Source organism: Scleropages formosus, chromosome 9, assembly GCF_900964775.1.
Source record: "Scleropages formosus chromosome 9, fSclFor1.1, whole genome shotgun sequence".
In the NCBI taxonomy this organism is placed as follows: Eukaryota; Metazoa; Chordata; class Actinopteri; order Osteoglossiformes; family Osteoglossidae; genus Scleropages; species Scleropages formosus.
In genome coordinates, this window is record NC_041814.1 from 13383283 (window position 1) to 13526101 (window position 142819).

A 142819-nucleotide genomic window follows, 5' to 3' on the forward strand; every position below is an offset into this window, starting at 1 on the left:
AACTGTACATTTATTCATTTAGCTGATGTTTTTCTCCAAAGCAGCTTACAGTGTTATGTTACAATTATTTACCCATTTATACAGGTAGGTAACTTTGCTGGAGCAATTTTAGCATAAGTGCCTTGCTCAACAGTACTATAGCTGGAGGTGGGAACTGAACCTGTGACCTTGGGTTTAAAGGCAGAAGCTTTAACCACTACTGGCTGTCCCCAGCTATAGAAACAGGTAAATAATGTGAACAGTATAGTATAGTATAGACAGTGTTGTAGGTTGCCTTGGAGAAAGGCTCATCCAAATTAGGAATGTTTAAATCAAAAGATTTGATAGTAAGGTGGATGGAGAGAAATTGTATTCCAGTTTATTTGAAAAGGAACGACACTTTGTAGTTTGTTTCTTGTGAAATTGCTATGTCTCTGCCAGAATTTTTATGTCATTCATTCTATTCTCATAAGTTACAAGAACACAAATAAGGAATAAAGTGCAAACAGAGCAGTAAAAAGGTAACCACTCTGATGGATAGTTGTATCTTTGTTTTTAAAGTAATAATACTGATTCGGTTAGGGCTATAGGTCTAATTTTTTGTTAACATCCTTCCTGAATTACATTTAACATGGCTAATGGCCTAATTTGGTTCTAACATGACTGACTATCAAAAATTTAGTAAAATTTGCCCTTATAGAGTAACAACCATTCAATACATATAGAAACATTCTAAACTGGGTACGCATTTATCAAATATGTCTAAAAGACTAATAATTTTGTATTTCTTCCAAAGTTCTATAATTGTGTGCAAGCCCAAAACCATGACCGAACTACACAATTAACTGAAATGAAGAGAATTGCAATTCACACTCTTGTTTCTAAATCAAAGTCTTTTAATATCATATTTTAAAAAGGAAGAAACAAATACAGGAGAATAAAACCGCACTTCTTTCCTCCCATCCTGTCATGCCCCCTGGTCTTTGGCTTTCTCAGACAAGCAATCACATAATTCACAAAAACTTATTTTGTATGACTATCGCACCAACTTAATTTCCTGGCTGTTTTCTCAAGTAATTTTTAGATCGCCCAGCAGTGTGGCAATGTCAATCTCTGGCTTGCAGGGTGCATTAGAGGCATGCAGCACCTCCTGCAAGCTTTTGCCAGCCTTCCTCAGTGCCTGTGGACTTGCAAAGGTGTTTGTTCCCTCTCCATGGGTACAAAGGAGTAGTTGATTGACCTCCCCCTCAATCCCTCTTGACAGCACACACGAAAACACCTCCCGGACCCGCTCCAGCACGCTCTCTCTCAGAGAAGAGTCCCGACACACCAGGTTTAACATGAACACACCTAGTAAGGGGAGAGATTAAAAAGCAGAGCTATAAAAACAGTCTTGTCTAACATTTCATTGTGTTCTATTCAAAATAGTAAACTATTCTGCAGTCATTTGGAAAGAGTTAAGTGTGTCCTGTGGAAATTGTGGTATTTTGGTGTATCAAAGCATACATTCAGACCCACTTGAAATCTACATTCAGACACAGAATCCCTAATTTCTTAGCAGATTAATGTCTTTGATTCACCTCTGTTTAAAATCATCCTCACAGTGTTTTAGCAGTCATAAAATTCTACTGTCCTTTCAGTCTAACGGTGAACTGCTGAAAAGCCCTTTAGAACTGTTCCGACAAACTAGTGAAAAATTAAACCTTGAAAAGAATACTGAAACAGTAATGCAGGAAAAAAAAAACGTGTTCCACATTAGAGAGCAGATATTTTCCTTACCTCGAGCAGTTAGCAGATTGTGAACTTTCTTAAGGAAAGTTGTTTCCACAAAGGCAGGAGGAGGACAACTCATTCCAAGAGTGGGATCCTTACTGTCGACATCAAACATGATAACATCATAGGAATGACCACCTACAAAAGAAACAACAGCGAGGAAAGTGAGAAGAATTACATAGACAGTGCAGTGATGCTACATAATCAGCAAAGCTAATCAAGGTTTGAAAATTTATTTGCACTTTCATCAACAATGTCAAACCAATCAGGGCTTTAAACTAGATCTTGAATTATGTCTATGTATATAATGTGCCTTTAACTTTGCATAGCTGTAAAACATTTTCTTGTTAGATCTAAATTTCTGTATTTAACCAACTGGGTAATTCTTTTCCATTCATATCATTTAATTTTGTCCAAAAGAACTCTCCCATGAGTCCAGCAATTTATTTCGCTGGCACTAAGCATTTACTGTGAAAACAACCTCAGTCAACAGTTTTAAAAGTTATCCCTAACCCATTGTGACATGTGTTCATCAACATCACGAACGTGACTACCTTGATTTTCCAAAGTGTTGATGTGCTCAAGTCCATCTCCAAGCACCACCTTGAGCCGATCGTCCACGCGGAACCCAAACCATTGCTGAGCTACTTCCAGCATAGCAGGATCCAGCTCAACCACCTCCACAGAAGCTCCTGGGACAAAGTCCCGCAGAAACTGTGGTAGTCCCCCTCCACCAAGACCCACCAACAGCACGGATACGGGAGCACCTGCAAGGGAGGACGTACCGTCAGGGGGATGCAAGAAGCACAGGTACACAGAATAACAGCAGCACAGAGCTAGATGAAAGAGAAAATTAACAAACCTAAATCAAGAGAAATAAACCATCATACTGCTACAAAATTTTGTTAATGTGCCCTGAGAGATATGAATTCTATATAGAGACTATTTGCAATTCAAAAAATAAGCATTCATGATATTACACCACACACTCAACAATCACATGCACTGTTCATACAATCCTCTTTAGGAGTGTAACAGTTTCTTAATAGGAGAATAAACAGCCAAAATAGGGTAGGCAGGAAAAGAATCCCCCATCTGGTGAATAGGTGGGCTTGGACATCTGTGAACAGGTCCACACATACCATTGCTTTCTCCAAAGCCCATACGCAGCAAGGATAGTCCAGCCACCATGACCTGGTGGTGAGCACAGCACAGGAAAGTCTTGTCTACAGCCGTGGTGGCAGTGTTCGCACCTCCCTGAGTGGGGGGAGCCTCTGGCTTTGGCTTCTTCTTTTTGTTCTTCTTCCGACCTGATGCTGTTGGCATAGAGGGAGACACACACTATTGCAAAACACAAAACATCATAGTATGTACAGTACTGTGCAAAAGTCTTAAGCACTTAGGTGTTTCACAAAAATATTTGTTTTACAGTTAATGTCTTCTGCATTCGTGTCAATGGGAAAGAGCATATTTCAGATTTCCAAATATTCCTTTTACAAAAAGTTACAGTATTACAGTAAGGGTTTGTATGTCATTACAGAAAGAAAACACACACACACACACACACTGTCTGAGACCGCTTGTCCTGAGTAGGGTCATAGTGAACCGGAGCCTAATCCAACAAACACATGGCCCAAGGCTGGGGGGAAGGGACACCTGTCCATTGCAAGGCGCCCCAAGCAGGACTCGAATCCCAGACCTGCCAGAGAGCTGGACCCGGCCAAACCCGCCGTGTCCCCGCTAGGGACAAGTGGTTGTTGACGATGGATGGTTACTAAGCTTTGCGGGAAGTTTATTAATTAAGAGCATTATTTTTGGAAGCATTCTCACTTCACAGTTTTTCCCCCCAACCAAGTGCCTAAAACTTTTGCACAGTACTGTATATCTGCCTATCACTTTTACCTTGGGTCTTACGGTGAATATTCACTTACAAAATGCTTTTTCTCTTACAGCACATCTCTTAACATCTTAGTCTATAACCCACTGCTTCCATAGTTCTGTGCAATTTTTATTCATTTAATTAGTCTGATAGCAGATAACACTCAATAATATGCTTTGAAATCTCTGGTTACTCTCGGACACCTAATCTCATCACAAAACTGGGGACAGCCGGTAGCGTAATGGTTAGAGCTGTTGTCTTTGGACTCAAAGATCACAATTTTGATTCCCACCTCCAGCTGTAATAACCTTGAGCAAGGAACTTACCCTAAAATTACTCCAGTAAAATTACCCAGCTGTGCACATGGGTAGATAATTGTAAGTAGATTAAAACTGTAAGTCACTTTGGAGAAAAGCATCAGATAAATTAATAAATGTTTAATTACTGAACAAGGTGATCATTTGTTCAGGGCAGTGCAGCCTTCGCCAAGCACCTCCCACTCCTGTCATTCTCACCGGCAGGTGTAGAGCTGAGCCGACTCTCCGACTGCACCACTCCAGCATTGTCCAAGAACACCAGCCGACGGTACAGGAGGCCATCTTCCCCCCGAACATCTTCCACACAGTACTCCCCACTGAGAGCACTCTTACCTTGACTCACCACCTCCCTCCATCCAAGCTCCCCTCCCACTGAGAGGAAAGGCACCTGCACAGAAGCAGAGCAGCGGCATGAGATCGACAGAGGACTCGAGGGCATGAAGGCACCTTCAGTTTTGCAGGAAACACCAATTTGTCTTTGCTAAGTAGGTGCTTTTTATGTCATATAGCATATACTGAAAGAAATGGAATCCTTTACGCCCTCTTGTAACACAGATGCAACTGCACAAACACTAACGTACCTGCTGATGTGCTGGCATTCCCGGAGGGGCAAGCTCCATCACCATAGGAGAGAGCTCTGACTGGACAGACTGCATGTCCTGATACTCCTGATCTCTGTGCATCGCAACAATGACGAGTCGCCGAAAGTTCGCACTGCGCGCCAGCTGGCTACGTCCTTCGGCCGAGCCGTACAACCAGTCAGATTCCCGACCCTGAGGCACTGAACGATCAGAGAAGAAATCCCTCTTTCAGTGATTCCCAAGAAAACACTTTGTGGTACAAACAGACTTGATTAGAATTTCAACAAACCGGTATTTCAGCATATGAAATGTGACATATGACTCTATGCGTGGCAATGTGTGGCACTTACCTATAAATATTGCAAAGTGATTGGCGCGGGGCACCTTAGCTGTGGCGGGACTGTCCTGTACAGTGAGGGTGTAGCGGGGGCGACCAGTGGAGGCATGGCAAAGGGTGAGAGAGGGGCTCCGACTGCCATCTGTGTCTGTGCGGAGCTTCTGCCGCAGCAAGGCATAGGCCTGCCGCTCCTTGACCACACGCAGCAACTCCAGCACAGTTGCCAGTCGGCAGGGGGGGCCATCCTCACCTTGGCAGACCTCAAGCACAGGAGCTGGGGGCGGCTTCCGAAACTTGGTGCACACTAGCACGAAGAGAGGCAACGCAAAAGAGGCCGAACCACAATCCTGATTTCCCAGGCAGTGCGCCCGCACCGCCCAGCCTTCTCGCACAAAGTGCTCCACCGCCATCTTCACCACGTGCTCCTGTGCCAGAGACACGCAAACGTAGCGTCCGCCGACGGCGAGCACTCGGCCCACCTCCGCCAGCATCCTCGTTGCCAGCAGACCCTCCTCCTCTGCTGCCATGGCATCCAGGGTGCCCTTGTCCAGTGCTGCCTGGAAGGTGCCGCTCTCAAAGGGGGTCTGGGTGGCGTCCACCTGCAGGAAGGTAAGGCCTGGGCGCCGCTCGGCGTTGCGCTGCTTCATGTGAGCCACTGCAGTCTCACTAATATCTATGTTGATGAGCTGCTGGTAGCCAACATCGTACAGCTGTTCGCTCAACTCCGAGTTCCCACAGCCGACCACGAGCACCTGTCGCGCAAAGAAACGCATCACAAGGCAGCGTTGTGCAACTTCGTATCGGCCTCACGCAGGCACGTTAACTTCCGTTAGCACGGCGCGGTCGATAAGTTCCGAGACTGGCCGCCAGGTGACGCTGTTGGACATCATGCCAGTGGCTGATATCTTTCTCAAAGGAGACTTGCACCACTAGGTTTATATCCTGAACAACATACAATTTTTTTACATGTTTGTATTATTATCGCTATTGTGATTATTATCATCATAAACATTATTACTACTGTTATTAATTTGTATTAAGATTATACCTTTGTTTGTCCGAGGCAACTTGCAAATTATGCTGGACACACTAGACTTAGTTGTTTTCACTTAAGTCAAGGCTCAGAACAGAGCAATGTGGCGCGCGCGCGCACACACACACACTAGACAACTGAAAGTCACTAATCCGTCTGTCTTTGGACTGGGAGGAAACAGGCAAACACAGGGAGAACATGCAAAGGCCACAGGGTGAGCCCAAGAGACCCGTGTTTGAACACGCAGCCCGGCGGAAGGAGCGGTGAGGCACCAGCGCTACCTGCTGCGCCACTTTTTTGCCGCCGAAAAACGAGGGTTCAGAGTAAGTGAGTAACTTCACAGCCTGCGTTCAGCACGATCATGAGGGGATCAGGTGGAGGACAGTACAGAGGCGTGTGTGTGTTTCCTCACCTTGTCCCGCGGTTTCATGTACCTGTGCAGCACCCCGCACAGCTGGCCGTAGTCTCCGTACCACTCGAAAGCCTTGTCTCCTCGACGACGGAAAAAGCGCTCCCAGTACTCAGCCGAACTGAACTCCTCGGCAGTGCGCGGCAACAGACTCATTCTCGCTGCTTTCAGTTCATTATTTAAAACAAACCGTCTAGGAACCGGGTTTTACCTATGACTGGCACAACTGTGACCGCCTAAATAATTAATGTCACTCACACTGGGGATCTGAAATCTCTGAAAAATTGTTGAAAAGATTATAATAATATATGCTCCCACGTTCGGAACATAATAATCCTATGATAACAAAACAATTACTGATCGTGTAGCTATTTTCAGTTAAGACGAGAAATGATTAATATAAAGTCATAACTAAAGTTTTCAAGAGTGGGCTTACGTCCCACACGTTCACCGCTAAGGGAAATCGACCCGGACAATATTCACAGCTGCACAGCCTCTCGCCTCAAACCTCATTTCGCAATCCTGGCACCACGGTGTCCGAATCGGTGCGCTCATTGGTTGAGCTGCGCACGTGCAGCATGTCCGTCTGCTTCGGTGACGGGAGGAATTCTGCAGATGTCTTTCTCGTTCCTATTCAAAACGGTCAGTTTTTTTTTAAATCTGTCGCAGGGTTATGATGGCATTAATTTAATGCGCAAAAAAATTGAGATTATGGTAAGACTTTAAACAACGAAAAATACAGATGCAAGATATTGCTTCAAATTGTATTTGTTAGAGAAACCAAAGTTTTTTTTCTTTAAAATGATCATTTTAATTTTAAAAAAGACAATAATGTGTGTTTCTTTCAACTGATCTGTATCCGACTTTTATTAAAATAAATAGATATCTGTATAATATAATAAATAGGGTAGCTGGGTAATTTTTAATCTCTCGATATAAACAATTTACAAGCTCCACACACAGTGGGGATCGAACCCTTGTCCTCTCATACCACCCCGGCGTAGGAAGACAGGTGCCCTACTTGTGGTGCCACCCTCTGCTCTTTTTTTTCCTTTTTTTCCCAAAGCGACTTACGGTTGCGTACTACTATTAAATAAACATTCACAGAGTATTTTTTGACATTTATTATAGCTATATTAGAATTTTTTACACAACCTAAACAACTCAACGGATGACTATGACTAAGTTTTTATTGATTTTGACTTAAAACTTCCATTAGTCACAACCAAAACAGCCTTCCACATGGGTTTTGTAAGGTGAGGACCAGAAGTCTGTTCACAACTCAGTTTGTTCCTAATTCCAACCAACATCTCGTAAATCAATAAAAGTGTAATAATACAGAGATTTCTCAATTTGCCTATGAACTTTATCCATGAAAATTCCTAAATCGAGGTTATGTAATCATCAACCGCTACAAACCCAACCACACCGCTACGCTCTTCCACATCTGTCCGCTTGGTGGTCCCCTGCAGGAAGGGTAAAGCACGGAGGTTCTCGGTTCCGGCTCCGTTGTGGTGGAATGACCTCCCCCTCTCACTCAGAACTGCTGAATCTCTGCCCACATTTAAAAAGGGTTAATATAAGGTGTAAATGTTCACGCACTATAACTTTAAGATCATGCCCGGATAAGTCGTTACGCAGCTACTCCTGTAATGTACGTAAATGTGTATCTCAAAAAAAAAAAAAAAAAAATTACTTGGAAGGTGATTAGGAATCGTGGATATTCTGATAAGTTTTGTGCAGCTATTCGTGTGTTGAACACTGGTGCATTTAGTGAAAAGTAACAAACCAACTGTACTTTATCATAATACTCAGTTGCATCTCTTATTCTTGGTAATAATTTAATGCACAAATAGGGTTTTCTATGAGATGGGCGTCGCTTCAGAGAAAAGCGTCTGGTAAATTAATAAATGTAAATATATTGTGGCGCGCAGCGCCGTGGGCTTGGACGGGGCGAAGAAGGACAGAGACAGTGTTTATCTAGAGCATTTATTCGAACACCGGCACCAGGAAAAAGATGCTCTCGGTCCGAGGACCCCATTTCCGTTTCCGCCAAAGCCTGTGCCTCGAGGCAGTCTTCCCAGCCTTGTCGGTACCCGCAGGATCTCTCCTCTGTCTCTCTCTGGCAGACGCAAACACCCCCTTATATTCCTCGCACGTCACCAAAAGCTAGCCAATTACAATAAACACATTTCCCGCTCAAACACAGGTCGTTACAATGTGCATATACGTATATATATATATATATATATATATATAGAAACTGAAGCGTCAGACAAATAACCATGAGATTTACATTTGCAGTTACTCATTTGGTAGACACATTTCTCCAAAATGACATACACAAACAATTATTTCATTTACAATAATGTTTTTTTAACCATTACTTAACTCACACTTTTATCCAAGGTGACTTACACTGCTAGACACGCTAAATGCCCTAGGCTACAGCCTCTCTACAAGACAAAAAGCAATAATTTACAGTATTTATGCCTTTATTCTTATAATAATTGTATTTTTTTGTGAGATGTACATTGCTTTGGAGAAAAGTGTCTGCTAAATGAATAAATGTAAAAGTAATAAAATCAGAACTAAGTGTAGCTCATAATACTGGATGGCATGGTGGCACAGCGAGTAGCGCTACTGTCTTGTAGCACCTGGCTGGTGTGAGAGAAGATGGGTTTGATTCCTGCTCAGTCTGTGTGGGTTTCCTCCCACAGTTCAAAGACATGCTGTTCAGGTTCCCCCTTAGTGTGTGAGTGTGTTTCACTGATGGATGGATGAGTAACCCCTTGTAAGTAGTGTATCTAGTAGTGTAGTCACCTTGGTGATTAAGGTGTGTGGGCTGATAACACTACAGAGTTTGTTGGAAGTTGCTTTGGAAAAAAATGTCTGCTAAGTGGTAAATAATATTTATTAGAAATGTTGAGAATATACATTTTAAAGTACAACTAATTTGGATGTTGAGAAAGAGGATTTGTACAGCACAAAGAGCTTTGTAAAGGTGTCCTGTTTTGTTAGACACAGAAGGTTGGTCTTTATTTATGCAAGGCAGCAATAAAATTAAGTGAATCCAGTTATGCGAGTAACTCTCTACAACACAGGTAATGAGTAGCAGAGAAATTTCCTTCTTTGGAAAGCATGGCATGGAGGAGGAGACAGGTTTGACATTGCACATCTATGGTGTGAATGCTCAGAGTCTCAAAGCATCACATTTCCATGTGTTGTTCTTCAAACAAAGTTGACTTCCAGTGTTTATTGATGTTTGCACAGTGTAAAATGATCGGCTATGATCATTTGCCAGTTTAACCTCAGGAAGATCATTGAAAATTGTCCCACTATTTTTGTTATAGAAATGGAATGGTTAGAAAGGAATTTTGTGGTTGTCATTTAATCTAAACTGAATGTAATAAATGACTCAGGCAGCATTTGTTTGAAAAGGTTTGAAATGCCTCACTGGCAAATTTGAACATGGTTGATCTTCAGAATAGGAAACAACGGTGTAGCACGCCACATGTATCTGGTTCAGGGAAGTACCCAGGCATGAGGCAGAACAGCATTGATTCACAGAGTCCTTCTATTCAAAATATAAAACAAACAGTGCATCAACCATAAACCAGGAACATCAGGCCACATCTTTTTCCACGCAAGCGTGACCTCCACAGTGTGAATGCTCCACTCACCCATCTGTCTATTTAAGTAGTATTATATATAACCAATAATAATGTGAGGGTGTTTATTAATTTTTGATTGCGTATATGTATCTGTTCACCTGTTTTACTAAAATGTCAACAGGGCAGACTTGTGAAAAGGAAAACACCCAAGAATGGTAGGTTAAGTGTATGGTAACACCCTGGGAACAGGCCAAGGGACCACCCCTCTTGAGCGGTGGTGTTACCGGCTAAGTTCCTTTTAATAATTTTTGGTTTTTAGCCTTGGGGTATGTCTTTTAGTGTCTTAAAGGTCCTGTCATGCAGTCTTCATATTAATTGGTTTTATTGATTTCATTGTTTTATTTTAGATTTTATTTTGGCATGACAGTTTTTTAGGTACTTATTTATTGAATAAAGCTTTGAATTACCAGAAATGATGAATGGAGAAATTTTTACCTGTCGAGTTTGACTGTGTGGAACCAGGCACTTTTGGTGGTCTGGTAATCCATTCTGATCTGTGGAAAGAAAAAAAAATGACTGCATATAATCCTCATCAGCCACATGGGGTCAGTAATCCCAGAGCTCCCATGTGCTGCAAATAGTCAACAAGCTTCCACTGGAAAACTGCGAAATATTGATAAACCTCCAAATTGGCTGCTTCTGCAGAAACACAAGACTGTTTGAACCTTCATTCTATGCTCGTGAAATTAATATACCTGTGAAGTCCTGGGAAAAGTGTGTCATGCTACTGTCAGATGGTGTGCAGCTTATCCTTGACTTTTCTGAATTACAACTGCAAGTTTTTATGCTTTCAACATGAGGGATTTCATACTGACCCATGGAGTTTTAGCACGCACGCACGCACGCACGCACACACACACACACACACTTTCTGAACCACTTGTCCCATATGGGGTCACGGGGAACCAGAGCCTACCCGGAGTTTTAGCAATTGGGGAAAAATAAAATGCATGTAACACCTGGTAACACAGACAGTATGACGCACGATGAATAAGAACTTGGCCCTGTGTGTGTGTGTGTGTGTGTGTGTGTGTGTGTGTGTGTGTGTGTGTGTGAAAGTGAGAGAGTCAGCATTTAATGAATATCATCTTGTTTCATTAAAAGGAGGCCTCCAGTCTAAAGGCAGTAACTCTTACCTTGATACTACCAGCTGTCCATATATTACTACTTTTATTCTATCTCACTCCACCCCTCTGGTTGTAGGAGTAGTAGGAAGATTCTGGAACAAGAAACTGAAGGAGCTGTAACCAATCATTCTAGTCAGAGTCCAGAATTTAGCACCTCTATCCTAAAAATAAATAGGTTTTGAGCATTGAACTACAGCCAGTCATGATTAAAAACCCACATCATATGCAATTTTACAAAGAATTACTTTTAGCTTTCTCTGATTTTCCAGACCAGCCTATTACTTTAGTTAGAAGCATAGTGTTGGGAGTGATGCATTTTTACATTTTCCATCCGGAAATTAATCTGTGGCAAATGACAATACCATAAAGGGACACAGGTAATTATGAGAAAATTATTGCACTAAAAATTATGTAAATATACCCAATCCAATTTAAAACTACCCTAATCACCTTGAAAATGTTGCTTTAAATATTAAAAATGAGCAACGTCAAATCTGAATTATCACCTGTGGGCTCAATACATCCCACTACTAGTTATTTGCAGTAGGCCCGCTGTGTGAAACCAAGCATTCAACCGGATCAGTGAACATGATTAATAATGGAATTTAAAATAAAAGAAGAACTGAAACATTTTGTCGTGCACAATATAAATGCTATAGAGGACAGCTTTTGTTAAAAAAAAAAAAAAAAAAAGGGCAGTCATGGGTGAATTTAAGATATGGAGGGTATGGACCTCCACATGGAGCGATATGTTCGTAATTGCGTCGATTTTTTGCGACAGCAGCTGTTTCGTTACCAAGGTGATGGAAGAGTTAACTGCGGAAAGAGAGCGGAGTTCCGACGCGACGGGTGAGTTAAGTACGGAAATAGCGTAACATTACAGCGCGACAACACGTTTACTACGGAATCAGCGTTACAGACGAACGGAAGAGTAGTAAAGTACGAAAACTGCGCAGAGTTCTAAGGCGGTGGTAGAGTTCAACACGGATACAACGTAGCGTCCGTCGCGGCTGGAGTCGTGTAAAAACCCCCGGGACGAACTGGCCACATCTGGAAAGAAGGTTAAAGGAACTGTGTGGAACGGGGACTCGAACGCTGTTTTTCTGGTTAAAAAAAAAAATTGAACGAAACGACGCTTTCGGCCCGGGACGCATCGCGAAGGTAAGATGATGATCATGATGGCCATTATCATAGCGGCCTTACACTCGTATGACATTGATTTGCTTGTGGTCGCTCCTCCGCCTCCGATTCTGCTTTTTAAGAATGGGCTAAATCGTGGTGGACGGGCTCGTGCCGTGGGGACGTAGCGGGTCGTCCGGAGTGCGTGTCCGGTGGGAGCGCTGTGTCAAAGTCCGCGAAGCCACGTTCTAACCCGCTCACGCAGTTCAGTTTATTTTTTTATTTTTTATTTTTCCGGGCCAAGTGAGTGGTTATTGGCACCCGTTTTCTCGTCCTTGTCGCGGATAGAAGTGAGCTCCGCAGCGATATACGAAACAGTTTCCTGTGTGCTCGGCTCGTCCTCTCTCATCATGATCCTCATCTCGTCAGAACGGAACACAGTTTTTTTTTTTTTTTTTATTATAAAATTGTATAACAACGCGGTCTGTCCCCCTGTGAACGAGGCTGTGTGTGTGGAGTTTTCGTGCCACTCAGTGTTTTTGTTTGTGTTTCAGGCTCGAGGTGTTTTACATCGAAGCCCTGACTGAGACAACGACGACGGGCTGCCACGACCCGGCGTCGGTTTGGTCTCCACCTGAGGTGGGTTTTTTTCTCCAGCACGTTCTTCTCCTCTGTGTGTGTGTGTGTGCGCGCGCGCGCGCGCGCCAGGACAACATGATGATGTTTCGCGCGCGCGCACTTTCCAAAGACACTCAGGGCTGACCCAGAATTATTGGTACCCATAATTTATTTAGAAAGATACTGTTATGAGAGGAAGGAACTAGCGAGGTGTTCAGCATAAGGTTGTGTGTTCGTGACCCGAGTTTGGCGAACGCTAGAGTGTTCAGGCTCTCTGAGGGTTTTGAAGACCACTCCCTGGTCCACTCAGTCAGGGTGACCTTGCTCCCCATCGCTTGCTGTTGATCGGCACCTGATAATCTAAATTGCTGCATTGATGGATGTGCTTTTTACTTGGTCTTATGCTGAAGAGATCTGGAGATGTGTGGTTCTAAAAAATATATATATTAGAAACATCTTTCTTTATTATAGAAGAGTCTGCTTTAGGCCACAGTGAGCTACTTTCTTGAACTGCTGGTAACACTTTAGCGAAAGATCAAGGTGACAAAAATAAAGCAAACCCCTGTGTCCTGTGTGTGACAACATAAGGTCACATCTGTGACACAGTTTTGGTTGGCATTAAGGGAAAGAAATAGGCTCCATACATGTGCTGATCGTGAAATGTGCGCTTACTGTTGTAGGCTTGAAGAGTTTTCAGTGGACAGGTCTAGTGAAGCAGAAACAGACTGCACATTTGGTATCTTTTATTCCAGAACCACAGTCTTCATTCTCACAAGGTTCTCCTGGTCTCAGCATCTGTCTCTCCACCGCTATTGCATGAGTAACTAACACCCGTAACATATCCCGGTGTTCCAGTAAAATGGCTTAACAGTTGTACACCTTCCCTGAACCTCCCATCAAATTGTCAGTGATCGGGCCTGTGATCTGTACATCGCAGTTTGGTTACCATCATAATTGTGAAAGTCCATCTAGCACAACTGGACAACTTGAGACTTCATCTAAAGATAAAATATAAATTTAAGCACGGCCCTGAAATTAAGATTACGTTCTGGTCCCTAATTAGGAAGGCTGTCTAAATCTGAAATGCTGTGCATCTGACATCTGTCCGGTTCTCTAGTACAAATAAATTTGTTTTAAAAGTACAGTTGTGAGGAAAAACTTTGCAAACCATTTGAAATTGTCTTGATTTCTGCATAAAAGACTCCCAAAATATGACCTGATAGTCATCTAAATTATAATAATAGACAGCCTTGTTTAAGAAACATTTTACATTGGTGTGTTTTATTTACCCTATGGTTTAAACAATCAAGGTCATTTATAGGAAAAGTATATGTCAACATGTTGCAAAGATGGTAACTGGAGTCAACTATTGCAATCAGGGGGATTGATCTGCCCTCCCATACAGTGTTGGTTAATCATCCTTCATAACAGAATTCTGTTCAAGTGCAATATGACCTGATCAAATGAGATTTCATAGGACTTCAGAAGGATGGTTGGTGACACTCCTAAGACTGCAAAGAGTAACAAAAGGATTTTTCATGACTTGGGCCTCAGATGGTTTCCAAATGGACAAAATTCAGCAATGTTGCTACCCCCCCTAGAAGAGGGCACCCTACAGAAATCAGTGCAAGGGCATGCCATGCTATCCTCAAACAAATAACAAAAACACTAGTGGCAGTTGATATTCTGTGGAAATCTCTTGCACTTTGATAACGTCTGTGTTCATGCATCTAGCATAAGAAAAACATTAGAGAAAAGTGGTGTTCATGGTTAGTTACCTCAAAGGAAACCCCTGCTTTCCAAAAAAAAAAAAATCCTGCCTGTCTCAAGTTTGCTGAAGACAGATGTTCCACAGCACTACTGGAACAGTGATCCAGTTTCACCATCAGTCACCAGACAGATGAGACAAAAGTTTATTTTTTTTTGTGATAAATGTACAGTGTTTTGTTTGGAGAAAACAAAACACTGCATACGAACACGGAAACCTCATCTGAGCTATGACTGTATGGTGGAGGGAGTATAATGGTGTGTGGGTGCTTTGCTGTCTCAGGGCCTGGGTGGCTTGTACTCAGTGTGGGACAGAGAATTCCAGATTGTATTAGGAAATTCTACAGAAAAATTTTGGGGCACCCATCTGTGATCTAAAGCTCAAAAGAAGCAGGTTCATGCAGTAAATCAAAATACAGGAGTAACTCAACAACAGAGTAACTCCAACAGAAGAAATTCTTTATTTTAGAATGGTCAAGTGAGTGTGTGTTGTGATATTGTAAGTTGCTTTTTAAGAAAGGTGTCAGAGAAATGAATAAATGTGACTATGTATATGGGCCACTGGTAGCATAGTGGTTAGAGTTCCTGCCTTTGGACCTAGCTGTTGTAGATTCAAATCCACTTCTAGCTGTAGTGCCTTTAAGCAAAGTACTTACCCTCAATTTCTCCAGAAAAATTATGTAGCTGTATAAAGGGGTGAATAATTGTAAGTTTGCTCTGGAGGAATGCTTCAGCTAAATTAATAAATGTAAATGTGTAATCTGAAGCAGGCTGACAAAAAGTATATAAACTAAAAGTTTTGTATGGAGGAATGGACCAAAATACATCTAAACTTCTCCGTATGTGTGATCAGCAGCTGCAGAAAATGATTGGCTGAAGTTATATCCAATAAGAGATTCTAATGTTTTAGTAAATATAAGGCTTCATATATGGTTTTTTTTTTTTTTTTTTTTTTAAATCAATGACCTTGATTGTTTAAATCATTTGTTCAGTAGGTAGTAGAAATGTAAAACTTCTTCTTCTTTTTTTTTTTTTTTTTTATTTAAATTTTACCATTAAAAAAAAAATTAATGGTACAACTTAGATGAAAATCAGATCCCATTTCAGGAGTAATTCAGATATCCAGATGGTTCCAGACTTTCTCACAACTGTAAATGCATTTGTAATGCAATGCTTAATCTGGTTGCCTGGTGAGAAGTCCGGATGTTTTTAAAATACATTCATTCCTACCTGTATTAACATCTGCTCTATATGTTGAATGATTGTACCACAGGTGGACTGGATTTTCTCCCTCTCTCTGTCTCTCTCTCTCTCTCTCTGCTCTGTCGTTGCCTCAGATAAACCTCTGTATCGAGTCGCTCTCACTCTCCTGTTTACTGGAAAATTCAGAGCCACTCCTGGCCAGGAAACAGGGCGTTTTCCAGCCAAGCTGCCAGGAGGAGAAGCAGAAAGCCACAGTTCAGAACAGTGGATACAATGGTATTAGTCACTCAGAGGTAGTCTTGGGGGTGTTAGCAGGCCTTGGGTGTAGGGGGCTTTTAATGGTGAGTGCATGTGGACACAGAGGAGTAGAGGACTGTGTGGTACATGAGGTAGGAGTAGTCAGGAACAGAACACAAATGCAGCATTTCTCACATATAATCTCTGCTTGTTGTTCTCTTGGTTCCAACCGTGAAACCGTACAAGTCAATATGTTACTACTCCCTGGATAAATGTGCGACCTGCCACGTAGCAGGTTTTCCAGGTGATGTTACATCAAGGTATGCTTTTGACTAAGCAGGAAACTGTCAAAGCAGATCAGTGCAATAAATTGAGATCTGCGGCTAAATGGAAATGTTGGCAGGCAGTACTTTGACATCCTTCACCTTATTAGCTCTTAGTATGTTGCCTTTTAGGTATAAGTAAAAAAAAAAAAAAAAAATAGTTCTACAAGCCTTTTGTCACTTCAGAATATGGCCTGAAAAAGACTGTGAGTTTTAGTGCCAATGAAATGCATGTAAACAATATGCTCACGTTGATTTGTTTCTTAGATTTAATGTTTCATTGCATTCTTCAATGCCATTCTTGATTTTGTCACAGTACCTTAGTAGATGGCTTCTTGACAAAGTCCAGAGCATTTATTGACATTGTGCGTCTTTCTCAGTGAGTGAAAACGACTCAGATTCTTAATCAATACTAATTTCTGCTAATACTACAAGCGCTTGAAAATTTCACAGTTAATTCAGCAAAAATGGTACTTTTCTAATTAAAACAACTTTTCCCAGCCATTTTCTGTCAGGACAGTCATCATTTTTTTGTCTGCACGCAATACGAAGGAGTGTATATTAATAGCTTATTTTATGTTTTATAACTGTGAACCGTTTTTGATTCTTGAAATACTAAGTAAATATCTTAATAATCTGTAAAATCTTGCCTTGATGCCGGTAGAGAAGTAAAGCAATAACCAGAATAAGTAGCTACTTTAAGGCCCACAAACAGTACTGTTGTACCACTGAGTTTGATTTGTCTTAATCTTCTGTATAAAATCAAGCTGTGTCTCCAGCTTTTCAATGTTTTTATTTTTATCTCTAGTATCATTCAGGTGCTGAATAAATGTTTATTTAAAACTTAAATCCTGCAGTATCCGTAAAAGAGGATTGGGTAACCTTTTTATACAGTACTTGCAACTCATACAGAATGATGCTAAATTCTTACATAAATATGAAGGTGACATGGCTTGAATCCATTCAGACTCTGAAAAGACATAATTTGGTGTTTTATCTTAGAGGTCTCATTACCACATTTTTCATTTCTGTCCTTCCAATATGAAGCTCAAACATGGAGTTCTTCATTCTTTGGTTCACCGAAAAAAAATTGTTTTTGTGGTAATAAGTTGTAGGTGTTCACTCATTAATGGTCAGACAGTTATAGAATTATCATAATTCATCAGTGCTGGAATTTGAAACTTTAGGTTTGTGTGATATGTCTGTAAATTCTCACCTCTGTATTTGAGCTATGTACTTACCTTACCACCTTTAGAGGGAGCCAGAGAGAGAGGAGCAACCCACAGAAACCATGCCTCCCAAATTCAAACGGCATCTCAATGACGACGAGGTGACGGGATCTGTGCGCAGCGAGAGGGTGAGATGGTACCTCCGGATGGTGGGGTGGGGGCTAATGGCGAGTCGGAGCAGGGATTTGTTTGGGTGGCATCCATGGGTGTCCAAAATGACAATGCCACTTAGACAGACGAGAACCTTGAAGCCTAAGCTCAGAAAGAAGGAGAATGTGTTTATATAAAAGTACTTAAAAGATTTGTTTTTCTTTAGTTACTTCAGGTTCTTGGGTTGGAGACCAGCCACCTCCTTCCATGACCACACAAGTAAACCGTGTTGTTGTGCTGTGATCAAAGGGAAGAGCACACAGGTGCTTACATAACCAGTGCATTACCTTCTCCCTGACAACAGCAACCAGCTCTCCCCACAGCTTTTCATTCTTACATTCCCAGGGCAAAAGGCCACAGAATGACATGTTTGCCCTAAGGAAATAAAAGGACAGCAGGGTGATCCAGTGTATGATGAATGCTGTAAACAGAAGTGCTGATTAGAAGAGCTTAATGATTGCTTTGATTGTGATAGGACTGTGCTGGAACAGAGCTAGTAGTTGTTTGTCAGCTCCTTTCAGAAAAAAGGCTGTTGGCTGTGTTGTCTCATAGAGATGAGTTACTTTGATTGCAAATGTTTTGAGACTCCTTTTATGGATGATTGAAGAAAAAATATCAGGGCAACTGGAAAGATTTATGTTTAAAACTACCTCTGGTTTGTTACTCTGTCATATATTTTCAGGAATACTATAGTAAACGGTAAACAACAGTACTGTTTTCAATGCCCAAATTGTGGGAATTGGTATCCAAATTGTCCAGAAGTTTCCCAGTGACTCAGTATGTCTGTCTCTTTTAAACTGAGGATTTCTCGGTCTCAGTGACTTGAGGGAAAATGGTCATGCATTAACAACATACATGACACACAGTACAGTATGCAGTCTCTTCTGTTTCGATAAAGCATAAACTATTCACAGTGGAAGAGATTAAATTAATATTACTTATTCCACTCTAAGTACGTTTTAATTGGGTGATGTTCAGCACTTTAAAATGTAATAGGCAATGTCTAAAAACACACACAGGTTGGAGGGATTAAAAGGGAAACAATGTAGAAGCACTTTTCTTTTAAATCACTTTGTCAGAAATAATGCTCAGTAATTATTTAGTAATAAAGGGACTGATCGCTAAACTTGTGTTCCTATTATGTTACTGTATTATGTTACATTATGATGCTATTGTACATTATTCGTGGACATATAGTAAAACATCTTGCTGGCATCAGTGTTACTAATAAAATAATGGCCTTCACTGTCTTACCTGTACACACCTGTTCTGCAGAGGAACTTGCTTGAGGAGGACTCAGATGAAGAGGAGGACTTTTTTCTGTGAGTTTGCATTTGTACGTGTTTTGAAAATGAATCATAGCTGTCAGAAAAATCTGTGTTTGCTTTTTAACAAGCAAATACAATCTCTTTCAGGAGAGGACCAACTGCACCCAAATTTGGACCTAAAAATGACAAAATCAGACAGTAAGTTTAAATGTCTATGCCTGCATTGCACAGAAACTGCATGTTTCTGCTGTCATTGGTGACATATGACTAAGCTTTTTTTACCGGAAATAATATAAGTCTGACGAGAATCCCTGGGTGACAGAGCCAAGGACTCATCTTTGGGAAACAGTCATGCTTATTGGCAGGAACAGAGCTAGTCTGTCAGTATTAGAGTGGCATTTACCCTGTCTGCTGTCTGATGCTGAACAAGCAACTACTATTGTTCCACACATTGATTTCTTGCTGAACATCAACCTGTGTTCCTCCATCAATTACAATCCAATTCACCATCCTTTTATTTCATGGTAATATTTTTACAAGAAGGCTGTTATGTATGTGCAGTGCTACATTTTTTTTTTTGGAATGTAAAAAATCCAGGTCAGTGCAAGAAAGATCTGGGCATGATTTCCTGTCCCCTTGCTGGAAGGGGACTAAACTGAAATCCAGGAAAAATCTGATAAAAATTCTCATCTGACTTTTAAATCTCAGCCTTAACAGAAAATGATTCAGCAAGGAAATAGCTTAAAATCCACAAAATTCTCCTCAAGTGATCCTCACTTTGTTGCCTTTTCCAGTTCACTGTACAATGTGCTCACAGGGAGAGACTTGTTTTTCAAAGACAATGGAAAAAGATTCAAAAGATATCCGGAATAGAAGTATGCATGAGATGAACAGCAGTGAAAGGGAACATTGTGAACTTACAACTTTTCTGGCTCTAGATGACTGCTTGCTTTATAAGTTCTGACTTGCTTTTCTTCTGCAGTTTTTCTAATATGGTACTTTTTCTCCTGCATGAAAATACCAGTCTCGTCATTCAGTTTGTTTTTCTTTATGATGTTGAATCCACAAAAATAAGCGAAATTTGAATGTTTAGCACTGTAAAACGAAGGAAGTGCAGATAGTCTCAAAATACAACTTTTGCCTTGTTTATATTATGGTTTTCCCAGGTTTGTTAAACAGAGTTTTATTTTGAGATAATGTGATAAGTTAAGGTACAACATATGTTTGAGTTTGGGGACAGGCCTGCTGGGATGTGCCTCCCCAGGACTGGCTAGGCAGCGAAGCAGTCACAGTTTGGGACTGCTCCCATTGGCAGTGTAAAGCACAACAAATCTGACAGCTCCCTGCTAAGGTGACTGGCAGCTTTTGGGTCCTCTTCTGTCTTCCCTAAAACTCTGAAGAAATGTAGAGTGGAAAAGCAGATGCTTGTTTACATCAACATTCATGGATCCTGCTACAGGTCTTATAGTCACAAATCACCTTTTATGCTGCTGTATCAATAGGTTTTTTTAAATGTTGTTAGGAAAGTATTTATTTGTGCTTTGCTTCACTGTTGATTGTGAAGGTCTTCTAACACCCATATCTCAATTTTCCTACACTGACCCTGTTAGAGTGCAGAATCAGGTGGATGAAGTGATTGATGTCATGCAGGAGAACATCTCCAAAGTCATCGAGCGGGGGGAGCGCTTGGATGAACTGCAGGACAAATCAGGTAAGAAATGCATACCGGAATATTTTGAAAGAGGATGGGCTGCAGGATGATCTCAGGCTATATGTGATTGGATGAGGACATCATTTCCTGGTGATGCCACTGGATGAATTTATGTGCTTCTACAACTAAGTGGTACCTTGGCTCTCCTCAGACATGAACGATGATTATTCAGATTCCGCAAGTCTGAAAGTATGATCAAGCTCTGCAAGTGGAACTTAGTCTTAGACCAGTTCTGATGGCCATGTATATGCTGGTGTAGGGCAGTGAGGGGAAAATGGATATTGGGTTGAAAGCCCCTGCCTTTCTCCCTGTCCTATGATAAGTGGGCGTTGTAGGTGCTGTGTTATTGCGACATATAAATTGCTGAAGCCCCTAAAACGTTCAAATTGTCTCATATTTGGAATATTAACATGCCTGCACAAATGTCATAGATTGCAAAATCTTATATTCTACTCAGCCAAATGCTTTTGACAAATCGGATAGAATTTTGTGATACCGATCTCTGGCAGTTGCCTAAGGGTTGGTCTTTTTGAATAAATATTGTGAAACAGCTTGTCAAAAAGAGCATGTTCACTCTGAACGGCAACACCTGTGAGACGCTGTTGCACATTTTCCTTCGATATGTGCTGTAAGCTAATGGTGTGCGACTTACGGTTCGACCATGGGACAGCAGGTGATGCAGGCACAGATGACCCATTGTGTTGAAGGGTTGTCCCGGATTGCACAAGTTGTTTTTAAGAGACCTGTGAATGTTGCATTGGGTCAGATGAGCTGTAACACAGAGCCAAAAGCATTACAGCTGTGGCATGGCTTGAGCAGCTTCTGCTTCTACCACTGATTGATCCATACCTTCTGTCCTTCCTGTCTCTCTCTGCAGGATTTGCAGGTAGAATTTGACCTGCAGTTGGAGCTGTCATCGAATAATTTTGAATATTTACAATTTAGATTTATATTTGGATTTAAAGTATTTATTACATGACTCCTGTCAGGCAAATATGATTTGAGCAGATACATTCAAGTAACAAATTAAGACATGTAGTCCATATCCAGGAGCGCGATGGCCGCAAGATGAGATTTCTGCTCATGCAAGACAGACACCCCTGTCCTCAGTCCAAACACCAGTACAGTCTCTAGGAAACAAAGATACTCCAAGTGATGTCACCCTTGTTTTGTAATAAGCACAGCAAATAGTAAAGTCTTTCCACATGCTTCTTGACAGCTGTTATCATCTGTGTTTGGTCATGTTTGTTTGTGTTCTCCTACATTTAGAGAGCCTGTCAGACAATGCTTCGGCTTTTAGCAGTCGAGCCAAACATCTGCACAGGAGGATGTGGTGGAGGGACATGAAGGTGAGGATGTTGCAGCATCATTTCTCCAGCATCTCCTAATATTCCAGTGCACCTTTGAACAGTCTTTTTTTCCTCCACTTGAAATAGCTCAAAATTCTAGTATATTGTTTTGTCTTGGGATTTGTCTTTTGTGACCGGGATGGAGTCTGCTGAAATGCATGTGCAAGGAATGAGTTTAAATACAGTAACTTCCTGTTTTTATTCCCACAGATGAAAGCCATAATTGCATTGGTAGTGGTCATTCTCTTGCTCATCATTATCAGTGAGTGCCACATGGACAGCACATGTGTAACAAGCACACTGTCTCATTAACTACACATATTATCAACATACTCAGCAGTCATTCTCTTTTCAGGTCATTTTCCCTTGAATATACTGTATATATGCACAGTGAAGTGTGTAGATGTGAACACCTGATTTTCAGTACCATGGTCACTTTGGCATAATCTCCTTTTCTCCTGTCTTTTTGCTCTAGTTCCCATCATCCTTCAGTACCACTAGTGCTTGCCTGAGGGGTTGGGACATGTGAGAGACTGACACCACCATTTCCCCTTCTGTCTTAACTTCCTGTTTCCTGCATCCACTCCCCAACACCAGAAGGGGAGCTCTGACTCTCTGTGGATGAGTGCCGGACTGTACCGTGCCAATCTGTCTGATTCTGGGGGCAGGGTGACACCAAGCCAGTCCGGGACAAGTTGGGTTTGTGTGATTTACTACAGTGTTTCTGCCACCACTAAGGGGGAAAGGACAAAAGGAAAGATCAGCGTGCAGAAGTGAACCTTGTACGCTGCACACACAGGCCCCCAGTGGGTGTAGCTGCTCTACAATGAGAAGTACTGCGGCAAATCAAATCCCACACAGATTTTGTTACATTGGCAGGCTATGTTCCTCCTGCCTTCGTCAATGCCATCCATCATCTGTACAGACTCCAAAGCAACAACATACAGTCCTGGAATCATGAAAGCCTGCTGCCTACCAAAAAATACACTTAGTTAGGCCTCCCACTCATTTCTCTGTAGGATTCTGTAGAGTGTATAGTGTATAAAACAGAGCAGACGTGTTAGTACAATAGACTCCCTTCCCTTGCAGTTGGTGTTTGCAGTTACTAATATTGACAAGCATGTTGAAGGTTAATAGTAATGGCTTGTATAACAAGGACATTAGGTGTAAGGGTTTTTCAGATGCGTATTCCTTCAGAATATGTTTAAATTGATAATTATCTCACAGGGTTAGAATGACTTTTCTGCTTGTTTAATCTTTTTTTAGTTAAAACATCAAAGTTATGTTAATGTAATGTAGTTTTAAACCTTTGCTGCTGCTATTACTTTGTCACAGGGCGACAGTGTATTTTGATTCTTTTATGTCAGTTAAATTCTGTGTTTAAATTATCACTGTTAATTTTGATATGGTGTTAAAGAGAACAAAGATTGCTGAAAGTGGTGCGTTCAGATGTTAACTTAATTTTGTGGTATGAAGACAAGGATTGTGTATTGACCATCCATCACTGACTGCTTGAAATTTTTTATAACTGCAGGGGTGAGATCAGTGGTATGGTAACATGTATTGTGAGGTAAACGGGCATATCTGTATATTAGGATTAGTGTATTTTTTCTTTACTTTTTCTATTTAAATATATTCATTGCTGAAATTTAAGAAGAGCATTGCATTCACAGACTGTGAACTGTTTTTTGTTTCTTTGGAATAAAGTGATTTTAATGGGATGCTCATGTGTTTGGAAGTGTGCTACTATACTGGGAAATGTACTGAAGCTGGAATGATAAGTTGGTAATTGGTAGCCATGCCAGTTGCGTGTGCAGTCCTGTAGCTCACAATCATTCTTTTCACCAGACTAAGTAGAGATGACATGGTTCTTAAGATCTCAACCATATGATTTATTATTTTGGCACTTCTTCCTGTCCTACGCCAGGGCTTCTTCTCATGAACATGCAAGTCAAGTAGACCTGTGTCATGGTAATGAAATGAAAAAGCATTTTACCCTCTTTACAGAGTGCCGTAACAGTTGCTGCATCCGATGGGGCTGTATGTGTGATTGGGAAATGACATGCGGATTCCATCCATAAGGACTGCCTCCTAAGTTCTAACAAGGCATTGCACATTTTAAGCCTTCTGGACTGTCATGCGAATAATGCGCTGCAGGGAAACTGGTAGTGCGTGGTTGCTGTACACTTTGACCTTAATTGCCCTTTCAATAAGTTACTTTGGGTAACACTGAATTTTTTTTATTGCAGTGGTCAGTGCAAATAGTTATATATTAAAAGAGGTAAATTGTGCTATGTATGTGGCAAGCAGTGCTTGCACTTAAAGTAGGTGTGTGGTTACGTACGGTTGTTTATCTCTGCCTCATTGGTTGTACTGCATGCCTTCTGCTTCCTGCTCAGGCTAATAGGCGCCTGGAAGGATGATTGTGACTTCCCAGCAGACTACACTTAGTTATATAAAGACACTAATTAGAAACAATGAATAGGGAAGGCAGTGCCAAACTGGGGTTTCTCACTACAACAGGCATCTGTCTGCACTGCAGTAGTGGATCTGCTAACAGTTCACTTTAGTTCTTAGCTGTTTTCCCTCCAAAGGCCAATTGTCAGGGTCCTGTGCCCAGTCCAGTATTTCAGCTGCGTATATTAAAAAAATCGATACCACATGTCTCTGTAGGCTAATGAAAAGTACTGATGCGGTGCAAGATCCAGGAAGCAATGTTTTGGCAATCAGCACCTGTTATCTCTGGTGCTGTATAATACCTAGAAGGGATGGAGTGCTGGTCAGAGCTCATATGTAAATTACTTAAAACAAGAATAGAAGAGAGGTATTTCACCACCCTTGCTTGATTACCTAGGAAGGAGGGGCACCACTAAACACAGGGTAGGTTAGACACCCTGAGAGACAGTCCACCAGACACATGCTATGTATGGCAGACATCTCAAAGTATAAAAGCAAACGGACACAGTAAACACCGTGTAATGTAAGGTTTATAAACGTGCACCTGTACTCCGATGGTGGCTGTTTAGGTCTGAGCCTTCAAGCAATCTAGTTAATCTGAACTGATCAGTTTTGAAGTCACAATGAACAAAAATCAGACAATGAAAAGACAGGTCTTACATTTATTTGTATGATACCATAGATGTGTCCTTGGTTTAGTGGGTTTGGATAAACCCTTATTGTTATATAACTAAACCTACTATTGTAAGTTAAGAACTATATTTGAAACCTTTAAAAGCTGTACAGATATGCTTTTCGTCATACTGTGTTGCTGAGCTGATATTTCACCCACAGCATGAATGTTAAGGCAATTTCTACAGTGGGATATTTCAGTGAGATAAGTAATAAAAAGTACTTTTTAAACAAAAGACTGTAATTAAATGGAGTTCATCATCATCTGAAACCGCTTGTCCCATGCAGGGTCGGGGGAGCCTAACCCAGTAACTCGGGGCATAAGGGGACACATCCAGGATGGGGTGCCAGTCCATCACAAGGCACCCCAAGTGGGACTTGAACCCCAGACCTACTGGAGAGCAGGACCCAGTCAAACCCACCATGCCACCGTGCCCCTCTTTAATGGTGTTCATAAATAAAAGCAGAAAAGAGGAAAATGTTTCGGACCACAGGGTGAATATAGTACTTGTGTGTACGTTTGGAGAGTCTAATTGCATTCGGTTTTGGGGAGCAGCAGTCATCTATTCTGCTTCAGCCTGCCAAGCCATCAGCATCAATGGCCGTGATTACAGGATGACCATTACACTGAAGAGAATAAAGACAGCGGACTGTGTACAGCTGTCTTCTAGCACTAAACTGATGAAACTCAGATGGGAATTTGCCTGGAAGGGAATTTAATTTGCTGTGTGTGTGTGTGTGTGTGTGTGTGTGTGTGTGTGTGTTCTAGGGGAGTGAGGTGGGGAGATCAGGGTGGAATCAAGAGCTGGTTATAGCTGCTCCAACCGCAGGACTGCAGTTGAGATGATATTAAAAGGCAGAGCAGAAATGTGAGCACTGAATGGAAAAGCACCTGCTGAGCTGATATGTGCGCGGTGCCTGTGGACTCAACCGTTGAGGAGCGCTGCCATGTCCTGCAACACCTGGAGAAGAGAGGACATGGAGCGTTACGCAGTGAGGTGCGGGATTATTGATCCGCAGGGCGCCGCGTAAGATCTGTCACGCAGCAATTTCACTGCAAAGTCCCCCTGCCCCCAACAGAGCTTGTAATGGAACACCCCTCCACCTCGGGTGCTCTGTCTCCGGAGGAGAAACTCTATCTGCGTCCCCCCCTTGTCCCCTCCTCCTCAGGGGATATTCCACTGAGAGGTCCTCCAGCTCTCATTCAAACAGAAAATGGAAGAGCTGTTGACAAAGCGCTGAATTGGAACGAGAGACAATTTGCGGCAGTGATCAGATGGTATGAATACAGTCGGGGAGCAGGCTATTGTACCTTTTATGGCAAAACTGTGGAAATTTCCCCCACTTCTGGATGCCCGTGACCACCCATGACTGCATATTCACTATACTACCCTCATGCAGGTTGCGTGGAAAGGGCGCATTTATAATATCCTTTTCCACCGCATCAACACAATTATTTGGATCTTTGCTTCTGTTTGCAGTAAATCAACAGACAAATCTGCCCGAACTCGCGCATCTGATGCACAAACATCCCGTGTTCACACAGTAACACCACGAAGCAAAGTTCCACACCTCCATGTGTTGTTTTTTTTTTTTTTTTTGAAATACTTTCCTGGAATGTTCTTGTCGTTGGGGCAATACAAATACCCAAAACACAAAGCATCCCGCCTCTCCCCCTCTCGTCCACCCTCTCGCCCTTCCCTGCCTCCCTCCTCTCCAGACTGTATAAATATCTCATGTGCCGTCTGCCAAAGCCCAGAGACTGACCAGCGAGCACAGAGAGACAGAAGGAAGAGGTTTCATGTGCAGAGCAGGGAAATAGACAACAGGTAGAAGGGAGGAAGCTCAGGTGGAGATCTGACCAAAGCTGATCTTTGAGTAGAAAAGAGTGGTCTCTTACTCACCTGTTGAGTGACCGTGGTTAGAAGAACCAAGGTAGGGTGAGTGTGAAGAACAGCAGGTCTTGGGAAAGTTACGCTGACTACGGTGAGAGACCTGGTAAGGATCGATAGAGACACTTCCGAATCTGAGGCTAGTCCATTGTGAAGCCCCCAAGATGTGGCTCCAGGTAGCCATGTTTGTGACATGCTTAGCTCTGGGCACCCAGGGACAGGACAGAGCCACTTTGTTAAGGACAAACAACCGCGATGGCCGCTGTCAGTACACCTTCACTGTGGACAGTCCCCTGGAGGCCAGCTGCCCTGCACCTGCCGGGGGCCCAAAGCTGAGTGCACTCGAGTCACGTCTGGCCCTGCTGGAGGCCCAGGTGAGCCGTCTGGTGGCTGGACAGGCAGGAGCAGGAGCAGCCAGTGCAGGGCTGCAGGAGGCCTACAGCCAGGCCATGAGGGAGAAGGTCCAGCTCCAGCGAGACAAGGACAGGCTAGACAGATTGACGCAGGACCTGCAGAGGAGGCTCGAGGAGCTGCGTCAGGAGAACGAGAGGCTCCAGGCACGACCCTGCCCACCACACCTGCCTCCCACTGCTCCCTTGCGGGACAGCAATCAGAGACCCTCCAGTGGTGAGTACCTGGACTACAGTACCTCGGATGCACATCCACGTAGAGTTCTTGCTGTATTGGTCTAATTTGAATGACCGTCAGTCACTGAAGAAGCACATCAGGAATTTCATTTATAATAATCTTATTGAATTGTAAATAATGGAAGTCGTATACATGTACAGTATATATTGTTTATTACCCAGCTGCGTAAATGGGTGAATATTTGTAAATAGCTTAATAGCATAAGTTGCTTTAGCGAAAAGCATCGGCTAAATAAAAAAGTGCAAATGTAAATGCATTCCTAAGATGAAAGTTTTGTCTGTTGCAGCTTAAAATGTTTGCTGTAATATCCTAAGCAACTTAAAATAATTCATGAATATTTTTTACTGAGGGGGTGTGGTGGCGCAGTGGGTTGGACCGCAGTCCTGCTCTCCAGTGGGTCTGGGGTTCGAGTCCCGCTTGGGGTGCCTTGCGGCGGACTGGCGTCCCGTCCTGGGTGTGTCCCCTTCCCCCTCCGGCCTTACGCCCTGTGTTGCCGGGTAGGCTCCGGTTCCCCGCGACCCCGTATGGGACGAGCGGTTCTGAAAATGTGTGTGTGTGTGTGTGTGTGTGTGTGTGTGTGTGTGTATTTTTTACTGTCGAAATTCAGGGTGACAGTGGGGGTTTTGATCGAGGTTCTTTTTTTACAAGATGACAGCTCTCACTGCTGTGCCTTATCTATTTTATACACATCTCATATTTATTCATTTAAGTGATGCTTTTCATCAAAGCACTTTACAATATTAAGCTACCTACATCTGTTTACCAATTCATGCAGCTTGGTAATTTTTACTGGAGCAACATTTAGGGTACATACGTTGCTCGGGGATACTACAGCTGGAGGTGGGATTCAAACTGGAAACCTTTGCATCTAAAGTCAGCAGCTCTAACCTTTTTGCTATTAGCTGCTCTCTGTATTAAGTTATTGAATTAACGTTACTATAACATTAAATATGGTGCTGTTTGAAAGTATGTGAACCCCTTGCATCCTTTAGTCTTACCACAAAATCTTTATTTAATCGGAAGCAGTGTTGCGCATGTGACATAATCAGTGTGTAATTACCAGTTCCAAACTAAAAACTAATTCCTTGTAACGTGCTTTTCTTGAAAATAAGAGCCATTTCTGATCCCTTATATCGATACTGGCTGTCAGGCTAATTCTGCAATTTACATATCTGAAAAGTCCAAAATATTTGAGCCCAAAAAAACTTGTCTGTCACTGGGTACAAGCTCTCCGTAGTAGTTCAGACTAGTTGACCAGCTGAACACAACGTCACAGGGGTCTCTGTTGTTACATGTACTGAAAAAGGTATTCAATTTCTACACAAGCACACACACTGTCTAAAACCACTTGTCCCAAGCGGGGTCGCGGCAAGCCAGAGACTAACCCAGCAATACAGGGTACAGACCCAGGACGGGATGCCAGTCCGTCACAAGGCACTCCAAGCAGGACTCGAACCCCAGACCCTCCGGAGAGCAGAACTCGGTCAAACCTGCTGCACCGCTGCACCACTGCACCTCCCCTTCAATTTCTATGGCTATTGGTAAATTATCAGCTATGTAAAGTGTAATGTGTGAACACTGGGCAAGTTGCTTTGAAAGATACTGTCAGCGCTTTCTATCCAGAAGAAATATGGTCTCACACCTTTACAACTGGGATGTTCCCAAAGCTTACGCCTTCGTTGCCAGAGTGTGCAGAGTCAAGGGTCTCAGCTCAGGTTTCATGGCTCTTTCACAACCCTTTGCATGATATTTATTGCAGGGATAGTTAGGTGGGTATTTACGACAGGCTGATGGGACTTTCTTGGTTTCTGAATGAAAACCAAGGGAGACACTATGAGAATGTGTGAGAACCACCATCAACCTGAGCAGTGGTCTTTGGTAGCTCACTATGTGGATCGTGTTGTTACACAACAGTGGGAGAAGGTGCACGGAGCTCACTGGTTGTTTCACAATTCCTCCCTTAATGCTAAAACCTCCTTAGTGCTGTTCTCATAAGGGAGTTTATCCAATCCTGTTTCATATCTGTGGCATCTGTTTTCCTCATGTTAACACCTGCTTGGTATAAAGGGAAGGAAAAGTAAATCCAGGGGAAACCATTTTGTGGACTGATCTCAGTGTGAAAATAATGGAACATCCCCCCCTGGAGCTACTAGAAACCAGCTCAGGAGTCAAGGTAAAAGGAATGTGCTCTTTATTCAACAGGTACATGTCTTTTGCCAAAAGTCTTAACAAAAACACTTCAGACAGTACAAGTGGTACAGAACACCGGAGGATCGCCCTGGATCACTCCCAGCCCCCCTACCGCGCCCCACGGTTAAAGGACCACCCCCAGAACTCCCCAGAATTCCCCTCTTGACCACTGCGCATAAGCAGAACGACAACCAATCAGAATAACACACACACAACTATGTAGATACATGAACAGTAATATCAACTATTTACGCGAAGCTATTACAACTCCCTTCAGCGCCGTTACAATAAAATCCTCAGCAAAGTGACTTCACAGTTGAGCTAAATCACCAGCACGCTGTAGTTGACAGGACACATGAAAGGAAAAAAAGACAAAGCATAAGTCATTTGGAGAGAAGTGGTCCCTCTGTCCACTGGGAGGAAGGGAAAGCAGACATACTTTCTATTGGTAGTGATTACTGAAAAGCTGAAGTTCAGCCTGCTTGTTTCGCTAACTCGACCTTTTCTGCAGTGTCTTATCAAGAACAATTTTCTCTTTTCAGCTATAATTTGCCTCAGAATTTCGCTCCTTAAAGTAATAGAAGCCCTAGCGTTGCAGTTTGGTGAACCTCTGAAAGCACGCGTCTCTCCCTCTGCCGCAAGTTGCCTTATTTTGGGTTCCACGTTTCATTTTTCAGCGTAAAACTCAAGCATTTTAATAGCAATCAGTCAGAATTCTGCAAAATTGTAATATGACCTGAGAAATATAGTGAACTGCTAAAAAAAAAAAAAACAAGGATCAAAAAACAATGGTCATGTGACGTGATTCCGGCAACAAGCGAACAAACAGGCTGAGGCAGAACTTAATTTCTTCCAGGTGAATGGGCAAAAAAAACAAGCAAAACTATTCAACAGCAGTTTCCTTCTATCCCGACAGTCAGGTGAGGTTCCTTGCACTCCCTGTATTCTCATCCGCCGAGGGCCGCACCACTCCCCCGTCTGTGGACCAGACGGTGTTCGCCTCTGGTGAATAATGGCGCTGTCCTTTGAGAGGGTTTGAAGGAAGACGTTCTTCGTGGGGAACTGGCTGAGCTCCACCTGCTAGGGCGTCACCCATTGCAATCGTGTCCTTTTAACCCCAGTATATCAACCACAGGTGGGAATCAACAACTTCCAGATGCATAGAGAAAAATATTAGGAAGGAATAAAAGTAAATAACTGCATATAACTGGTGGCAGGTGAGCACACCAGAACATTAGTTCTTTTGTGGTGCTCCACCATTTAGGTCTAAGCTGTATACATGTTTCCTTTCTATAACAAAGGCTCCTTTTGTGAGAGCTCCAAGTTACAATAAAACCTCATTTGTACCCTAAAATTTTGCATAACCAACTATCAACTCAGACTTTTGAGAAACACCTTAGGAAAACAGAAATTTCAATTTCAATTCACAATCTCTACCTTGGTGACGCTGACCACTACACAAGGCGAGCGGACACTGCTCGCACAAGGGATGGCTTCTCCTGCGAATGGACGTTAGTTTTCAGATACCCAATGTGGAGATAGCGTGGTTATGAGTGATTACACTCTTTATGACTGTAATTAGTAGAAAATAGAAAAGCTAAATATAATACACACATACATCGGGGTCGTGGCGAGCCGGAGCCTAACCCAGCAACACAGGGCGCAAGGCTGGAGGAGGAGGGGGACACACCCAGGATGGGATGCCACTCCATTGCAAGGCACCCCAAGCAGGACTCAAACCCCAAACACACCAGAGAGTGGGATCCAGCCAAACCCGCTATGCAACCATGCCCCCCCGCCAAATACAATACACACACATACACATTTTCAGAACCGCTTGTCCTATACGGGGTCACGGGGAACCGGAGCCTACCCGGCAACACAGGACGTAAGGCCGGAGGGGGAGGGGACACACCCAGGACAGGACGCCAGTCCGTTGCAAGGCACCCCAAGCGGGACTCGAACCCCAGACCCACCGGAGAGCAGGACTGTGGTCCAACCCACTGCGCCACCACACCCCCCTCCAAATATAATAACAAAAAAGAAAAAAGTAATTTATTATAAATTATGAGGGAAAATGGGACAGAGGAATGTATCATGCAAATGTATCACGCATAAAAGATTTTGAACATGAGGGCTTCAAGCCAGGACTTATAGGTTTACAGAATAGTTTCAATATTCTGGATATGGTTTTGGATGAGACTTTCTCTGTGTTTTAAAAATAATGTAAGAATTTTGCATGAGAAAAATGTGTGAAAAAAATGGATGCAACTCTTGTGACTCAGGAGCATGTCCATGTTTCCCATTGAAAGTGATGGTGATGAAGCGTTCCTTTTACAAGAGTTCTCATTAGAAGCTCATCCCCAGGAAGGAATTATGTTTGTTATGGGAGCGAAGCCTGTGCTGGTGGCAAGGCAGAGAAAATGGCTCAGAAAAGAAGAGATGAGGTTTGGTTTGGTTTTTTCCAGTTGAACTGGGTGCGTCGAAGGCAGCTCAGCTTGTGATCATTGCACTAGACTCCGTGTGGAAGATGGGAGGGTTTAGTCTTTCAGGCTCCAGGGCGCCTGGGTATTCACTCAGGGGTGTTTATGTCCCACTGCCACATTCCTACTTGTCAATGGGCTGCCAGACCCTGCAGTATCTACCAGAGGACCAGGGCTGTGATTTCTTCATCCACCTGATTGTCACAACACAGCTAGTTTAGCAGTAACTAGAGAATGACCTGCACACAATGATTTACATTAAATTTATCCGTTTAGCAGACACTTTTCTCCAAAGCGACATACATCTCAGAGAGAAATAAATTGAGTGCATTACGTCAACTGAAGGAGAGATTTGGATGCAGACATGTGATTGTAGAATATATAAAAATAGCACTGAAACTCAGACTTACAATGTGCTACTTATGTATTTTTCCTTTATGTATTCCTGAGCAGCCAAACACAGACTGACTTGTTGTGGATCTGTGCTACTTCAATGGATGGAGGAGATTCCTTCCTGCTTTTTGCTGTGCAGCACAGTTGCTCTGTCAGTTTTCTTTTCTCCGTCAGCTGTGATGTCTCTGTCTGCTCGCAGGGCCAAACGTCCCCTCCCACCTAGGGTCACGATCTCAAGGGCAGAGCGAGAGGACCAGTGTGAGAGGTGGGTTACCCATACCTGCAATCCCTTGACCACACAAACATGGTGCTAGCTTTTCCTGTGAGTTACCTTGATTCACCACTGAAGATCTTCAGTTTAAACTGATGGAAGAGGAACCAAAGTCCAGCCAGTCACTCAAAGTGCATCATGCTGTTTTTTTTCCCCTTTGGTTTTCCTTGTGTATGCATGCATTTTTCCAATCTCCTCTCTCCCTCTTGCTGCAGACTCTGCCTGGCCACTCGGTAGTCCAGGTTTCCAGGAGCTGAAGGCAGAGGTGACGGAGCTCCCGGCTTCCCAGCTCAGCCAGGAGAGCGGAGAGAGTAGCACAGGTGGATATGTCTGTAATGCCCCGGAGCGTGCAAACACTACTGCCGTCCTCCCAAGATTTCAGTCACCCATCATGAGTGACTTTGCAGTTCATTTTAATAATGGTCTCTGCATGCCTGCAGGCTTGTATTGTATGTAATCCCTGCTTATTAGTTCCAGCATGAATGCTCACAATATTCTTTAATACTCCGCAGAAAAAGTTGCTGCCTCCGCAAGTACATGAAACAGCAGTGAACGAGAAACAATCTACAGTACTGTACATATCAGTGCTTTTCAACAAAGGTGCTATGGCACACTGGGGTGCCGCAAGATTGTTTGTAATTTGCCTTGTCTTGATCATCTGTAATTATCCTCATAATACATTTTTTCAGACCAATATTAACTAAACAGAGATGTTAATTTTCCTCAACAGATGCCCTTTCTTTTATACTGGTACACATATATATGATTAAAATAACGCAGACAAACATGACAGTTGCTTTAAATGAGTTTCTTTGTTTATTGTTGTTCGTCATCCAGTATGTGATTGGTCTGCATCAGCTGACGTGCTGAATCTCGTTATTGCTCATCAATACAGTACTAACCAACTGTTCTTGGGGAAACTCCTCCAACACAAAATGGACTAGGGGTGCCACAGAATAGAATATGTGAATTGAGGGTGCTATCACTAAAAAAGGTTAAAACCACTGGTATATTTGTATAGCCACAAGTCTCAACTGTTGCTATATTTGTAAATCTCATGTGCATTTGGCTCCAGGTGTGGTTCAACCCTTGGTATCAATCCAACAGAATTAGGGAGCAGTATGACTCTACTCTTAAGTCCTTCATGCCATGAGCAGTTGACTCTAAACCCTATCCTGCATGTTCCCAAAGCTGAAACCCTTTCCTCCCTCCCTCTGTCAGTATATTTTTGGAAATGGTAAACAAGTTCTGACAGTTCGCTTGGCTAGAGACTTTCGTGAGCCATACAGGGTTGTTTGAAGTGATTCGCCTTCAGCTTGTCTTCTCTCAGCTACTTTGTTTGCCCATTCTGAGTGTAGTTACTGTATGTCAGGAGGTTGGGTCCTTTGGGATTTGTTTCATTTTATGTCTTATAACATTTCAGTGTAACGTGCCATTTCTCAAACAGCAATAACATCCCTACAATAACACCTCCCTTCTTTCACATCCTCTCGGTCCAGCCTCCTTTTTCTTTCTGTGTTTGTTTTAAAGGCTGTGGGGAGCTGGTCTCTGTCGGGGAGCCGGTTTCTCACCGCAAGGCAGACAACATTGCCGGAAAGTATGGGGTATGGATGCAGGACCCAGAACCTGTGGCACCTTACGGTTCTACTATGATCTGGCGGATTGACACTGTCGGCACTGATGTTCGGCAGCTCTTTGGTTATGAGGATATGGATCAGCTGGCTCGTGGCTTTCCTACTAAGGTACTGCTCTTACCAGAGCCGATGGAGAGCACAGGTGCCGCACTGTACCGAGGCTCTCTGTATTACCAGCGCCGTCGCAGCCGTACTATGATGCGCTATGACCTGGCCACCGAGAGTGTGGCTGCCCGACGAGACTTGACCCATGCTGGCTTCCACGGTCAGTACCCATACTCCTGGGGCGGATACACTGATATTGACTTTGCCGTGGATGAGCAAGGCCTGTGGGTAATCTACAGCTCCAGCAAGGCTAAAGGAGCCATCGTCGTGTCCCAGCTGGATCCCAACAACCTAGAGGTGAAGAGAAGCTGGGAGACGAACATCCGCAAGGGCGCAGTGGCCAATGCTTTCATGATCTGTGGCCGTCTCTACACAGTGGCTAGCTACAGTTCCCCCAGCACAACCATCAACCACAGCTATGACACAGCAACTGGCAAGAGCAAGGCCATCGCCGTGCCATTCCAGAACCGTTACCGCTACAATAGTATGGTGGACTACAACCCTGCCCACAGGAAGCTCTACGCCTGGGACAATTTCCACATGGTGACCTACTCTGTGCGCCTGGCCAACTGAAAGAAACACCAAAAAATTTGTTTGTCATAAATACACTCAAAAACTGACACAGGACATCTTCTCTAACATTTTCTCTTCCTGACACTAATGACTTTTACTCAGCTGAAAGCGACTGACATCACTTACAATGTAGATTTAATCAGCCGTTACAGTAACCCAAATTCTCACTACACATGTTTTGGTGGCAAGTTTTTAAGATAATACTTGTATGAACTTAGTAATTGCAAGGCATACATTTCTGTGGGATGGCTTTTGCTGTGGCATAGTCTTCACCAGTGTTTAAGATTAATTATTTTTCTACTATGTTTATTGTTTATTTTTCAGAGTTTTCTTGTAAAACGCTGCTGGGATTGTTAAACTGAATTTTATCCACAAAAGAAAGTACTTGCATTTCGATCAGCTTAATAACTGGTTTAATTTAGCATTCATCTGTCCCATTTTTGATACCTTAACTGTGCATAAGAGATATACTGTATAAAAATATAAGCAACTCCCTCTCCTCCCTGTAAACTCTGGAAGAAGAGTAATAATTTTTAGAAATGATTTTCATTTGCTGCTGTTCTTGTGTGTGTAAAACATGTACTAATTAATATTCAGTGTTTAAATAAATAATATATATACACTTGTCATTTGAATCACTTGTTTTATTAAGCATGAATTAAACTATTGAAATTCTTCAATAAATACAACCTTAACTTGTATTATCCAAGCCCAGCAACTTAAATCTTCTTTGTATAAGTTGAAACATAGAGGTTTTGTTTAATTTTTTTCTTATTTTTACTTTAAGACAGTTTTTTGTAAGAGTTTTCAGTCCATAATTTTTTAGCAGATGTTTGTCTTTATTTCATTCTAATCTGCTATTGTTATTACAGACAAATTGAAATAAAATTATTTTAGGAACTATCATCGGAAAGCATATTATACATTCTTGTTACTAAATCTTTGCAAAGATATTTTTTATTGTAATTAAACCCCAGCATAAATACACACACACAGACACTGACTGAAACTGCTTGTCCCAAAAGGGGTCGCAGCGGGCCAAAGCCTAACCCACCAACACGGGGCGCCAGTCCGTCACAAGGCACCCGAAGCAGGACTCGAACCCCAGTCCCGCTGCGCCACCGTGCCCCCCAAAGCTTAAATAATTAATAATAAAATAAATAATAAAACCACCCAGATCTGTATAATGATTCTTAGCCCCCTTAAGACTGGAAGGATCCAATATGAATGCAGAAAAAAATCTTCCAGATTGCATTTTCATCTCCAAATTAATGGGGGTGGAGCATGCTGGTTATGACAAAATGGAAATCAAAGAAAACAAGCCTGGGATATTTACACAACAGAAATCATTGTTCTCTTCCCAGACATCTGAACCAAAGTAGGAAGCTACACAGCCTAAAAACACTTCTACATTTCTAAAATAATGTCCAAAATAATAACCCAAAACTGGTTCTAACCTCATCTGTGGTCTAATTTATTTCTCACCTTCAGACTGTACAATTGAACAGTTGTTGGTAGTGGCTTAATAGTCATCAGTAGTCCTGTTTCGCAAGGACACTGAGTCACTTTTACACTAGTCCCAGTACCACTTATAAACCCCCAGATGATAGTTGCCACATCTCCTTGACCATAAGAATAAAAATGACGATGATCCATGTATTGACAGACAGAAAAGATGGTTCTACCTGACATTCTTTGGATGGATCGATTGGACTTGATGCGGCCAGTAACTGCAGTCATCACTTCTAAGAAGCTCGGGCTCATCGGCTCCAGAAAACCAGGACAAGGTTTCAAGAGGGTCCCCCACACTATCTACTATGTGGTCTGCTTACTGTTACACTGCCAAGAAACATCCCACTGAATGAATAATGTGGGAAACATTGGATTATACACACACATTCGCTGAAGCCGCATGTCATAAGCAGGGTCACGGTGAGCTGGAGCCTAGCCTGGCGACACAGGGTGTGGGCTGGAGGGGGAAGGGACACCCCCGGGATGGGACACCGGTCTGCCACAGGGCACTCCAAGTGGGACTTGAACCCCAGACCCACCAGAGAGCAGGACCCAGCCAAGCCCAATGCGCCCCCCATGGGTGAACAGGGCAGGTCTGGGAAACACAGGTGGGATGACAGTCTTGTACTGAAGGAATGTAAAATAGAGGAACCCTGCAGTTTTCAGTGCCCTATTAAGTTCTAAACACACCCAATAACAGAAAGACTAATGCACCACACTGACCACGAGGGAATCTGTGGACAGTTGTCTGACTGGAACAGCTGAGACTGAATGTGCTTCATCCTCACAATAGACACAAATGTCAGACTGTGGTGGTCTTTGCCTCTCTACGCCACATCTGCGTGCTTCGACAGAGATCTTTCAGTCCCTGGGCCTGGTTCTTGCGCTGCTTAGGCATAAAACATAGTGGATAAAGCAGAGAAAGGAAAGTCAAAGATGTTAGAGAGAGGGAAGGGCTGCGGCACCAGTCAATGACAGAAGGTATTCTTTCGGTGGCCCCTGCGTGTTTGCAGAAGTTCGCCAAATAACAAGAACCTGTTGAGAAATAACGCTACATAAATATGACACACTTGGACACTTCAATCATAATGCAGAAGCAGCAATTTTACCTTCTTTTACACACACACTGACTGAAGCCACTTGTCCCAAGTAGGGTTGCAGCAAATCAGAGCCCAACCTGGTAACACAGGGAATAAGGCTGGAGAGGGAGGGGACACACCCAGGACAGGACGCCAGTCCATCGCAGAGCACCCCAAGCAGGACTCGAACCCCAGACTGACCAGAGAGCAGGACCTGGCCAAGCCCGCTACACCACCACACCCCCTCACCTTCTTTTGAGTACTGACATGTGTGCTTATTTCTCCGTTTCAACACTTTGGCATTTGAATGAAGAAATCTTCTATTCTTTTTTCATTTGGATAAAAGGTGCTCTGAAAGCAGGCTCGAAAGGCCCCGCCTCTAATTTAAGAGTAATTTTTAACTGACAAAATCCTGCAGAAGTTGAGTATGTGTGTATTGAACAATGTGTTAGCACCCCCTTTAGGGGAATCTTGAGTGTTGTCACAAGCGAACATTATAGGGGGACAAAATGTGCACCAATCTGGCATCCTGCAAAGTGCTAGTGGGAATAGCGCCTCCTATAGCTTTATAATGAACTGAGACAACACAGCCTGCTGCTACAGTAAACACTGACTGATGACTGACAGATTACTGTCTGTAGGTGCAAAGAATATCCATTATCATGCCACTGCTCCATACCGACATACACATTTATTACACCTGTAATGACTTGCTTGCGTTTTAGCCAGGATACCAGTATATGAATTCAAGAGTTTATAAAAATTGTTTTGTTTGACTCGTTTTACACTTCAAGTATAACGAGGAAGATTTTTATATTTTTTTATTTAGTTTCAAAAGCACAGCTATAACAGATTTCTGTAAAAATCAACAGAAAATCGTAGGTGAACAGGTTATAATTATTCTCTACTTTTCATATTCAAATAACTTCAAAATGATCATCTTTCATTCATTATTATTAAAGTAGCTAAAGCTTTTCCAAGGAGATGTACAATTTTATTGTTACAGTAAATGTTACAAGAGTACAATATATGGGAAACAGTAAATTGCTAAACTGACCTCATAACAGCTATAGCGTTACATTACATGACAGCATTAGAGCGACTCCATTTCAAATAAATTGACAGCATTTCACAAGAATCTAAAAACTTTTTATAAGAACATTAAAACACCAATTATCCCCAGTCTAACCAGCAAGAGCATGTCCACATTTTATCTGTTTGCTTTCAGTGATTTTTTTATTGTTAATTATTAAACTGCAAAAAATTACAACGCTTTTGCAATTAATAAGTAAAGCAATTATTATTCTTTTAATTACCCTATTCTTGTCTAAGTATTTACTTTTCAGATTGCTATAGAAGATTAGATGAGCATACAGCGGTTAAGGATTCAGGGGCAGCAGAATGTATAAAATTACAAATCACTTTTTATTAATCTGTTTGCTTAAAAAGAAATTCCCAATAAGGTTACAATTCTGTCACTGCCAGGAATGCCACTGTCTGTGGTCAGCATATGACATGGTGTTATGACATATTTATTGGTCTGGTATTATTTTTGTATTTTATTATCAAATTTACTTTTGAGAATTCTGTAATACATTTTGCCATATGTATATAAATGAGGCAGTCAGGCAAAATTAGGTTACTGACAGGTAAGGGTTTCTGCAGAAGTAAGGTTCAAACTCTTGTTAGGTTCAGATTTTGAGCACGCGAAGGACCGCCGCTGGGACGTACATCCTCCAGTTGTTCAGGGCAGCCATGGGGCTTTCCAGCAGTTTAGAATGCCTTTTTCCAGCATAAATGGCTGCTACAAGCAGGGTACTCAGAACAAGCAACTTTGGTAGTCTGGAAGGACGGGGCTCTGGTACAACTCGTGTCATCATTGGTTTGCTCACCCTGTCCCACACCGTCAGGATGGCATTCCGGGCACCTGCCCACTTTCCTGGCCCACGCAGTCGGAACTGATAAGGGGTGCAGGGTCCAAACAGCACGCTGAACCCCAGGCGAGGGTCTGTCAGCAGCAGCTTTAGGATGTTTGGCCGCACCCCAAACTGATTTGCCAGTTCGTCCATGTAGGGGGTGAAGTCTACCTGAATGGTATGTCTGGCAGAGGGCACATACCTGAACAAACATTAAATTAAAAAATAACTGAGAACCCACACTAAAACGCCATTATACCACACATGAAGAATTGTTTTCCTTATGGAGACATGAGATGCAGAAACATACAAAACTATTCAGATTTAGCTACAGCACTTCTGAAAACCCATCCTACTGAAATATATATCGACTTTTCTGATTGAGCTTGGGGGGCGCGGCAGCGGCAGAGTGGGTTAGACCAGGGCCTCCTCTCTGTTTGGTCTGAGGTTTAAGTCCCGCTTGGGGTGCCTTGTGATGGACTGGTGTCCTGTCCTGCATGTGTCCCTCCCCCTCCAGCCTTGCACCCTGTGTTGCCAGGTTAGGCTCCGGTTCGCCACGACCCCTCTTTGGGACAAGCGGCTTCAGACAGCGTGTGTGTGATTGAGCTTGAAATTAACTAGGCCTGAACAGCTGTTGCTTGAATGAATGAAGTGATTTATATAATGTTAAACTGCAAACATTATTTGAAGACCTGCTCTGTTTTGTGTCAACTATACATAAGAAAATGTGTTTTATATTTCTTTTTGCCAAAATGTGTTCATTATTTAAGATCATCTGTGAATACAAAACATTGTATGGATTCTGTTGTTCTAAGGCTTTGATGAATTAAAATGTTTATAGACCAATGCTGATTTATGCAATTTAAAATTTCACACAATTTTTAAATAAAAATGAGCATATTTTAGAAGTACAAGGCACTCAAAATTTTTAAACATCTTAACTACAGTGAATATTCTTTAACACGTTTAAAGAGTGAAGCACATAAATTGCTGACAAAAAAATGTACCTTTTTGACATTTCTTCTGTTACCGATTTGATATCTTTCCACATACGGTCTGTTGAAGGAAGCTTGTTCAACCCTAAAAATGTCACAGTCGGTGTGAAACAAAAAGAAAACAATTAGACCTTTACAATTACAAAACTTATCTGAACTTCATAATTGCTCCTAAATTGTCTACAGTCAGGATATAAATTATCCTAAAAAGTTCAATTCATAAATCAACATAACAAGAGAGTGTTCCTGAAGCACCTCTTCAAGGCTCCTAATTTATCTTTGCGCTATTTCACAAAGTATTATTCTGGAGAAAATAATGTTACTGTAGGTTTATAATTATTATGAACATACATTATATATGCTACTAAATGCTGTACCCTCAGAAAGATAAAAAACACAAAACACGACATAAAACTCTAATTTACGCAACACTTATGCAAGGTTGCATGGGTAATTAATAGCTGAGACATCAGAAAAACCGTCACATGATTGCTCTGATGTTGCCTGCAGTCTTTGTGAATTCCTCCGCGTCATGAAGTTCAGTCTCAATTACATTTTTTCATAACACGGTTCTCCTAAATATGGGGTAAGCAGCTAAGGTACAAATTTTGTATGCTTCTGAAAGCAGATTGTTGTAAAAAAGAGTAAGGGTGCCCTTCACCGAACCGAGCAGGAAAATACATGTATGCTCTCCACTAGCAGCTGCATACCTTTGAAGACACGTGTGGCCCAACGTGCCTGCATCTCGGAAATAGGCATTATGGCACCCAGTGGCTGCACTAGGCCAATGATAGCCAGGGTGTGACGCTCCAAATCAGGAGGAAAGACATGCTTGTAAAGGCTGGCCCGGTTCTCTGAAACTGAGAGCACAGGGGAGGAAAGGAAGGGGAAAGCAAAGCGGTAGCCAGTGGCAAAGACAACAAGGTCAATGTCATCCTCCACGGTTCCATCCTCAAACACCACACTAGAGTCCTGGAACCGGCATATGTTGGGCTTCACCAGCACTGTGCCAGAGATGATGCGGTTGGGGAGTTCATCGCTCACTGTGGGATGCTGGCTCATCAGCCTAGGGGGCAAAGTAGTCACCATGATGCAAGTCAAAAATCAAGATTCTACTGTAAATTTCATATTTCTCTTAATAATTGAATGCAATGGAAACTTTATTCTGCAAATAAGATTGTTATTATTATCAGCATCAGCATCACGGTAGAATGGAAAGAATAATGCCAAGTGGGCCATGGGGTATGGCACAGAAATAATGGACAGCACTATAAATGCTTTGGGGCCATAAAGCCAGGTCACAGTACCATCTGCTTACATAACAATAATAATTTTCTGTACAGAACAGCACAAAATTGTCTGATCAATTCTAGCTAAGATCCCCTGGTAGGAAGGGGACAAAAGCGAAACTCCAAACCTTGAAACTGAGAAAAGTAGTATCTAGCTGATAACTCAGCTATGTTGCAACCATTATACACCCATAATAGCAGTGCCCAAATGTCTTAAACAGATACTTGTGGTTCAAACCAATTACTTTAAATGACATTTCTCAACTTTCTTCTGCATAGCCTGGCACCGTTATCTTTAATTCTTACCTGCAAAGTGCGCAATGCAGTACAACAACATGCAAGTAAATTCATCATTAAAACACCCTAAATGGTAGTGTGAAATACATATAGATCTGAAAAACCACGTGTGTTTTACAAGAACTTGGGGGCTGCGGCAGAAGTAACTGAGGGGAGATGTACCTGTGCTTGGGCTTTAGAGAATACAGCGTGTGGTTAAACCTCTTGTTGACTGCGCACTCCCACAGGCTGCAGAGGAAGCCAAATGGCAGGACATAACCCAGCAGGTACATGACTCTGTTAAATAACAGGTCCAGAGGGATTCCGTTTTTTCCCACACGGTTCAGGATCCACGCCCCACGCCGTGTGCTGAGGAACACCTTGTGGACAAAATCGAGTCATAGATCGGATAGATAGATCGTCATAGATAGACAGAGGTAGATAGACAAAGATCGAGTCAGATCTTACAGCTGGTTTTCAACTTCATTACTGTTACCAAAAAAAATTTCAGACTACATCCACTGAGTAAGCCATTTCAGTGTGAACAGTGAACACAGAGAGGTGTTAACATGTACGAAAGTGCAAAATCCATAACGGGACATAAACAGTCACTGTCCTGAGATCACTGGGGGGCATACCTGTTGGGCCGCTCTGCTCAGCTCTACAGCGATATCTCCTCCAGAGTTCCCAATTCCAATCACAACCACTCTTTTGTTTCGCCACTGCTCTGGTATCTTGTAGTCGCGGCTATGCATCCAATCCCCCTTAAACGTCTCTATCCCTGGAATAAAGGGGGCTATTAATGGGACACTTTCCGCTAGTGGCTGCACACTTTTTAAGACATGCATGGCCCCACATGTCTGCAACTCAAAAATCGATGTGGTAAGATGTGTGTGCGTCCAATGTCAACATATTATACATTACATATATAATACATACTTCTCTGTTGTTGTATTATAGCTGCCTTTTTCCACCCCTGTATCCTCACATTGTGTTCTTTACGACTTTTCGCTAAAGAAGTACCGCTTTGTTTGCTCACATTAATGGGAAGTATTCTTTCAACTTGTAATTCTTATGATATACCACAAACAGAATTTTACTACTGCAATGGACTGGCATCCTGTCCAAGGTGTACTCCCCCAGCCTTGCACCCAGTAATTCATGGGCTTTGGACCACAATCATGACCAGGACATTCACTTTGCAAAGTGAGTGAGCGTGACAATTGAACACATGTAAGTTAGCTAAAAATCTAAATACTCTGACGTTACAAATTAACAGGAGATCAGGTGAATTGAGTATACTTTTTATTTATTAGTGTATAACTGTGCCAATGAGTGAGTGGGCCTTTGTGATTGCCTGTGATGGATTTCCAGGTTGTCCTCTGCCTTACAACCTACACTTCCTGTGATAGGCTCCTGATCACCATGACCGTGAACTAGATAAGTGGTTTATGAAAATACATGAATGGATGCATAATGTTTTATAAAAGACTGTTTCTGTTATTGAGTGTGTTACTGAAAAAAATGACAGTACCTGGAAAGTCTTTCAAGGGTAAGTTGGGGTAAACATGGTGTCCAATGCAAATCATAACCGCATCAAAGATGTATTTCTCCTCCCGGCCTTCTTTGTTCTTAACCACCACATCCCACTGTCCGGAGTAAGAGAAGTCGGGCCGCTGCTTCACACTGCAGACAGTGGTCTGACGCAAAGTAAAAATTCAGATTGCATTTCTAAATTTAAAAGAAAAACACTGACAGTAAACAACAGCGTTGATAACCAGTTTCAAATGAAGAACTCAAAATTCAAAATGAACATATGGACTCATCCATTAAAGGTAGAGCAAGACTTGAAACCGTCAGAAGTAAACTTACTTCCCAAAGTAGGAGAATGGCATGCTTAACTTATAAGTTAGGGAATCTTACCTGAAAGTGAATATAGCGAGTCAGCTGGAAATGTTCAGCATACATCCGGAAATAGTCCATGATGAGAGAGTTGTGCATGTAGTTGGGGAAATGGGCAGGGATGGGATAGTCGCTGAAACACATCATCTCTTTCGAAGTGTTGATGATGAGAGAATGGTAAATGCTGGCCCGGTCACTCTCCGGGTCCTCCTAAAAGGTGGGACATACAGTAAGAACTCTAACCTGTGGAAATCCAGCCATATTTGAGTGACAACTATTTAAATTTATGACCTTGTACCATACCAATTCAGCATAAAGCATTTCTGCAGCATCACTATAAATACAGGAATATCCACTATAAACAATTGATATTCAGCAGGTAAATATTTATGAACACGATAGACAAAAGTGAAAAAATACTTTTCACTAAATGTCAAAAGATTGGCCAAGGTGTAGAAACAGGAGGTATTTACTGGACATTCACCGATAGTCACCTTTATATAACAACAAATATTTTGACTAAAAAAAACACCTTGGCTTTTTTCTTGGCTTAAAAAAAACATATCTCCAAGGGTAATGACCTCACCTTGAACCTCCACAAGCCCCCGATGTCATCACTGCTCTCAAAGCACACTGGCTCTAGTCCCTCATCAAGGCAGCACTTGATACAAGTCAGCCCAGAACTGCCACCACCAATCACTGCAACACGGCGGGCCATACTGTGGACATCAGGAGGCATGATGCATTTTAGAAACTGAAAAATGATCCATCCATCCATCCATCATGAAATACTTTTCCCGTGCAGGACTGTGGTGGTCCAGATGCCATCCGAGAATCACAGAAAATGAGGCAGTCTATCATAAGGCAATCAACAAGGCAACAACTCATTCATTCAAGAGTATTCACTATCACTTGATGGTTTTAATTGTTATTCAGTGCATTTGGATTCTTCAGTGTGTTTTAACTAACAACACTACTGAGAACTCAAAGGTGCAGGAATGCCCTCTGTCATTTATTGGTAAATTAACATTTTTAAATTGAGTATTAGTGTATTTGGATTATTAGTGGCATCCTTTCGATGTGTTATTGAGTTTCGCTGGTTGCATTTGATGTTTTCTTTTTCAGTCATTGTTTTTGATTTGATCAACAGAAGTAACAAGCCCTTGAAACACAACCCTTAACAACAATTTACATTTATTCAGTTGGCTGACACTTTCCTCCAAAGAAACTTACAGTGTTAAAGTACTTACAACTATTTACCCATTTATACAGCTGAGTAATTTTACTCAAGTAATTTAGGGTGGGGGGGGGGCACAGTGGGTCCTGCTCTTCGGTGGATCTGGGGTTCGAGTCCCGCTTGGGGTGCCTTGCAACGGACTGGCGTCCCGTCCTGGGTGTGTCCCCTCCCCCTCCAGCCTTACGCCCTGAGTTGCCGGGTTAGGCTCTGGTTCCCCGTGACCCCGTATGGGACAAGAGGTTCAGAAAGAGAGAGTGTGTGTGTGTGTGTGTGTGTGTAATTCAGGGTAAGGGTGTACTACAGCTGGAAGTGGGAATCAAACCTGCAACCTTTGGGTCCAAAGGCAGCAACATAAAAATTTATTACAATATATAAGCACCAATAAAAGCTTCTGCACAGTTATGATCCCATACAACAAGAACAGAACCCATAGGTACAAAGAGAAAATACTGCATTGCAAAAAGTAAATCAGGACGATGCCGATCAGATACTAATTAGCATATACCGTGTCGCCATTGGTCCTTTGGCTGTGCACGAAGACGGGAGAGCGCATGCGCACACCGGGTCAACTCGGCGGAATTAACAACGCCCGACGGAACACTTTGCTTGGCAAACAAGCTGATAACGTCTGACGCCAGGCTTGACACTGTAACATTCCCTACGTATATACAGAGGTGTAGACTAGGCACTTAAGTAAAAGACGTTTCATTAACACTGGCTCCACGAAACGTAAACATACAAAGGGAAAGTCGGACTTTGGCTCCTCCTGTTGTGTCACTCACTGTACTGTACTGTACAGTACCCGTATGTACACTACTCAGTACTGAACACAGGTAAGTGGGACGGACGCTGGTCGACGCCCACTTCACGAATGAAAGAGAAACTGGGTGCGAAGCCGATAGAAACAGAAAAATACACACACACACACACACACACACACACACACACACACACACATTTTCAGAACCGCTTGTCCCATACGGGGTCGCGGGGGAACCGGAGCCTACCCGGTAACACAGGGCGTACGGCCGGAGGGGGAGGGGACACACCCAGGACGGGACGCCAGTCCATCGCAAGGCACCCCAAGTGGGACTCGAACCCCAGACCCGCCGGAGAGCAGGACTGCGGTCCAACCCACTGCGCCACCGCACCCCCCGAAAAATAAATAATTTTTCTAAATAATTTTTTAAAAAAATTAAATAACTTTTTAAGTAAAAATAAAACGAAATCAACCACATTACATTTACAGTTATTTACTTAGCAGACTCTTTTCTCCAAGCGACTTTCAGTGAACTCGTGTTATCAGCGCTCACACCTTCTTATTTGCTAGATACACTGGGTCACTCATCCACATAAGAGGAACAAGAGATCCGTTTTCTATCCACACGTTTCGTCATCAGAATGGCGCTTAAAGCCTTGCGTTTATGATATTCGCAAAGACGGCTTGAAGAACGACTTGTTTTACATCATGTTAATTATGCTGAGGGGTCAGTTCACAGAAATCATCATGGCATGATCTTGCGTGACATCTTAACACATTTCTCAGATTCAAAGTGTGCTCGAGAATTTCGGGCGACAAAGCGGGTGGATAAGCAACATCATGCAGAGAAAAACCACTGAGAGCTGCAAAGAAGAAGCAAATAAAACAAAAAAGTTCACTTACTCGCGTCATACACGACGTTTCACAAATACTTGCGTTACGTTGCAATAGCTTTACGGCAGTTATTCAGTTTGCTGCAGTAATCAGTGGGAATAAGAACAGCGTGTTGTTTCGTCATAATGTAAATCGTACCTGCACACCTCCGAGGACTTCAGACTCGCAGCTTTAGTTTTGGAAGTGACAATGGAGCCCCGACGAGCCAAGTCTGGGTGAAAAGACAGAATGGGCGCGGACTCCAACTCGGTCCGTAAACATTCAGCGCGGACTTTGAATCGCTGCCGGACGCTGTTGCCTGGTAAGTGAAGAAGAAGTGGCCTCCGACTACACAGTTGCCAGATACGAAGGAAATAAAAAAAAAAAAAAAAAAAAAAACCCCACTACACTTTACATAACGATGATAAGCATAGGTGGCAGCCAGCGAGTCTGTAACTTATAAAGAGATTAATTCCAGATAACTAAATGGTGTTGTAAGCATGATTTATAGCACGGCTCATGAGGTCTCGTTTCAGTACAATTCAATGGCGTTGCTCTCAAAACATGTCGAATTTAATTCTCCTTTATAAATGCAACAATGTGCAAAAGGTGCCCCAATAAAACAACGTTTAAAGTCATTTACTGGCCAGTGAGCTTACATGCCAGTGAAAACACAGTATAATATTAGAAAAAAAAGCACTGAGGCAATAAAAAGGAAAGAGGAATTTCTTGCGTTTTCCCGAAAACATACTGAAACCCACTTGTTGCGCTTCCATTTGAAATAGTTAAATGTTCGATAACGTAAAAATTCAGCGCAGCTGTTTGTGTTCACGTTATGTGTTGCCTGAAATACGGGCCCGGTCTTTGAAGAAGTTTTCGGTGAATTGTTTCAGCCACGTTTGACACTTCAGAATTCCTGAGAAACCGCACTGACACAAATCCTGAACAGACCGATCGATACGCTGGTCCGGAACACCTGTGTGAAACGGTGGAGCATAAACTCCACGGTTCACTACGTTATGTTAATGATGGACAGGTATTCTGAATGTGGAACTGCTGTAAAACTGCCGTGAGGCAGCGGAGTGGACCGTTGCCTGTGTAACTAAGCTTTTTAGCAAATGAACGTTACATGAACTTTGTCCCAAATGAATTTGGTAAAAGCAGTGCCACAGGAGTTGGACAAAGTGCTAAAAAATGCCATCAACTTTAAAAAGACTAATGAACGGTGCTGCAGCAGGTAGGCCTATTGCTGATGCCTCAGAGCACCTGGACCGTGCACTTGTACATGGGCTCAAATCCAGCTCAATCTGTGTACAGTTTTAATGTTCTGTTGCGTCAAGCTTTGCAGATGAGTTCGGCATGCATTGGACATTTAGGGTGCATCTCACTCAATGAACTGAAAATGGCTGAAATGTTGCAAAGGCACTTCGGCGCCATAACCGACATCACACAAACACAACAGCATTGCAAACACCAGAAGATGCTGTTTCCCGACAGCGTCAGAATCGCCGCAAAGCAAAATGAATTTCAGTCTGGCCTTGGGCTCCCAGTTTTCCCACTGAATAGGCAGGTGTCAGTTCTGGAGCTGAGAGTACTGCACCATGTCAAGAGGCTTGTTCGTGGTCATGTAGAGAGTGATGTGTGGAGCCTCTGAACAAGGTCAGGGTCATGAGGGTTAGCTGGAAATGGTGCAGAACAACAAATTCACCTCTGCGTTGTAGCACCCTGGAGTGAATTGTTGCATAAAATTGTACTAGTAAGACCTCTTAGATTAGCAGTGGAGCCTAAATGAGAGGTACCTCATACCTGATGTGGCCAGCAGTGCTCCGATTGCCTAGTGGTCTGTCTATAGCGAAAATGCACATCCATAGAGGGACGTGTACATCTTTTGCTTGTCCAGATGGAGACCAAGGCCTCTTGCTGACCCAATGAGTGCGATTGCTCTGTAGGACTGAGGGCCCAGGAGGCAAAACCAATGAGCCACTCCACTCCAGAGTAGAGCTGGGACAGCGTTGCCCGAAGTGCTGTGTTGGAGGCATCGCAAGTGATGAAGATGAAGGTGGGGGCAAAAGTGTTTCAAGATAGGTAGTAAGTGCAGTGAGGTGAATGTGGTCTTCAGAAGGTGTACAGCTTCAGAACAGGCTGTTATCCAAACCTAATGTGCATTCTTTGGAGCTTAGGTTCAGGTTTTGAGCACGCGAAGGACCGCCGCTGGGACGTACATCCTCCAGTTGTTCAGGGCAGCCATGGGGCTTTCCAGCAGTTTAGAATGCCTTTTTTCAGCATAAATGGCTGCTACAAGCAGGATACTCAGAACAAGCAACTTTGGTAGTCTGGAAGGACGGGGCTCTGGTACAACTCGTGTCATCATTGGTTGGCTCACCCTGTCCCACACAGTCAGGATGGCATTCCGGGCACCTGCCCACTTTCCTGGCCCACGCAGTCGGTACTGACAAGGGGTGAAGGGTCCAAACAGCACCCAGAACCCCAGGCGAGGGTCTGTCAGCAGCAGCCTCAGAATGTTTGGCCGCACTCCCAACTCATTTGCTAGTTCGTCCATGTAGGGGATGTATTCCACCAGCAGATTTCCATGTTTGGGACTAGGAAAACTGGGACAAAAAGAAGGTAGCACTGCTTGTCATAATATGCTAATTTATGGCATTTTTCTTATTTGTAGGAATCTGGAACCTTCATAAGCATATAAGCAAAGTGGTAACAAAACACATTCTAATATGGATTACCGTTTCATGTTTCCTTTCATCTCTGTCTCAATGGCTTCCTTTGATGGGAGACGGATGACACCTACAAGGAAGAAGTACAATAAATGAACACAGGATAACAGGGGCAGCAGGTACTGTAGTAGTTACAGTTGCTACCCTGCCCTCCAAGAATCTAGGTTCAATTTCCACCTTCAGATGTAGTGCACTTGAGCAAGGTACTCAAGGTATTTACTATAAACTGCTCCAGTACAAAATGGGTAGTACAGTGCAAGTGTCACTACCAAGCATGCACCGTACCCAGCAGCACCTGCCTCTGATTAAGCACCTGTCAGCAATCAGAGCATTTATCTATAAAAACTGACCCCGGATCCTTCTCTGTTGCAGAATCTCTTAGAAGACAACTGTTCCTCCAGTGTACATGACTTCTCCTCAGCGCCTTACCCGTCCTCCTCCAAGTTCTTCACTCCCTGTTCCCTAGCCCGTCTCCTCATCCCTGTTCCTGTCTTCCACGGTATCGAACCTCTTTTCATGTCCTTGACCAGGTCTTCGGATTCTCCTGTCGGACCATGTTTGCACCTCGGATTGAACTACGCTTGCCCCCGACTCAGAGCATTGCCTGGCCCCAAGTATCTTTATAATAAACGATCCCGCAATTGGGTCCACACCCAGGTCTCTGGTCTGCCCTGTGAGACAGCAAGTTGCTTTAGAGAAAACAGTCAACTAGGAGCTTTTTATTACCCAGAGGTGTAATGAGAAGAGTTAAAGGGCAACCTGCTAGTGAATGGTTCACCTGGAAATAGTTGTAATTCTCTAGCAACATTATTCTGCAAAGCGATACTTTAAAGTACTTTCTATTTCCACTTTTCTGTCTAACTTTTTAAAACATTTTTATTTTTTGAAAACCTTTGCAGGTGTACTTAGAGTTTGCTCCTACTAAAAACTGGTAACCACTTACAAAACAACTGAGGCCAGTGGTTTTGTATGTTACAAATTTTTGCAGTTTCACAACATGTTTCAGGAACAGGATATGAGGCCTCCCCATATGGCTTTTGGACAGTTAGGTCTGGGACAGGCTTTGCATGAGTGTCATGTTTCTGTCCAGAAAGTGGGTCATCAGACCCAAGTGCAGCGTAGAGGCGCACAAGGTGATGGGAGGATCCGCAGGTCGTAGTCAGGAAACAAGCGAGGGTCACCGAGGAGCAGACCTCATTATGAGGAGAACCCGAAAACCTTGAATTGAAGATCAGACAATGGGTTGAAGGAAACGAGGAGGACGAGGAGAGTCAGGAGGAAGAGGGTCGAGGAACGGGAGCTAGGACAGGGAAGTCAGGAAAGGTAAACAGGGCGATGCGAGAGGCGGTGGTGAGCAGTAAGGCTGAACGTGGTTCTGCAGCGTTCTGAGCTCCAGGCTGTCCTTTTATGCGTCTGGACCCTGATCAGCCACAGGTGTTCCTCATTGCCGAGATGGAAGGCATGACAATGAGGGTGGCAGCACAGACATGCCTTTGTAGCTCAACATTTTCCCCTTATCAAACTTATTTTCTCTACCACCAACCATACTACATGACAGGAATTTTTAAACAAACACGATAAACTGGATAAATAGGCTCTCACCATTTTATTCCAATCTGGATTAGTTGACTTGTGTTGGAGGGATTCCAGCATCCTTCTACTATTAATATATATATGTATAAAATGAATGAGTCACACCTCTGTTTTATCAGTAGGTGATATTTTATACCTCATTTTATTCTCCACCTGATTAAAAGAAACACAGAAAGGAAAAAGAAAAGTTACCTGTAATTACTTGTGTGGCCCAGCGAGCTTGCATCTCCGCCATAGGCATGATGGGGCCCCAGGGTTCGATCAGGCCTATTATGGCTAGTGTGGGGTGCTCAAGTGAAGGTGGGAAGATATGCTTGTACAGGTTCAAATTATGACCAGGACCAGTAAAGACAGAAGTGGGGAGGAACAGGAAACTGTAGCCGTAGCCTGTGCAGAAGACTACGGCATCAATTTGTTCGTCTATGGTCCCATTCACAAAGGCCACAGTAGAGCCTTGAAACTCCTGAATATGTGGCTTCATGACCACAACCCCAAGAAGAATGCAGGCAGGAAGGTCATCATTGATTACAGGTATCTGGTCGAACAACCTGCAGTATAAACAGGAGAAGATCCAAAAACCTGCAATAAACTGTGAATGGAATGACTCGATTTAAGGAGAGTTTCAATGACTGCAGTCTAGTGTCTTACCTGTGTTTAGGCATGAGGCCGTATAACCGGTGATCATATTTCTGATTTAGCTCCCTCTCGCTGACCCAGTTGATGAGATGCCTGGGAAGTAGTAAGCCGTGTAGGTCTAGAAGACGAGTGAACACAGTTATGTCAAAAGGGCATCCCTTTTTTGTGGGAAATGAGCCGTATGACCCAAGCCCCCTGCCGAGTACTGACGAAGGTCAAACGAAAGCAACACAACATAAATCAGAAAACTCAGGGGTGCCAAGTGTTACTAGAGCTAGTCACTGTCTTAGAGGAATAAATAATATAATCAAAAGACGTGTATGAAAGGTGTATATATAAAAGATCATGAAAATAATTTATTTAAAATTTGAAATTATGGACTCTAGTTTTGGAATCAAAAATGGTAAATGACTGCAGATTAAGGTGTTGTACTATGCACTATGTATTATTTCGAAGTAAAAAACACTGCAATATTCATTGATTTCAAGACCAAATTATATTGAACAATGTAAGATATCCTCATGATTCTCTAGTGTTCCACTTCCCATAAAAATTTCCCCTATAAGTACAAGACATCAAACTAGGATGACATCTTCTGTGAAATATGATCAATAATCCTCTGCATTTGGGAAATTTGCAAATGTGTCAATTATAGTACTACCTGCAACCGGCCACGTTTTTGACACTTATTCTTCTGTAAGTGGTGCCAGTGCTGTACTCAAACACATCACACTCAGTGCCAGTATTTTTAACTCAAAACATCTCTCAGTAAAAACATTTGTCATGTTTCCTGAACGGTGCGGAGGTTGATGGGAACCGGAAAGGGAATGGAGAAGGAAGGGAGACAGGATCTGGGAGGACTAATCCAAGAATGGCACTCAGGATGTAAGCATGGGTTCAGGGTCCGAGGGGCTTTTCTGAGTTCAAGGCATGATCCGAAGTCTCCCGGGGATGGTTTGAAGAGCGAGGGTTGAGATCTAGAAGGTCATGGCTTTAATGCGAAGGTCATAACTGGAAGGGTCATGGTTCAAAGAGCGAGGGTCGAGATCCAGAGGATCGTGGCTTTAATGCAAAGGTTGTAATCTGAAGAGTCGTGGTCGTGGTTTGAAGAGCGAGAGTTGAGATCCAAAAGGCAAAAAAGAGGAGCAAAACTGAACGCAAAGGGAGGTGAAGTTTCTTTCAGAGATTCTCTGATTGTGAGGAGGTCTCTCGCTTCTAAACAGTGTTTTTAATGCGGTGCAGGTGTATGGCATGTATTTGGGAATAGCTATGATGACCATTCACTGTGGCATTTTCCTCTGAGGGTGCGGCAGCATCTTGCAGTCTCATTATGTGCTCAACAAATTTGTACTTTGTTATCAGTTTAAAAAAAACTACAAACAGCTACTTGTGTAAAGAATACTGGTTTATACAGCGATATGTGACAAATTGACTACTCAAGAATCATGTGTCTGCATCCAGATGTCTCCTTCTGTTGGTGTGAATGCACTGAGGTAATGTCCTCTGGAGATTTATGTCGCTCTGGAGAAAAGTGTCTGGTAAATGTAAGACTGACATGTCAGATATTTTGTGCAACTACCAATAACATAAGAGTCTTATAGTTGTGAATATGGGACCTTTGCATATTCATTTTTTCCTGGGTGAACTTCTGCTTTTATGTAAGGGATGCAGATCCTAAGCTACACGTCTGGGCCGTTCTTTTGCGCACAAAGATGAATGCAGTGTTATGTCCCCCGCAGCCGGCACATCGGCGACACCTGCTGTTTCCTAATGGGAACGGCAATAAGGAGGGAAGCCGAGGAAGCCCAGATGCGGAACCTTGTTTTGCCTTCTTTGTTTCCCTTTGAGCCATGCTACAGTGAACCTACTCTGACATCGACCTTTGCCTGTGTATTCCCAACCATGTTCTTTGCCTAGCCTTCTGTACCACGTTTGCTGATCACCTGACCTACGCCTTTCCCTCGACCTTGCTTTTGGATTCTGAATTGGCTTTATTAAACATCGGTGTACGACAACTCTGCGCTTGAGTCCGTCCTTGCTACGCGCAACCATGACAGAAGGTTCCGCCAGCTACCAGGACTCAGTGGAGTATGCACAACTGCGTACGATGCTCGCCACGCAAGGCGACATTTTGGGAGCGCAAGACCAGTCACTGCAGCGCCTACAAGAAACAATAGAAGGATTGATCCAGACTCTCCTGGCAAGAGGTATTCTCCAACCCGCCTCCCAGACGGCACCCACGACTCCAGCTGAGCCTGCCCCGCCCGCACCACCTGAGGCATCTGGTACGGTTGCAAGGATCACGACCCCAGAGAGGTATGACGGTTCGCCTGATCAACGTCAGGACTTTCTGATGCAGTGCGAGTTGGTCTTTGAGTGTTCTCCTCGCATTTATCAGACGGACGCAGCTAAGATCGCTTTTGTCCTGTCCTTGTTGACCGGTCCAGGCCGGGTGTGGGCAGCCGCTGGGTGGCGCACTCACCAAAGAACTACCTATGCCGCTTTTCGCGAGAAGTTCGAAGCGGTTTTTGACCACCCGCACGCAGGGCGCGCGGCAGGTAATTGTCTCATGCATCTCACCCAGGGAAATAGAAGCGTGGCTGAGTACGCTCTTGAGTTCAGACCCCTCGCGGCCAAGAGCAGATGGAACTCTCCTGCCCTCCTCACCCGTTTCTGCAAAAGGCTGAACCCCCGGATCCAGGACGAGCTCATGTACAGGGGTGAGGATGGGGACTTCGACCGATTTGTAGAGACCGCCATCGCCATTGACAACCTTGGCAGGAGTCGACAACCCCAGGGAGACCAGACCCTCCCCCGGGGGCCAGCCCAGAGGAGGACCAGCTCAGGAGAGAAGAAAGGAGACGGTGCCTGGTGGGGAAACTGTGTCTCTATTGCGGGTCCCAGGAGCATCTCCGTGCCGCATGCCCAGTGCGACCACCCCAAAGGACCTCCAAAGACACGAAGGTGAGTCCGGGGTAGCACCGGGGACAGTTGCGGTTGCCAGTAAGTATTTCCTGGGGGGCAAGCCGGGTGCAGGCAAGTGCCCTCATTGATTCAGGAGCAGCGGGCTGTTTTATGGACATGGGCTTTGCCAAAGCGCACCGTGTCCCTCTTAAAACCTGTGAAGTCACCCTGAGTGTGAAAGCCCTGGATGGTCAACCCCTGGGGACCGGGGTGGTTGATACCAGAACTGTACCTCTCCTGCTCGAAACAGGAGCTTGTCACCACGAGAGACTTACCTTCTTTCTGCTCTGAGCTCCAGACACCCCAATCATTCTAGGTTACCCCTGGTTGGCACGCCATGACCCAGTCTTCAAATGGAGTACCAATGAGCTGGTTTCCTGGGGAGAGTCCTGTCGCTCGTCTTGCCTCACCCTTCCTGTCGCTCGTCTTGCCTCACCCTTCCTTGTCGGTCCACGTCGGTGGAAGGGGTAGAGGGCCTTCCCCAACCGGTCATACCCCCGGACTACGAAGATCTATGAGAAGTTTTCAGTAAGGTCCGCGCCGCCGAACTGCCTCCTCACCGGTCCTGGGACTGTGCTATCGACCTCTTACCAGGTACCACGCCACCTCGGGGGTCGGGTCTATCCCCTGTCGTTGCCGGAACAACGGGCCATGCAGGAGTACAACAGGGAGGCCCTCGAGGCCGGCCTGATCCGGCCGTCGACGTCACCGGCGGTGGCAGGGTTCTTCTTTATCAGTAAGAAGGACGGGGGACTGAAACCCTGCATAGATTACTGGGGGTTGAACGCAATAACCGTCAAATACCCACACCCATTACCGTTGATCACCTCGGCCTTGGAAGGTATTCATGGGTCGACCTGGTTTACTAAATTAGACCTCCACAGCGCGTATAACCTTATTTGGATCCGTGAGGGGGATGAATGGAAGACAGCCTTCTCCACTACACTAGGTCATTATGAGTACAGAGTCATGCCTTTTGGCCTAGCTAACGCCCCCTCGGTTTTCCAGGCCTTTCTGAATCATGTGTTGGGGGATTTCCTTAATCACTGCGTCATCGTCTACCTTGACGATATACTGATCTACTCGAGGACCCGAGAGCAGCATATCCAGCAGGTCCGGGCGGTCCTCAGGCGGCTCCTACAACATCGCCTCTATGTCAAGGCAGAGAAATGTGAGTCCCACCAATGCCAGATCTTCTTCCTGGGTTACGTCCTGAGCCAGGATGGAGTCTCTATGGACCCCAGGAAGGTCGATGTGGTGACCTCCTGGCCTCGACCCACCACAATAAGGGCGCTCCAGCGCTTCCTTGGGTTTGCCAATTTCTATCGTCGCTTCATACGAAATTTTAGCACAGTAGCTGCTCCCCTTACCGCACTAACGGCTAGCAAGGACCGAAGAGTCCCGTGGGGGGTGGAGGCGGAGAAGGCTTTCCAGGATTTAAAGAAACGGTTCACCTCTGCCCCAGTGCTGAAACAGCCGGACCCTTCCTTGCTGTTTGTGGTGGAGGTCGACGCCTCCTCTGTAGGGGTGGGTGCAGTCCTGTCCCAGAGGCAAGGGGACCCTCTGAAGCTGTAGCCCTGTGCCTTTTTTTCCAGGAAGATTACCCCCGCCGAACGTAATTACGACATTGGGAACCGGGAACTCCTTGCTATCAAGCTCGCACTTGAGGAGTGGCGTCACTGGTTGGAGGGCGCTGTCCATCCCTTTGTGGTACTCGCGGACCACCGAAACCTTGAATACCTTGAGACCGCAAAAAGGCTGAACTCCCGACAGGCCTGATGGGCCCTGTTCTTTACCCGTTTTCACTTTACTGTTTCCTATCGACCAGCTACCAAGAATAGGAAAGCCGATGCTTTATCGCGGATTCATGACCCAGAACCGATGCCCACCAACCCAGAGGGGATCCTACCTCAGGGATGTGTGGTGGGTCCGGTCCACTGGCAACTCCTCCAGGACATCCAAGAAGCCCAGGACAGCGAGCCAGAACTGCCCGGGAAACCAGCAGGAGGTGTTTATGTGCCCATTTCCTTCCGCACAGCAGTGATGAAATGGGCCCATGAGGCTCCGGAGGCAGGGCATCCCGGGATCCGACGTACCCTCTCCCTGGTACAAGGACGGTTCTGGTGGCCTTCGATGTCCGATGACGTCAGGGACTTTGTCCAGGCCTGCACCACCTGCGCTCAAACCAGGACCTTACCCGAAAAGGCGACTGGTCTCCTACAACCCTTGCCTACGCTGACCCGACCCTGGACCGATGTGGCGCTGGACTTCCTAGTGGACCTGCCGGTCTCCGAGGGTAAGACCTTGATCCTCTCTGTCATAGATCATTTCTCCAAGGCCTGTAGACTGGTGCCCCTTCCGAAGCTGCCTACAGCTCTCAAGGTATCGGAGATCCTGTTCAAACAAGTCTTTAAACTATATGGACTCCCCGAAGACATTGTTTCAGATCGGGGGCCCCAGTTCACCTCTCAGGTGTGGAAGGCCTTTTGGGGACGGCTCGGAGTAACGGTCAGCCTTACATCTGGATACCACCCGCAGGCGAACGGCTAAGCAGACCGCCTACAGCAGGATATATCAAGGTTTCTCCGAGCCTACTGTTCCTAAAGACCGCACCAATGGGCTCGCTACCTGGCCTGGGCAGAGTATGCCCACAACTCCGCACCACATACATCCACAGGTATGTCACCCTTCCAATGTGTGTTAGGCTACCAACCTGTCCTGTTCCCTAGAGAGACCTCCCCGTGTCCTGTTCAGGCCGTGGAAACGTGGCACAACGAGAGCGCCCGCGTATGAAAGACGGTCCGGTCCCACCTGCTCCGCAGTGCGGAACGCCACAAATGTCAGGCGGACCGGCACCGGCGTACCCTTTTGTTCATGCCCGGGCAAAGAGTTTGGCTCTCCACCCGAGATCTTAACCTGAAGGTCCCCTCAAAGAAACTCGGGGCCCGCTACATCAGCCCCTTCAAGATAGTGCGTCGCGTCACACCGGTTACTTCAGTTGCCTTCAGTTGCTTCCTGATCTCCGAGTGCACCCTATGTGTCTCCCTCCTGAAACCGGTAGGAGTGTCCCTGCATCAGCCCCCAGTAGACACCACACCATCGCCTGCGCTACCCCTCGCAGGGGACGATGTCTACAAGGTCTGGACCCTGCTGGACTCTCGCCGACGGAGAGGTCGGTTGCAATATCTGGTGGACTGGGAGGGGTACGGCCCGGAGGAACGTTCCTGGGTAGCCGCCTCGGACATCCTGGACCCCGACCTGATTGCTGCCTTCCACAGGGACCATCCAAAGTGCCCGGCCCCACGCCCCGGGGGCGCCCTCCTTCTCGGCCCAGGGCGTCCGGGGTTGCTCGTGGAGGGGGCATACTGTCACGTCCCCCGCAGCCAGCACATCAGCGACACCTGCTGTTTCTTAATGGGAATGGCAATGAAGAGGGAAGCCGAGGAAGCCCAGATGCAGAACCTTTTTTTGCTTCCTTTGTTTCCCTTTGAGCCGTGCTACAGTGAACCTACTCCGACATCGACCTTTGCCTGTGTATCCCTGATCATGTTCTTTGCCTAGTCCTCTGTACCATGTTTGCTGATCGCCTGACCTATGCCTGTCCCTCGACCTTGCTTTTGGATTCTGCATTGGCTTTATTAAACATCGGTGTACGACAACACTCTCCCAGTGTCACCACATCCAAAATTAAATGTGTTACATATGTCCCCGCCATCCAAAAGAAACGTCCACGTTTATTCAAGAACAACAACCCCAGAAACAAAAGCCACAAACAAACAATCACAAAAGTTCAAGAAAAACAGAAAGCATACAACAGGAGGCAAATAAATCACAACAACCCTACAACAGAACACTTACCACCACAAAATTTTTTCTTAATTCTAAATTACTTAAGAAGGAACCTAGAAACATAGTCACTAGGAATTCAGTAAGTCAAAAAGTCACTCAGATAGCCAGGCGGTTTCAGAATCCTCCCCGTCCGACTCACGAGTGGGTCCAACCCAGCAGGCCTCTCAGATGAACAGTCTCCCAGTGTCACCACATCCAGAATTAAATATGTTACAGTACCTTTAGTTTGGCCACAGTTTGACACGGCGAGACAATAGGTAAATACACAGGACAAGACGTGAACACGGGTTTGGATGCAAGCTGTAGGCAGTTGTGGAGTAGTGTAGTGCTGAGTTAATTGTTCGACGGAGCCAGGTGAGCACTGGGAAGCAACTGTGTGTTGAGTAGTCTGACTGCCTCAGGGAAGAAACTGTTGCGGAGTTTGCTGGTGGAGGCACGGATGCTCCTGTACCTCCTGCCAGATGGCAACGGGGCGAAGAGTCCGTGAGAGGGGTGAGGGGGTCATCCACAATGCTGGTGGATTTGCGGATTCAGCGATTTTTGTATGTGGAAGAAGAAGGAAGAGGAACTCCAATGATCTTTTCAGCTGTTCTTACCACTCGCTGTAGGGTCTTGTGGTTGGAGACTGTGCAGTTCCTCTACCACGTGGAGAGACAGCTAGTCAAGACGCTCTCTATTGTCCCCCTGTAGAAAGTAGTGAGGATGGGAGGGTGGACTTTGGCTCTCTTCAGCCTCCATAAGAAACGGAGATGCTGCTGGGCTTTCTTGGCTAGGCAGGTGGTGTTCAGGGTCCAGGAGAGGTCCTCTGTCATTTGCACACCAAGAAACTCTCCACAGCTATTCCATGGATGTGCAGAGGTGAGTGGTCTACTCAGGTCCTCCTGAGTATGCACAACACTCTGGGGCAAAGGTTTTTTGAATTGTTTTTATTTTGTCATATTAAACCAAAAACACAAGAAAAAGGACTATGAGATTAAAAGGAAATCAGAAATGCTTTTCGAAATCTGTGTGTGGTGGGTGGGACAATACCTGCTTTATGGTTTTATTCTCCTTCTCACAGAACAGCTAAACTCCAGTCTTAAAGCATTTGTAATTTTGGTTATAACTGTCTGGTTCGGCTCAGCTACGAAGTCAGACATCAGAAGACTGCAGCGGATAGTTTGGACTGCTGGAAGAATCATCGGCACATCCCCCCCAGCTCTCCAAGAACTGCACTCGTCCAGAGTCAGTAAAAGGGCGAGCAAAATCATTCTAGACCCCTCACATCCAGGCCACTTCCTCTTCGAACCCTTGCCATCTGGCCGGCGCTACAGAGCACTGTGCACCAGGACAGCCAGGCATAAGAAAAGTTTCTTTCCTCAGGCCATCTACCTCATGAACACCTAAATCTCTCCCCTAGAGAGTAAACCGTGCAATACATAATGCTATTTATATTTATAACTATTTATCACATTTCTCTTACACTCCCTTGCATTTGTATCTAGCGACTATTTTTGTACTATTTTTGTATATTGGGTACTTTATATTTTTTAAATATTTTTTATCCCTTGCTCACATACTCTATCTTCTCATCTGTGTCTTGTCACTGTCATTCTGTCTGTGCTGTGGTAGTTCCTGTCACCAAGACAAATTCCTTGTATGTGCGAACATACTTGGCAATAAAGCTCGTTCTGATTCTGATTCTGATAATTCTCAAAGCTGTGTCTGGAGTCCTTTAGCAGGTGTGATTATAATTCAGAGAGCTTGCAGTGTCACCCAGGCTTTAGTCTATCACAGTGTGACTCATATAAATTAGTTAGGTAAGTGCCATCAACTCGGGTTCGAGTTATGTGACTTGAATTAAAGATCTAAAGAGAAATCGGTTTTGTGCTAGTTTGGTGAGCTCATCTAGTGTTGTCCCCATTGCTGTTGTCAACATATCGATCCGTCTCATTGCGGGTCTTCCTCTTTTCCTTGTTCCTTCAGTCTCTCCGGTCATGAAGTCCTTCTCTAATGATCGTTCTCTTCTAATTGTATGGCCAAAGTAGGATAGGCGTAATTTCATTGATTGGTGACTCATGTAAATAATAAAATAACTGACAATTATTTGCAGAATGGATACCAGATACAGCTGCAATGTGAATTGCATGTGTATGTAGTGTGTGAAAAAGGCACAGAAAGACCATTGACAAGTGGTTATTTGTTCTCCAGATCCTGAGGGATCACTTGACAAATTTCTCTATTACACTATCAGGTGAGGTCTGCTTTATCAGGAAACCTTCCTCTGTTTGGTGGTCATTTCTAGACCCTCTCACAGTGCAAGAATTGTGAATAGTTTGCTGTTCATTGGATTTGTACTCCATGCTGAATTAACTGGAAAAAAAATAAAAAAAGATACATTTTTAATCTGCAGTCAGCGTTGTAGGAATCCACAATTCAGGGTCACTTTAGGACCAATTGACCGTCTGTCTATCCCATATTATCATATGAAAACATCAGGGTAATACACATTACTTGTGGGCATTCAGAACAACATCTGTTGGATGATTAGATCAAATTTACAGTTGAATGGGTCTGCCTGTTAATATAATTGTGAGAATGTTGACATGTCCCAGTTCTTGTTAGTGGATGGTGGTCAAACCATTTGGTGATAAGGAAGTTTGAGGTAGCTGGCAGTCGGGGGTTGATTCCTGTGAAGGCTTCCTTGCCTTTGATGCTTTGTTTGAAGGTATCACCTCTAAAGCTTTCTGAAAGGCCACACATTTAAGGACTGCCCACTGAATGCCTATAAAACAACAATCTATGTCTCCCTTGGTTAAACTTGATGACTACAGTGTGAAACAGCACGTTCTGATGTTGTAGACTGATGCTCTCATCTGCAATAAAGAATCCTGCTGAAGATACTTCCAAGTCTCCTGGTCTTCTCTGCAAATTACCAACAGTGGCTACAAGGACTGTTATCCCAAGTAGTGTATTTAAATGAAAGACGATGAAGAAAGACGATGACGATGCGCATCATGAACGATCATAGTCATAGCTGTTCTTATTGTTACCGTTATTTATTGTTATTGTTATTTGCATTACTCATTGTCATTGTTTTGTTCTGTGCAGTATTTCTATTGTTTTTGTTCATAGTCTGTGGAGAAGCATTCAGGAAGAATTTCATGATACTTGTACACGGTACTTGTGCCTATGACAATGAACTTGAAACTTAAACTTAAATTTAAAACAAACTTATTGGATTTTCAAGATTCCTTGAGGGAATAAAGCACAGTATCGGTCCCTAGCATAGAGAGCTGTGATCAGAAGGGTTATGCCAAACAGAGAAAGCCACATAGGTAGTCCGGAAGGGCAGGGCTCTCGTACAGCTTTGGCTTGTTTTATACTTCCAGTATAACGAAGAAGGGGTTCATATTTTTTTATTTAGTTTCAAAAGCACCGCTATAACAGACTTCTGTAAAAATCAACAGAAAATCGTCGGTGAACAGGTTATAATTATTCTCTACTCTTCATATTCCAAAAACTTCAGAATGATCACCTTTCATTCATTATTATTAAAGTAGCTAAAGCTTTTCCAAGGAGATGTACAATTTTATTGTTACAGTAAATTTGTTACAAGAGTACAATATATGGGAAACAGTAAATTGCGAAACTGATCTCATAACAGCTATAGCGTTACATTACATGACAGCATTAGAGCGACTTCATTTCAAATAAATTGACAGCATTTCACAAGAATCTAAAAACTTTTTATAAGAACATTAAAACACCAATTATCCCTAGTCTAACCAGCAAGAGCATGTCCACATTTAATCTGTTTGCTTTCAGTGATTTTTTTATTGTTAATTATTAAACTAAAAATTACAACGCTTTTGTAATAACAAAGTAAAGCATTTATTATTCTTTTAATTACCCTAATTTTGTCTGAGCATTTACTTTTCAGATTACTATAGAAGATTAGATGAGCATACAGTGGTTAAGGATTCAGGGGTAGCAGAATGTTAAAATTATGAAGTGTATAAAATTACAAATCACTTTTTATGAATCTATTGACTCAGAAACACATTCCTAATAAAGTTACAATTCTGTTACTGCCAGGAATGCCACTGTCTGTGGTCAGCATATGACATGGTGTTATGACATATTAGTCTGGTATTATTTTTGTATTTTATTATCAAATTTACTTTTGAGAATTCTGTAATACATTTTGCCATATGTATATAAATGAGGCAGTCAGGCAAAATTAGGTTATTGACAGGTAAGGGTTTCTGCAGAAGTAAGGTTCAAACTCTTGTTAGGTTCAGATTTTGAGCACGCGAAGGACCGCCGCTGGGACGTACATCCTCCAGTTGTTCAGGGCAGCCATGGGGCTTTCCAGCAGTTTAGAATGCCTTTTTCCAGCATAAATGGCTGCTACAAGCAGGATACTCAGAACAAGCAACTTTGGTAGTCTGGAAGGACGGGACTCTGGTACAACTCGTGTCATCATTGGTTTGCTCACCCTGTCCCACACCGTCAGGATGGCATTCCGGGCACCTGCCCACTTTCCTGGCCCACGCAGTCGGTACTGACAAGGGGTGCAGGGTCCAAACAGCACCCTGAACCCCAGGCGAGGGTCTGTCAGCAGCAGCCTCAGGATGTTTGGCCGCACTCCCAACTCATTTGCCAGTTCGTCCATATAGGGGATGTATTTCACCAGCAGATTTCCATGTTTGGGACTTGGACAACTGGGATAAAAGAAGATAACATATTATGACAATTAGTGCTAATTTAATTTTTTTTCTTATTTGTAGGAATCTGGAACCTTCAAAAGCAAATAAGCAAAGTGGTAACAAAACACATTCTAATATGGATTACCGTTTCATGTTTCCTTTCATCTCTGTCTCAATGGCTTCCTTTGATGGGAGATGGATGACACCTACAAGGATGAAGTACAATAAATGAACACAGAATAACAGGGGCAGCAGGTACTGTAGTAGTTACAGCTGCTACTCTACCCTCCAGGAAATTAAGTTCAGTTTCCACCTCCAGATGTAGTGCACGTGAGCAAGGTACTCAAGGTATTTACTATAAACTGCTCCAGTACAAAATGGGTAATACAGTGCAAGTGTCACTACCGTGCCAGCAGCACCTGCCTCTGATTAAGCACCCGTCAGCAATCAGAGCATTCATCTATGAAAACTGACCCCGGCTCCTTCTCTGTTACAGAAGGTCTTAGAAGACAACTGTCCCTCCAGCGTTCATGACTTCTCCTCAGTGCCTTACCCGTCCTCCTCCAAGTTCCTCACTCCCTGTCCCATTGCCCGTCTCCTCGTCCCTGTTCCTGTCTTCCACGGTACTGAACCTCGTTTCACGTCCTAGACCACGTCTTTGGATTCTCCTCTCGACCACGTTTGCACTTTGGATTAAACCACACTTGCCCCCGACTCAGAGTACTGCCTGGCCCCAAGTATCTTTATAAAATAACGATCCCACTATTAGGTCCACACCCGGGTCTCTGGTCTGCCCTGTGTGGCAGCATGTTGCTTTAGAGAAAACGGTCAACTAAGATCTTTTCATCACCCAGAGGTGTAACAAGAAGAGTTAAAGGGCAACCTGCTAGTGAATGGTTCACTTGGAAATGGTTAATTCTCTAGCAACATTATTCTGTAAGCCATACTTTTAAAGTACTTTCTATTGCCACTTTTGTGTCTGACTTTTTAAAGCATTTTGATTTTTGAAAAACCTTTGCAGGTGTACTTATGAGTTTGCTCCTACTAAAAACTGGTAACCAGTTACAAAACAACTGAGGCCAGTGGTTTTGTATGTTACAGATTTTTGCAGTTTTGCAACATGTTTCAGTAACAGGATATGAGGCCTCCCCACAGGGCTTTTAGATAGTTAGGTCTGGGATAGGCTTTGCATGAGGGTAGCAACACAGACATGCCTTTGTAGCTCAACGTTTTCCCCTCATCAAACTGTATTTTCTGTGCCACCAACCATACTATATGACAGGAATTTTTAAACAAACACGATAAACTGGATAAATAGGCTCTCACCATTTTATTCCAATCTGGATTAGTTGACTTGTGTTGGAGGGATTCCAGCATCCTTCTACTATTAATATATATATGTATAAAATGAATGAGTCACACCTCTGTTTTATCAGTAGGTGATATTTTATACCTCATTTTATTCTCCACCTGATTAAAAGAAACACAGAAAGGAAAAAGAAAAGTTACCTGTAATTACTTGTGTGGCCCAGCGAGCTTGCATCTCCGCCATAGGCATGATGGGGCCCCAGGGTTCGATCAGGCCTATTATGGCTAGTGTGGGGTGCTCAAGTGAAGGTGGGAAGATATGCTTGTACAGGTTCAAATTATGACCAGGGCCAGTAAAGACAGAAGCGGTGAGGAACGGAAAGCTGCAGTTGTAGCCTGTGCAGAAGACTACGGCATCAATTTGTTCCTCTTTGGTCCCATTCACAAAGGCCACAGTAGAGCCTTGAAACTCCTGAATATGTGGCTTCATGACCACAACCCCAAGAAGGATGCAGGCAGGAAGGTCATCATTGATTACAGGTATCTGGTCGAACAACCTGCAGTATAAACAGGAGAAGATCCAAAAACCTGCAATAAACTGAATGAATGACTCAATTTAAGGAGAGTTTCAATGACTGCAGTCTAGTGTCTTACCTGTGTTTAGGCATGAGGCCGTATAACCGGTGATCATATTTCTGATTTAGCTCCCTCTCGCTGACCCAGTTGATGAGATGCCTGGGAAGTAATAAGCCCTGTAGATCTAGAAGACGAGTGAACGCAGTTATGTCAAAAGGGCACCCCTTGTGGGAAGTGCGCCTTATGACCCAAGCCCCCTGCCGAGTACTGACGAAGGTCTAAAGAAAGGAATACAACATAAGTCAGAAAACTTGGGGGTGCCCAGTGTTACTAGAGCTAGTCACTGTCTTAGAGAAAGAAATAATACAATAAAAAGACATGAATAAAAGGTATATATAAAAGACCATGAAAATAATTTATTTAAAATTATGGACTCTAGTTTTGGAATAAAAAATGGTAAATGACTCCACAATAAGGTGTTGTACTACACACTATGTATTATTTCTAAGTAAAAAACACTGCAACATTCATTGATTTCAAGACCAAATTATATTAAACAGTGTAAGATATCCTCATGATTGTCACGGTGTCCCCCCGGAGCGGAAGCGCCAGACCTGAGTGCAGAGCACAGGAAGGTTTCTCAAGGGGTAGTCCAAAAGATATGGTCGAATAAACAGGGAAATGGTCACCGATGTGCGAACGAAATCCGAAGGGAGAGTCCGAGAGTCGTAATCTGGTAAACAGGCGAGAAGTCGTGGTAAGCCAGGAAGTCGTGTAGATACAGGAGCGGGCACAGGGAAACAAGGAAGAGGGCGAGGGTGAGGACAAGGACGCGGGCGAGGAGGACAAGGAATCAGGGAAGTCAGGAGAGCTAAGGCAAGAACCGCGAGTGAGTAACAAGGCTGAACAAGGTTCCGTGATTGTCTGCACTCTGCGCTTTCCTTTTATACACTCGTCTGCTGATCTGCAGCAGATGTTCCTCGTTGCACCGAGGTGGAGGGCGTGACAATGATTCTCTAGTGTTCCACTTCTCAGAAAAATTTTCCCCTATAAGTACAAGACATCAAACTAGGATGACCTCCTTTGTGAAATATGATCAATAATCCTCTGCATTTGGGAAATTTGCAAATGTGTCAATTATAGTACTACCTGCAACCGGCCACGTTTTTGACACTTATTCTTCTGTAAGTGGTGCCAGTGCTGTACTCAAACACATCACACTCAGTGCCAGTATTTTTAACTCAAAACATCTCTCAGTAAAAACATTTGTCATGTTTCCTGAACGGTGCGGAGGTTGATGGGAACCGGAAAGGGAATGGAGAAGGAAGGGAGACAGGATCTGGGAGGACTAATCCAAGAATGGCACTCAGGATGTAAGCATGGGTTCAGGGTCCGAGGGGCTTTTCTGAGTTCAAGGCATGATCCGAAGTCTCCCGGGGATGGTTTGAAGAGCGAGGGTTGAGATCTAGAAGGTCATGGCTTTAATGCGAAGGTCATAACTGGAAGGGTCATGGTTCAAAGAGCGAGGGTCGAGATCCAGAGGATCGTGGCTTTAATGCAAAGGTTGTAATCTGAAGAGTCGTGGTCGTGGTTTGAAGAGCGAGAGTTGAGATCCAAAAGGGAAAAAAGAGGAGCAAAACTGAACGCGAAGGGAGGTGAGGTTTCTTTCAGAGATTCTCTGATTGTGAGGAGGTCTCTCGCTTTTAAACAGTGTTTTTAATGCGGTGCAGGTGTATGGCATGTATTTGGGAATAGCTATGATGACCATTCACTGTGGCATTTTCCTCTAAGGGTACGGCAGCATCTTGCAGTCTCATTATGTGCTCAACAAATTTGTACTTTGTTATCAGTTTAAAAAAAAAACTACAAACTGCTACTTGTGTAAAGAATACTGGTTTATACAGCGATATGTGACAAATTGACTGTACTCAAGAATCATGTGTCTGCATCCAGATATCTCCTTCTGTTGGTGTGAATGCACTGAGGTAATGTCCTCTGGAGATTTATGTCGCTCTGGAGAAAAGTGTCTGGTAAATGTAAGACTGACATGTCAGATATTTTGTGCAACTACCAATAACATAAGAGTCTTATAGTTGTGAATATGGGACCCTTGTATATTCATTTTTTCCTGGGTGAACTTCTGCTTTTATGTAAGGGATGCAGATCCTAAGCTACACGTCTGGGCCATTCTTTTGCGCACAAAGATGAATGCAATATGAAAATCATACCTTCTTTGCAACTCTGCTGAGCTCAACGGCAATGTCTGCACCAGAGTTCCCAATCCCTACAACCACAACTTTCTTTCCCTTGTAAGGCTCTGGATCTTTGTATTCGCTGCTGTGACAGTACTCCCCCTTGAAGGTCTCAAAGCCTGAAAAAAGAGGACATCTGAAACCTTGAACATGTCCTGCAAGATCCTTAACACATTGCTTTATGAAAGGAACAGCGGTATTAAACTGTACAGTGCTGATAACAAATGCATTTTTAGAAACTGCTGCCATACTGATACATAATTTACTCATCAATTTATTCGTTGTAGAACACGGATAAATAGAGGCTGCAACATGTTATAATGAGGGAGACTTTAGTCTTCTGAACAAAAAATCTTATACCTGGAAAGTCCTTCAGTGGCATGACAGGCTTTGTGTAGTGACCTGTACACACCAGGACAGCATCGAAAATATGGATCTTTTTGAGCCCATCTCTGTCCTCAGTGAGCACTTCCCACTGCCCAGAGCAGGCAAAGTCAGGACTCTGTTTCACACTGAGGACTGTGGTCTGAGAAACCAAACAAGACAAAAGAAACTTAGATCACATATACTTTCTGTTTCTGGATTTTAAGTCTGTATCTCAAGTCCTTGGGCTTCATTAAATCACAGCAAAGCAGGAGGCAAGTGACTCTGAATGTGCTGATGAGTAGAGACTATGGTGTCCATATGCATTCAGGACCTCACCTGGAAGTGAATGTGCTGCAGAAGGTTAAAATGAGCAGCGTAGAGCTGGAGGTACTGCAGTAGCTGGGAGTTGTGCATGAAATTAGGGAAGTGGGCCGGCATGGGCAAGTCGCTGAAACACATCATCTCCTTGGAGGTGTTGGTCACAAGTGATCGGTATGTGCTGGAGCGCTCCGGTTCTGGAATCTCCTGGAGGTGGTACAATAAGCTTGGTGCAATAATGTAAGACGCAACGCTAAGTATTCAGTGTACGTTAATCATCTAAATTATATTTGAAAATTGGAACAAATGAACTTCAGGTCACATTTACATACTGCAGAGAAAATGAACTTATATGTAGTTCGACTACTTTTGCATAACTTTTAACGGCTCAGTTTACCTTGAACCTCCACAAGCCTCCGATGTCATCGCTGCTCTCAAAGCACACTGGCTCCAGTCCCTCCTCGAGGCAGCACTTGATGCAGGTCAGCCCGGAACTGCCAGCACCGATCACTGCAACACGGCGGGCCATACTGTGGATATGGGGGGGATAATGCATTTTAGAAAACGAAAAACTGCACGATACAGTTACATGTCATTAAACATTATAGGGTAGGTGATAGGTGAAAATGTTTTCGGAGTCAACATTTGCACTTTGAGTTAAAGGTTCTTAATGCATTAATTTACCCGTTGAACAACTGGATTGGAAAGCAAAGCTAGTATACTTATGTTTCCCTGGAAAGGATATTTATTTACTTCAATTTATAGTGCCCTTCTAATTCTCAATCTCCAAACATTCTTGAGTAATGTTCCCAAAAAAAAGTTGCATAAAAATGTAGCAGCTTCACAAATTTCAAACGTTTATATTTAACAAGGAACATTATCAATGATGGAAACCATTTAATTCTACGATCCAGAAAGTTCAGTTAGTCTTTACCTATGACACAGCATGGCGCATTTAGTAGCATTTACCGTTCATTCACATGTACTATGTGCCACGCCCACACCTCCGAGCCGACACGGAACACCTGGGACGCAGCGCAGACTGGGGCATAAAAGGCTGCGTCAGAGCAGCAGCTGATGCGGAACCTTGTTCGGCCTTCTTGTTTGCGACCGAATCCCGAATCCCGAATCCCGAATCCCGAATCCCGAATCCCGAATCCCGAATCCCGAATCCCGAATCCCGAATCCCGAATCCCGAATCCCGAATCCCTTTATGATCATTGATCTCTTGCCTGTACCGACCTCGCCTTTTTGGATTCTCCCTGTAACGACTTTCGCACCTCGAAGACCAATCGCCTGTTCTCTGACCTCCTCTCTCGGATTTCCCCGAATACCGCTCTGCACTTGGGTTCGCCGCTTCCTTCCAGAACCGGACATGACACTGTGAATATATTTATGAATACTGTGTGTGTGTGTGTGTGTGTGTGTGTGTGTGTGTGTTGCTGTAGCGTCTGCTACTCGAGGGCTCCCCTAGCGTTTGGAGCTGGTAATGAACTCTTAGAACGTAGTTGCGCAGTTTCCTCTTCCAGTCCCGGGGAGTCTGTGAGACGGGTGCTTTTGCTCGCGTTTATGTTGTTGGAGGAACGCAGGTCCTCGGGCCATAAAACCAGTACACAATTGCAAGAATATAATAATGTAATGCAATTTTAAGACTAATCTAACTAGAATTTCTATATATCCTCCCTGGTTATCGCCTCTTACTGTCGCTGCGGTCTAATAAACGCTGTACAATGCTCATCCAGCGTCCACAACCATGCTACGGACAGTATTATATAGCGTTTTTAAACAAATATTGTTAATTTAAGGTGTCGTGATAATATGATGAAAACAGCATAAAAAAGGTGTAAATCTGAACAAGTCATCAGACGATCAGCTTGACACCTTGGAAACTTCTGTGGGATATCAGGCCGACGCCGCGACAGTTTCTGACACCTTTACAATTTGAAAAGACAACTTACACAATGTTGCAAGGACTGGAACCCTGGGATTTTAAACTTTAGCACATATTTAAGTGCTTCACAGCTTTCTTTTTCAAGAGTTCCACAAATAGTTTTTTTCACACAACATGATATCTTAACTAGTATATCAATAAAAAGAAGTCAATAAACATGCATAAAGGAGCAGTAAGAATTGCAAAACATAAACATATCGTCAATTGAGATTATGATTTAATTCACCTCAATAACACAGCTGTCGACCTTTCGAACAGAGGTGCTTTTTGAGTCACAATCATACAGTTCACTTATGACAGGTATAAAATGTAACATGTTTGCGTAGCCCAACATTATGACCCGAACCTCACCTGCAAGAACTTGGAGAACTGGCTCCCTAAGGGTTTTGAGCCACTGTTGCTCTGTCATTAGTTTAGCTGCGCTTCAGAGTTTAAGAGGAGTTTAATCCGCAGCCAGTCACGTGCTTCTTAACCCATTGCTGTGTCCTTTGAACCTGCAGTTGAAACTAAACCCACTTGATGTATATCGTAGAAATCGCCGCTGGAGACCTCCTTTTCTGAAGTGTGTCTTATTTTTGCACTGGTTTAGCTGAGGTTTAAGGAGAGGCAGCCTCAATTTAAACATGTCTTCAGCTTAGATATCTTTTAATATTTAAAGCTTGTCTAAAATTTTCCAGCATGTATGGTGCTGTGTAGACAATTCTGACATGATTTTCAACCAAAAGCTATATTGTGTAGTGAAATACAGGTAACATTTAAGGCACTAGAAGCTGCTTTATTAGTGGTTAGAGGTGATGTCTTTGACCCAGGGATGGTAGGTTTGAACCTCACCTACTGCTGTAGTATCCAAGGTACTGACCCTAAAATCGCTCCACTCACCCAGATGTATAAATGGATAGATAGTTTTATGTATCTTAACACTGTAAATCACTTTGGATAAAAGCATCAGCTGAATGAATAAAAATTGTAAATGTTATATTGTTGTGTCATTGATTTCCGTTTTTTTTTAAATCCCCAAGTGCCATGTTCTGTGAGACTGAATAGACCTCTGCAGCAACCAGCAACCAAGCAATAGCCAGTGCTGGATTCTAGCAAAGATGGCCCATGCTTTTGGTGTTTAGATTAATAAGAATACAATTAATTGTACATACTATATTTGCGAGACTAGAAAGTGCACTAAAGTCGCCTATAACTAAAATATGTCTTTGTTATGTGGTGTTACCTCATGTCCAGCAGAACTTGCGTGACTTTATAGTACCTTTAGTTTGGGCACAGTTTGACACGGCAATGAAGTGATGGGTTTAGCAGTTTAACTCATTTTAAACCGCAGCTAAGCTGATGACATAGCAATAGTTCCTGGGAAGCTAAGAAGGTCACTGTTTTCTTTTATCACAAGCTTTACTAAATTATAGTTACACCAGTTTACAATAAACTCATAAAAATAATAAAATCACACCAAAATAAAATACATTTTTATACATAAAATTATGATGTACACACTATCTATACAATAGTATGTATTGTACAGTATACATATGAGGCAACATGACATATTTTATTTACAGGCCCTGAAGCAGCACCGGACAAGCATTTATTAATAATGGATGATGGCTAGATGGTGTAATTTGTCTTTAAATACAGTTCAGGAGAAGTGTGGCAACATCCCCAAAAAGGTTCTATAGCTGAAGATAAAGGATGGATTTATGCCTATTAATAATTTATACATTTTCCAAACAGACAGAGCTGAAAAAACTTAGTTCAAGTTCAAGTTGTTTTTATTGTTATTCCTCTATACAGCTTGTGTACAGTGGAACAAAATACTGTTCCTTCGGAAACCATGGTGCAATGCAGAACATAGCACAAGACAATAAGTAAATACACAGGACAGGATGTGGACGCGGGTATGGATGCAAGCTGTAGGCAGTTGTGGAGTAGTGTAGTGCTGAGTTAATTGTTCAACGGAGCCAGGTGAGCACTGGGAAGCAGCTGTGTGTTGAGTAGTCTGACTGCCTCAGGGAAGAAACTGTTGCGGAGCTTGCTGGTGGAAGCATGGATGCTCCTGTACCTCCTGCTAGATGGCAACAGGGCGAAGAGTCTATGAGAGGGGTGAGGGGGTTGTCCACAATGCTGGTGGCCTTGCGGATTCAGCGATTTTTGTATGTGGAAGAAGAAGGAAGAGGAACTCCAATGATCTTTTCAGCTGTTCTTACCACTCGCTGTAGGGTCTTGTGGTTGGAGACTGTGCAGTTCCTCTACCGTGTGGTGAGACAGCTAGTCAAGACGCTCTCTATTGTCCCCCCTGTAGAAAGTAGTGAGGATGGGAGGGTGGACTTTGGCTCTCTTCAGCCTCCATAGGAAACCGAGATCCTGCTGGGCTTTCTTGGCTAGGCAGGTGGTGTTCAGGGTCCAGGAGAGGTCCTCTGTCATGTGCACACCAAGAAACTCTCCACAGCTATTCCATGGATGTGCAGAGGTGAGTGGTCTACTCAGGTCCTCCTGAGTATGCACAACACTCTGGGGCAAAGGTTTTTTGAATTGTTTTTATTTTGTCATATTAAACCAAAAACACAAGAAAAAGGACTATGAGATTAAAAGGAAATCAGAAATGCTTTTCGAAAGCTGTGTGTGGTGGGTGGGACAATACAGGCTTTATGGTTTTATTCTCCTTCTCACAGAACAGCTAAACTCCAGTCTTAAAGCATTTGTAATTTTGGTTAATTCTCAAAGCTGTGTCTGGAGTCCTTTAGCAGGTGTGATTATAATTCAGAGAGCTTGCAGTGTCACCCAGGCTTTAGTCTATCACAGTGTGACTCATATAAATTAGTTAGATAAGTGCCATCAACTCGGGTTCGAGTTATGTGACTTGAATTAAAGATCTAAAAAGAAATCGGTTTTGTGCTAGTTCGGTGAGCTCATCTAGTGTTGTCCCCATTGCTGTTGTCAACATATCGATCCGTCTCATTGCGGGTCTTCCTCTTTTCCTTGTTCCTTCAGTCTCTCCGGTCATGAAGTCCTTCTCTAATGATCGTTCTCTTCTAATTGTATGGCCAAAGTAGGATAGGCGTAATTTCATTGATTGGTGACTCATGTAAATAATAAAATAACTGACAATTATTTGCAGAATGGATACCAGATACAGCTGCAATGTGAATTGCATGTGTATGTAGTGTGCGAAAAAGGCACAGAAAGACCATTGACAAGTGGTTATTTGTTCTCCAGATCCTGAGGGATCACTTGACAAATTTCTCTATTACACTATCAGGTGAGGTCTGCTTTATCAGGAAACCTTCCTCTGTTTGGTGGTCATTTCTAGACCCTCTCACAGTGCAAGAATTGTGAATAGTTTGCTGTTCATTGAATTTGTACTCCATGCTGAATTAACTGGAAAAAAAATAAAAAATTATACATTTTTAATCTGCAGTCAGCGTTGTAGGAATCCACAATTCAGGGTCACTTTAGGACCAATTGACCGTCTGTCTATCCCATATTATCATATGAAAACATCAGGGTAATACACATTGCTTGTGGGCATTCAAAACAATATCTGTTGGATGATTAGATCAAATTTACAGTTGAATGGGTCTGCCTGTTAATATAATTGTGAGAATGTTGACATGTCCCAGTTCTTGTTAGTGGATGGTGGTCAAACCATTTGGTGATAAGGAAGTTTGAGGTAGCTGGCAGTCGGGGGTTGATTCCTGTGAAGGCTTCCTTGCCTTTGATGCTTTGTTTGAAGGTATCACCTCTAAAGCTTTCTGTAAGGCCACACCTTTAAGGACTGCCCACTGAATGCCTATAAAACCACAATGTATGTCTCCCTTAGTTAAACTTGATGACTACAGTGTGAAACAGCACGTTCTGATGTTGTAGACTGATGCTCTCATCTGCAATAAAGAATCCTGCTGAAGATACTTCCAAGTCTCCTGATCTTCTCTGCGAATTACCAACAGTGGCTACAAGGACTGTTATCCCAAGTAATGTATTAAAACGAAAGACGATGAAGAAAGATGATGACGATGCGCATCATGAACGATCATAGTCATAGTTGTTCTTATTGTTACCATTATTTATTGTTATTGTTATTTGCATTACTCATTGTCATTGTCATTGTTTTGTTCTGTGCAGTATTTCTATTGTTTTTGTTCATAGTCTGTGGAGAAGCATTCATGAAGAATTTCATGATACTTGTACACGGTACTTGTGCCTATGACAATGAACTTGAAACTTAAACTTAAATTTAAAACAAACTTATTGGATTTTCAAGATTCCTTGAGGGAATAAAGCACAGTATCGGTCTCTAGCATAGAGAGCTGTGATCAGAAGGGTTATGCCAAACAGAGAAAGCCACATAGGTAGTCTGGAAAGGCAGGGATCTCGTACAGCTTTGGCTTGTTTTATACTTCCAGTATAACGATGAAGGGGTTCATATTTTTTTATTTAGTTTCAAAAGTACCGCTATAACAGATTTCTGTAAAAATCAACAGAAAATCGTAGGTGAACAGGTTATAATTATTCTCTACTTTTCATATTCAAAAAACTTCAAAATGATCATCTTTCATTCATTATTATTAAAGTAGCTAAAGCTTTTCCAAGGAGATGTACAATTTTATTGTTACAGTAAATGTTACAAGAGTACAATATATGGGAAACAGTAAATTGTGAAACTGATCTCATAACAGCTATAGCGTTACATTACATGACGGCATTAGAGCGACTTCATTTCAAATAAATTGACAGCATTTCACAAGAATCTAAAAACTTTTTATAAGAACATTAAAACACCAGTTATCCCTAGTCTAACCAGCAAGAGCATGTCCACATTTAATGTCTGCTTTCAGTGATTTTTTTTATTGTTAATTATTAAACTGCAAAAAATTACAACGCTTTTGCAATTAATAAGTAAAGCAATTATTATTATTTTAATTACCCTATTCTTGTCTAAGTATTTACTTTTCAGATTGCTATAGAAGATTAGCTCAGCATACAGCGGTTAAGGATTCAGGGGCAGCAGAATGTATAAAATTACAAATCACTTTTTATTAATCTGTTTGCTTAAAAAGAAATTCCCAATAAGGTTACAATTCTGTCACTGCCAGGAATGCCACTGTCTGTGGTCAGCATATGACATGGTGTTATGACATATTTATTGGTCTGGTATTATTTTTGTATTTTATTATCAAATTTACTTTTGAGAATTCTGTAATACATTTTGCCATATGTATATAAATGAGGCAGTCAGGCAAAATTAGGTTACTGACAGGTAAGGGTTTCTGCAGAAGTAAGGTTCAAACTCTTGTTAGGTTCAGATTTTGAGCACGCGAAGGACCGCCGCTGGGACGTACATCCTCCAGTTGTTCAGGGCAGCCATGGGGCTTTCCAGCAGTTTAGAATGCCTTTTTCCAGCATAAATGGCTGCTACAAGCAGGGTACTCAGAACAAGCAACTTTGGTAGTCTGGAAGGACGGGGCTCTGGTACAACTCGTGTCATCATTGGTTTGCTCACCCTGTCCCACACCGTCAGGATGGCATTCCGGGCACCTGCCCACTTTCCTGGCCCACGCAGTCGGAACTGATAAGGGGTGCAGGGTCCAAACAGCACGCTGAACCCCAGGCGAGGGTCTGTCAGCAGCAGCCTCAGGATGTTTGGCCGCACTCCCAACTCATTTGCCAGTTCGTCCATATAGGGGATGTATTCCAGTTGCAGATCTGCATGTTTGGGACAAGGGTATCTAGGGAAAATGACACTACTTGTTATACTATGTTAATTAATGGAAATTATTTTATTTGTAGTTGTGACAAACCATGCAATATTTTGTAATCCAAGAACTTCTCCACATGGATTACCGTTTCATATTTCTTTTTCTCTCCCTCTCAACGTCTTTCAGCATGATTTCCTTTGGTGGGAGACGGATGACACCTGCAAGATCCAAGTGCCACAAATTAACAATAGCAAACATTCCTCTCTTTACGCTGAATATTTAAGTGGAACAAAAGGGCTATATTAGGTGATGGTAGACAAGCACAAAATGAGTAATAGAGACACAGACCACCCAATTGTTCAGTAGAGACATATGGACATATGATGTTCAAATCATACAATGTTGGATCTACAAACACTGCTATTACATGATAATGGTTAGGTTTTTTATTGCTGCAGGACATAATTGTATCCATTCCCATGACCATGCAATACCAATGTAATTCTCTTCATGATCTAATGAACTTCATGAAGTGTTTCTTGCCAGCCTGAGATGCGTGGAATAGGTGATGGGGAACTTGTTGGGTTGTATAGCTCTGTATCATTGCACACACCACTTTCAGATTCCAGATATCTTTCCCTTTTATATCCTAAAATATATTATTTAAATTTTATATATGTTTTCAATACATTTACATTTATTCATTTAACAGACACTTTTCTCCAATGCGATGTACATCTCAGACAAAATACAATTTGTCCATTACATTAGGAATACCATGTTATTCACACTCGTATGAAAATCATGCTTTCCCATTTAAGATGTTTGTCCAGTTAATTCTGCAATAACCACATTTTTGGATTTGCATAAGTTTATCTCCACTTCTGTGGCTAACTTAAGACTTTTGATTTTTATTCAGTATTTTGAGTTTCTTTTGAACTTTGCTAATGTGCTTATAGTACAAGAGATCACATTTTGTTCTTTGACAACATGCTTCTGTGACAGTTGGCCTGAAACATATGATAAATGGCCTATAAATATGGAAGCACCTAACACTGAATTGTTGTTTGGAACAGATGAAATAAGACTTATATTGAACAAACTCCTACAACTTCAATGTGTCACAGTTACCACCTAGGACAGTTTGAAATCAAAATGACCCGCTTGATGCACATGTCTGTGGTACTGTATAACTCATTGTCATTGTCACTGACATAGTGAATCATCAATGACTCTCCCCCACTTTGCACTCCTCTGGCTACACTGATGAGTACATTCAACAAAAGGCTGGTTCAGCTGCACTCTGACCAAGGAATATTTCCTGAGGTGTTTTCTGCATTAGGCCCAATAATGAGTACTCTATAATGAGTCCTCTCCCTGTTTGTCCGAGTGGTAGAGATTTCTCTATAGTACTTTTATTTTTCATTTATTCCTATAGGCCTATATTTGCCTAAATGTGACGTTTATTTATTGTAGTTTGATTCTAGTGTTCCATTAGTATGCTGCTGTAGCTTTGTGAAATTTCCTTTGGGGTTAATAAAATTCTGATTTATCCAAGTATCTGTCTATTTGTTATGTAGGTGCAGTATGTTTATACTATCAGTGGTGTATACTTTAGGTCTTACTCAAAGTGGTTCTTCATCTGATTAAAAACAACATAATAGGGCAAAAAAAGGTTACCTGAAATGACTCGAGTGGCCCAGCGAGCTTGCATTTCCACCACAGGCATGATGGGTCCCCAGGCTTCAATCAGGCCGATTATAGCTAGAGTTGGGTGTTCAAGCATAGGTGGGAGCACATGCTTATACAAGGTTAAATTAAAGCTTGGGCCAGTAAAGAGAGAAGTTGATAGGAAGGGGAAATTGTGGGTGTAGCCTGTGCAGAAGATCACAGTATCAATTTGTTCCTCTACTGTTTCATCCTCAAATACCACATTGGAGCCTTGGAACTCCTGAATATTTGGCTTTATGACCAAGCCACCAAGAAGGATGCAGCCAGGAAGGTCATCATTGACTAGAGGCCTCTGGTCCAAGAACCTGCAGCAATGACAGGAGAAGGTCTGAAAACATGCATCAGAACGTGCGCCATCAACAGGGAAAGTCTCAATAACTTTAGCCGACAGTCTTACCTGTTTTTAGGCATGAGGCCGTACAATCGGTGATCATATTTCTGATTCAACTCTCTCTCACAGGCCCAGTTGACCAGACGCCTGGGCAAGAGTAGGGTTACCAGGCCTAGAAGACGAGTGACGCCAATCATGTCTATGGGGCGTCCTTTAAGGGAAATGCGACTTAAGACCCAGGCCCCCTGCCGAGTACTGAGAAATGTCTGAGGAAAGACATTGAATAAATGAACTGAGATGGTGCCTCACACCGCTACAGTCAAGTAATCCATGTAATCCAAGTTTTACAGTTCAATATTAATTAAAATGTATTGTAATATTGAAGACCTTTTAAACGTCTCCTCATAAATACCAGAGCACCTTGGCAGCAGTTCATCAGTGAAATGCTGTTTGCAGACACGCTCAAAGTTATATTGCAAGATGACATTGTGAAAACCTTTGAAAAGTGGCAACCTTTCTTCCACAATCACTTACTAATCTACAACATGGCAACTGTAGAGCCTGGGATACTACAATAAAGACATCTGTTATCTTGTGAAAATTTTAATGCTGTGCAAGTTGAGCCCTTAGTATTAGGGTTATATATCTGCCTTCGCCTGGGTGAACTTTTGCTTTGATGTTAAGGATCTATGGTAGATGCATAGCTGCAGATCTGAACCATTCTGTGCAGTGCAAGGACACATGCTGTATAACTGCTTTCTGTGCAACACTAGAACCATACCTTCTTAGCAACTCTGCTGAGCTCAACAGCAATGTCGCCCCCAGAGTTCCCAATACCCACAACCATAACCTTCTTTCCCTTGTAAGGCTCTGGATCTTTGTATTCGCTGCTGTGACAGTACTCCCCCTTGAAGGTCTCAAAGCCTGAAAAAAGAGGACATCTGAAACCATGAACATGCTCTTCAACACAGTGCTTTGTGAAAGGACCTTGCAAAACATATACTACTACGCTGTTCAGTGCTAATAAACCATGCACTGCTTGTTCAAAAAATTACATCTGTTCATCCTGAAAATGGACTGATAGAAGCTGAAAAAATATGAGAGAGCTGATTATCTTATGAATGAACAGATCATCTTATACCTGGAAAGTCCTTCAGTGGCATGACAGGCTTTGTGTAGTGACCTGTACACACCAGGACAGCATCGAAAATATGGATCTTTTTGAGCCCATCTCTGTCCTCAGTGAGCACTTCCCACTGCCCAGAGCAGGCAAAGTCAGGCCTCTGTTTCACAGTGAGGACTGTGGTCTGAGAACCCAAACAAGACAAAAGAAACTTAGATCACATATACTTTCTGTTTCTGGATTTTAAGTCTGTATCTCAAGTCCTTGGGCTTCATTAAATCACAGCAAAGCAGGAGGCAAGTGACTCTGAATGTGCTGATGAGTAGAGACTATGGTGTCCATATGCATTCAGGACCTCACCTGGAAGTGAATGTGCTGCAGAAGGTTAAAATGAGCAGCGTAGAGCTGGAGGTACTGCAGTAGCTGGGAGTTGTGCATGAAATTAGGGAAGTGGGCCGGCATGGGCAAGTCGCTGAAACACATCATCTCCTTGGAGGTGTTGGTCACAAGTGATCGGTATGTGCTGGAGCGCTCCGGTTCTGGAATCTCCTGGAGGTGGTACAATAAGCTTGGTGCAATAATGTAAGACGCAACGCTAAGTATTCAGTGTACGTTAATCATCTAAATTATATTTGAAAATTGGAACAAATGAACTTCAGGTCACATTTACATACTGCAGAGAAAATGAACTTATATGTAGTTCGACTACTTTTGCATAACTTTTAATGGCTCAGTTTACCTTGAACCTCCACAAGCCTCCGATGTCATCGCTGCTCTCAAAGCACACTGGCTCCAGTCCCTCCTCGAGGCAGCACTTGATGCAGGTCAGCCCGGAACTGCCAGCACCGATCACTGCAACACGGCGGGCCATGCTGCCGTCTTTGTTGGAATATAAACATTTTTTTTGTAGAAATGAGCTTTTTGTTGATAAAAGCTCATAGTACCCTCTGAAATCTAGAGACCATTTAAAGCAAACTTTGTCAGACTAGAAAATCAATGTACTAAATTTTAGTACACCCTATGTTACCATCCGAGTCATGGATTTTCAAGAATTGAAAATTTTCTAATTTATTTTTCTAAGTACATTTTCTTCATTGTTCACACACACACACACCCACCCAGTCTGAACCGCTTGTCCCATACGGGGTCGCGGGGAGCCGGAGCCTAACCCGGCAACTCAGGGCGTAGGGCTGGAGAGGGAGGGCACACACCCAGGACGGGATGTCAGTCCGTTGCAAGGCACCCCAAGCAGGACTTGAACCCCAGACCCACCGGAGAGCAGGACCCCGTCCAACCCACTGCGCCACTGCACGCCCCTTCACTGTTCACTTTTGTACAATTTCTATTTCTACATGTCTGTTATTATGTTTCTTTTATACTAGATCAAATATCTTTTTGTCTTTTGTATAAATACAAAAAAATGGTTCTTATTCAAAGATTTGGGGTTGTGTTTTACTATTCAGTTGAATCACAGCAGTACATGCTACATTTTTGATTGTATATAACATAACTAAGTGCTTTTGTAGTTAAAAGCTATTTTATAATTAAAACTTTTTCCTTTCCCCATTATTTTGTATTTTTATACTGGCTATTGATACTGATATATTGTTCATATCTGACGGTGTAATAAACTTCTGTTGTTTCACAACTGGAATACATTGAGGCATAAGAACATGTAGGGTATTTGGAGACTGGAAAGTATTATCAACAATTTACAATGGAGTGACACCCACACATGGGGGGCATGGTGGTGCAGTGGGTTGGACCAGGTCCTGCTCTCCAGTGGGTCTGGGGTTCGAGTCCTGCTTTGGGGTGCCTTGCGACAGACTGGTACCCCATCCTGGGTGTGTCCCCTCCCCCTCCAGCCTTACGCCGAGTTAGGCTTCGGTTCCCCGTGACCCCGTATGGGACAAGCGGTTCTGAAAATGTGTGTGTGTGTGTGTGAGAGAGACACACACACATACTGGGGACATGTCTCTCCCTCATTACACCTGTGGAATTCAGCTCCAGTGTTTGCCACACATCTGCTTACTGTCAGTTAGTAATGCACTGATTCAGGTGACACTGAACCATTGTCTCCAGTGAACTGACCCTGGTCATAGGTAACCTATTTTCAGAGTTACTAGAGGCCCTTTTGAGAGGTCAGTTAAAGCATGTTTTTCACTCGGTAAGATCTGAACACTGACATCCTCCTTCATGCCACTGTTGCCCTGTCTTTGTAGAGACGAGTGTTACTTTGCACTGTTATCAGAATATGCATTTTACATAACCTATATATTTCCCACAATTTCAAAAACTCAACTCTGATACAGTTTTCATAAAGATAGTAGACAGTAAGTGGGACCAACCTGGGGACAATGAGCGTCTTGTGTGTTCGCAGAAATGGATCGTTGAGAGAAAATGCATATCTCGCCAAGGTTCAATGTTTAAACTTACCACTGAACTTTGCTCCATGAGCTTCCCTGGAAACTTCTGTTCTACAATTCCATAAATATTTTTTTCAAAACTCCAGAAAAAGTTCAGCTGTGAAAAAAAGAATAACTGCCAAGGTGAACTGTTATTCCCAAAAAAGTTAAAGCCCTCAGAACAGAACACAGATTTAAAGAATGAAACTTTTTTTTTTTTAACACCTCTTATTTGGAGAAGGTGAGGGGTGCGGTGGCGCAGTGGGTTGGACCAGGTCCTGCTCTCTGGTGGGTCTGGGGTTCGAGTCCCGCTTGGGGTGCCTTGTGGCGGACTGGTGTCATGTCCTGGGTGTGTCCCCTCCCCCTCCAGCCTTACGCCCTGTGTTACCAGGTAGGCTCCGGTTCCCCGCGGCCCCATACGGGACAAGCGGTTCAGAAAATGTGTGTGTGTGTGTGTGTATTTGGAGAAGGTGTGAAGCAAAAACAATATTTCAGACTTATAGGAAAAAACACACCAGGGGTCCAACATTCATGTGATTACTAAGAATTTCAGGTCACCTGACATTTTTTGTTCTTATAGTTTATTTTCCTTATGTTTTGAAAATGGGTTTTTAAATTAATATTGTATATATAGGTGTATGTCCATTATCTGCTGCTGCAACCAAAGCGAATTTCTCTCTGGGATTGATAATGTTTAATTAATCATTCATTCATGTATTATTGCACTTAGAAACAAAATAGAAGCATTGTTAAAAAAAAAAATAAGTAGGTTCTATATACAAGGCGGACAAGCGGCTTCAGTCGTGTGTGTGTGTGTGTGTGTGTGTGTGTGTGTGTGTGTGTGTGTGTGTGTGTGTGTGTGTGTGTGTATATGTACAAGGCTGTAGTTTTCAGTACTGTGTGTGCTGGTGGGCAGTACAGCCATAACAGGCGATGGACTTGAACTCACAGACAGTTCCCTGCTGCCTATCCCTGTTTTGTCTCAATGGTACAAAGATGACTGACAGCGATCATCTGATGAGTAATCAACAAGGACATTGAAGACAGCTGGTCTGAGGAACGACAGTTGGGAGTACAAACGGAGAAGAGCACTCTTCATGAAGTGCCCAAGTTTTGGCAGGCTTTTTTTCTTACTTATCCCGCTTCCTTTGTTTGTGCCTGTTTTACTGAGTCGTTTCTTCTTCCCCAGAGTGGTAACACCCCTGTTGATTTGATTTAATAAAACCTTTTTGTTCTAGAACCCTACAAGCCTTGCGCCTTTGTCCCTTGTATGTGGCTGCCTCCACCCGACAGCCGGAGAAACGTTTTATAGCTATTGAGATGTGGAATACAGCCATCATTTGGCAATACCACCATCTGGTCCACACGAAAGGAAGTGCAGTGATAGACTGCAGTAGTTGTCTGTTATAAAACATAAATGCAATTTTTAAACTAATGGAGAATATACAAGGGTTACAGTATATTTCTGTAAGAACTGGTATGCAGTCATAATGCCAAAAAACAGATTCTGCAATTAGGAAACAGAATTCTGACTTTTTTTTTTTACTAACCTGGTTATTTTTAAATTTACTGTTCACATATTTATACATACAGAAGATCTAAAGGACATCTCAACAGTTTAACTCATCAGAACTGTGTGTCTAGGTTTTGAAGTTTCACGTCATTGAAGTACCATTTTAAATTAGCCTCTATTTTATACCACACACACAAAAAAGCACAAATTATAAACCAAGAGTATGATGTTTAAAGTCTTTTTAATCTAATGCTTCTTTTTACCCTAAGAACTAAAAGAGTGTTCAAGACCTAAAACATAAGAAAGTTACAATAAAGAATACTGTATTTCCTATCATTGAGTTACACATACAGAACATTTCCCTAAATAGACAAAAGACAGCTTTAATTTTTCTGTTTATTTTAAAAATGCATAATACACATAATATTGTCTCCTCTGGGTACATCTCAGAGATATGTATTTTTTTCCTACCACAAAAACTCTACATACACTTCTATTTGTGTTTAAATTACATCACAATTTAAGAACAGTATAATTACAACAGTCACTGAATAATGCAACTGTTTACATAGCTGGTCATGTGTTATGAGCATGTATAAAAAGCCCATATTGCTAGGCACTTAAACTTCTATTAAAAAACATGCAAAAAAAAAAAATAAAGTGCAATCTCCCATTTTTAATTTCAACGCCACCGCAACTGATTCGGCTTCAAACAGTTCTTGTTTGAAATCGTTCGCCTTGCGTTTACAGACGAGTATATATTTAATTGCATAAAGTTTTGTCATTTAGGACCTATTGCAATGTGAGTCAACAAAACAGTCATTGAATCCTCCTATTAACGTACTGATTTCAGTAGATTTGTATGAATTAAAATGTTGCACAATTTAGAACACTTCTATGTGCCGGGATACTCCCTCGAAAACAATACAAAGAATAGAAACGTAAAATGTCTAATTTTAGATATTTTATATTGCTGAAGGTGCTTTACCTATGCAGATAAACTTCATCCAGCCCAAGTGTTACACCCATAAAACACTAATGAGATTATGTAGAAAGAAAACAACTACCACTGGTCTTCACCATCATCTCAGAGCTAGTATTTCACCAAAAGAGAGCATTTGTTGGTCCAAAGCATTACTGACAGAGTACATCTCTCCCTCCTAGACAGGACCGCTGTGCTCTTGTATGACTGAAGGGAGTAGATCTTCAATTACTCAAAGGAACATGTAAAATGGCTTGGTGGTCACAGAATTTGATCAAGCAAAAATGACTATATATAGACATATAGTGTATGTATAACATTAAATATAATTTTCCATAAATATAATGTATTATACTCTTTTTACCATTTGTAACAATTTGCAAAATTTGATTCTTTTCTTCCAGAAGGCGACAAACATCCCAAATACCAGCAGACTGTATGTAAATAATATTTACAGCATCCTGATTTTACACATTATTTCCACTGACTTGGAATTCACAGCTGGCAGCCTGAACTTACTGGGACTCACATCCTGCTCACACTGCATACTTAAAACTGATTTAAATGGGAAAATGTTACAATTAAACTTCCAGCTTTTTGTACTTTCAGTAATGCCATCATGCACTCCCACATAAAAGAATCTGGTGGAACTCAGAAGCCTGGAACACTGAGTAGTTATCTAATACACACACACACACACATACATACATCCAGTACACTGATATTACTGGGTCCAAAGCCAAGTCCTTGTTCTACTGTAAACACACCTCAATAGTTAATGTAATATTTCAGATCTGTGCATTTACTGCTTTAGCCTAACTAATCCTGATAACCCTGTCTAGCGTGGGCATACTATCATCTTATTTTTGTAACCTGTGTATATAAAATGCTAGAATCATATTGTTTCAACGAACAAAGCTGAAAAATAAACCTCCAACAAATTTCAAAACCAAGACAACATCAAACAAGCATTCATTCAACCCATTAAACATTAACTTTGTGACAATGTGCATTTTACTTTGGCTCATTCAAAGTAAAAACAACCTTAAACAGAATTATTCAGTATAAATATGCTAAATAATTTCTTCAATTCCCCCCCCCCCCAGTAAAAACTCACAATAACATACTTCACCAGAGAACAGAAATACTAAAAATAATTCAACATCATAGAAAATATAATAACCTACGAAAAAAAAGGAAAGGCAGTCTGCTTCAAACTAACTAGAACTACAGCACACAAAATTCAGCAAAGTAAGCAGGACTGCATTCTAAAGTGGCCCCTTCATTAGTCATCAGTCCCATGATTACCTTAATTCAAATGGTCACATTCAATATTATTAGAATTAAAGTGTTATTAAAATGCAGCACACTGACTCAACATAGCTTTCCAATCAGAAAGCTGAAGTATAACAAAGCAGCGCCCATGAGCTCATCATTTCCAACTCTGGTGTAATATTGAACCCGTGAAAAGCTTTACGGACCCAGTGCTTTACGTAATTATAATGGTAATAACCCACGCAAACAGATAGACACGTACACAAAAAATTCTTCATAACATCAATAATTACAGTATTTATATATAACACGACAGTGCAGCCATTTTTTATGCAGTGTTTTTATCAGTTGTGTTTAGCAGACAGGACTAAAATGCACAGTGATGCGAATAGCCGACTGTATCCCTATCACTTATTGCTCCTCATTAAATCCCTCAAATCACGCATTTTCCTTAGTTCCAAAGTCCCAGCATGCCTTGCAGTCCCACTGGTGATACCCAGAGCGCTTCCACTAGGTTGTACTGGCAGTAGCCCATGCCGAAGCCAAAGGCCACGTCTGTTACGTTGTGGCGACCTAACAGCACGCGCGAGAGGCCCACCAGCACGGCCCACAGCAGCACCAGCACTCGGAGTGGGGCGGCCAGTACCAAGTGAGCGAGCAGGAAGCGGGCACAGAGGGCAGCTCGTGTGGCATGGCCTGATGGGAAGGAGTAGCGGTCCACGGAGAAGGTGGCGAACATGTCCATGCGATTGTGGGAGGGACGGCGGCGGCGCACGATGGCCTTCACCACCCCAACCAGCACAAGGTCAAGGATGAGGGCTGGAGAGAGCAGAAACATGGGGTTAGCTATAATACACAGCAGGAATTAAATCTTTTCGGTTCAAAACAGTCTGAAGCCCACTGTGCAGATTGTGCCAGGGAAAGGGAAAGTGGTACATTTCAAGGTCTACAAAGAAACACAGGGACAGCTGGGAGCGTACTGGTTAGAGCTACTGCCTTTGGATCCAAAGGTTGCAGGTTCGATCTCCAACTGCAGCACCCTTGAACAAGGCACTTACCCTAAATTGCTCCGATAGCATAACCCAGCTGTATAAATGGGTAAATAATTTGTAAGATGGTAATAATTGTAACTTTAACATTGGAAGTTGCTTTGGAGAAAAGCATCAGCTAGATGAATAAATGCCACCATAACACATGATCAGACACATCACTCTTCATCTGTCATTGTCTTCCGCTTTATCGCACTAATTTGCTGGCACGCTGACACGATTTTCTGAAGCACCGTGTATGCCTCATGGAAAATCGCAGACTTTACCTAAAGAGTCCTTGCTAGTCACTGCTCCTGTTATACTTGGACCAGTAGCAGTTTACAGGTGTAAAAGCATTGTGATAAACAGTTAACTTGTGACAGAGGTACTACTGCGAAGTACAAAGCCAGATATTGAACACAACACCGCTTTAAATAAAAACCATGGCAATCGGCCACATGACGTGATCTCCTGAAAACAGCCATCTTCACAGATGTGTCCAGGGTTACGTTACTTCATTTAGCAGATGCTTCTCTCCAAAGCGACTTCCAGTGAACTCTATGTAGTGTTACCAGCCCACACACCTTATTTACCAAGGTGACTTACACTGCTAGATACGCTACTCACAATGGGTCACTCATCCATGCATCAGTGAGACCCACTCTCTCTGTGACGCTCACACACTATGGGTGAATCTGAACAGCATGTCTTTGGACCGTGGGAGGAAACCAGAGCACCCGGAAGAAACCCACAGAGACACGGGGAGAACATGCAAACTCCACACAGACTGAGTGAGTGGGGATCGAACCCAAGTCCTCTCCTACCACCCAGGCGCTGTGAGACAGCTGTGCCGCCGTGCCACCCATAGTTAGAGAGGAAAATCAGGCAGAGGGTGGACACTGGGGAGTGACACTTTTGGAGGAGCTCAGCGGAAAGTGACAAGATGGGATGGGATGACAGGTATAGAGGACCCAGGAAGCATGATGGGAGGACGCGCGCCAAGCACTGGCAGGAGCCGCGTTACCCATGAGGAGGTTGAGCATGACCTCCTGGCCGGCTGCGCTGTCACTCTTGTAGAGGCAGTAGAGGACGCCGGCCAGCCAGGGGATGCCGTGGCCCGAGATCTCCACGAGCTTCATGAGCGGCCGCACGCTGCCCCAGGACGAGTCCTCGCAGGCGCACACCCCGAGGCGCTTGGAGAGCCACAGGTCGACGGCGAGCAGGGAGCTGAGCGCAATGCCCACCAAGGACGGGTTCAGGCGCATGCAGTCCTCCTCCGGCATCTGCTGCGCTGCTCCGGCGCCCGAGGACGAGGGCCCGCCGGAGGAGGAGGCCGAGCCGCGGCGGCGCGTCGGGCTCTCGGAGGCGCGGAGGCGCGCGCACGTCGGATCGGAGCCCTGTCTCTGCAGAAGGTGCGGCGGGGGAGTCCGGCTCAGGGACATGAACTCGTACCGCCCGTTGTTGCTGCCCACGCTGCTGGGACTACTGCTGCTGCTTCGCCCCCCGTTGTTTTTGGCTTTCGGAGACGGCATTTTTTTTTTTACCGGCGACGTGTGTGTGTGTGTGTGTGTGTGTGTCCGGTCGGTTATCGGTGGCTGCGGGCTTCGCGGACGCGCCGACTGGATTTGAGGACGCAGGCTAATTCACCTTCGGGTCCTTGTTGTTCATCCCTCTGCAGAGACAGCGCTTCTCCCCACGTCTGCCTCAGCGGAGCTGCGCCATGCTTGACAGGTGTCACGGAGCAGCTGGGTTTCGCAGCAAAGCGCAGCTTCAGCGGCAAAGCAGGACGCGTTCGAAGCCGGAACCGCACGCAGCGCAGGGAAGCAACAGGAGTCCGCGCGGACAGCGGCGGTACTACAACGAGTACAGAAAAAGAGGTCTCTGCCTCCAGTTCGCGCCGGAAAGTCCAGTTTCATTAGCTCTGCTTAAGATATTAAGCTGATATCTCTGTTTCACGTGTTTATGTATTCCCTTAAGTGCTTTTGGCCACCGCTTACAGTCTATTTCATTGATCTTCTATCCTACATAAAAATATTTTTTGTTATGACGTCAAACGCATGCGCCGCTTTAGTCTCGGACAAGATTATCGAAGATAAATTAGAGCTTTTTTTAAAAAAAAAAAATAAAAAAGGGACTCATACCATGCAAACTTTTTTTTCCCCAAAAATACAGAGGTTTCCAATTCAGAAATGATTTGAGGTGCTGTCCCAACTTCACTGATCTATTCGGCGGTGGGTCTAGCTATCAAAATAAAAGTCACGACGCGTTTCACCTGGGGTCACAGTATTCATTTATTCATTCATTCATTCATTCATCAATTAATTAATTAATTAATTACTTTGCTTGACCCTCGGCTAACTAATAACTGTTCAGGAACACAACCTTTGCTGTTGCAGACAGTACTAGTCTAGAGTCTAGGGCTTCATTTTCTTCTTGGTTTTGTACAAATAATTACAGAAACTAGCTGAAAGGAATAATGTAACTATTCCCGTGTAAACATTTAACTGCAGTACGGTAAATTATGCTCATACTCAAATACTGTTTTAAACGCAACAGTGTTTACTAAACAGTTTAGTGCTGTGTATTGTGGTGATTAGGGACGTGCGTATTTGCGTAACGCGTTGACGTCACGGCGGTGTTAAAAACGTGTGTATACGCAGCAGTGGTGCTGCTAAGTTTCAGTTCGCAGCTGAGGTTGATATCGCTGCAGTCATGCCTGGACTCCTGCTGGGAGACGTTTTCCCCAATTTTGAAGCCGACACAACCATTGGCAAGATAAAATTCCACGAGTTTTTAGGAGACTCGTAAGTTCGACTCTTAATTTTTAGGCGATTATTCTGTACACTTTTTTTTTTTTTTTTTTTTTCCCGTTTTGCATTTAGCTTTATTTTCAACACTAGAGAGTTCCTTCTCAGCGGCGGACTGTTTCGTGCAGGTGTGACGTACGGAGACGGTCCTCTGCAATGAGGCAACTGCCATAAGCCACGTGGGGTCTCTGCTGTCACGCGAAGTTTTGTGTCTCGCTACGTGTGTGTCCGAACGCTATGAATTAAGTCAATGCCGCATTTACTTGACTTAAAATCATATAGATGTTTTGGAATGATCGCGCACTTTTTAAACCGCGGAGGACACACCTTACTCAAGAAAACGGAAGTACTACGAACTAACGAAGACTACAGGCCAATCAAAGTTGCACGAATCCCTTTGATTTGGCCTGTAGTCAGTGAAAATTAATGAAATATAGCTGGCTCTACTAATAACTACTTAATAAGTAGCTAGCCTTAAATATGTAGTGATCGCTTAGCCTGCGCTTATGCGCTGCAGCATGAAGACAAGGGTGATGTAATTTCCCCGACCCCGAGTCTTGTGAGTGTTAAATCAGACATTTTTATCACTTTCTGAAGTTCTCCGCAGCGTTTTCTGTCAAATGTCGTGCAACTGACAGTGTTATTTGCGATCAGTGAGAACCCGCTAAATCGACATGATGATTGATTGAATGATTCTCAGATAAATATTTGCGTGTTTACCAGTTTGAGTTTACACAACTCATAAGAGCTTTTGTGTCGCAGTTTGCCAGCAACTGCTTGCCTTGCGGGTTTGTTTTTAAGGCTCCCTTAATTTCAGTGGACCTTGGAGCCTTAGTTTAACTAAAAATGTCTGTTTCTGAGCAGTGGGTACGGTGCAGTTCTTGATCTCCTGCCAAAATGGACCCAAATACGTGCAGATTGGCTCATATTTCAGTTTCCCGCCCTTTTTAGTCGCTCGCTGTCAAGTGTGGTACAAGTTACTCTGAATATAACATTATAATATAATAATGTAATACAGTACACTATAAGCTGGCCACCTGTGAGACCCCTTTGGTTCTGTCCAAAGTAACAGCATGTACTTTGCCTCCTGGAATATTTATTTAGACAAGAACTAACGGGAATTCTTTTGTACACAAATAATTTAAAACTGTCCCCAACATTGATTATATAACCTTAACCTTATAGCAAAACTGTTCTTAAAAACAAGACTGTGAGTGACTGGAGCTCTATGGTACTCTGCAGGTATAACCTTGTCAGTGCACTTTTGGCAATGGTTAAAATCTAAGAAATTTTTACCCTTCGTGTAAATTTGTGTAAAACTTTAAGACTTAAGTTCTTCCTTCCTGCTAAAGCTCTGCCTGCTGTCAGCTCTTGGCATCTAAGATGCTAATAGTATCCATTGTAAGTCGCTTTGGAGAAAAAAAAAAGCATCTGCTAAGTGAGTAAATGTAATCTCATGTGAAGAGCGTTCTTTCACATGGTGGAAAGAAACAAACTGCTTAAGAATCATGCTTCCGCATCCAAGACTCTGTCTGCTAATGTGATGTACGCATTGTATTTTCTGTGAGATCTACATCTCTGAAAATGAAGCGAGTCTGCTAAATGAATACGTCTAAATGTAGACAGTGTCACTTACAAAGTAATTTGTAATGGTCATCTTGTGATTCGTTGCATCTCGGCCGCAAAATTATTACGTGATGTCTGTTTTCACAAGACTTGGCTGAACTGACTTTTCTGCCGTAACTGTTATAAATTAGATTTGTTTACAGTTTGTAACCTGCAGGTTGTTGGTTCAGGTTTTGGTGGCAGGTCTGATGTACTCTGCATTAAATTACATACTTTGTTTCTGTGAAATATCCAGTAGTGTGGAATGCATGAAATTGTAAGTGGCCATGAATCTAAATGTTCAGCAATTTTGTTTTTCTCGAATTTTTTTTTTTTGGCAGACAGCACAATGCAGCTGTATCAGTTTCACCATCTGAAGCTCATTAGATTTTTCCAGGCATATGGTGTTTCCTGTTTGTTCATGACAGCAGGACATGACAAAAATGCAAAAAAAAAAAACGTTAAAACAAATTTCAGCTGAAAGTAAGGAGACCCTGTGTTGGAGTGTTTCTAGGTACGAGGATGCTGATCCCCGGTGTCAGCCTTATCATGTCTGAACGAACAGTTTTAATCCCTGTTGTAAGCATAGCTGCACTCACTAAAAGTTAAGCCTAATAACTTACTATAATAAATTGGTGTCATGAGCAGGAAGTGTCTAAAATGCAAATGGTTACATTTGCAATCATACCATAGTCAAGGAAAAATATTAAAGATTATGAAAATTGAAGGTTGAAGTATAAAACTTGAATATTTTCTGTTAAACCTTAATTCAAGTTTACAGATTTATCTGAAATGTGTTGAACACAGTGCAAATCAAGCATAATGGACAAAAGCTTCCTGCTAATTGTAGGAATTAATCACAGCACACTTTCAGTTGCTGTGACTGAGTCTTTCACATACCTATGGTGGGTCATACTATAGCACCAAGTACTCACCCAAAAAGAAGGGCTGAGATTTAGCAAGTCCTTAACCATATGCTGATAATCATTAACTTAAACTTGTATGGCTGAGGCCTAAGAAATGTGGTATTCAAAAAATCTTCCTGCATGTCCTTTGCGTTGTCATTTGGAGAAGATCTAAGGTTATAAATTCCAAGGTAAGGTTATATGACTGTAATAAAAAGCTAAGTTTTAATGCTGTGGCCTTTGGCCGTTAATGCTTTCTTGCTGTATTCTGTTGCTGAGTGTAAAGAACTTACAGGATGCATATACTTACTGAACAGTTAAACTTGTTTCAGAACTACTTTGATTAGCTTTTCATTCTACCTTGACAACTGTCACTAAGGATTTTCTAAATTAATAAAGATTAACTGTACTTTTTCATTTAGCACTTGCATTTCTCCAAAGTGATGTACATCTCAGAAAAAAATACAATTTGTGCATTACATTAGGAGAAAGACATAGTTGCGGACATATGATCCTAAAGTGAACCTAGTTTTTCTTTCCACTTTATGCACTGATGTTCATCACACGAGTAGGTGCACCAAACTCAGGATAGACTAATCCTGATCACCTTCCTGCAATTTTTTTTTTTTTAGAAGGGTATGCAAACATTTAAGTTCTTCTTTTGCCTCTAAGTCCAGATAATTTTCCTTATACCCTGAAATCTTTTAGTGATGCATAGAGGTGAAATAAAGGTTTCTTTTAAGAAACAATGTTAAAGTACAAAGTCTGACGTCTTTGACTCTCTACCTCCGCAGCTGGGGCATCTTGTTCTCCCATCCCCGCGACTACACACCTGTGTGCACCACCGAACTGGGCCGGGCAGCCAGACTGAGCCCCGAGTTTACCAAGCGCAATGTGAAAATGATTGCCTTGTCTATTGACTCTGTGGAAGACCACCTTGGTTGGAGCAAGGTCAGTTTTTAAACTTGAGCTGCCATGTTAATCTCCTCTTCCCCACAACTTTGCTTAACACAGTGTTCTGACAGCTGTGTAATCCCATCTGAAATAGCGGCACTGGGAATAAATGTACATGTACACATTATTTGTGGATGCATTTGGTGTTTCACGATTGCAAGCAATGAAGAGTTCAGTCAGGCACATGGTGGTAAATCCTGGAATCAGGTGAGTCTTTGGTGATCACACAGAATTAAACTGCTAAGCAACGCTTGTCCAAGTTCACACATTGGGCTCCTGAACCTACTTGCCTGAGTGCTATCTTCTGGCCTTTGGCTATGGGTTATTGCACAGCAATTTCAGGTTGCCAGGATGCAGAACTACTACTTTTATATGGTGTTGGCAAAAGGTAAAGGGAAAACATTTCACAAATAATTCTTAGCTGGTTAATGATACAACATTGTGCTGTGTTCTCAATTTCATTAATACAAAAAGTCTGCCTTTGGTTCCTATAGCCTACTCACATTCCACTGTTCTTACTACTTTTCTGCAATTAGAAGAATGTGAAAAGGGTTTAACAGAAGAAACCAGTTTTCCCCATGATATTTATATTATTTATTCATATAGCTGATGCTTTAGTCGAAAGGCTAGGTTTATGTATGAAGCTACTTGCAGGTATTTGCTGATTTGTATTTGTGCAAGTTTTACTAGAGTGGTTCAGGCTAAGTTGCATGTCAAAGGGTATTAAAGCAGAAAGAGTATTTGAACCTAGAACCTTCCCATTTTAAGGTAGCTGTCCTAATCACAGTATTGCCCTGCTAATCCTTATGAAAATTCTCATTACCGTTTCTGTGTGAAGGATATTATAGCGTACAACAATGAGGCGCCCAGCTGCACCATGCCTTTCCCCATCATCGCGGATGACAAGAGGGAGCTGGCTGTGATGCTGGGAATGCTGGACCCAGATGAGAGAGACAAGGACGGCATGCCTCTTACTGCCCGTTGTGTGAGTCTCTTCCCCCACCCCTGCTAGAGCAGCGCAGGACCTCTTAACGTGTGTTTTGCAGTTTCTCACAAAGTACACGTGATCAATGTAGGTAATTCTGTGCTTGAAGAACTTATTGTTTGGTAGCTATGGGACTGGACAATTTGAAGTCAGCAAAGACTATGAAAATTTAGAAAATTTAAAATGACAGTTTAATAAATACTGAAAAAATGTTAAGTTGTTTACAAAAATAAAATTTACACCATTAAAAAAAGAGAAGACAAACTGTATTCAAGCTGAGAGATGAACTGAGTAAAAATTAGATCTGAGAATGAAAATCGTTAACAGTAATGATCGTGACTTGGCATAATTAATGTCACTCATAATCCGAGTGTAATGGTCTTTCTAGACATTGTAGAGTGAGTTCACCATGAATACAACCACCAACAATTTTGTGCTATATGACAGATCTACTAATCCTACTCTTCATTTTCAGTCTTTATGGTGCTCATGCTACTGGCCCAGTTTATTGCTGTAGTAATTTGCACTTTGACCTCCTTTTTGGATAATTATTAAACGTTGACCTGTGTTTCATGTATTCCGTGGCTGAGAAATGGCAAAAATAGGTTAGATTGAGTAGCTCAAAGTTGACAGAGATTTTTGGTTAATTTTAATGTTAATTGTTGTTAATGTTATAATTTCATAATTTAATGTTAAGTTATGAACGTAAGTCTAACTACAGTTCTAAAGTGACTTAGTGTAACTGATCCCAGTGTTAAATCTACACCTTTTTTCTGAATGCAGACTTTTTTTTTTTCCCCTCCTTTCTGGCGTGGTGTTTGCTACTTGAGACAGTTGTGTTCTTTAACGTCGTAGGTGTTTATAATTGGTCCAGACAAGAAGCTGAAGTTGTCCATCCTGTATCCTGCAACAACGGGGCGCAACTTTGATGAGCTGCTGCGGGTCATTGATTCCCTGCAGCTGACGGCACAGAAAAGAGTGGCGACTCCAGTGGACTGGAAGGTACACTTATCACACGTCCTGGATCTCAGTAATTTTACGAGACACACCCAATCTGTAGCCATAGTAATGCTTTTCAGTCAGCAGTTACAACAAATTATATATATGTGTTAGCATTTGAACTCTACAAAGTTGCTAAAGTATTATGTCGAAAGTGTTTTGAATTTGTCACTTGGTTTTTGATGTACGACTTTGAAGATGTTTGATCATCATGTGCAAAAGACAACTATGACTATGACATCCACATGCTCAGCGGTGTTTAGTCTTTTGTGCTCTCTTTGCTGTCATTAACACCTTCAGCTAGGGGACCGCGTCATGGTTCTTCCCAACATCTCGGAGACAGAGGCTGCAGCTCTCTTCCCCTCTGGCGTTAGCACCAAAGAACTGCCTTCTGGGAAGAAGTACATGCGCTATACACCACAGCCATGAGGTGGCACCACAGGATGCACCCCCTGCAAAGGATAATGTGTGTATGTGGGGGGGGGAAATAAACTTTCTATAAATATCCAAAAATTCTTGGCTTTTCTTAGCTGGTGCCTTAAAATAACTGCATGTACTAAAGGTCTGTTAATTATAATAAACATTAATAAAAATGTAACTTTCAGGATTAAACTTCATAAAGTTTTATTTACGTTTACTGTATTTATCAGATGCTTTTCTCCAAAGCGACTTCCAATGAGCTCTGTGGTGTTATCAGCCCACACACCTTATTCACCAAGGTGACTTACACTGCTAGATAATAGTTTTATGTGTGGGTCCTGGTGGTTACTTGACATCAACATTTGATAATGCTTTGACTTGTCTGTATGATGCATATATTTTGTGTAAGCATTTCACAGCATCACACTTCAGTTTTTCTATAAATGGATGTAAGGTAACACTGTACAACACCTATCCTTGAAACCTTCCTTTTCTGTCTCATATTTTTGTCAGTAAGCATAGTACTACCCTTCTCAAAAGGGTTACCACTGAAGATTCTTAAATTTGTAATACCTGTAGTAGATGTTTAACAGTGGGAACAATTTTCAATTATTTTATGTATTGAAAAGTATCAAATGAGATCTTTGCAAGTCCTTGTGGTCAGCAGTATGCAAAGAACTTTGATGCCCTCCTCTACTTCTTGTCCATGACCTCACGTGAGTACTGCTATGTCCCAAGAACCCTCCCTCCCCACAGGATGTCTTGTATGGTTGGAAAGGATGACTTTTCCCTGATTTCAGAAGCAGGGAACTTTGCCCTGTGTGATCTAGTTCTCCGGTAGATGGCAGTATGTCACCTAGTGGCAGGACACTAAGCTAACAATGACACAACCCCCACAATTAACAGATAATGTTGAGAGAAGCATAATTGCCAACCCAGTGATATGCTTCCACACCCTGAAATCAGAATTTACCTAAACATACATTGGGTTGTGCTGCAGGTGTTATTTCAGGTTTTAAATGTGTTAGGTGCAGCAGGTAGCACAGTAAATATCTGCTGCCTTGCACTTGATACTCAAACTGGAATCCTACGTCCTGCAGTAGTACCCTTGATCAAGGTATTTCCCTGAATTTGTATGATAAAGTTATCTGAGGGGTAAATGATCGTAAGTAGCTTAACACTCCAAGTTGCTTACGCGAAAAGTCGGGTAAATAAATGATTGAGTATTTATGAATGCTTGAAATAGCTGCAAGAATACCTTAGACTTATTAAAAGTGCAGATGTGAGGCTCCTTGTGTGTACGTGTGTGAATTAGGGAATTAGGGTTGTGACTGCAGTGACATCGAGAGCTAGTGTGGCCACCCTGGACTGTATAGACTTTGAACTGAGTGCAGCTGTTGGGAGGCACTTCGGAGAAGTTGCTGTAATTAATAACATATTGGAAAGGAAGGGCTTTTAATGATGATCCAAGGCAGACATGATGGAATGTATCCTAACTGAAGTATAACAGGGCAATCAACTGTTCAATCTGGTTTTTTTTTTTTTTCTTTTTCTTTTTTACGGGCAGGGGGACAGTCCATACTCTCTCCAAGCTCTTGCCTTGGAACTGAAAATAATGAGTAATACTTCCAAATAAATAGAAACAAATGCTGACAGACCTTTTTTTTTTTTTTTTTTTTTTTTTTTAATATAACATGTCCTTAGCATTGAGCGTTTCATACATTGTCAAATATGCCCTGCAAATGTGTGATCACTTTCACATTGGATGGAAAACCCCATTGAGGGGGGTAGCAGTACTATGAGAGCTGCAAACTTCTGAGGGAGCTCTGCCCAGAACTGCCACCCTCCCCCAGGCACCGAAATCTTTCAGTGCAATAGAGTGACTATTTTTTCTCTGTCCCCCACCGTCCAGCAAGTACCACCATGGCCACCACCTCCAAGGATCAAAGACATTGCACACATACCAGACTGCCATGGTCAGAGTGTGGACATGCAAAGCATCCGAAATGCTGCATATAACTCCTCTGCCTACTCTGTCCGCAAGGGATCCCCTTCTGCAGACACACTCAGGCTGCAGAAGCTCTAATGTACGTTTAGGTGCCTTTTCAAATGTCTGTAGGCGACGTTGACTCCAGTTTGCTGAACAGAAGGAAAAACTTAATGACAAGCACTTGTATCATTTCTGATATGAGCTGTAGGACAGCGATGCTTACGGTGCTCATGCTGGGAGTTTTTTGAGCGGTAATAGGGACCGCCTGCCTCTATCCAGGAAGTCACGAAGACAGGGTTAGAAAAAGTACATTGCAGCTGTAAAAATGACATAACTATAAATAACAGTCAGTTAAACTTATTGTTCAAGTCTGAAATTCTGGCAAAAAAAATTCCATTTGAAATATAACTGGCCACTGATGATGGAGGAATGTATTTTAAGGGCTGATAAATGTATTCCTTATAGTAAGGCTAGACAGCAATAGAAAGTCTGCAGTGTCATTACAGTTATGAGTGTGCATAGTTTTGTTTTGGAGGAAACTGTGTGAGTCTGCAAAAAAAGCATGAAAACTGCTCAATGAGTCAGTATCAGTACTGACATGAATATTTTAATCCTCTGTGACCAAAAAGTTAATAGACACCATCTTGTGTTTAATTTACCATCCCAAATTTTACAAAGCTGAATTACCATTGATTAAGTTATTGAGGCTGTCGAAAACAGATGTGCTGAGCATCTTCAAGAGTGGGAATGCACTGCAATGGTTTGCGTTTAATGCGATGTTTGTTTCGGATTGAATGGGCACAAATAATTGAAGACTTAAGTTGTTAACACTGCTCTAGCTAACAGTGCGCCCTATACGCCACTCAGTGTGTTACAACAATGGAGCTGTAACCTGAAGGAGGAAAAGGATTCATCTTCTCCATTCAAGGCTGGCATGAGATAAGAATTAATCACATCCGGAAATTTCGGATGTAGGTTTTTAAATGATGTTGGTCGTGGCTGCTGGCAATGCTAACTTCAGTAATCACAAATTACCAGTTGTGAACACCTTGAGAAGAAGAAGTAAAAATTGCTGTCAGGCAAGTGATGAAGACCAGCATTTTCCAGGCCCTTAGGGTGCTGAGACTGCTAGTACCCTGCTGGTCCTAAGTGCTCTCATTTATACATGTAATTGTAATTGAGTGAAGGATTTGAATCATGTCTTCTCAACAGACTTGTGTGAATTTTCAGTAGAAGTGACTGAATGTATGGTGTGCATGCTCATGTGCTTGTGTGAGTGCAAGGGCTGACAGCCTGCAGAAATGCGGGTGGAGAGCATGTTGTGAGGACGGGGTAGCAGATGTTAGCTGGTGTCAGGTGTCAGTCAACACCCTTGCTTTTGTGTGTCCCTGGACTCGTTGCAGGTTTAAATCTTCACATGATGGGCCATCCATTGGCTCCATCCAAAGGGCATTCTAGGACATTCTCACCTTGCTTGTTCTGTAGGAAAAAGAATCATACTACAAGTTTGTCTCAGTTTTGGGTACTTCTGCCATTAAAAATGAATTACCTTCATAGTTTCAAGTAGCCAAGAAACTGAATGTCACAATTTTCCATTTTGTTGTTATAGTAAAACCGTTCACCATCTCTTGCACATGTATTGTAGCACAGCAAACTGGTTTACTGCTTCATGCATCTCACTGGTTAGATCTGGTTACATTTTGGGAGAAAACATCTAAGCATTTTCATTTTTTCCTACTTACCATATGTAAAATTTACATGAGAAACAAAACTTGAACATTGACGTCTGAACAAATTCAGATAAGAAATGTCTGATGGTCGCTGTAACAAACTGTATAACTGAAGATGTATATGTATAATCAAATCCTAGGCCTACAAACATGTTAAATAACATTGCGAAAGATTCTTCCACCAACTCCTGACTTGCACATGAAGGCCTAGATAAAAAACTTTTATTCCATGTTTCTGTAGTTCTAATTTTTTTGCAAACTTTGTAAATCGGGGTTTTCGTCATGGGATAAATGGTTTGGGAGCTGTAATTTTGGTAAGTAAAAATCCCAGTGCAGTGGGCAGCTGCAAAGGGGTTTCTGAAGACCTGTATGTGTGTGTTCCATGTCGAGTGCGTTTCTGCAACTTGTTGGTGAAAGTAGCGCTGCCGGATTGTTCAACACAGCCAGGACCATGGACCAACCTGGGACAAGTGCGAGTCACAATGTCTGGATAGGAGAAACGTTAAGGTTTGTGACACTGTCATAATGTAAGTGGCTTTATAGTACAGAAACAAGGCACCTTAAGGGTCAAAACCTCCAAGCTGGTGTTCACCGGATCCAAAGCTTTGTACATCTGTGTGTCTGTGTTTAGAAGAAAATTTCTCCATTACAAAAGTAAACCCAGAACAAACAGTTCTTGTGGGGACGTCTTCGTGAAACACGATGTTCGAAAAGTTTTCCAAAAGTTAGTCAGTTTTTTTTCTTAAAGCTAAAAATGCAACGGAACAGTTTGTTATGAACCAAGCGGTGCTGAGAGCGCAACTTTCATTTGTTTACAAGTACGGCTGTGGCTGGCCTAGGAATCACTTAAAGCGAAAGTCGGTGAGAAATTCCCCGCAATAATAAGTAACGTATCGTCTGTTTGCACCTCCTAGGAGTGAGCAGTTCCCTTGCTCTGTGCCAGGTATTCACAGATCACCTGAGGCTGTCCTGACCTGCAAGTTAACAAACCGGCTTTTCAAACCGCTCTTTCATCTTATCCTGACACCAACCCTTTTTTCTCTTATCCTTTTTTTGTCTGCAGCTACCCTTTCCTTATCCACTTCCTCCAAACTCCATTTAACGCTCCGTGGCTTTTGACAATTCTAAGTCTGCATTCGTAAGTTGCCCCTCATGGTGACGTACCGAATATTCTCAGCGCTCATACCTTACTCAAATGGATCATTTCTTAACCATAAACGGTAAAGACACGTTCGATCGTATCGTTACAGTTACTGCTGAGCAGTGTTCCGCAATGTCTTCGAATACTTCTGGAGTCCCTGCTGTTTACCATTTTCTTCACCCAGACGCACGAAACACACTTGTCTCACTGCATCAGCAGTCTGAATGGTTTGGTTCTGCCATGAGGGATTTTCTAGCCACATGACCAATGGCCTGTTTCATCACTGATAGATAGCATCTGAGGGGAATTCCAGAGCTCGAACGCGAATCCTATCCTCCTGATGTTTAGATAACGGCACCGTGAACTCCAGATTTTGGCTGAACGTTTAGCCACATGAATGGCTCGTTAATGGAGATCTTCATGAGACACAGGACAGATTTCTGGCCGAGGCTAGGTTGATGCCCCTCCTTTACCACCCATATCTGCTCCGCTGGAATGTGGGAAACAGACGAGACTGAAAACAGGCCTGTTTTGATTTAATCGACTGCAGTCCCGGGGTCCGTGGTACCTCCTCCTTGCCTTTGCATATGATCAGGCCTTCCTTGCCCTGAAATCCACTGTCTGTCTGGACAGTCAAATAGTTGTTTTAATGCAAGCTGACATTTTAGAGAACTGCTCAGTATTGCTCTTACTTCTTCAAATAAAAATGTCTGCAGTTTTTTTCTCAACGCGTTTTATTCTCTGTTTCTTGGCAGCTATGAGAACATTGTGGGCAAAATCATGAAGCAGTGCTCTGATGAATAATTCATTCTACATGCACATAAAGAGGGAAACACAGAAATGTAAAACATGCAACAATTCTCCCAACAGTAACTCTCTACTGTACGTAATTACTCGTTTGTGTAGGGGTACTCACATCTGAGCTTGAATGAAACATCTGAACTCATTGCACAAAAATGTTGCACTGAACTCCACAATCTCCGCACGACTGAACAAACAAGATACTCTGACTCTCACTCAAAAAGTATGGAGCTTATGTCATATCCTCTCTGTGTACGGTGTCTCCTGTATAAATACAGCGAAGTTCAAGAAGCTGGAAGGAAGGAACTTTCCTTATGGATGTAACTCTAATCACACACTAGAATTGCTCACTTTGACAAACAGATATACTTTGTCCTTTACTGTGTTGTGTTTTTGACTATGACAGGAAACAGTGGCTGTCTTTATGTCTTTGTCTGATAAAGAAATTTGGCCATTTTGGTCCATCAAGTAGGGCAGTAGTGATAACACTGGGTTCTCCTGCACACGCAGTCAACACTATAACCTTTATAGGCTTTATAGGTTGTTTTCTACAAACTCTAATATTGAAGGAGTAAATCAGAAAAAATTTGCAATTTCAGCCCCAACCGAGCTAGTCGGTTGTTGACTGCATTATGATCCCTCTTGTTTATGAATTCAGAACCTGACTGTATGAAACCCCTGAAATTAAAAATTAATTGTTCTTTTGTACTCTTCAATGAAAAATAAATGGTTTAGCACCAAAACATTTTTCAGTGTTAAATCATGGATGACTGAACACATTTTATAGTTATCTCTGTATATTCACTCTTTTAACTCGATCATTTACCCCGTTATTTGATATCGTTGCTGAATTTTCACAATTTGTCTGCTCCTCCTTCAGAATCCTACAACAAAGGCCTGTCTGAACAATAGATATTGCTGATGATTTTCTGCTTTTAAATAAGTGCTAAAGTTGTTATAGAATCTTTTGGTGATACCAATTTCATTTATCCCAAAACAGTGGCATTATATAACTCTGTATTGTGATGCTTCCAAAATAAAAAAAAAAAAAAAACTCTTTAAGAACTATACTATTGAAATGATTAAATGGATAAAGATTTCATGCTTTGGTGAAGACATAAAAAAGTAAAGTAAAAACACAAGTATGATTCAAAGTGTGATGGGTCAGCTGTTTCAGATAGATTCCATCCTTTTCAGTTGCACAAGATGATCCATATCAGTAATAAACACAGTCCTTTAGACTTGAACCTTAGACTCGAACCTTGAACAGAAATGACAGACTGTCAATGTGATGAATGCAAATTAGTGTGCTTCAAAATGGTAAAAAAGGTCATTGCTACTGAATGCAAATGTAAAGGAAAAAAACCAATAATGTGGAGGACCCAAAAGGCCATCTACTGAGGAAAGCAATTTAACATTTGGCTGCAAAAGCAGTAAAAGCCTTTATTACAAGCATTATATATTTTCACTTTCAAATAGCACATTCTTCAGAATTATTTGTTGTAAGGAAAAGTGCTTTGAACTACGAACAGAGATATGTACTCAAATATACAGCTACAGTGTGCATCACTGCAAAGCATGCCTTTAGTGTCAACATAAATACAAACCTTTACTTGAATGTTTTTGGGAAAATAGATTGTTGTCATACTACATATGGTGTAAATGTGTAGGGCAGGGTGAGGGGGTGACCTCTTAATGACTGACTATCATAAATTGCTCTGTTTCATCATACCCTGCACCACTTTACTTCATGCATCATCTCACTTCTGTCTCTAAATATATCTGCCCATTCACACACACACACATTTTCAGAACCGCTTGTCCCATACAGGGTCACGGGGAACCGGAGCCTACCCGGCAACACAGGGCGTAAGGCCGGAGGGGGAGGGGACACACCCAGGACGGGACGCCAGTCCGTCGCAAGGCACCCCAAGCGGGACTCGAACCCCAGACCCACTGGAGAGTAGGACCTGGTCCAACCCACTGCGCCACTGCGCCACCGCGCCCCCTCTGCCCATTCATTCCCAACTTATTTTTCTACTTATCTTTATGTTTGGATACATAACATGTATATGCATGTACGTATATGTCATGTGTGTATGTACAGTATGCATATACGTTGTGGGAGATGGTGTCACAGCAGGTAAAGCCAGTGCTTCACAGAACTTGATCTGCTTGATGGGTGCACCTGAGCCCAGCTTAGGGTGTGTAGACTTTGTATGTTTGTCCCTTTGCTTCTACCCTCAAGACAAGCAGGGAAGAAAGTAGTGGCAAACCACTTTTGTTCCTTCCTTGCCATGGAAACCATGCAAGTTTTTGCTATAAGTTGGCCTTGACTTGATGGCACTTCCATCCATCCATGTACAGTATGTTGTACATTATACTGTATGCTGCAGCAGCCTAAGTAAATTTCCCTCTGTGATTAATAGTTCAATTAGCTAATTAATTCAAACTTCATTCTGAACAAAAGCATCAGCTAGGCAACAAAATAATAATTGTAGGTCTGGAACTAGGTCACTGGAGAATGCAGTTGATATGAATTTATAGTATATACCACATTATGAAGAGGTCACACTGGGTTTAGTATAAAGACAAGGGGTGAATCCCCAGCCGCAAAAGATGATGTTGTAATGCTTGTTTTGTTTCCCCTCATTTTCTTTTTTCCGTGTTTCATGGGGTACTGAGAAACATTGAGCAACATTACTCTCTTATCAAAGCAGCATTGCAGTTGAAAGAATCCTCAAGATGCCCTCTGCACTCATCAATCCATATGTTGTGTAACAACTTGCGAATGTAATATAGGAGGGTAAAAACAATGACACCACTTTTCAAAGCGTGCAAAATGAGGGGTGAGGGTGGCGAGGATAGAAGAAATGGGTTGCTAGAAGATTTGGTTCCTGGGGGTGGATTCCTGCCCATGTCGAGGCAATGTGGACAGCAGAAACAAAGGGAAATAATGAGTACCGCATGGGTCTTCCGGATTCTCGCTATGAAGCTGCCTGTGGAACCCCGCGCTGACTCTGTGCTAAGTACAGAAAGGCAGTTTTTATGATAATAGTTGAATTGTAGACTCTCTCTCACACACACACACACACACACTATCTGGAACCACTTGCCGTAAGTGGGGTCGCAGCAAACAGGAGCCTAAGCCAACAAGACAGGGAACAAGGCTGGAGAGGGAGGGGACACACCCAGGACAGGACGCCAGTCCATCGCAAGGCACCCCAAGCAGGACTCAAGCCCCAGACCCACCAGAGTGCAGGACCTGGCCAAACCCGCTGTGCTACAGCATCCCCCAAATTGCAGGCTCATGGGGACCAATCAGTTAAAACTGGGATCAGAACATGAAGACTTTGAAACAATCAGTATGTATTTTTTGAGAATAAGCCACTATGCAGCATTCATGGAGAGAGGAAATCAGCTGAACTATTTATAATGCAAAACTGACACACAAATAACTGGTATAAAGAATTATTCCAAAGGAAAATAGCTCAAAAATGCAAGCGTACTTATGGATTAACCTGGAAATCCAAAAATTATGTTGAGGAAAACAGAAGAGAAATATCCATGTATCGAGTACGTTCTGTAAACAGAAAAAAATTAACAAAAGGTTTGCAGGCCATATGATAGTGGTTATGCATACAATAAATTTGCTTATGATTTTCACATAATCACAGCTTTAATGCTTCAGTGAAATGGATCCCTTGGGCACAATCAACAACACAAGGGAAGAAATATGGAAAGATTACGCTAAGACAAAATCTCCTTATTTCTTTGGGCTCAGAACATAAGGTGCCTTTGGACGTCCTGTGACTAGCTGCTCTCTCGCTGTGACGTAGAATGGAGGGCACAGATTAAATGGCGCCGGGAAAACAGGCCTTGATCCTGCTGAAGTATTGACGGAAAGCCCTGCTGTTGGCTCCAGCTCGACTTCGGTGTCACGCAGCTGCTGGGAGCTGCAGCAAGAGAAGAGGATTCAAGATGTTGTAATAACTGTGTATATGCTTGCCTCTGTGTTTCAGTTGAATTTTAATGTTTCCCAGGCCAGGCAATAATGAGGGGTTGTCCCTCGCGAGCTGGGCTCACGTGCGCCTCTGTCTTTCACACACATGCTCTTATAGTTGACGGCGGCCCAGCGAGAGGTGGTGACTGGAGCTAGTGCGGCCTGTTTTCCTCAACCGTGTGTCATTGAGACCTCAGAGAAAGGCAGTTCTCAAATTGCCGTTTCAAGAAATTACTTTCATTTGGTTACTGGCCCCTCCCAGTGCCCCTTCGCACTGGTTAATGAGATGTTCTCTACCTCTGCTTCCGCTTTGCGTGTTGTGTTATGTGTGTACATCTTCACTTTGTTTACTCTCTGTAAATTTAGATCTCTTGTTCCTTCTACTGGTTCCTTTACGCTTTTGTAGCTCTCTTTATGCTCTTGCTTCCTGTATTCTTGTCTGTCTCAGCTCTGTCTATATACGACAATTTCTGAAATTACGCTCTTCCGCCTCTGCAAAAGAAACAAGCTTTATTTAGCCTTCAGCTCAAACCCCAGCTCAAACATTTTCAAACATGACCTTTTTCAAATGTTTAACTTGTTATACGTTCGTATGCCTCGCATTTTTATATTAAAAAAAAAAAACTGAATGAGGCAGCACAATACTTCATGCAAGCCCCAGTTAAGTCTTTCCCTTTTCGCAGTTATTATTCGTTTATAACATCTTGTTTCTTTCTCAGAGGACCTAAAGGACATACTCAGCTCCGAACTTTTCAAAATCGTAAACATCCCACGAATGCTCTTCAGCCTTCCGGGAAAATTCTCTTGTCAAATAAAGATTGATTTATTGGTTGTAAATGAATGGTGTACAGTTGTGGGAAGTGGGCAAATTAACTGCAGCAGAGTTCTGTCTCCGCAGCCCTGACTCAGCTGAGGGCCAGGTTTCTGACAATTCCAGGCATCTGAACTTCCCTCCACCCACTCCTCCCACTGCCATGTCTGGGGGAAACTCACCCTGGGTCGGGTCACGACAGGAGGCCTAAGAATGGCCCCACCACCAAACCCCTGGTAGACTATGTGGCTCTGCCAGCAGATACGCCCATAGCCAGACATCAAGCTAGGATTTATTACCCTTGAGCCCTAGGTGCACACAGCACCGGGTCGCTGGGCTACTCACGAATGCAGGCCCAGCTGCACCCTGGCTGCCTCGGTCATTTCTCGACATTGCCAGGCCGAGGCAGAGTTGGACGTTTGCTTGGCTCTGATTACACGGAGCTGCTCTGCTTCGCTCTTGATGGTCATCTCCCCCATAATGCCCATCAGTTGGAGTCAGCCCCTGGCTGGCCTCAGAAGCTATTTCTGCTTAATGAAAGGTCACGGTTTTGGCCGTGACCCCGAACGCTTCATTTCACCCTCTACCTTTCCTCTTTGGACAGTTTCATTCCATACCCTGCCACCTAGGCCACACTGTTGTTCTCTGTCGCAAGTGTTTGCAAGCTTAATTTCTCCCACAGACTCTAGTGCAATTAAAAGCCTGTCTGTAACAGCCTTGGTGTGTATTTTAAAAGGCGAGTTATGGAAAACTAAATCTGCAACTGCTTATGTGTCTACGGAAGAGGAAGTTGGTCAAGCGTGACAGTAAATCAGCATAGTTTTGGAGAGATCCAGGGACCAAGAGCCTTCAGTGGGAGCCAGCTGGGGTGAGGCAGAATAATAAACAGATGTGTTCGCAAACAGCGCACGTATACTACACACACCCAGACACTCACAAACAAATATGTAGCATTTCTCCTGATTAGCTAGTAAGGTACTCAATCTGGAGTACTCTGCAGACTTTAGTGGAGTTGTTCAGCAGTTCATTGTCTCTCTAAAAACAAGACTATCTCCACTTCAGGCGCTGACCTAAACATGCTTTGTTTGTTTTATAAAGGGAATCTTGGGTTCTTGAGCCACTCTGGACTGTCTGTCAGGCCTGGATTTCACTGGATTAAAAAAAAGTGCCTACTTATCATGCACAGGGGACCAGCTTTACTGGAATTTCGCCAGCGTAGCGTCTGAGCATAAAATAGAGTAAAAAGGACCAGGGAGCTTTGTGTCCACACAGTGCAGGTGAAGGTACTTTAAAGGGAGGTGGTCACTGCATGGGCACCCAGTGAATGTCAGTCACTTAAGTAAACATTATGCTTCACTTAAGAGTGCCTGAAAGAGAACATGGAATGGGGTGAAGTGGGGGTGAGCTATCTGAGTGTCAGATTGGTAGTATGAGCCTGTTGCTGTGATGAACCGGCTCTCACGGCACACAGCGGTACCGGTCACCCGGGTCTGGAAGGGGGCTGGGGGGGAATTCCTCAGGAGTCGTGTGACCACTCGTTAGGGATCAGGCCCTAAAAATAGGAGGCTGGGAGATTCAACAGGGATTTCCCAGTGCCACGGGCCCAAATCCCCTTCTCCACAACCCTCTGTTTACCTGCTGACTTACTTTAAACTGGATTAGAAATAGGGTTCAGCTTCATCTGATTTGTGCAGGAGCTCAGCCTGTTAATAGGATGACATCAAAACTTTTTCCCCTCTACAGTAAGTTTAGATTTTTGTGCACCCAGCCATACCCAGTGTAAATCTGACTGCACCTAGAATCCTTGCTTGATTAAGAGACTCCCAAACTGGGGGCAAACACTGAAGGAGCTGAATATGTCCTTTTAATGTGAAGACATCTGATGAAAGCAGTGATACTTGCAAATGAAGTTTGAAAAATTCTTTTTACTGAGTCTCGGAAGTGTGTCGCACGAAGGTTTTAGACAGCAATGTCCTTTGTTGTAAAACTTTGATTGCCCAGGGATTTTGAGCTGGTAGTAAACTGTTCAGCTGAAAAGTTTGAATTCCCATGAAACCGTCGTTCCAAAATCAACTCGTGGTAACTCCCTGGGTGTGGTTGCACTGTAATTAGACTATACACAGTGTTCCTTTTCCTTGCTATTTGACAGACTCAGGGGCTCCATTTGGCAGCAATCTCATTAGGCTTTTTGAATGTTACGCTGAACAATTCATACCAAAATCTTGGACTACTGATGTCATCAAAATGTGCAATCTAAGTGTTGGCAAAGTGGAAGAAAACATCGTTTTATGAAATTAACTCCCCTGGTGCATGTTAAAGGACTGGCTCTCTTTTTCAGACCTAATCACTCTTTTGGTTCACCCTTTAGAAAGATTTACAGAATGATAACCAATAATGGTGCTTTGTTTCCTCTTTATACATAAAAATGTTCTTTTGCTTTTGGGAGGACCGTTCTGAGAAAATACTCAAGTCGAGGACAAATCAGCTTTATTCTAGTAGCAGAACTGGGCCTCCTCTATTCACATTTCCGTGTGAATGCTGGCTATTGTGTGTCCCCCCCCGCCTCACTTTTATGTTGCAGGTGATACTAATGTAAATCAGTATCCCTTAAGAACTTGGCAGCAAGGACAACAAACAGCAATATGGACTTTGCCAGAACTGACAAAGGAAAATTAAAATCTAACCAAGTTGGCATACATGAGCAAACAGGCATGTGATTTTTCACAGCTGATGGCAAGGGTGCATGGCTGAGAACACACCCTCAGAACATGGAAAGCGCTCCTGAAACTTCAGGCTAATTTTTAAAAGCATTCTTTTCTGACATCCTTTGCGCAATACAAAGCTGTGAGGTAGATGTAAATTACAAGTTAAAAGCCGGGAGGCTCCCGGCATTATAACATGATCCAGTCAACCCACCCCCGTCATGTTCAGATAGAAAGATAAGCAGAGACAATGGCACTCTTTGACGCTTGGAGACTGGTCTGTTTGACAAAGTGTGGGCTGTAACTGGAAGATCCACTACTTTATGGGTCTCAGCCCTGTAATGTGTGACCATTTATCTTTATAGGACCTCAGCAGGAAATCCAGTTTAGATTGTACATGCCGGAGCCCTGTTTCTGTTTGCAGAGCTTTTAAAAACAATATTCCTGTACTTTATCATCTGATAGAAAATATATCTTAGTAGTGAATCAACCAAACAAAACAGACAGGTTTTATCTCTATGATTTTGAAAACATGTTAATGCACAATGCCAACGATTGGATTCTTTCTAAATTTTAATGTATTGAAGCACTTCTCCGAAATAAGTAGTTGGCAGCCGGAGTGGTACTTTGTCACTTGGACCCATGCCATTTTCCATTTTATATCTGTTTGACAAATAATAACTTATCCTGTTTCTGAGATATTGTAGTTGTAAATATTCTGATACACTGACACTTAATTTACTGTGTTACATACATGAAAATGTTGGCAGCAAAATCTTGGGCAAACTATAAACGATAATTAGGAAGTTCCTGAGTCCATACAAACGCATACCTTTTTATAGGCATATAGGCATTTTGGAAATGAAAGGAACAACAGAAAAAAACATAGGAATAAATATCAGAAAAGGCTGAATTCTGACAGAACTGAAAGTGAAAAACTGATGAAGAAAGAAGAGCTGAATAGAGCTTGTGATACCTGTCTTGCATAAATCTGCAAAATCAGAAATAATAATATAGCTTGCATGTGCCATATAGAAACACACAACAGAATCAATCTTTTTGGAATTTCATGAGCAGATAGATACTATTTTGGTATATTTCAGTGTGTGGAGTGTTATGTGAGATAAAGGTGTCCCTTTTAGTCCAACCTATATATTCATCACATGATATACAGAGGACAAAAGAGAGTAAAAAGTGAAAACATTCTGTGACTGAAAAAAAACTGTAAAAAGATGTGTTAAGGGCTGGCAACACATTGCTTCTTGACAGACTGGTTTGGCCTCAAGCATAACATGTGACCCTGAGACAGCTGCTCTGGGCGAGACTGGACCTCCTGGGACCTGCAGTCCAAAGGGCCCCTGCTGGCAGAAGACAAGGAGCAGGCATACAGTGACAGAGGGACAACGCAGAAGATCATATTTCTTTATGACAACCTGAGAGCACTTTAACGGCTACTGATTGTGCTCCACTGTGATTTTTTGTGCTACAGACATAGTCCAGAAGTTGGTGCCGGTGTTCATTTCCTATGAAACGGTGATCTGATAGCAAAATTTGACTGGAATGTGTTTTATCCCTCAGGCCTAATGTCACATATCTTCTTTATTATGTTTTATTTTATACTTCAATTTTATTTCATAGCATTATTTATGAAACAGGTCCTGACTTACTATGGCCAGTAACCCTGCCTTATGAAATTAAAAATAAATCAAAAATAAAAAATTATAGCTCTGAAATGACTTTCTATTACCGATGACTAAATCTTTTAAGATTTGTACTTTTTAAACTGTCAGACAGAAGGCTGTACAGGCAAATTTGTTTATGAATCTCTAACTACACTGACTTTCATACATTAATTAGTAATTTTCATTTTTGTCATAATGACAATAATTGAATATCTCAAGTCATCATATTTAGCATTCTAATACTGATGTAAACCTTTTAAAAGCGCACACACACACACAAATGCCTATATCATAGCACAACATGTACCAGAGTATTATGCTATGTACTTGAAAAAGAGTAAGGTGTGTTGCAGGTTGAGTATTTGAAATTTGGAGGTTTTTTTTTTAATATTATTAAGAATGGGAAGTGAAGAAGAATCATGGGTGTTATTTTTGGTTCTGGTGTCTAATTTACAACAGAGTATTTCTCAACTCAACCGAGTTAACAAAACACCTGACTTTGGTAAGATTGTGCCATTGAGGCTGCTGCATATTCTGCTCCTACTCAAATGTCACACATTTTGGCATCAAAACCTGTGTAATTTTCCATGACTGATGTTTTGTACTGTGGTTAATACAAAGTTTCTATTCCTAAAGTACACAGAGTAGTTTGCCCTCTAAAACCAAACGTTCATAGTAGCACGGTATATCAAATCTCCCTGGATACCTAAGTGACAGTTATTGCAAAATCAATTAAAACTAATGCTATGCATAAGAGAGGTTTCTGTTATCATGAAATACTATACCGCTGAAGCCAGCTAAAATGGCAAATGTGCCCCCCTTTAATGTTTCAGATGAAAGTGTAGCGAGTGAGTAATAATGCAAAGTTTTCACTGGTAGGTCATTGCTGAAAATGAGCTGTCCTCCATCCAAAGTGATACAGTCACTAACATCTGCAGAGCAAGCCTTACTTATAGCAATGATTTAAATTCAATTTTTTTTATGTAAAATGCAGCAGATTAGTATTGAATGAGTAATGCAATCAAATGAAAAGTTTTTCATCCTCAGAAAAACTAATATTATTGTGGGGGAAAGGCATGCAAAATTAATCTTTATAACTAGCACACATTCACAGTATACCTTACAATAATTTAAATGAGATTTATGCACATATTGGCATACGTATGCTCTCACTTTTGTTAACCACTTGTCTAAGCCTGGGTGATAGCAGTCTTGAGTGGTTCGGGTACACCCTGGACAGGACAACAGTCCGTCTCACGGTATCCACACGCAGTCAGTCACGAATGCATGCTGTAATTCCCCAATTCACCTAAAACACATGGAGTGTAGGAGGAAACGTGCAAACACACACATACTGAGCTAGATTCGAACCAACGCCCAAACAGCCCAGGTGGTTTGAGGCAGCAGCACTACTGTGCTGATCTGGCATACATATGTATTATTTTTTATTTCACTGCACTTTAATCAGAATCTGGAAAAATGCATTAAAAACAAATGTTTTCTTACAGTCCCTGGGTAGTTCTGATGTTGTTTTGAATCTAGTTCTGTGTAGAACTTGCATGTTCTCGTTGTGTTTGTGTCGGTTTTGTCCACATGCTCGGATTCCTCCCACAGTCCAGAAGTATTTTTTAGATGAATTGGTTAATCTAAGCAGCCCTTAGTGTGCGTGTGTGAGTGAATGAGTGCGTGTGTTTTTGCCCCACAATAAACAAGTGTCCCATCCAGAGTTTACCTTGCCTGATGTTATGATTCCTGAATAGGTTCCAGACCATCACAGCCATGAAATGGGTACAGGGCTATTGAAACTAGATGGATGGATGGACTGAGGAAGTATGTTAATGCAAAAAGGTTAATGCAAATAACTTGTCTGATGCCACTGTGAGAACACTAGTAATGGAGTTTTGCTCTTGTCTCATGCACAATATGCAACACTAATTAACAGCATCAACATTTTGAAAAAATGAGGCATTTCACATCTTCCTCTATGGGGCATGGTGGGTTCAGTGGGTGCCCCCTGTGTGGTGGGTCTGGGGTTCGAGTCCTGCTTGGGGTGCCTTGTGATGGAGTGTCCTGGGTGTGTCCCCTTCCCCCTTGGCCTCATGCCCTGTGTTGCTGGGTTTGGCTCCAGCTTGCTATGACCCTGCTCAGGACAAGCAGTTGTTGGCAATGGATGGATGGACATCTTCCTCTATAGCAGCATCCACAGCGGCTGGGAGAAGGGTCACAACATAGGGACTGGTGAGAGTGACACATACTTCACAAGACTTCCCAGAAAACCACCATTGACCTGTTGGCTCATAGTTCATGTGAAGCTCTGTAAAAGCTTGGGCAGTACAATACAGAGATGCTAAACTCAGTTAATTTCAGTAGTTTTAACAGGTTTTAAATTACCTTTGTGATTAGCAATGTTTTGCTGCAATGAACCATGAAAATACTTACTGATTATTAAATACAGTAGTAAAAGTATAAAGGTTATTAAACTAGCAAAATATTGTCAGGGTTTCTACTCATTTTTGCTCAACTTAGGAATTTATGAAACTGTCATGAGACTCAGACCCATGTGGGAAAGTTGGAGATGTAAGATGTGAGAAGATTTTGTGTGTGCTAATTAACATTTAGTGTTAACCCAAAGCTCCTTCTCAAAACCACAGCTTCAAAGCCAAAGGCTCTCTCACAATGATTGACCCTGTGGATGAATGTCAGAGCCAAGCCATAATGGAGAACAGGAGCCACTCTCTCTCTGTATGTTGATGCAGTGAGAGACCAAGGTCCTGCTTCAGTGCTTCTAATTGCCTGATTTCTCTGGGGGTCCCTAGAATGCACAGCTCACCATTAGTGGGGTATTTTAATTACTCTTCTGCACCTGTTATCCTAATCACAGTGGATAGTATAAGACGAAACTGTTCTCAAAGCCACAAATGCAAGGGCACTTAGGTTTTTGCTTCATTCCCACCGCTTTTTGTTTTAGATCTTTACTCTGAGCACAACATTTCACATTGCCATTAAAGCTATCGCCGAGTCATTCTGTTTACCAGACTGAATTGTAAAAGGCCATAACATTTTAGAGAAATTACTGGAAATTAGAGTCCCAATACTGATCATTTAATGCTGTCATAGATGCTGCTTTAATGACACTGTGAATTGTCTTTGAAATATGTAGAAATAATTCATCATGAATTTATTTACATTAACATTTTCTCATCTTATGTAGTGATGTTTCAATGTAGCAGATAAGAAAACAAATATAACACTGGAACTCTAAAGGCTGCAGGCTTCATTAGGTGATGTTATAAATCTGGAGAAGAGTACTGTTTGCCCAGTTTACCAAATGCACTCCAGGCATTCAACCAACTGTATGTCTTGTTTTGACTAAATAAATAAAGAGAACCCCATCACCCTTCAAAATAGATGTGCTGCATACAGCAGAGATTCAAATCCATGTCCCTTTATAATGGCCCATCAAAATTTACTGATGTGCAAGTGAGAAGACCTTGATGTTCTTAACTAATAATAACACTCGTCTTATATACGCAGTTCCATCCCTGTAAAAATAGAAGGTTAATGTGAAACCAGCAGGTAGTGTCGTGGTTAAGGATACAGGGGCTCTGCTGTTGTATCTCAGAGTGATATAAGATTAATCGATTCACTAAAATACTTAGCTAAATAAATGGATAAATTGTAAATCGTTGAATAAAAGTGGGGGGAGTGCGGTGGCGCAGCGGGTTGGACCACAGTCCTGCTCTCCGGTGGGTCTGGGGTTTGAGTCCCGCTTGGGGTGCCTTGTGATGGACTGGCGTCCCGTCCTGGGTGTGTCCCCTCCCCCTCCGGCCTTACGCCCTGTGTTGCCGGGTAGGCGCCGGTTCCCTGTGACCCCATATGGGACAAGCGGTTCTGAAAATGTGTGTGTGTGAATAAAAGTGTAAGCTAAGCAATGCAAAGATACGTAAGGAGTACAGAAACACTTGAATCTACATTAAAATTAAAATGACATTAAATCTACATTAAAATTTAAAATGACTGAAAATAAAAATGTTTTGTCTCCACAAATTCCATATTCAGTGTTCATAATATTGTTATTGATCACAGATTGACAGTTTATATATGCTAAAAACCTATTAAATTTCTTTTGTGAAGACATATTACTGGTGTAATGTATCTTTTTAACTGTAACACAATAATTAGCAGGGGGGTGCAGTGGGTTGGACCGGGTCCTGCTCTCCGGTGGGTCTGGGGTTCAAGTCCCGCTTGGGGTGCCTTGCGACAGACTGGCATCCCCCCGGGTGTGTCCCCTCAAATCTCACGGCCTGCGTTGCCGGGTTAGGCTCCGGCTCCCCGCAACCCCATGTGGGACAAGCAGTTCAGACAATAATTAGCCTGAAGCCATAAAATGACTCTGAAATGTCAAGAAGAGATGTCTGTATAACCTGATCTTAGCAGTCAAAAAATACAATAAAATGTTGCTACTATTTGCATTTAAAAGTGGCACAGATATTGACTACTTTTCTTAATAAAATTCACATTTGACAATCTTCTGGAATTGCTGGTGAGTCATAGGGCAGCATATGGGAGAATCAGGAAAACTGGCTGTATTGACTCACCTAGCTGCTGACCGCATGCAGACGTATGCTTGGCTCAGGGTTGCATCAGAGTTCAGAGCCAAAATGAACTCACATCCATCTCACCAGGTCCCAGGTAACTGTAGATGCCTTATTATTACTATTGGAATTTTTACTTTGCAGACTGGAGTTTTGCCATCAAAGTGAGCCACAGAATGCTTTACTTTGTCTTTGCTTCCTGTGCAATTGTGAAAGTTTATCGTGTCCTCCAAGGAGTATCTCAGAGAACAAGCCATGGTTAGAAGCCCCACTTACAAACCCCCCAAGCTGTGGTGTGATCTTCTGAGACATAGACCACAATTTAAATACATGTCAGATTGTGTGAGGACCTAGTAAGGCAATAAATGATATGTTTAGCAGCAAGATTCTCTTGAACCAGGGACACCAGATTGCAGGGCATAATGCATAAGGAAATACATTAAAATGACTAAAACCCCCCGAGGCTCTGTAAAGGAATCATAAGAACCAGATTAGACATTTAACCTTGACTGTCCCCAAAGGAGAAATATGGAGGTATTGAAGAAAGGTAGGGTAACATTTGAAAAAATAAGGGGTTTCCAAACAAACACATTAGCGTTGGTAGCCAGTGACTCAGCTGACCAGCAAGAGCTTCTCCTTCACATAGGATGGAAGAATTTGATGGATATGTCAGAAATTGCTTCTGTTTTTCCGTGCAACACAGACAGCCAGGGTGATTCACATGGAAGCTATGGATGAGCAGACAGGAATCTCACCAAACCTTAATCTAACAACTGTTTCACCCTTAGGAACACTCTCTGTACTTCAAACCTACAAGAAACAAAGGAAGCCTTGATTCCTGGTAAATAAAAATTACTAAAGGATCAAAAAGGGTAATATTTATATAAAATGAATGGACAGGACATGCCACCTATTTTCCCACAGAAACAAGTAAGGTGAACGAAATCTCTACTTATACGTGCAACTTTAATGTCTTTTACCTCGTACTTACCGCGCTGCACATAACTAAAATGTAAATAAAAATAATTTTGTAAAACTGTCCTTTTTTTTTTTTACTAATATTGCTCTTCCCTCTGTTTTTATGCTTGTGGATGTTTGGTGCTATGGAAGGGATAAGTCTGAATGACAGTAAATGACAGTGATAGGTGTTAGGAGTGGTAGGTGTTGTACCTCTGATACACTGGGCTGGACAAACAGCTTTTCATAACACCGTAACAGTAGCAGCATTGAATAAACACTGGCCTTGCAAATGTTTGTAAGTCTGGGACTGTGAATGTGATAGTAGATAGCATAGTTGTAAGAACTACCGCCTCTAGAATCAAGAGGTTATAAGTGGGAATGCTGCCTTCTGTTACAGTAAATTGGACCTACATTTCCTAAATTACCGCAGTAAAACTTCCCTAGCTATAAAATGGATAAATCGTGAATCTGCGTCTTGTCAACAAAGAAATAACTTTAAAAAAATGGTTTCATAAAGTAAACAAATTGTGTCTGAACTCACTTCAATAAGATGATAATATGTCACATTTAGATAAATGAATAATGACAAAAGTTAAAGCAGAATGGTATAAAACAGACAATACAAATATGAGAGTACTTAAGGTAGCCAGTACAGTGCGAGAGTGCAACTGAGAGTGTGGCGCCCCTCTTCCCACAATGCAGTGCACCTCACAGTCTGTCTCAGACAGCTGCTTGGCGTAGTTTTCAAATCTGGCCTCAGTTTATTGTGCCAGAAGGAGTGTCACTGACCCGGAGCAGATGTGGCAGGCCAGATATGGACTGATTAAGGATAAGTGGTATTAATAATCTCTGGAGGCCAAATAATGTGTGCATCATATTCACATTGGAGGATCGCTACTGTAGTTCATCATGATTTGTGTAAGTTTATTTGTTTGCTACCGCTAATATTCTGGTTTACATTGTCATTGTGCAGTGCTGCATATAGATAAAAATAATCTGTTGTTTTGCATTTGTGCAGCTGTTGATTTATATATTTATTAGACTGGAATTTAGCGTCTTCCGGAGTAGACCGTGTCGTCATAGAAACTAATCCCAACGTTTAGTTTCCTATGTTGGAAACAACCTCAGGGTTCTGCATCGTAAACCGTTAGACGTTGTCTTCACAGATCATTGATGTAGTCTAGTAGGTTGATTGAGGAGTTCGGGTATTTATAGTAGTCTGTGGGCGGGGCTGTAGTCAGCGGGGGGGTGTGATTGGACCGTGTATCTGCCGGAGGGCGGGGTCATAGGTAGCAAGGGGTCCTATTGTCAGCGTGTGGACTCCCTTGAGGGACTGTACCAGCCGGGGGCTGTTCATCTATTGGCTGTTCAGCTTTGGGTTGGTTTGATGAATGGTTCATAGTGTATCTGGTGGAGATGGATGAGATTAGTGGAGTCCATGTTCGTGACAACTTGAAACCATCTTCTTTGTTGAAGTTGCCTGGACGTTTTCTATCTCTATGGCTTTTCTAACCAATCTGCTTCTGTAGTTGGAGACTGATGTCAGTACCCTTGTTTTCTCAAAGTTTACTAGGTGACCAGTCTCTAGTGAGTGCTCCGCTACTGCAGACCTGATGTCATTGTTTTTGGTTTGGTTTGGTTTTTGGTTATTTATTTATTCATTGCCATTTGTCAGTGTGTGGAAATCCAAATTGTATCGCTTACTGTAGACTGGGTGTCACTCAGGCGTTTAGATTAATCGTGCTGCCTCTTTTTTTATTATAATCACAAAGTAGTTCCGGTTTTGGCTCTCAGCTGACGTGACTTAGCCAGGTTCAAATTACAGCAGGTGACACAAAGCAGAAGCCTCAAGGTGTCAAGACTTGGGGTGCAAAGAAAATGAAGTCTTCCTGTGGGAGTCTACCAATGGCGGCCTTTGCCACTACATAAGTTCTGCCATCAGCATGGTGTTCTGTGAAGGATTATCCGTGGAACATGTCAGACATCAAAATTGTCTATGGCAATCGAACTGTGCGACATCACCACATCAGAGACCCAGACTCTCCCGCTGTTATAGTAACCTTGACTAGTCTCATCTATCAAGCCCTCCATCCTGTTTCAACCTCTCAATGGGATGGAACTGCCAGTCTCCTGCAACAGCCTGACTTCATCCCGGCCTATACCTCACACCTCTCACTGGATCTCCTAGCTCTTAAAGAAACCTGGATTACCCTGGAAGAAACAGCCACACCTGCAGCCCTTGACACAAACTACTCATTCTCCCACACCCCTTGTCCCTCTGGCAGAGGAGGAGGCACAGGCCTGGTCTTCTCTCCCCAGTGGGAATATTCTGTTCACCCTCTCCACCCACCTGACCTGCCCTCTTTCAGATTCCACGTTGTCTCTATCGCTGCCCCAACCACACTCCTTGTGGTCATTCCCTATCGCCCACCTGGCCCTCTCAGCCATTTCCTGGATGACCTTGATATTTTGTTGAGCTCTCTCCCAGGGTACAACATTCATCTGATTCTCCTGGGTGACTTCAATCTGTATGTCAAGGACATTCATGCAAGCAGCCTTCTGTCGCTCCTGAAGTCCTTCGTTCTCTCTATCTCCCAGTCCCCTGCTACTCAAAAAAGCAGCAATCCCATCGACTGTCTTCTCTCTAAACTGTCTGTACTGTCCACTCTGTTACTCCACTGCACTCTGATCATTTCTTCATCTCCTTCCAGCTCTACATCACTACTAATCCTTCTCCTGGTTCTGCACCCATCGTCAACTTCCACAGCAACTTAAAATCTTTCTCGCCCTCTTCCCTCTCCTCTGCTACACTAACTTCTCTCCCCTGTGCTCCACAATTCTCAGAGTTGTTCACAGACAATGCTACTAATGTTTTTCTCTCTGCCCTATCTTCCTCTCTAGATTCTCTTTGTCCTCTAACATCCAGACCAGCACGCCCCAGTTCCACCCCATGGCTGTCCAATGTACTTGTAAACAGGACCAAACTTGCTGCAGAGTGATGATGGTGAAAATGAAAGACTCGCATGGACCTGGTTGTTTACAAGAATCTCCTAGCAACCTTCCATTCTGCTGTCTCTTCAGCTAAAACCACTTTCTTCCACAACAAACTGCAGTCTGCAATCAACAAACCGCACAGACTCTTCACCACCTTCTCATCCCTACTCTGCCCTCCTCCTCCTCTCTCCTCTCTCACTTCTGATGATTTTGCTCTGTTTTTCGGAGACAAAGTGTTATGTCCGCAATCCGTCAAGCAACCGGGTCCGCACGAGGTTCAATAGAACAGAACGCGTCAACTTTATTTCTACACACTTAGCACACACAAGTGCAATGCACATGTGCTGACGGATAGGCGCTGCAGCATGTTTATACATACACAACACAAGTGAACTGAATCATGGGCAAGTTCTCGGCATCTGCCTACTCCGATCATGCTGGACCTCTCTGTGAAGTCACGCTCTCTGAATTTAAGCCCCTGTCAGAAATTGAAATCTCCAACATCCTGCTCTCAGACAGAGCCACCATCTCCTACCTCAATCCGATCCCTTCACCACTGCTATAGGATATCTCCCCACAACTCACCTCCTTCATCTCCAAGGTCATCTACTCCTTGCTCTCCTCTGGTTGCTTCCTATCTGCCATCAAAACTGCCCTCATTTCACCTCTGTTAAAGAACCCTCTCTGGATCCTGACTCAGTCTAGAACTACAGGCCAGTTTCTCTCCTCCTTTTTCTGTCAAAAACTCTGGAATGGGCAACCTTTGATCAACTATCTGCTATCCTTACCCAGAATGATCTCTTCAACAGCTATCAGTCTGGATTCAAAGCTCTACATTCCACCAACACAGCTCTCCTGGCAGTGTCAGATGCTCTCCAGTCGGATACAGCAGCCTCCCTCTCTTTGGTCCTCATTCTCCTTGACCTGTCTGCAGCATTCGATACTACCACCAGATTCTACTCTCCTGTCTTGGAGAGCTTGACATTAAAGAACTTCCCTGAAATGAGACAGTTGGTATTGCAGTGGTTAGCACTACTGCCTTTAGCTCCAAAGATCACAGGTTCAATCACCACCTCTGGCTGTAGTATGCATAAGCAAGGTGCTTATCTTAAAAGTGCCCAGTTGTATAAATGGGTAAATAATTGTAAGTTTACATTACTTTTTTTATTTAGCAGATGCTTTTCTCCAAAGCAACATACATCTCATAGAAAATACAATTTGTGCGTTACATTAGGAAAAAGAGAGACATAGTTGCAGATGTGCGATTCTTAAGTACAGTTAGTTTCTACCATATGTACCAATGTTCATCACAAAAGTAGCTGCATGAAACTTTCAGTGTATCAGCAATTTCTGATCACCTTCCTTTTTTTTTTATACACACAGTACTGTGCAAAACTTTCAGGCACTTGATTGAGGAAAAAAGCTGTGAAGTGAGAATGCTTCCAAAAATAATGCTCTTAATTAATGAACTTTCTACAAAGCTTAGTAACCATGCATCGTCAACAACCGCTTGTCCCAAGCGGGGTCATGGTGGGTTTGGCTGGGTCCAGCTCTCTGGTGGGTCTGGGGGTTAAGTCCTGCTTGGGGTGCCTTGCGATGGACTGGCGTTTCATCCTGGGGGTGTCCCCTCCCTCTCCAGCCTTGCACCCTGTGTTGCTGGGTTAGACTCCGGTTCGCTGCGACCCCGCTGAGGACAAGCAGTCTCAGACAGTGTGTGTCTGTGTGTGTATTTTCTTCCTTTAACGACGTACAAAACCCCTTACTGTAATACTGTAACTTTTTGCAAAAGGAATGCTTGGAAATCTAAAATATGCTCTTTCCCATTGACACAAACGCAGAAGAAATTAAATGACTGTCTAAAACAAATATTTTTGTGAAACATCTAAGTGTCTAAGACTTTTGCACAGTACTGCATAAACATTTACATATATTACAGGAGTGGCTGTGTAAAGCTTTATCCGGGCATGATCATAAAGTTATGGTGCATGAACATTTACACTTTACATGACATTAAGAGATCATGGGCGAAGTAAATCTGGAAGAGGTGAGTTTTCAGACTCTTTTTAAATGTGGACAGAGTTTCAGCAGTTCTGAGTAGGGAGGGTGTTCGTTCCACCACAACGGAGCCAGCACCGAGAATCTCTGTGCTTTACCTTTCGTGCGTGGGACCACCAAGCAGACAGATGTGGAAGAGCGTAGCGGTGTGGTTGGGGTGTAGCGGTTGATCAAGTCTTGCAGATAGCTGGGAGCAGTTCTATTGGTGCATTTGTAGGCCATAAAGGGTCTTAAGTTTGATCTGGGCAGCTATAGGAAGCCAGTGCAGGGAGACGTGGAGGAGAGACACATGGGAACGCTTTGGCAAGTCAAACACAACTTGGGCAACAGCGCTCTGTATCAGCTGTAGAGGCTTGATGACAGTAGCTGGAAGGCCAGACAGGAAAAAGTTGCAGTAGTCTAGACGGTCTGTCACCATGTCAAGGTCATAGGTTCAAATCCCACCTCTAGTTGTAGTACCCTTATGCAAGGTATTTACTCAAAATTGCCTGATTGTGTAAATGGGTGAGTAATGTCAGTAGCTTAACATTTCAAGTTGCTTAGGAGAAAAATGTCAGCTAAATTAATAAATTCAAATATGGTAAAAAAAAACCCTCTGTCAAACTGCCAACAGTCATTAAAAAAGTCATGATGTACTCATCCACCTGCTGAGAGGGACAGCATGCGTAACTCCATGTGTGACACGAAGAAGAGTGTAACCCCCAACCCCCATCACCACACCCTGCTCATCCAAACCACAGTCACAAACTCTTACAAGGGGTACTCATTTCCTGTCTCACTGAATGCATTTACAGGAATAGGTACCTTTTTGAACTACTGAGCTTGTTCATGTGATTATCAACTATGATGTTAATTACTTGAACACTGCTATGCTCAACACCTGATCCAGTGAAAAGGGAGGCAGTACTTTAATACGAAACATTAGGTACATATTCATTAAAAGGTGATAATCCAAAAGTTAAAATTCATAGTTGCCTGTTTGTCTTTTAAATATTAGTGGTGGTCTGGCTTCTCATATAATTCCTTTTGTTTTCTTGAATGAGCCCAAAAGACATAAGTGAGACGTCACACTGCTGCTTGACATAAAAGATGGATAAACCAAACTAATTCTATTCAGTTGGACAGGTAAATTGCATTATTAGTTTTTCATAAATTGTATGACTTGCACAATTTATTTACATCTTACGGACGATAATTAATGCCTGCTTCTGGAAGTTTACTGTTGAGAATTCTAAGTCAGGTAATTAAGAGTTTATATACACTCTAATTAGCATCTACCCTTGATTTAAGCAATGTTATAAAGGCTATAACCTTGTAATTTCATCTCAGAGCAGTACTGGAACCTCTGAGCATTGTGCCTTTACTGTCACACACACCATCTGAAACCACTCATCCTATACAGGGTCATGGGGAACTTGAACCTAACCCAGCAACACAGGGCAAAGGGGACACACCCAGGACAGCACCCCAAGCAGGACTCGAACCCCAGACCCACTGGAAAGCAGGACCCCGTCCAACCCACTGCACCACCACACCCCTTCCCTTTACATTTGGTATTCATAAATTATTTTAAGAACGTACAAATTTAATTTCACAGTTTTCACTCATTCACGGAACACTGGTAAATTACCGAAGCTGTGTGTTCTCAGATCAAACAGTTGTCAATTAAAATATTAGAAATAATATCTGAAAATAAAAATCCTGTGTTATATTGCATTTTTGTTATGTCTTTAGAGAAAATGTTCTAAGTGAAATTATATTCTTATCAGACAGCCTTTGAGTGACTGTGAGTGACTGTGATTTATAATAGATAGGGCAAACATGAGCACCCAAGGAGCTGTTTGGCAAATTTGTTTATGACACTAAGTCAGAATCTGACCTGTGTTTCTCTGCTGTTGCTGAGAATGTTGCTGTGGGACAGTATACTTGGCATTTAGACACAAGAAAGTGGGTATACTTAGACTAGTTATGCAGGAGAGAAGGAATAATTGCTTTACCAGTCCAAGAGAACAATGGTCTCCTCAGCTGTCTGATGGTAAGGGGGTTTCACACTATTCTTGTTTTGCATGAACACAGACGTCTGTACCCTCTTTGTTTCCATCGCTTTTCTTAAGCAGAGTTTTTTGTTTAAATTAATGCACTGAACTCAGCTGTGGGACAGAAACAGATTTATACTATATCTTCAAGCATTCTCAGAAAAATTTAAATTTAGAGTAAAGCATTTAATCTGAGTAAATGTTACAATGAGGCTTCTGCTGTGACATTACAGCATGTGCTTTCACAGGATTTATGTCACATAGCTCACTATTGGTCTGGTCCATGTTTATTAGAAAAACAAACCCTAAATCTGAACAAGACACACTGGCCCAAAGTACACTTGTGTAACATTTGTATAACACCATATTGTTTAACTTATGTACCACATCCTCTTTTGTTCTTAAGAAAAGAAAAACAAAGATCTTTAGTTATAGAAGTTTCCCTGCCTTTCCTGCTGAAGACAGGGGAGAAACCTCACGGACCAGATTTGAAATGTGTCAATCCAGACATTACAGTCATTTTATCAAAATGAACGATCACATGTTCTTCAACTTTCTTCATGACTGCACCACCCAAGCTCCAAAGAGAGTATCATCTGGGGTCAGCTTTCCTTTACTTAGGTTTTTGTAAGTAATATACTGAAAGATCAGTTCCATAAATCCAAAATTCAGTAAGGAAATCCCAAATTTTTTCCATGGCTGCACTTTAATGAAAACATCTGTGGGACTTATGAGGGTCTTTGTCAGGTTATTTTCTTAATAAAGGACTGGTTGTTGTAGGAAGGAAGCCCAAGGACAGGACGATTAACTGTTAAACCCAGGGGAAAGAAAAATGACATATGTTGAAACCTGGCCAAACTTAAATGTGAGAAGCTATGAGGTGTAGGACATCAGAAGGTCATGACCTAAAAGAATTTTAATTACCTAAAGATCAGAATCAAATGAAACAGTAAATAAAAAAAACTAATTCCCCATCATTCCTCTGTGTCTGTAACATAGAGTGATGGTCTTTTCTGTTTATCTCATCAACAGTAGATATTGTTCTGCAGTTTTGCTTCACAGTAGTCCTCCAGTTTTCACTAGTGCTGACTGGGCATATATAATAACATGATTATACTCCTGCCAAGCAGTCTATCTTTACATAACATTACACCGATGCTTTAAATTAACACTTGAAACAATAAACCTATTTGAAAAATATGTATATATAAGATCCACTGTGTTTTTACATTTATTCATTTTAGTTGACACTTTTCTCCAAAGAAACTTACAGTGTTAAGGTTACAATTATTTACCCATTTGTACAGCAGGGTAATTTTTACAGGTAAGTACCTTGCTGAAGGGTACTACAGCCAGAGATGAAGCGAAAACCTGTGACCTTTGGGTCCCAAGGCAGTAGCACTAACCACTACACTACCAGCTGGTTTTTTTTTTTTTTAAAAAAAAAAAAGTACTAGAACTTTAAGAAGAAAGTTAAATAGCAGAACCGTCATCAATATTGGAATGCGTACTCAATAATTGTGTGAAGAACTGTAGCTTTTTAATTAACATGTATGAAGTTGATTTCCTCACTTAGGGAACTACTAGTTTGTCTCTCTTTGTAGTGAAAAGCCCCTTGCAATATTGTGGGTGTGGTGTGAAACAGGCCGACCCCCACTGTTGTACCCAGGGTGTGCTGCACACAGACAAGAAAAAGAAGGACTGAAAATGTCAGACTGGAACAAATGCAATAAGGTGTGACAAGAGAGAGACGTGAGTCTCTGCTTTTCCCACACACGCCTGCGGCCGTGGTCTTACTCGCTCTTTTAAGCTATTGTCATAGTCGCACCACTGTCACCTTGCCACAGGCGATACCCGCTTGACACAGCAACACCTACACGCCCATGACCTGTGAAGTGAACAACCCCCAAAGAAGCAACAATTTTTTGTACTAATAGCATTGTAATCACTGGCGGAACTTATTGGAACACTCTGCCACAGTACCCACTATGACTTCAAGCAATGAAAATGCTTAGAAATAAGCTAAATAAAATATTCTAAATCTGGAAAATTGTGTATCACCATACCCACTGGGACAGCTGCCAAACTGGCAGTCAACCAGACTAAGCGCAAAAAAGTTTAACATACTATGTTTTTAATTTGAACTAGGTACAATAGGATCTTTAAAGTGGTTTGATTATTTATTCAGTATAATAACCCTCTCTGAGCTTTTGAGTTTACTCTGCTTGGTCTATAAATTCTAAAAACACCCCTAATGGAAGTGGACCTTTTTAGTGGCTTCCTACCTCATTTCTTCGCTAGACTTTCAGAACATTGCAAAATTCTGAGTCTAGCGATACATGTAAACAACTGCAGTCGCGCCAAACTCTGTTGCTTCAAATGAAGCTGTCAACTTGGAACTTGAAAATGACAAATTTTTAGCCTCTTGCTCTCAAGACAAATGAGCGGTTTGTCAATGTATGAGTACCCATAGCTGCGTGGAAATGCTACAGGCCACAGAACTGGCAGAGGAAAGACTGCTGAATAGTGTTCCATTTCCTTATAGGACTGCAGTTATATGTCTTTCAGCTGTACTCTATGTTGACGAAATTAATGACAAACAATGCGAGCGATTGGCAATGATGTTGAGTGCTCCATGCCTGAACAGAGCTAATATTGCTCGGACTTTCCGTGTTCTTAGTAGAACAAAAAAAGGTAAACCGATCTGAATGAACGGAGCCATTCAGAAACATATCTGCGAAAATGGAGGAAAGTGGCGCCACTCAATGTGACTCTTCTTGGCATGATATCTGCTCATGCAAGTCGTTTGCCTTATGCAAGATCTGAAGGCAGGGGACTCTTTTCTGTGGGTTGGAAGCCACAGGATTGGGTTGCCCAGCAAACACCACCCTTGGCAAAGCGTACAGCAGTTTGCAGTTATGTTGTACCAACTGCAAGGCTGAGATGACCAGGTGGAAAACAAATGGACCAACAAAACATCATCATTCAATACAAGTTTTATTCTTCTGGAGATCACATGTAGGTTATAGAGCTTGTATGAGTTTGACTGATCAGTGGAAGCACAGTATTAGTATAATTGTTGAGAAGTGAAAAAGCAGGTGGTGAAACCAGAGTAAATCATGCTACATAAATTTTTAAGTTATGAAAATTAATGAACGCCTGTAGAAGTAATACAATACAATGCAATACAATACAAATGAATATTCTTCCTTGGCCACCTCCTTCTCGTCAGTACAGAATCACTCCTCCTGGGAAAACAAGCTTTGTGTCCTTGGGCGCACTCTCTGAGAGAGGAGCATCATCTGTTAGGGTTCAGTATATAACATAACCTAGTTCAGTGTAACACAGTAAACACTAGCAAAACATCACAAACATAGTAAACATTATAAACCTCACGTCCAGAACAGAGGGGACAGAGGTATGGGTTTGGGCCAGAAGAATGGAAGGTAGTGTAGTGTTCAGTGGAGTCAAAGATGGGTAGTCACATACTCTGAGTTCTTGGTAAAGAGCCTGTCTACATTTTGCTTTGGTGCCCTATGTGCTTGTGAGTGTGCACAAGTTCGCAGGACCATGCAAGCATGAGATGCTTGCATGCATGTGGGGTACCAAACCTTCACAAGAAAAGGTGAGACAAAAGGTCAGAAGCACCGCAATGCAGGATCCCCAGCACACAGTGATTCATTGCCGTTCACAGATGCGTGGAAAGTAGGCATGTGGGGCGGGGCATGAAATGGGCTGGGGGTTGACACTTGCGAGGAAGCGAGAAGGAACATGAGCTGTCAGTTGTCTGGGAATCCCTCTGGCCTGGATTCACTGTGCTGGGTGAGACCCCAGTTGGGGAAATCACACAAACACATCTGGAAGTGTGGGGAGGAAAAAAAACCCCACATGCAAAGGTCACGGTGGTGGTCTTTAAGCACAATTGTGGCATAACACAGTACAAAGGAAATACCACTGCTGTTAGAGAATTTTGGTGATGATAGACTAAAAATGCATCAGGCATTTTTAATCATTATCTGTCTTTAGTAATTTGAAAGTAGTTTTATTTTGCATATTGGCTTTTAATATTAATGAGGTTCCAAAGGAAGTTCAAGCATAGTCTCCAAACTCATCTCTTTCAGACTCACTTCTACCTTGATCTCCTATGTACTCAGTAAATGTGTAAATGTTTATGTGTTTAATAATTTAAAAATAATCTATATGTACTGTAGTTTCTTATGTCATACAGTGGTTATGCAGTATGTGACAAATTGATTCTACCCAAGAATTGTTTCTGCATTCACGTCTCTCTCTGTTAATATTATGCGCTTTTTGTATTCTTAATTTTTCACCTGGTTTTGAGAAAAGCATTTGCTGAACAACCACAGATGGGGTGGCTGGTAGTGTAGTGGTTAGTGCTGGTTCCTTTTTTTGCAAAGATTGCAGGTTCAAATCCCACCACCAGCTGTAGTACTTTTAAATAAGTTACTGGCTCTTAAAGTTATTCCAGTAAAAAATTACCAAGCTATATTAATGGGTAAATAAGTGTAAGCAGATTAACTTTATAAGTTGCTTTGGGGACAAGCATCAGTGAAATTTAATAGCTATGTTATATGTAGGGGAATAAAACCTCAGGACACCAGAAGATGCAGTAGCTTTTGCAAAACTCCTCTTTGGAGAGACGTCGTTTTGAAACGGGTGCTGCCGTCAGATGCCACAAAGGGCACATTTATTCCGGGTAAGCATGTACAGTGTAAGAAAGCTTGCCAGAGATGTCAAGGGGTTTCTTTCCTGATAAAGATTATGCAGACGTCTGACTTGCAAATTCCCCGTGAAAAAAGGAGCCAGACAGATGCTCTTTATTTAAAGCCTTCTCACCTAATTCATTTTCCTTGTGTAATACATGGAGGCGTTTGGCAGGCCTTTTCAACTGCTGCCACGGGCCCAGACTGGAAGGCAAACACTGGGGACGGGTGGGGCCGGGGTGGGGGTGGGGGAGTGGTAGTCAGAAGTGGCGGGCAGACAGAACCCATTAGCTCCCACGGCTCCGTCTTTCACCTGTTGCAACAGTACTGTTGACACGGCGACTGGGCCAGGCTCCGTCAACCACCTCGAAGCAGCTCTCCTCACACAAACCTTACGCTCGTACTGAGTATGTCTTCACATCCATGGCAGTGGCGCTCCAGAGCGCACAGCGGCATATTCATAGCACTTCACTGCAGTCGTGGAGAAAAAAGTCGTGAGATAATTCACACTGATAAGATGACGGGCGTGAGAAAACGCCATCAAAACATTTTGGTGATTACAAATGTTTGCAAATCACCGAGCCCAACAGGAGACCATATTATGTGTCCCAAAAAAGTATAATAAACGTGATATCAATTTAGGCAAGGTCAGTAAAGAACTGCACGGTTTACATAATTTGAAGCTGAATTTACCTGTAGTTGATTTCCAAATTTGATACTCCACATGACACTAACCACTATTAATGTTAGTTTGATTAAAAGAAATGTTGGGAGAGAATATTGGTATTTGATTTTTTACCAACTCATTTCTAATAGACTATGGTGCTTGCACATATGTATTAGCAAAGAAAACTGTAGGTAAAAAAAATGCATCGTCGAAACCACTTCCTGTGGACGCAACTTGACCAATAGCTTCTGTACAGACGCCCTCATTTGCAGGATGCTATTCTAGAAAACCTAATCACAGTGGTTAGGACCATATGAACCAGGGTACATTACACAAGTAGGTGCATATAGGCTTTTTGTTATTAAAGGAATTGTTATTAAAAATTATTAAACATAAAAAATATGCACATGTTCATCGAGCAATGGGTAGACCCTGCCAATGCTATGCAGCAAAGATCTGCAGGATGGGGTTATTGCTTCAATGAGCCGGGAGAAGTAAAGACTCTAGTTAATTGTCACTGTAAGGAGCGTGGCCGATGACATGTGTGAAATGAGCAAATTGCCAAATATAGATGATAGATGATAGTGAGTTCCTGACAAGAGCATGGACTTGGTGGGAAATGAAAAGTCTCTGTATTAGAGAGTTTGAGTTGCAGGGGGTGGTCAGTCATCGAAGCAGAGATGCAGTAAAAGAGGATATGTCAGCGGAGGTTGGGGAAAAGGAGAACAGCTGGATACCATCAGCGTAACGCTGATCGGAAAACCTGCCATTACAGAGCCAAAACCAAGGGAAGCAGTGTAAATGTAGAAGGTAACAATATGTTGTGCATATTAGGCAGACCACAGATAAACTGAGGGAAAATACTACCGTTTTTCCAGTCAAGCAAATTCACAGAATTTACACTCGATGACTAATATTGGTGTCAAGCCCAAGCTTGGACCCCCTTTCATGGGGAGAACCCTGAAGTCTTGAGTTGGGATTTTTTTAATGACACCAACAAAAAGTTTTGTCTGCTGGCACTCCGTATGCAGCAAACTGCAGAGAAAAGTGACAGAATGGAGTACAAAGGGCAAAGAAAGTGATGCCATGGTGGAGGCGATTCCAGTTTTAGTGGAAAATACAGAAAAGAGCTATCTGATTTAAAGAGTTGGCTCGTCTTAAATTTTGATGCATTAGCCAGCTTAAACAGCATGTTCGTGCTTTAATGTGACCACAGCATTGCCTTTTCCAAAAAACCTTAAGGAATAGCAAAATTCAGCTTACTATGTTTTGAAAATGAGGTTTTAGCCAGTAAAACAACTACATACATGTATGACAATAATAAGGTGACCATGTTTTTACCTGCGACTAACTTTGGAGTGAACATTACTTTCATGCAGTTTTCCGATTTCGTGTCACCAGAAGTTTTAGAGATGAATTTGTGTTCACAGGCAAATAAAACCAACATCTATCTTAACGAAACCATGTTGTGACTCAGTTTCCTGCGACTACACGTTTAGCACCACCCAAAAAGGCCTGAATGGACGTAGAGCAGAGTGGAGCTGTTCTGCTGTCCGAGAATTAATAGCAGAAAAAGGCACGAGACACCAGCAGCGTACCTCTGGTCAGCAGTGTTAAAGCGTCTTCTCCACAATTATATGAAATACATGGCTATTGTCACTGCACCTCTGCACTCTGACCTAAATGTTACGGAATATTATAGAATTTGTGTGTGTGCGCGTGCACGTGTGTCCCATTTGTTTATAGGAAAAAAATAAACATTGCCAAAGCTGTTTCCACACACACACACCACAGACTGACTGGATTCAATTATCGCCAGCAAACAAAACAGTCTGGGAAAACTGGAGAAAGCGGCAGAGAAAACCCAGACAGCAACAAAAACATGGCTGCACCACGTTTGAGGCGCAGCCCAGGGCCATAATTAATAATCAGCCTTGGCTCCGGGACACCCGCCCCTGACCTCACGAAACACAAATAAATACATAATTTAAATCCAAACACGATTCATATTTGTCAGCTCAAGGGATGATTTACATATTGAAGAGGGCCTGAAAATATTTATGCAGATTAACTCGATCAAGTAGAACAACCGTGTTAGAATGTGTATATGAAACAGCAGCACTTCAGCTACCATAGGGGTTACATTCTAAAAATTAAACAGACAGGCAAAACCTCTGTATCTGAATATTGAAGTACATGCAAATGATATCCTGCTGCAGATTTTTGCTGAGGAAGTTAGAATGCTAAAATAATGACTAAAATAGCGTGCTACGCACATAAATATAATTAAAGCTAACCTGTACCTCACATATGACTGGTAATGAAATTGTAATGAGTAATTAAGATATTTGTACGTATGATTTCAGCTCGACTAAGATTTATTCATTTGTTTCTTTGTTCATTTGACTGGAACAGTGACCGGTCTAGCCTGAGAAGTAGAAATAGAAAAAAAAAATGGTTGGTGTAGCATAAAAATACTGAATGATACCTGACTGCAAAAGTCATGGCCAGTAATACTGAAAGTTCCCACTTTCGCGTGAGAGGAGAATGAGATGTGACCTTGAAAGCAGTTTGACCTCTTCACAGTAGACCCCTGGTACAACTGGCAGCTGCATCTGGAGCCTTATACCTGACCTCCTGAACTTCCCTCCCCCTGTGTCATGCCTGTAGAAGGGATTTTGAGATATCTGATTGGAAAGAGTCCAGCTCAACACAGCCTCTCCTGTGACTGACCACCCCCATCCCCTGTTCCAAAGGCTCTGGTTTCTAATTTGTTGAGTGTGTGTGTGTGTGTGTGTGTGTGTGTGTGTGAGTGTTTCATGGATTTATGTATGCATTTCTGTCTCTCTTATGTTCTGTATATTTTCTCATTTCTGTATGTGTGTTGATGTGTTAGTCTCTCCAAATAAAGCCTTATGATTGTTTGCATTTTCCATCACTATCCAGGTTCTGGATGCTAGAACTCGTTCTCATAATACATATAATCAGGACACACTGGAAGCTGCAGTCAAAATCTTACTAACCGGAAATAAAAAATGAATCTCCATAGCTATAAATTTATGTTCATGTTCCACATCTCTCGGCCCTGCCATTTTAATAATAAACAATTAAATTTCCTGCAATAGCGTATGAGAGCTATGTGGTGTGTTGGTGTGCCACACCGATAACCTCGATATTTTCATTTGGTTTCAGGCCACTGGTTGACTCGGGATGTGTCAGAGGTCAAAACCTAATTCCCATCATCAGCCACATGAAACACGAACAAGAATGATGGCCGCGGCTTGTAGGACCAAGAAGAAGACACTTGTCGGGCTGAGATCACTTTCCTGAAATAGAAAACGACATCTATGTATCAAATTTCACTTCAGGCTGCCATACTCACCCGCAGGCAGAGACCCGAGAGGGGAGGTCGGATGGTGGCTGGGAAACACATTTTAGCTCAGATGTTTTGTCCCCATAAGAGAAAAGTAAAGATCAAGAAGGCTGAAAATGACATGCTTTTGGGGAAATCTAATCATTTTCAATCTGCGGATGTTTTTGGCTGGCAGTCATCTCTTGAACAAATGCATATTGCTGATTACCTTCACTAGTCTTAACTATGTAGGGTTATACAATTAAATCAGTGGTAGATCTCTTTAACAGGGGAAAGTAAACGGATGTTAGCTTCCTTGAGTGTCTTAGCAAGATTATGTTATCTTTGGGGTATAATCAAACAGTGTGACTACACAGGCAAAAGCGCTTCTCAAAACAACACTGATCACATTGACAACAGGACGATCCACTTACCGCTCCCTGGGTTCCCTTAAGGTCACTTGAGCTGTTGACTGGGTCACAGTATCTAGGAGCAATATTCCTCTCTAAATTCAAGAATACTGCATGCTTGGCTCAATCCTACATAAACTTGATGGTATGGTGTTGATTCTGCATCTAAAAACACTCCATCCTGATTGTTTCTCTTGAGCTCTTTCCTATAATGCTATTAGAGGATATGACTGGGGTTCGCCTATTGTGTATCTCGAAACTGTCCAAGCACAGGAGCCCTGTTTACTCAGGAGTTTCTAAGATGCATATTAACCTGTTTTAACCGCATTCCTTTAATTACACACATGTGTAAAAAAGTATTTAAAGTAGACAAAGGTGGGTAGATAGAGCTGCTTGTGAACTTAAATGTTAAAGCATCACAGAGGTAGTCTGTTACAGCAGTTATCATTTTACCTCTAATTTCCTGAATCATACTGGACTGGTGGGGTAAACTAACAAATGACCTCACTTTTTTTTTGTTTGGCTGACCAAATTCATTCTCCAGGCGTGGGTAGTTGGAAGGATGAGTTAGGTTTGGAAAAGAAAAACTGGGATGACCTGGAGAGATACTTCTATTTTACCTCAAAGAACCGACATTGTGAAAATAGATTGGTTCAGATTCAATGGGAAAAACCATGGCTATGGGGGAGGATAGTCCCAGGAAGTGCAAAAAGTCAGCCTGCAATATCACTGACCTACCTTTGTAATATGGGCACCTTCCTTTTGGCAAGTTCTGATGTTATGTTACATAAACACATGACAGTCTAATAATGGTGTTAGTGATGGTTGTTGTCATGACCTTTATCATCAACTGAATGACTTAGCGTTAAACTTTCAGAAATACAGAAATAAAGTAATGAAACACTAATACATTAAGCATTATTTATATCATTAGGTCAAAGATACATACACAAAATATAGAAAGAACATATTAAGCACAATCAGTATGTATAAATAAAGCATTAAATAAAGCACTGCCCTTTTGCCCTTGTCCTTTATGCAATTTGTCCCCAGTCCAGAGCATGTCTGTAGGGTTTTGAAGACCCAGCTGTTCAGAACTGATTGATTTACATGAACACATGCTGCCCTTCCCCCATTGCCCTGTTGGGCAGGAGTAGACTGAGTTGTGCCTGTTGATGGCTAGAGAAGCCAAGTTTGAACTGGAAGTGGCATGTTTTGCCAGCTGAGTTGATGTCCTCTGCAGATACATGGTACTGGACATGGGGCAATAACAAAGAAAGAGTCAGTGTGAATGGGCGTTATTTGACTCAGGGGCAGTGTTAGACTGGGCCATGGTGTCGTACAGTACTCTGAGCCTGTCACCGTCATATTCCTATCACTAGGTTCTGAAACATTCAAAGAAACCAGGAGGATTTTTAAAAGCTTTTGAAAACCAACTCCTCAACAGACAGAGAGACAAATACACAGCTCACAATAGTCCTGAACAGGGCCCTATAAAAAATAACAGCAGTAAAAATGCAGCCTAAATTTGAACTTTTCATCAGACTTTAAACTCAATGCACTTGTAACCTTGACAGTTTGGTTTTCAGATTATGCCTTGAGAGACAGTTCAAAGTATGCCAATTCAAATATTCTGCCTAAAGTTGGGTGTCTGTGAAAGGTATCATTACGGTTTTGAAGAGCAGCTGATTTAAACAATTAAGAAGACAGTAAATAAAGACCAGCACATTTTTACAATTAGAACTGCAGGCAGAACGTGCTGCTGATTCATTCTGTCACCTGCGTGTTTGAACTGCAATGACTTCAAGATAACATGAGTCAGAACAGTTGTTTATTACATAGTAGACTGTATATCTCTACATGTGTGCTTTATTGTAGAAAGTGAAAATTACTCAGTTGTTAACAAAAAGCAGTGAAATCAGTGAAAAATATCACTGAGAAGAAAAGGAAGACAGCTGTGATGAGATTTCTTCAAAGCAGTTACTGTGAGCATCAGGTAAAATAGAAAAGCGCAATCTTAGCCAGACGTAATGTGAACGTGCCTTCGAAATGGAATACAGAGTATAAAGCACGGTTGAAGTGGTAACTTATAATAATTACTTATAATAAAACACTGATTACATTTTGCTGCCTGAGAACAGAATGAAGGTATCGTGTTCTCTCGGAGACTTCTCTAGAAGGCCCATCTAGAGCCACGAAAGTCTGGAGTGCAAGTCTGGCTCATTTTACACAGTCCTTCTATCTGATATTCCTGGAACTGCTGTGCTGCTCTTGCATTTTACACCTCTTGAGTCCTTGTTTGTTTAATGTGACATTTCTCCCGGCTATGTAACCTGCATCGATCTTTATAAGGTAGCGGTGTAGCGGCGGTCTTTTCTGCCACTCACATTCCAGCAGGGATCCCTGTTCCTGGCACTTGGCGCTTGCGAGCAAGCGGCATGCAAGGATTCCAGAGCACCTTGGCACTCTCCCTGCATACTGTACCAGTGAATAAACAAATGCAAATCCTTTTAGTGATTAGCAGCATCTTGAAAGGCCTTGTTTGTTGTGCTTCCACTTGCAGGAAACAGGTCATTACAGTATAACCGATGAATCGTATGACACATCAGCACTGCTGGCCGGACATCCTGATTTTGTTGTCCCAAGTTGTATCTGATGCTGACAAATACAGGCTGCTCTTGCTAATTGTACAGTATAATTGCATTTTTTGTCACAGATCAGGTTTGGTTTGAATCAGGAATTTTATCATGCTGATTAATATGGTCTATTGTAAATCTATATCTCTGAGTAAGTGTTAAACTACTTTTGAACAGACAAACATTATGACAGTATGTCTTGCAGAACAGCTAATTCTGGCAACAACTCTTCCTTGACTGCTACACCCTGGGCACTGAAAAATGTCACCAGTAAACTGAGCGCTGTGAGACACCATCAAAATGCACTACGCTAAGAAAACATCACATCGAGCACAATCCATTGAAACAATCGGGAAAAGGTGACAACAAATGTGAGAAGACATTTGTTATTCATTTAAAAGAGAAAACTCATTGTTTCTAATGCACTTTGTTTAGTTGGGATTGTTTGCAGTTTCTCAGCTCCTGAGATTTAAACGTATTTTTATATGTCAGATTAACTTGACTTAGATTAAGTAACTTCACATTAAAACGTATAGTACTTCTTTTATAGTATAGTAATTATTCCTATACACTTTGATAACCCTGCAAAAAAGATAAAGAAAAAATTTCTATAAAGCAACGAGAATAAATTGTGCTTTGATGGGAAGACCCCAGAATATTTTTATGCATCAGTCTGAGTTTCTACCTTTTCAGAGGATTGGTGCATTTAAGATATGCAACTTGCTGACAAACTGAATTCCACATCTAAATGGGCTATACTCTTTTTTCAGTTCCGTTGTTTTGTTCATAATTTTTACTTATCAGACTCATACACATTTTATGGTTTGGCTCATTTCTAATTTCTAATGAATATTTACTGAAGCAATCCAAACATAATACAATTCAAACTTACTGCATACTGGGTAATAGGTACTAGGAGCCAAATACATTTATTTATTTACCCAACATTTTTCTAAAACGCAGCTTATAGCTATTTACACAGCTGGGCAATTTTTACTGGAATAGCTCGGGGTAAGCAATTTGCACAGTGGTATTACAGGAACAGTGGGATTTAAACCTGGGTGCTGTGAATGCAAGGCAGCGGCTCTATCTACTGTATTACCAGCTGTCTCCCTAAAGTAAAGACATTGTACTAAAGGGTAGAAGTAAGAGATGATCCCCAAATTATTAAGGGAAACTGGTCACTACATCAGTTTATGAGACATATTCCATAAAATATGGAAATAAAATGGATACTGGAGTAGTTTGAATCTAAGCTGCACCGTAGTGTTGCATCTCTTTTATGGGAATGTTAAGGGAATGTAGTGTGCGTTTGTGTGTTTCAGAAAATAAATACCCCAATACCATAAAAGAAAACAAGTAACACACAAATTCAAATCCATGTAATGTCAGAGATCCATATTTAAGCATACCTATCCGTGCTTATACCGATCTATTTATTTAGATCTGCATGAATAATTTATGAAACAGTTTTTGATGTATTGCTTATTCGTTGTGAAATGCTACGAAAATATATGGGCGCTTTGAAACAGGGCAAATAAATGGGTGTAATGTGGAAACTGAATTAAATAGAAATAATCAGCCTGATGTCCATTAAAAGTGGCATCCCTGTGCCAGTTAGTGTAATTCTCTCCCTGCACACACCCAGACAAGAACAAAGCTTCCAAAGACTTATTCCTGCTACAGGGAATATTAGTCTATAAGAGGCTTACCAAGACTTAGAAAAAAAAAAATATTTCATGCTTACTCTACAATTGACACAACTCACAGCAGCTTAATGCATAAACTAAAAAAAGCAGAATATGAAAAGACATATTAAGTGCTTACCACTCGGTGGAACAAGCACCCTGGGCTAGATTGGGCTGCCAAATTTGGGCAAGGCAACTTCACAAGAAGAACATGGGGAGCAGTGTCTCTCAAACCCCCACAAACACTCCTATGCTGGTAGTGCTGTGAGTCACAGATTTAGCCCACAGCGGGTTTTAATGCATTGTTTCTCACTGCTTCTGGGGGCTTTCTACTCTGACTGCATTATAAGGTCTTGAATTTAAAGACTACAAATCTCTCCTTTGGCCCACATCTTCTTTTACTGATACAGCATATGTGGACAGAAATACACGTAGTCCCATTTGGGGAAGTGATGCATTACTTTTGGAGGTACATTTTCAGTATGGTTTATGTGAGTACACAGATACTGTTTTTGTTATGCAGGTATGGTCTCGTTCAGGGGTGGGGCAGGCGGATCTTAGGGAGCCTAAGAATAATGTGTGCCCTCAAATCCCAGTTAGAGTCATCCATTGATCCCAATCTCTGTATACACTCCGTCAAAACGAAAATTTTGAAACATGGTATTGCAATAAGTGGCAATATGTTTACTATTTGTACAAAACATGCATATGTATGCAGTGAAACCATGTTTGACAAGTAAAATGCATTAATGCATCTTATTAGGGATCAATTTACCAGGAAACCATAAACCAGTATGTACAATATTTTTTTATTTTAACAAAGCTTGATTCCAAACCCGTTTGGATATATTTTAAACCATATCCACGTCAATAAATGGTAGGTAATCTAAATACTGTATTTGTGCTGCATGTTCTCATTAATAAATTATTTTAATCCTGGCTACCTTCTTCTGAGGGGGCGCAGCGAGTTTGCCCCGGTCTTGTTCTCTGGTGGGTCTAGATTTTGACTCTAGGTTGGGCTGCCTTGTGATGAATTGACGTCCCGTCCTGGGTGTGTCCCCTCCTCCTCCAGCCTTGCGCCCTGTGTTGCCAGGTTAAGCTCCGGCTTGCCGCAACCCTGGTTGGGCCAAACAGCTTCTGTGCGTGTGCGTGTATGTGTGTGTGTGTGTGTGTGTGTGTATGTGTGTGTGTGTGTGTGTGTGTGTGTGTTCCTTCTTCTTCAGTAACAGTGGTAGAACCTGCCTTTAGCAGTTTTGTGTCGTGACATTTAACAGTGAAAAATTAACACCACAAAACAAATCACTGCTAAATGTATTTACCAGTAACAGACACATAATAAAAGGCACAATAGCAACTAAAGACAGACACTGACAAAGAATTCAATTTGAGGCATTCACGTAAATGGACATGCCACGTTCTGTGTATTTTTTGTAGGCTCAAACTTGCAGCTTTTTTATAGCCAGAGCTTTAAAAATTCTTCCAGTCCTGCGGCTATAGTATTTTTTCTTAGCTTTTGGCATCAAGTTAGGGCATGTCAAGAGAAAAACAGGAAAAGTGGAATGAATTAGTCTTAACATACGACAATATTAATTTGCAGTACTGGAGACTGATGCTTAGAGAATAAATTACAATCATACATGTATTTATGATTACATGTTTTTCCCTGTGTTTGCACCCCCCAGACATGGAAGGAAGAAGGCACTGGCAAACCACTTCCATTCCTCCCTTGCCTGGAAACCACATGAGTAGTTGCTATGAGTTGGACTCGACTTGATCGCACTTCCATTCATTACATTTTTCTTTTAATATTCTTTTTTTAGATAATTCTATATGAATAAATTATATTAAACATATATGAGTGTTAGAGATACATTGTTTCATTTAGTCATGATAAGACCATAGAGTCAAATTTGCGTAATTTATTTTGTTTAATAAAGCATATGTTTTTCTTGGTTCATATAATTTGAAGTTCACTTATATTCCATCATGCAGAATATACAACTCAGGCAGCCTAAACTGACATTTTTATGCTATGTTAACATTGTGACATTAATCTCGCATAGCCCAGATTCAAATCCAAAGTACTTGTCCAACTATTAACTGAGGTCTGTTTTCACTATAAAGAACACATGTCTCTTCATCTCTTTCATTTTTACAACAGGTTTGTTTAGTCTAGGAGAACTTTGTTGAGACTTACACTGAACTTAATTTGTAATAGCAAAATGCATATCCAGACAGGTAAGGTGAAATTACTGTTGAACAGACAACCTTTCTTATAATTAGGTTGGGCATATGTAAGAGGTTTTGGAGAAAAGCATAAACAATCATAGTACAGAAGCCTGTCACACAGTACTATTACAGCTGAGTAATTTAACAAGGGGCTGAATAAGGCTGCTGTAGATTTTACTGTCCAGGTGCTGGGACCACATCCCCTTCCCCTGCCCTTCTTACAGCTTCCTGGAACTGATGCAAAGGCGATCATCACATGGTCAGGCATTGTTGGGGTTCCCGGGGTATCCGCAGTGACGCACGCTCGCAAGCGAGGGTTTTCCTTATGGGACGCCAAGTGTTCCCCACAATCTGTGGCAACAAAGAAAAAGAACTAGACCAGCAGGGATATCACAGTACAAACTCAATATTTTCCAAAGCACTGCCAAAGAAACTACCCTGATCTGTATTTAAAGGAAATAAAGAGCTTATTTTACATCTAGGAGCATTTGTACACACCAAGGTCTTTTCTGTTCTTATGGAAGGAAAATAACACGTGAGTCATGTGTTTTTAGATAGCCCGGTTTGAAAAAGTGGTTCCTTTCCTTCTAGGTAAGCATTTATGGTTGTTCCATATTTTTGTTGAGGCGATATTTGTTATGCTTGGCAGTGAGTCTTATTGTTTGAAGTCATGCCTCGTCCAGAAAAACAACAATGCAGGAAGTTTTAACTGCTTCTGGTCTTTCAGGACTGGCACGAATGCCTTCCCTTGATGATTGTAAAGCTCCCTGTAGTTCCTTGTTCTCAGTTTTCCTGTAGCAGCTGCTCTGAAGAATCAAAACATTATGATGTGCTATCTCTATGAAAGCGCCTTGGCATTCTCAAACTAACCGAGGAGCATTAATGTGTCACAACCTTCTCTGACCTCCAAATCTGTGCTTCACTCTTCTGTTGCCATAGCATTTTTTTGTGGGGGGGGTGCTTGAGTCAGGAAGTTCCAATATTGTCTTATGGTTTTGTTAGGAAATTAGGAGAACAGAACAAAAAGCGATAACACGTTATTTATGGGGAAGTGTTATGTAAGATTCTCCAAATTAAAAAGCTGTGTTTATTTTGCCACTGCACCTGCTGCCCTTTAAGGTTTACATCACAAAAAAGTTCTTTCAGACCAGCTGTTTGGCATATTTTCCAAGTAAATAAGCTTTCGAAAAACATTTCTGCATAGGCATACTTGAGCCAAATGAGAAATGCAGCTGCCCAAAGTAGAAAGTATTTCAGCAGCTACACTGAAGAATCAACATACCATTTATTTCAGAAAAACTGCAAAATCGGAAGAATTACATGTGAATTAAAATGTATAAATAGATGTTTGAAAACCTATTTGGAGGAAGCTCCCTAATGTGAATGTAGATCTTTTTATTATTTTTTTGTCTTAGCTTATGCTGCTGTTATTCAAAGCAATTCAGGTTAATTATATTGCTCAGGCGTACAACAAAATGACAAATTTCAGGACTTCGAATGTAAGCGAGCAGCCATCACACCACGAGTTTGTGTCCTCAACCACTGCTCCACATACTGCAGCAAATGTGTGTGTGATATGTTTTTTACCTATACTAATGAGTGTACTGGTGAGTAAACCTAACATCAAGGTTGTTGAGTACCCGAAGAAGACAGTAAATGCTACCGTGATGATGTACTCTTCACCCATTATTTCATATTAACCCACAAAAGCAAACAGGGATGAGAAGGTTATTACAGGATAAACCCTACAATTTTCCTTAAATATCAAGGTTCAGAGTGCAGAAGGATGACAGCTTGTTCATAAACCTGATGAGGGGAAAAGCAAATTAGTATAATTGCAACATAATGAAGCAATACAAATGCTATGATTAGTGCCTTTAGTTCACTGTTGTGTTTGGTCGGGGCTGCCTGGAAACAACCCGAGCCCAGCAGTCAACCGGGGACCAGCTAGGATTGCTGCGGGCCTGCCTGGGCACACCGCGGAGAGCAACTGTACGAACACGTTCACCGAATCAAGACAGAGAGAGCAGTCGAGTCAGGTTTCAGCTTGATAGGTAGATGGATAGTTTGCATGTGGGAGGTCTCTCCACCTAAGCATGGTATAAAGTTGAATGTTATTATTTTGACTGCTAGCAGGATACGGAACAAATTCATGCTGCCTGTTAGTTGTTAGCTGCAAACATAAATGAAAAATAGAGTTAATACAGTTAATCTCCATAGTGGGTATGTACTGGTAAAACTGCTTAGGAAAACATAGGCAAGGAGGAACACAAACACACTAAGGAGAAACAGGCCATGAATCCAAAAGAATATGACTCAGTTTCATCTAAAAAAACAATTGTCCAGGTCAAGATCACATTAATCTATCATTAATCGATCACATTAGTATATCCTGGAAACACTGGGCACAAGACCAGTTCATCAAAGTGTTGCAGCAAATGTGCACAAAGTTACTCACACACACATTACAGGCAATTTAGAGTCGCCATTTAATATGAAACACATGTTTTTGAACTGTGGGAGGACACAAGAGCAGCCAGAGGAAACTGACACAAACACAGGGAGAACATGCAAACTCCACACAGTCAGAGCTGGATTGGAACCTGCATCAGAACAGCCAAGGCTTTGTGAGGCAATAGGAGTATCCCTTGCATCACCCCCAAGAGGACATTTTCATTGAAAGAAATGTCCTTCTTCAATGCCTTCATTAATTTAAAAGGCACATACCTGTATATAATAGTATTTCACTGCACATGTAATTACTGAGGGGGTGGCGCGGTTGGCCCTTGTCCTGCTCTCCGGTGGGTCTGTGGTTTGAGTCCCGCTTGTGGTCCCTTGTGATGGACTGGCGTCCTGTTCTGGGTGTGTCCCCAGCCCCATGCCCTGTGTTGCTGGGTTAGGCTCCGGCTCCCCGCGACCCCATATGGGACAAGCAGTTCAGATGCCTTTAGACCTGAATGTGGTAGGTTTGATCCCCTCCTCTGGTTGTGGTACCCTTGAGCAACATATTTACCCTAAATTGGTCCAGTAACATTACCCAGCTGTATAAATGGGTAAATAATTGTGACCTTAACATTTTAAGTTGCTTTGGAGAAAAGCAGCAGCTAAATGAATAATGGTAAAAAATCTGGTGTGTTTCAATCAGGTGCTAGTACAGATAATTATCCTTTATAGGTTTTTACAACTGCAACTGCCAGCTGGATGGCCTTCCGGTATCAGTCACATGTCAGCGCCAACATATACAAATATGTCATCTTTATACCCGATGACTACGGCCCCAAACATGGAATGTGTGACAAACAGAACTGCAGTCACTGTCATTCTTAAAGTGCAGAATCCAGAACCATCTTCCTAGACTACAAGTTCAGAAAAGCAAAAGTCTGATCCATTTAACAACTGTTTATGCTTTAAGTACAGATTAGTATTTGGTGTATCTTAGTGAGTCATTGTAGTGTTTATGGTCTATATGAAAGTAAGTATAAGAAATAATCTCCTGTGCACAATGCTGTTTGTTGCCTATAATAGAGAAGTGATAAGACACCTTGAAAACAGTGAGCTAAATAATAATAATAATAATAATAATAATAATAATAACATGACTGTTCTACATTTAAATATTACATGCATGTATGTTAGATGACATTGTTCATTGTTACACATTGTCTAGTGTTACAATATTAGAAAGATTTACAGCACATTTTGTTGCTTCATTAAAACGCATGAAGACATTCGCCACACTCCACACATTACACTCAGATGGAAGCACAAAATTTCCACATTTTATATTATTGGATTGCTATTTTTTTAAAGGCAGGCACTGGACATTTTAACATATTGCCTTAGAAAGGGATGGCTGACCTTCATGCGGACACCATTTGTTTGATGCTTTCTGCATCTATTCAATTAAAGAGTGCATTCATTTGACCCCATTCGGTAGCCAAGATGAAACGGGCTTTTAATTGCATTTCCTTTCTGTCAGACAGTTTTCATTGTGTACCCTAGACTGAAATGTGAGCAATGAAGAGCATACAGCAGGTGCAGACCCAACATCCAAACACACTTCTCTGATTACTGATTTACTATAATAATTTGAGCTCCTGATACTCTAAAAGCTCTTTTTTGGCTCTGCTGTATAAGGACATTGGTGATTCATTTACACACAAAAGGTAAATGCAGTCCTTAGCCTGTATTTAAGAACTTTAATATTAGTTGACCATTTAACTGAGCTTGCTTGCAGAGAGTTTTTATTGTTTGCTCTAGGTAATGCAGGTACAACCAGCCATCAGCAGTGATTTCACATTTCATCTGCAGATAGAGTTATCATTACATTCAAGGCACCGCGAATGATACCAGGCAGTTGTTTTTGTGGGTAATT

The 142819-nt window shown here is 42.3% G+C and overlaps 8 protein-coding genes and 1 pseudogene across 14 annotated transcripts; 3 read left to right on the plus strand and 6 right to left on the minus strand.

The window, feature by feature from the left end:
* Positions 1-880: 880 nt before the first annotated feature.
* LOC114911299 (eEF1A lysine and N-terminal methyltransferase-like) lies at positions 881-6771 on the minus strand. Its single transcript, XM_029254931.1, has 8 exons — positions 6312-6771; positions 4880-5618; positions 4530-4729; positions 4147-4336; positions 2895-3068; positions 2307-2519; positions 1759-1890; positions 881-1329 (listed from the first exon to the last, which is right to left on the minus strand). The coding sequence occupies exons 1-8, from the start codon at positions 6462-6464 to the stop codon at positions 1049-1051; spliced, it is 2082 nt and encodes a 693-aa protein (XP_029110764.1). The 5' UTR covers positions 6465-6771; the 3' UTR covers positions 881-1048.
* A 5224-nt stretch (positions 6772-11995) lies between these two features.
* LOC114911326 (vesicle-associated membrane protein 4-like) lies at positions 11996-23127 on the plus strand. 2 transcript variants are annotated; one of them, XM_029255128.1, is made up of 10 exons: positions 11996-12270; positions 12783-12867; positions 15951-16092; positions 17632-17733; positions 19031-19077; positions 19171-19221; positions 20634-20734; positions 22004-22083; positions 22294-22345; positions 22559-23127. In XM_029255128.1, the coding sequence occupies exons 3-10, from the start codon at positions 16090-16092 to the stop codon at positions 22582-22584; spliced, it is 462 nt and encodes a 153-aa protein (XP_029110961.1). In that variant the 5' UTR covers positions 11996-12270; positions 12783-12867; positions 15951-16089; the 3' UTR covers positions 22585-23127. The 2 variants fall into 2 exon arrangements, with proteins under 2 accessions (XP_029110961.1, XP_029110962.1); XM_029255129.1 differs by lacking the exon at positions 15951-16092 and having other exon boundaries at positions 11999-12270.
* Positions 23128-26986: 3859 nt separating this feature from the next.
* On the plus strand, positions 26987-35951 carry LOC108923482 (myocilin-like). The gene is made up of 4 exons (XM_029254957.1): positions 26987-27731; positions 33018-33083; positions 33305-33409; positions 34620-35951. Exons 1-4 carry the CDS (start codon positions 27269-27271, stop codon positions 35399-35401), a joined length of 1416 nt encoding a protein of 471 aa, XP_029110790.1. The 5' UTR covers positions 26987-27268; the 3' UTR covers positions 35402-35951.
* A 3143-nt stretch (positions 35952-39094) lies between these two features.
* Positions 39095-47549, minus strand: LOC108923456 (dimethylaniline monooxygenase [N-oxide-forming] 5-like). 2 transcript variants are annotated; one of them, XM_018734212.2, is made up of 9 exons: positions 47400-47549; positions 44957-45089; positions 44392-44580; positions 44003-44168; positions 43107-43249; positions 42652-42848; positions 41614-41969; positions 40916-40988; positions 39095-40110 (listed from the first exon to the last, which is right to left on the minus strand). In XM_018734212.2, the coding sequence occupies exons 2-9, from the start codon at positions 45086-45088 to the stop codon at positions 39684-39686; spliced, it is 1683 nt and encodes a 560-aa protein (XP_018589728.1). In that variant the 5' UTR covers position 45089; positions 47400-47549; the 3' UTR covers positions 39095-39683. The 2 variants fall into 2 exon arrangements, with proteins under 2 accessions (XP_018589728.1, XP_018589729.1); XM_018734213.2 differs by having other exon boundaries at positions 47271-47549.
* A 1873-nt stretch (positions 47550-49422) lies between these two features.
* On the minus strand, positions 49423-52438 carry LOC108923484 (dimethylaniline monooxygenase [N-oxide-forming] 5-like; annotated as a pseudogene).
* Positions 52439-62403: 9965 nt separating this feature from the next.
* Positions 62404-70873, minus strand: LOC108923457 (dimethylaniline monooxygenase [N-oxide-forming] 5-like). 4 transcript variants are annotated; one of them, XM_029255190.1, is made up of 9 exons: positions 70828-70873; positions 68923-69055; positions 68544-68732; positions 68202-68367; positions 67818-67960; positions 65668-65867; positions 65215-65570; positions 63851-63911; positions 62404-63720 (listed from the first exon to the last, which is right to left on the minus strand). In XM_029255190.1, the coding sequence occupies exons 2-9, from the start codon at positions 69052-69054 to the stop codon at positions 63294-63296; spliced, it is 1674 nt and encodes a 557-aa protein (XP_029111023.1). In that variant the 5' UTR covers position 69055; positions 70828-70873; the 3' UTR covers positions 62404-63293. The 4 variants fall into 4 exon arrangements, with proteins under 4 accessions (XP_029111023.1, XP_029111022.1, XP_029111021.1 ...); XM_029255189.1 differs by lacking the exon at positions 70828-70873 and adding an exon at positions 69806-69818; XM_029255188.1 differs by lacking the exon at positions 70828-70873 and adding an exon at positions 69768-69792.
* Positions 70874-75441: 4568 nt separating this feature from the next.
* LOC108923490 (dimethylaniline monooxygenase [N-oxide-forming] 5-like) lies at positions 75442-81984 on the minus strand. Of its 2 annotated transcripts, XM_029254930.1 has the most exons (9): positions 81709-81984; positions 80100-80239; positions 79721-79909; positions 79379-79544; positions 79019-79161; positions 78304-78503; positions 77856-78211; positions 76321-76393; positions 75442-76205 (listed from the first exon to the last, which is right to left on the minus strand). In XM_029254930.1, the coding sequence occupies exons 1-9, from the start codon at positions 81812-81814 to the stop codon at positions 75779-75781; spliced, it is 1800 nt and encodes a 599-aa protein (XP_029110763.1). In that variant the 5' UTR covers positions 81815-81984; the 3' UTR covers positions 75442-75778. The 2 variants fall into 2 exon arrangements, with proteins under 2 accessions (XP_029110763.1, XP_018589774.2); XM_018734258.2 differs by lacking the exon at positions 81709-81984 and having other exon boundaries at positions 80100-80339.
* Positions 81985-85360: 3376 nt separating this feature from the next.
* On the minus strand, positions 85361-88626 carry plpp6 (phospholipid phosphatase 6). The gene is made up of 2 exons (XM_029254613.1): positions 87588-88626; positions 85361-86354 (listed from the first exon to the last, which is right to left on the minus strand). The coding sequence occupies exons 1-2, from the start codon at positions 88093-88095 to the stop codon at positions 85987-85989; spliced, it is 876 nt and encodes a 291-aa protein (XP_029110446.1). The 5' UTR covers positions 88096-88626; the 3' UTR covers positions 85361-85986.
* Positions 88627-89196: 570 nt separating this feature from the next.
* On the plus strand, positions 89197-95331 carry LOC108923489 (peroxiredoxin-6). The gene is made up of 5 exons (XM_018734257.1): positions 89197-89367; positions 92675-92831; positions 93673-93819; positions 94675-94821; positions 95119-95331. Exons 1-5 carry the CDS (start codon positions 89276-89278, stop codon positions 95245-95247), a joined length of 672 nt encoding a protein of 223 aa, XP_018589773.1. The 5' UTR covers positions 89197-89275; the 3' UTR covers positions 95248-95331.
* Positions 95332-142819: the final 47488 nt, after the last annotated feature.

Bases quoted from the DNA above. Each gene is read 5' to 3' on its own strand.
- LOC114911299 (XM_029254931.1), bottom strand. From the start codon at position 6,464: ATGAGTCTGTTGCCGCGCACTGCCGAGGAGTTCAGTTCGGCTGAGTAC. The intron at 1,891-2,306 runs GTAGTCACGTTC...TTTCTTTTGTAG, and splicing joins CAACACTTTGGAAAATCAAG to GTGGTCATTCCTATGATGTT. The intron at 1,330-1,758 runs GTAAGGAAAATA...TCCCCTTACTAG, and splicing joins CAATCTGCTAACTGCTCGAG to GTGTGTTCATGTTAAACCTG.
- LOC114911326 (XM_029255128.1), top strand. The intron at 20,735-22,003 runs GTAAGAAATGCA...TCCTACATTTAG, and splicing joins TGAACTGCAGGACAAATCAG to AGAGCCTGTCAGACAATGCT. The intron at 22,084-22,293 runs GTGAGGATGTTG...TTATTCCCACAG, and splicing joins TGTGGTGGAGGGACATGAAG to ATGAAAGCCATAATTGCATT.
- LOC108923482 (XM_029254957.1), top strand. From the start codon at position 27,269: ATGTGGCTCCAGGTAGCCATGTTTGTGACATGCTTAGCTCTGGGCACC. The intron at 33,084-33,304 runs GTGGGTTACCCA...CTCTTGCTGCAG, and splicing joins CGAGAGGACCAGTGTGAGAG to ACTCTGCCTGGCCACTCGGT. The intron at 33,410-34,619 runs GTGGATATGTCT...TTTGTTTTAAAG, and splicing joins GAGCGGAGAGAGTAGCACAG to GCTGTGGGGAGCTGGTCTCT.
- LOC108923456 (XM_018734212.2), bottom strand. From the start codon at position 45,088: ATGGCCCGCCGTGTTGCAGTGATTGGTGGTGGCAGTTCTGGGCTGACT. The intron at 42,849-43,106 runs GTATGCCCCCCA...TTTGTCCACAAG, and splicing joins TGAGCAGAGCGGCCCAACAG to GTGTTCCTCAGCACACGGCG. The intron at 41,970-42,651 runs GTACATCTCCCC...TTTGCCCCCTAG, and splicing joins TCTCTAAAGCCCAAGCACAG to GCTGATGAGCCAGCATCCCA.
- LOC108923457 (XM_029255190.1), bottom strand. From the start codon at position 69,054: ATGGCCCGCCGTGTTGCAGTGATCGGTGCTGGCAGTTCCGGGCTGACC. The intron at 67,961-68,201 runs GTATAAGATTTT...CTCTTTTTTCAG, and splicing joins GCCACTGAAGGACTTTCCAG to GCTTTGAGACCTTCAAGGGG. The intron at 65,868-67,817 runs GTATGATTTTCA...TCCTTTCTTTAG, and splicing joins TCAGCAGAGTTGCAAAGAAG to ACCTTCGTCAGTACTCGGCA.
- LOC108923490 (XM_029254930.1), bottom strand. From the start codon at position 81,814: ATGGAGCAAAGTTCAGTGGTAAGTTTAAACATTGAACCTTGGCGAGAT. The intron at 79,910-80,099 runs GTAAACTGAGCC...TACCACCTCCAG, and splicing joins GAGGCTTGTGGAGGTTCAAG to GAGATTCCAGAACCGGAGCG. The intron at 76,394-77,855 runs GTAACCTTTTTT...TGGATCTTGCAG, and splicing joins GGCCACTCGAGTCATTTCAG to GTGTCATCCGTCTCCCACCA.
- plpp6 (XM_029254613.1), bottom strand. From the start codon at position 88,095: ATGCCGTCTCCGAAAGCCAAAAACAACGGGGGGCGAAGCAGCAGCAGT. The intron at 86,355-87,587 runs GTAACGCGGCTC...TGCTCTCTCCAG, and splicing joins CATGCTCAACCTCCTCATGG to CCCTCATCCTTGACCTTGTG.
- LOC108923489 (XM_018734257.1), top strand. From the start codon at position 89,276: ATGCCTGGACTCCTGCTGGGAGACGTTTTCCCCAATTTTGAAGCCGAC. The intron at 92,832-93,672 runs GTCAGTTTTTAA...TTCTGTGTGAAG, and splicing joins ACCACCTTGGTTGGAGCAAG to GATATTATAGCGTACAACAA. The intron at 94,822-95,118 runs GTACACTTATCA...TAACACCTTCAG, and splicing joins CGACTCCAGTGGACTGGAAG to CTAGGGGACCGCGTCATGGT.